Consider the following 144,179-nt stretch of genomic DNA (forward strand, 5'->3'; position numbering starts at 1 on the left):
CAACTCCCATGACCAACAGAAAACACTGGAAGGGTTGATCTTTTGTTTGGGAGTTGTAGTTCACCTATATCCAGAGGAGTGCTGTGGATTCATGTAATGATGGATCTGGACCAAACTTGGCACAAATACCCAATATGCCCAAATGTGAACACCGATGGAGTCTGGGGAAAACAGACCTTGACATTTGGGAGTTTAGTTATTGGGATTTATAGTTCACCTACAATCAAAGAGCATTCTGTACTCAACCAACAATAGAATAGAGTCAAACCTCCTATACAGAATCCCAATGACCAACAGAAAATACTATGTTTTCTGATGGTCCTGGCGACCCCTTTGACACCCCCTCACAACCCCCTCAGGGGTCCCGACCCCCAGGTTGAGAAACACTGGTTTAGGGCTTTATAGGTCATGACCTGCACTTTGAATTTGGCTCGGCAACTTATCGGCAGCCAATGAAGCTGTTTTAAGAAGGGTGTTGTATGCTCCCTATAGTTTGCTTCAGTAAGGAGCCTGGCTGCTGCCCGTTGTACCAGTTGAAACTTCCGGGCCGTCTTCAAGGGCAGCCCCATGTAGCGTGCATTGCAGTAGTCCAGTCTGGATGTATGGTCGCAGCAGGTGCACAAATTTGAGTTGTGAAAAGGCTCTCCTGGCTACCACTGACACCTGAGCATCAAGCGTCAGCATTGAATCCAGGAGGACCCACAAGCTACTGACCTGCGCCCTCAAGGGGAGTGTAACTCCGTCGAGCACAGGTTGCCACCCAATACCCCGGTTGGCCCTGCGACTGACCAGGAGGACCTCTGTCTTGTCTGGATTAAGTTTCAACCTGTTAGTCCTCATCTAGTCCATCACAGCTGTCAGACACTGGTCTGGGAGGCTTCCTTCGAATTTGGTGGAAATGAGTAGTAGAGTTGGGTATCACCTGCGTACAGATGGCACCCAACTCCAAAACTCTGGATAACCTCACCCAGGGGTTTCATGTAGATACTGAAAAGCATGGGGGATAGAATGGAACCTTGTGGGACCCCACAGGTCAAAGGCCATGGGTCCGAGCAGGTATCCCCCAGCTTCCCCAATATGTGTTCCAGGAGCTCTCCGAGGTCCTTAACTCTCCATTTGGAGATCTCTTGGAGCGGATGAGTGGAAGAGGACGAGAGATTCGCCCTGAAGGGAAAAGGGCCTCGTCCGCAGGGATCTCGACATCTATCTTGCTGTAAAACTCTGGCTCAGGAGGGAAGAGAAAGAGCAAAGACAACTAGGCATAATGTTGGAACAAGAAGCTGGAAAAAAAAATAGCAACAAGGCCAAATAAGCTATTAAGCAAATTCTTGGGATGGATAGTTTATCTGCTCCACAGCAGACAGTTAATTAAGGAGATTGATTGCAGCCAAGTTGGAGAGATCACCCTCCCCGCTGCCTTGCTTTCTCACTTCTGTGGGGAAAAAAATAATTTAAAAAGGGCGGCACACCTCACAACTCGGAGGAAGTGACCCCGGTTTTATCTTGAATTGGGAAAAGGGAAGAAAAAGGAAAGATTGGCAGAAGCAAGGCTTGGGGCAAGGTGAACCCTTCCCTCTCAAGCCAAGCTTCCCTCCAGCGGCCTGCTTCGTGTCGGTCCTTTTTAAGGCCCGAGCAATGCTAAATGGCCTTGATAGGGTGCCACAAACAAGAAGCAGAGAGGGCAGAAATGACTGGAGAGTCAAGGTTCCCGTCTCCGGGTTGCTGTCAGTTTTTCGGGCTGAATGGCCATGTTTCTGAAACAGGAATTCCAGACAGAAAACCACGCAGAAACAGGAGAACCCCAGGCAGTAAACAATCAAGTGTCAGTCAACACCTCCCAAAAAAAAGGTGCCCCCAAGCAACAAAGGATAGACTACCTCTATGCAAAATACCCTCACTGATTGACTTTGCAACTTCATGGCTACTCTATGCAATTCAAGCTTGTTCATTGCAACATTCACACTTGCTTCCAACAGACAAGGGTTTATTCTCCCACCCTGGAAATCATTCCATGTGGATATTTACACCCCACTTGCTTTACTACCTCTATGCAGATACCATCACTGATTGACTTTGCAAACTTCATGGCTACTCTGTGATATTCAAGCTTGTTCATTGCAACATTCACACTTGCTTCCAACAGACAAAGGTTCTTTCTCCCACCTTGGACATCATGCCATAGAGGGTGCCTCCAGGCAACAGAGACCAGGCTAACTCTGTGCAGATACCCTCACTGGTTGACTTTGAAAACTTAATGGCTATCTCAGTGTTAATTCAAGCTTGCTAATTGCGACATCCACACTTGCTTCAAACAGACAAGGGTTCTTTCTCATACCCTGAACATTAATCCACAGGGATAGATACATTCCACTCGTTTCACTATCTCTATCCAAAGACCCTCACTGATTGACTTTGCAGCTTCATGGCTACTCCATGCTATTCAAGCTTGTTCATTGCAACATTCACACTTGCTTCCAACAGACAAGGGTTTATTCTCCCACCCTGGACATCATGCCATAGAGGGTGCCTCCAGGCAACAGAGACCAGGCTACCTCTGTGCAGATACCCTCACTGATTGACTTTGCAAACTTCATGGCTACCCCAATGTTAATTCAAGCTTGCTAATTGCAACATCCATACTTGCTTCAAACAGACAAGGGTTCTTTCTCCCACTCTAGACATTATTCCACAGGGATATATACACTCCACTTGCTTCATTACCTCTATGCTGAGACTCTCACTGATTGACTTTGCAGCTTTGTGGCTGCTCAATGCTATTCAAGCTTACTCATTGCAGCATTCGCACTTGCTTCCAACAGACAAAGGTTCTTTCTCCCACACTAGAAGTTATTCCACACATATACATGCAGTACACTTGCTTCACTACCTCTATGCAGAGACCCTCACCGATTGACTTTGCAGCTTCAAGACTGCTCAATGCTATTCCAGTTTGCTCATGGCATGTTAATTCAAGCTTGCTAATTGCAACATCCACATTTGCTTCAAACATACAAGTGTTCTTTCTCCCACCTTGGACATCATTCCACAGGGATATATAGACTCCACTTGCTTTATTACCTCTATGCCAAGACTCTCACTGATTGACTTTGCAGCTTCACGGTTACTCAATGCTTATCATGCTTGTTCATTGCAACATCCACACTTGCTTCAAACAGACAAGGGTTCTTTCTCCCGCACTAGAAATTATTCCACACATATATATAGACTTCACTTGCTTCAGTACCTCTATGCAGAGACCCTCATGGATTGACTTTGCAGCTGCAAGGCTGCTCAATGATATTCCAGTTTGCTAATGGCAACATTCACACTTGCTTCAAACGGACAAGGGTTCTTTCGCTCACCCTGGACATTCCACAGATATATACACTCTACTTTCCTCACTACCAACAGAACTTCTGAAGATGCCAGCCATAGATGTAGGTGAAACATCAGGAGGGAATGCTGCTGGAACATGGCCATACCGCCCCAAAAACTCATAGCAACCCAAACCCTATGAGATTCATAAGAGTAGCCATGAGTTGATGGATGGTGGACTGAAATGCCTTTCAGTCTGATCTTGGAACTAAGCAAGGCCAGATTTGGTTAGGATTTGAATGGGAGGCCACCAGTGATTACTAGTTGAAGGGGGAAACCTCTTCAGAGCATTCCTTGAAATCTATGGGGTCACTGTAAGGACAGAGGACCTGAAAACATTTGTTTGGGGGTCTTAGGAGGAGCAGAAAGTAAGCATACATACACCGAAATCAAGACAGTAAATAAGGGACACAATTCAAAAACAGGAGAATTCCAGACAGCAAACAATCAGGTGCCAGTGAACAGCTCCCAAACAGAGGGTGCCTTCAGGCAACAACATCCAGGTTAACTCTATGCAGATACCCTCACTGGTTGACTACAAAGCTACTCAGTATTGTCTTCCTTTGGAAGGGTTCAGTTTAATCTCCTTTTATTAATTTCAGACTCAACCAAATCAGGGAATCCCAAAGGAGAGCCTGATTCGGCGTTGAACCGCAGACTCTATTTAGCACCTTAGATGACTCGAAAAGAGAGATTATATGAGTTTGTGTTCCATTGAGGAGAAAGTTACAGATCTCCGTCGCTCCGAGATGGGACGCCAAGCAAAGACGGAATGGCATTTATTAAACTAAAAGCATGATCTAAGCCTACTGGCACGCCGGTTGGGAAGCTCGGCCCAAACACTCAGGGTGATTAAAACCAAACTTTTCAATCAAATGTGTGCCTCTTTGAAGTTGAAACAGGATATAGGGATCCTTCTCTTTGTGGTGATGAAGGGCCACCATCTTTTGAGACACAAGCTGCAAGTTGCCAACCCGTTCTCTCACCTTCATCCTTCCGACACTCCTAATCCAAATCGATTTCCTTTTCTTCCTTTGGACATCTTACACCATTCTGAGAAAGGCAAACCATTTTGGGTTTAATGTGTTGTCGAAGGCTTTAATGGCTGGAATCACTGGGTTGCTGTGAGTTTTCCAGACTGTATGGCCAATGTGTTCCACAGCAGCATTCTCTCCTGATGTTTTGCCTGCATCTGTGGCTAATGGCAGCTTCAGAGGTTCTGTTGGCACTAAGGCAAGTGGAGTGTATATATACTTGTGGAATAATGTCCAGGGTGAGAGAAAGAACCCTTGTCTGTTGCAAACAGCAAGCTTGAATAGCATTGAGTTGCTATCAAGCTGCAAAGTCAATAAGTGAGGGTATCTGCATATTCAATGTTGGGCATTGAATATTTGCCTTTGCATGTGTAAACCGCCCTGAATTCACCAGAGGAGATAGGGTAGTCTAAAAATAAAGATTTATCCTTGTTATTACTGCAGCTGCAAAGTCAATCAGTGAGGGTATCTCCATAGATGTAGTGAAGCAAGTGGGGTGTCTATATCCCTGTGGCATAATGTCCAGAGTGGGAGAAAGAACCCTTGTCTGCTTGAAGCAAGTGTGAATGTTGCAACGAGCAATCTTGAATATCATTGAAGCTGCAAAGTCAATCAGTGAGGGTATCTCCATAGAAGTAGTGAAGCAAGTGGGGTGTCTATATCCCTGTGGAATAATGTCCAGGTGGGAGAAAGAACCCTTGTCTGCTTGAAGCAAGTGTGAATGTTGCAACGAGCAAGCTTGAATAGCATTGAAGCTGCAAAGCCAATCAGCGATGGTATCTCCATAGAAGTAGTGAAGCAAGTGGGGTGTCTATATCCCTGTGGAATAATGTCCAGGGTGGGAGAAAGAACTCTTGTCTGCTTGAAGCAAGTGTGAATGTTGCAACGGCAAACTTGAATAGCATTGAGCAGCCATGAAGCTACAAAGTCAATCAGTGAGGTTATCTGTATATTCATTGCCAGGCACTGAATATTTGCCTTTGCATGTGTAAACCACCCCAAGTCCCCTGGAGGAGAGAGGGCAGTCTAAAAAGATTTGTTGTTGTTGTAGCAGCAAAGTCAATAAGTGAGAGTCTCTGTATGGTGGTAATGGAGCAAGTGGAGTGCATATTTCTGTAGAATAATGTCCAGGGTGGGAGGAAGGACCCTTGTCTGCTTGAAGCAAGTGTGAATGTTGCAATGAGCAAGCTTGAATAGCATTGAAGCTGCAAAGTCAATCAGTGAGGGCATCTCCATAGAAGTAGTAAAGCAAGTGGGGTGTCTTTAACCCTGTGGAATAATGTCCAGGGTGGGAGAAAGAACCCTTGTCTGCTTGAAGCAAGTGTGAATGTTGCAATAAGCAAGCTTACATAGCATTGAAGCTGCAAAGTCAATCAGCGATGGTATCTCCATAGAAGTAGTGAAGCAAGTGGCGTGTCTGTATCCCTGTGGAATAATGTCCAGGGTGGGAGAAAGAACTCTTGTCTGCTTGAAGCAAGTGTGAATGTTGCAACGAGCAAACTTGAATAGCATTGAGCAGCCATGAAGCTACAAAGTCAATCAGTGAGGGTATCTGTATATTCATTGCCAGGCACTGAATATTTGCCTTTGCATGTGTAAACCACCCCAAGTCCCCTGGAGGAGATAGTCTAAAAAAGATTTGTTGCTGTTGTAGCAGCAAAGTCAATAAATGAGGGTCTCTGTATGGTGGTAATGGAGCAAGTGGAGTGCATATTTCTGTAGAATAATGTCCAGGGTGGGAGGAAGGACCCTTGTCTGCTTGAAGCAAGTGTGAATGTTGCAATGAGCAAGCTTGAATAGCATTGAAGCTGCAAAGTCGATCAGTGAGGGTAAGTCGATCAGTGAGGGTATTTCCATAGAAGTAGTGAAGTAAGTGGCATGTCTATATCCCTGTGGAATAATGTCCAGGGTGGGAGAAAGAACCCTTGTCTGCTTGAAGCAAGTGTGAATGTTGCAATGAGCAAGCTTACATAGCATTGAAGCTGCAAAGTCAATCAGCGACGGTATCTCCATAGAAGTAGTGAAGCAAGTGGGGTGTCTATATCCCTGTGGAATAATGTCCAGGGTGGGAGAAAGGACCCTGGTCTGCTTGAAGCAAGTGTGAATGTTGCAATGAGCAAGCTTACATAGCATTGAAGCTGCAAAGTCAATCAGCGACGGTATCTCCATAGAAGTAGTGAAGCAAGTAGGGTGTCTATATCCCTGTGGAATAATGTCCAGGGTGGGAGAAAGGACCCTGGTCTGCTTGAAGCAAGTGTGAATGTTGCAATGAGCAAGCTTACATAGCATTGAAGCTGCAAAGTCAATCAGCGACGGTATCTCCATAGAAGTAGTGAAGCAAGTGGGGTGTCTATATCCCTGTGGAATAATGTCCAGGGTGGGAGAAAGGACCCTGGTCTGCTTGAAGCAAGTGTGAATGTTGCACCGAGCAAGCTTGAGTAGCATTGAAGCTACATTATAGGGTGAGCAAATCAGCAATTTGAAAACATTGGCCTAAATTCTGTCGCTAAGCCGATACACCTATTGAATTGACGAGATCCATTTATGCGTTGGCTTATCGGGCTATAATTGAACATTAGGGAAAGCTAATCAGGAGAAAATAATCCTGTGATTGTTGTACTAAGTGCAGTAGCACTGGATTAATGTCATGGGAAGCGATCCTTATTTGCATGTATACGTATATTCCAAAAAGAATGGAGTTCAGTCATCCGATGAGATGGAAAAATATGTAGAATTGGATTATGTGTAAAAACAATACCGTGTGTAAAGCCAGATTTAGAATTATTATTTAATAAAAAAAAAAGAGAAGACAGGGTTAGGAAACTAACGAGAAGCAACATCTCACTTCTGTTTAATTGACTTAGTGTTATAGGTATAGCATTTAGTGCAGTGTTTCTCAACCTTAATACAGTTCCTCATGCTGTGGTGACTCCCAACTATAAAATTACTTTCTCTGCTACATCATAACTGTGATTTTGCTATTGTTATGAATAGTCATGTAAATATCTGATATGCAGTATGTATTTTCAGTCACTGGAACAAATTTGGCACAAATACCCAATAACACCAAATTTGGAATACTGGTGGGGTTGGGGAGGGATTGATTTTGTCATTTGGGAGTTGTAGTTGCTGGGATTTATAGTTCACTTACAATCAAAGAGCATTCTGAACTCCACCAACGATGGAATTGAACCAAACTTGGCACACAGAATTCCCATGACCAACAGAAAATACTGGACGGGTTTGGTAGGCATTGACCTTGAGTTTGGGAGTTGTAGTTCACCTACATCCAGAGAGTACTGTGGACTCAAACAATGATGGATCATATTTTCATTCACTGGACCAAACTTGGCACAAATACTCAATATGCCCAAATGTGAACACTGGTGGAGTTTGGGGAAAATAGACCTTAACATTTGGGAGTTGTAGTTGCTGGGATTTATAGTTCACCTACAATCAAAGAGCACTCTGAACTCCACCAATGATAGAATTGAACCAAACATGGCCCACTGGACTCCCATGACCAACAGAAAACACTGGAAGTGTTTGGTGGGCATTGACCTTGAGCTTGGGAGTTGTAGTTCGCCTACATCCAGAGAGCACTGTGGACTCAAAAAATGATGGATCTGGACCAAACTTGTCATGAATATTCCATATGCCCAAATATGAACACAGATGGAGTTTGGGGGAAATAGACATTCACATTTGGAAGTTGTAGTTACTGGGATTTATAGTTCACCTACAATCAAAGAGCACTCTGAACTCCGCCAACAATGGAATTGAACCAAACTTGGCACACAGAACTCCCATGAACTCTAGCTGAGTCATGCCCTGCTAATAGGCTTCTATTGGAAATGCTGAGTCATGCATTAACTGTATATAGGGAATCATTTGGGGAATGTGTTCTGGCCTAGTCCAGGTGATTGTGAATGATGTAATCCTAAATCTGAGTTAAGTTAATGAGTTGGGAACCAATCAGAGATTGCTATGTGTAATTGTAATTGTATAGAATTGTATATAAGGAAGTCATGTAGAGTGTATACTCTCTCCTTGTGCTGCGATGCTGTTCGTCAAAGGCTCTATGTAATTGATTAAAGGAACCTGTCTGCTAAGACAAGATATAACCGTGCACTGTGGTAAGTTTGTAGTGCCATCTAGGTTGGAGGGGATAACAATAGTAAATCTGACAATGGCCGGGCATGTGCTCAAGTGTCTGTAAAAGAGTTCCAGCGTGACTGCAGTTTGTGGGAGCAGTTGACTGAGAATACTGTGCAGGAAGAAGCTACTGGAAAGCGCTGAAGTTGTGCAACTGATCTGCTGCTGAATTGTGAAATTAATCTCAACATATTATTATTATTATTATTATTATTATTATTATTATTATTATTAATTACACCAGCTCCACTGTCTGCCAATTAGCTTCTGAGCACAATTCAAAGTGCTGGTTTTAACCTACAAAACCCTAAATGGTTCCAGCCTGGTTTACCTGTCCGAACGTAACTCCTCCGATAAACCATCAAGGACTTTAAGATCAGTGGGTTGTTGTAGGTTTTTTCAGGCTATATGGCCATGTTCTAGAGGCATTCTCTCCTGACATTTCGCCTGCAAAATGGGTTTATATATCTGTGGGATGACCAGTGTGGGACAAAGAACTCTTGTCTGTTGGAGCTAGGTGTGAATGTTTCAACTGACCAGCTTGATTAGCACTTGATGGCCTGGCAGTTGTTTGGTGTGGCTTTTGTTGAGAGGTGATTAGATGTCCCTGATTGTTCCCTCTCTGTTGTTTTGCTGTTGTAATTTTAGAATTTTTTTAATACTGGTAGCCAGATTTTGTTCATTTTCATGGTCTCCTCCTTTCTGTTGAAATTGTCCACATGCTTGTGTATTTCAATGGCTTCTCTGTGTAGTCTGACATGGTGGTTGTTGGTGTGGTCCAGCATTTCCGTGTTCTCAAATAATATGCTGTGTCCAGGCTGGTTCATCAGGTGCTCTGCTATGGCTGACTTCTCTGGTTGAAGTAGTCTACAGTGCCTTTCATGTTCCTTGATTCGTGTTTGGGCGACGCTGCATTTGGTGGTCCCTTTGTAGACATGACCACAGCTGCATGGTATACGGTAGGCAGTCTTCCTTCATTTTCTTTTTCCATGGTGAATTGGATGTTTGGGTGGATGCTGTTAAGATGGTCCAGGAACCTGTTTAGTTCTTCTTCTCCATGGCTGTGTCAACTGATCAAGGTGGTCAGTTGAAACATTCACACCTAGCTCCAACAGACAAGAGTCCTGTGTCCCACCCTGGTCATTCCACAGATATATAAACCCATTTTCCTAGTTCCAACAGACCTCACTACTTCTGAGGATGCTTGCCATAGATGCAGGCGAAACGCCAGGAGAGAATGCCTCTAGACCATGGCCATATAGCCCGAAAAAACCTACAACAACCCAGTGATTCCAGCCATGAAAGCCTTCGGCAAGACTTTAAGATCTTTCAGAGAGGCCCTGCTCTCGGCAGATGTGTTTGGTAGGGACGAGAGACAGGGCCTTCTCTGTGCTGGCACCCCGGCTATGGAACTCTCTGGCCAGCATGATTAGGTCTGCCCCCTCCCTCCTATCCTTCAGGAAGCAGCTAAAATCCTGGCTTTGGAATCAGGCATTCGTAGATTGATGGCTGATCCGGTATAGACTAAGAGTTAATGGACAACATTTGGATTGAGTTGGATGATGTTTTTAACACGATGAATTGTTTTTATATTTATTTTAGAACTTATTTATAGTGTATGTTGTTTTTATGATGTTATTCATGGTTATTAATTAATTCTCTACCTTTCTCCACAGAGATAGAGAAGAACGGGATTCAAAAGTTCTAAATAATAATTATAATAACAACAACAAAATATACTGGAAGAGTTTGGTGGGTTTTGGAGTTGTATGTTGTTTGAGGGAAGTAGACCCTGACATTTGGGAGTTGTAGTTGCTGGGATTTATAGTTCACCTATGATCAAAGAGCATTCTGAACCCCGCCAACGATAGAATTGGGTCAAGCTTCCCACACAGAGCCCCCATGCCTTGAAGGGAGTCACTGATGCAAACCTCCCTCCAGCCTCGCATAATCTCCTTCGTTCGCACATGCGCATCACACTGCCATACGTTGAGCACGCCTGCTCTCCCCTCCCTGCTTGGAATCTCAGAAACAGCCTTCCCCTTGGCTCAGAGGCAGGCTGAGAAGTCACAGCAGCAAGAAGAGGGCTTTCCGTGGGAGGATTCGCCCTCTGTTTCCAAAAAGGAAGAGAAAGACAGGTGGATAGAGATCCTCAGCCTTCTCTGCCAAAGAGGTCCTAAGACCATCAGAAATATGATGGCCTTTGGCAACCTCTCTGAAACCCCCTCGCAACCCCTCCATGAGTCCCGATTCTGTCATTGGTGTGGTTCAGAATGCTCTTTGATTGTAGGTGAACTATAAATCCCAGTAACTGCTACTCCCAATTTTCAAGGTCTATTTTCCCCAAACTCCCTCTGTGTTCATATTTGGGCATGTGGAATATTCGTGCCAAGTTTGGTCCTTATCCATCATTATTTGAGTCCACAGTGCCCTCTGGATGTAGGTGAACTACAACTCCCAAACTCCAGGTCAATGCCCCCCAAACCCTTCTAGTGTTTTCTGTTGGTCATGGGAATCCTGTATGCCACGTTTGGTTCAGTTCCATCATTGGTGGAGTTCAGAATGCTCTTTGATTGTAGGTGAACTATAAATCCCAGCAACTACAACTCCCAAATGACAAAATCATTTTTTAAGTGATGGTCATTCCTTGGGTTAGTAGGTGTCCTGTGTCCTAATTTGGCCACAATTTGCCCAGTGTTTTTTGAGTTATGTTAATCCCACAAACGAACATTACATTTTTATTTATATAGATAATAATAACAATAATAATATAATCTATACACATAATAAAAGTGAAAATATGTATTCTGTATGTTGCTGGGATGCCCACTTACACAGACAAGCTCCTGCCTCCGCAAACAGCTATAGTTCCCACTGCTCAGGAGACACCAATGGCCATCCCTCCAATGACATTGCAGGTTATAGTGAGCACCATGAACATGTCCAAGAGACCTGCCAATGTCCTCCACAAACACCACACTGCCCATCACCCAAGTGAAGACTTCATACAGGGACAATTCCGTCCTAGATTTCATGTGTTTCCTCCAACACAGACATCACAGAGTTTCTTACTCTGGTGTGGAATTTGCATGACCCTGCCCACTGCCTCTCCCATAACCCTTTCCTACAGCAAACAGAGGAATTGATCAGCAACTGAACATACTAAAGAGGTTTGTGGAAAATTCACCATGATTTATAGTTGTAGGAACTGGGATGTATAGTTCACCTGCAATCAATGAGTACTCTGAACCCCACCAATGATGGACCTGGAACTCACTTGGCACACAGACGCCCCATGACCAACAAAATTTACTGGATGTCTTTGGGAGGATTTATAGGAATTGCAGTTTACCTACATCGAGAGAGCACTATGAACCCAAACAATGATGGATCTGGACCAAACTTGGCATGCATACCTGATATGCCCACATTTGAATACTGGTGGGTTTTGAGGGGAACTGGCTTGGACATTTTGGAGTTGTACGTACCGGGATTTATAGTTCACCTGCAATCAGTGAGCATTCTGAACTACACCAAAGATGCAATTGGACCAAACTTGGCACACAGAGTCCCCATGACCAGCAAAATACACTGGAGGTCTTTGGGGGAAATTCACTTTGATTTGTGGGAGTTGTAGTTCACTACATCCAAAGAGCACTATGAACCCAAACACCGATGGACAGGGACCAAACTTGGCATACAAACCTGATATTCCATAATTTGATTACTGAGGGGTTTGGTGGGAGCTGACCTTTCTTTCTGGGAGTCGTAGTTCACAACCAGAGAAACTGTGACCTCCACCGATGATGGATCTGGTCCAAACTTGGCACACAGAATCCCCATCACTAACTCAACTTACAGGAGAGGTTTGAGGGGATTGACTCACGATAGTGGGAGTTGTAGTTCACCCTACAGCTAGAGAGCACAGTGAAGCTCACCGGTGATGCATCCAGAGCAAACTTGCCTCACATAACAAACGTTAAGTACTGATGGAGTTTCTCGGGGTTAACCTGGCATGATGTGAGTTGTAGTTCCCCCACAACCTTATGCATTGTGTACAATTAAAAATTGACTTTTTCTAATAACTCGGGAAACGCCAGGTACCCAAAATCTGGAGAGCATTATGAGAAATCACACATGGCAATGTTGAGCTCAGAGAAAACCGAAGAGCGAAAGACTTGGTGATGATGGAGACGACGAACCCATGGATTCGTTTCATCTCAATGTTAGCAAGAACTTTTTGACCATAATAAGAGTTTTGCAAGCCTTGAAACAGATGCCTTCATTGCATATTACAACATGATGCGATTGGACTAAATGGTGATTCAAAGTTCCTTCCATCTTTCCGACTTGTTTTCCATTTCGCTCGTGAACTCGTTTTCTACAAATGTTACTCCTACACGATTAACTCCAAACATGACGCATGTTTGAATGGGACTTGCAAGCTTCGGGGAGGCGGGTGACGGAGCCCGATGCGAGGATTTTTTCCAAGATCTGAACTAAGACGATGCGTCAGCTCTTCCGGGCACGGCTCATCAACTTTAGGGCTGGATTTCCTCGAAGGCTTGTTCTCAAGAGTCCAGCGGAGAAGATCCATATGCGCGAAGACAACTCATGCTCCGGGGAGGAAGCTGGTGGGGGTGACTCGAGGTCAGAGGTGGGTCCTGCCCAAGTTTGGGGCCAAAAGGCACACGGCAAGTGAGGACACCGTGCCCAGGAGCCACAGAAAAGCAACCATGAATTGGAAGGGACCCCCAAAGGCAATTCAGTCCAACCCCATTCTGCCAGGCAGCATGACACCATCTAATCTCTCCCAACAGATGGCCGCCCAGCTTCAAAATCTTCAGAGAAGGGGACTCCATGATGCCACTTACCCGACTGTCAGTTTTCACCATCAGGACGTTCTTCTTAATGTTTAGGTGGAATCCATTGTGTCTTCGTCTCTCAACAAGCTTAACCCTTCCTCCTCGGTGGGACTTCATTTCCAATATTGAAACATGGCTCTCTTGTTAACCTTCTCATCTCAAAGATAAACAATCCTCAGAGGGAGTCATGGCTTCCAGACTTTGGATCATTTCGGCGTCCCTCCAGCCTTTCTTTCTTGAATTGCTTTGAACAGAACTGTACATATTATTCCGGTATAGGGCAGGACTATGACTTTCCTCCACCTAGACTCCTATCGATGCAGCCTGGAATCGTATTGGCCTTTTTAACTGCTGCATCACATTCTCCCAACAAATAAAACCCTGTGTTGTTGTGAGTTTTCCAGGCTATCTGGCCATGTTCCAGCAGCATTCTCTCCTATCGTTTCGACTGCATCTGTGGCTAATGGCATCTTCAGAGGTTCTGTTGGCAGTGAGGCAAGTGGAGTGTATATATACCTGCGAAATAACATTCAGGGTGGGAAAAATAACCCCTGTCTGTTGCAATGAGCAAGCTTGGATAGCACTGAACAGCCAAGAAGGTGCAAAGTCAATCGGTGACGGTATCTACATAGAGGTAGTGAGGCAAGTGGAGTGTATATATCCATGTGGAATAATGTCCAGGGTGGGAGAAAGAACCCTTATCTGTTTGAAGCAAATATGAATGTAGCAATTTGTCACCTTGACTAGCCTTGAAGCTGCAAAGTTAATCAGTGAGGGTATCTACATAGAGGTAGTGAAGCAAGTGGCGTGTGTGTGTGGAATGATGTCCAGGGTGGGAGAAAGAACCCTTGTCTGTTTAAACCAACTGTGAATGTAGCAATTAGTAAGCTTAGATAGCATTGAGTAGCCATGAAGCTGCAAAGTCAATCAGTGAGGGTCTTTGCATAGAGGTAGTGAGGCAAGTGGAATGTATATATCCATGTGGAATAATGTCCAGGGTGGGAAAAAGAACCCTTATCTGAAGCAAATATGAATGTAGCAGTTTGCCACCTTGAATAGCCTTGAAGCTGCAAAGTCAACCAGTGATGGTATCTGCATAGAGGTAGTGAAGCAAGTGGAGTGTGTGTGGAATGATGTCCAGGGTGGGAGTAAGAACCCTACTCTGTTTAAAGCAAGTGTGAATGTTGCAATTAGCAAGCTTGACTAGCATAGAGTAGCCATGAAGTTTGCAAATTCAATCAGTGAGGGTCAATCAGCGAGGGTTTCTGCATAAAGGTAGTGAGGCAAGTGCAGTGTATATATCCTGTTTCCAAACCGGAAGAAAAAACACAAGGGTACCAAATTTCACACCATTTCTGATGCCATGTCTTCTACAGATGATTGGTTTGAGGCACGACCAAAATCCTTCTTTTTGCAAGACTTACAGAACTTGGAATACCGATGTAAGAAGTGTGTTGCTCTCAGTGGAGAGTATGTGGAATAAATGTAAAGTTTCATCTTCCTGTCTCATTTCTTTCTGGGTAAAGCCAAAGACTTATCAGCAGACCCTCGTATCTATCCACGTGTGTAAGTTTTCTATAAACTGTATGGCTCAATTGCTGATTGGGTTTGCGGGCGACCAGAACATCTGGAAATGGCAGTTTTCCTTCATTTTCTTTTTCCATGGTAAATTAAATGTTTGGGTGGCTGCTGTTGAGGTGGTCCAGGAACTTGTTGAGGGGAACTTTTGAACAGCTAAAACTCGTGCACCAGCTGCGCCCGTACCTTGGGAAGTCTAATCTGGCCACGGTGGTCCACGCTCTGGTTACATCCCGAATAGATTACTGCAACACACTCTATGTGGGGCTGCCTTTGAAGATGGTTCGGAAACTTCAGCTAGTTCAACGGGAGGCAGCCAGATTTCTAACTGGGGCAGCATACAGGGAGCATACCATCCCCCTGCTATGCTGGTTGCTGGTCCATCTCCGAGCCCAATTCAAAGTGGTTTTGACCTATAAAGCTCTATACGGTTCTGGCCCAGCTTACTTCTCCGAACGCATTCACTCCTACATCCCATCTCGTAATCTAAGATCATCCGGGGAGGCCCTGCTCTCGCTCCCATCAACAGCACAGATGCGCCTGGCGGGGACGAGAAACAGGGCCTTCTCGGCTGTGGCTCCCCGCCTATGGAACACACTCCCAAATGAGGTAAGATCTGCTCCCTCCCTCCTGGCTTTTAGGGAAAAAAAATTAAATCATGGTTTTGGGACCAGGCCTTCGGGCAGTAGAAGTAAATGTATGCAGCATTTCAGAAAGACAATGACTGGAACGGTGATTCGTCGGACGAGACTGCTTTATTGTTTTAATGATGGTTTTATTGCTTGTGGATGCACCGTTTTTAACTTGATTTATGTCTAATTGTAGTGTATAATTGTAATTGTTTGTACTGGCATTGATTTTTGCCATTACTTATGTGTAAACTGCTTTGAGTCCCCCTCGGGGTGAGAAAAGCGGTATACAAATACTATAAATACATAAATAAATGTGGGCTTTTTTGTTGCTGTTTCCAAGGTTTGTTTTTCAAAGTGTACCATGTAGAAATTTGCTATCTGAGGATGCCTGCCATAGATGTGGGCGAAATGTCAGGAGAGAATCGTTCTGGAACATGGTCAGACAGCCCGGAAAACTCAGTGCAACCCAGTGATTCTGGCCACGAAAGCCTTCGACAACACAACGAACACCACTCCAAAACAGCAGAGCTTCAGTCAGCAAACAATCAAGAGCCACCTCATATGATGACTGAACTCCATTCTTTTTGGAATATACGTATACATGCAAACAAGGATCGCTTCCCATGACATAAATCCAGCGCTACTGCACTTAGTACAACAATCGCAGGATTATTTTCTTGTGATTAGCTTTCCCTAATGTTCAATTATAGCATGATAAGCCAATGCATAAATGGATCTCGTCAATTCAATAGGTGTATCGGCTTAGCGACAGAATTTAGGCCAATGTTTTCAAATTGCTGATTTGCTTCATTGCTGTTTGATCGTCCTTATGCATTCAGTATCACACAACATAATATTCTGTTGGTTTATTACTTGCTCTGCTATCACTGACTTCTCTAGTCGAGGAACCAACCTGGACACAGAATATTATTTTGAGAACACAGAAATGCTGGACCACTTTGACAACCACTATGTCAGGCTACATAGAGAAGCCACTGAAAATCCACAAGCGCGTAAACAACTTCAACACAAAGGAGGAAACCATTAAAATAATCAAAATCTGGCAAACAGTATTTATTACAAAACACCAGAATCAAGGCAATAAACAGTGAACACCACTCAGAAACAGGAGAACTCCAGACAGCAAACAATCAAGGGCCAATGAACACCTCCCAAACAGAGGGTGCCTCCAGGCAACAAAGGCTAGGCTACCTCTATGGAGATACCCTCACTGATTGACTTTGCAGCTTCATGGCGGCTCAATGCTATTCAATCTTGCTCGTTGTAACATTTACACTTGCTTCAAGCAGATAAGGGTTCTTCCTCCCACCCTGGACATTATTCTACAGATATATGCACTCCACTTGCTTCATTACCACCATACAGAGACCCTCACTTATTGACTTTGCTACAACAACAACAAATCGTTCTTTTTAGACTGCCCTATCCCCACCAGGGGACTTGGGGTGGTTTACACATGCAAAGGCAAATATTCAGTGCCTGGCAATGAATATGCAGATACCCTCACTGATTGCCTTTGCAGCTTCATGGCTGCTCAATGCTATTCAAGCTTGCTCGTTGCAACATTCACACTTGCTTCAAGCAGACAAGAGTTCTTTCTCCCACCCTGGACATTATTCCACAGAGATATAGACACCCCACTTGCTTCACTACTTCTATGGAGATACCTTCACTGATTGACTTTGCAGCTTCAATGCTATTCAAGCTTGCTCGTTGCAACATTCTTGCTTCAAGCAGACAAGTGTTCTTTCTCCCACTCTGGACATTATTCCACAGGGATATAGACACCCCACTTGTTTCACTACTTCTATGGAGATACCCTCACTGATTGACTTTGCAGCTTCAATGATATTCAAGCTTGCTCGTTGCAACATTCACGCTTGTTTCAAGTAGACAAGGGTTCTTTCTCCCACTCTGGACATTATGCCACAGGGATATAGACACTCCACTTGCTTCACTACTTCTATGGAGATACCCTCACTGATTGATTTTGCAGCATCAATGCTATTCAAGCTTGCTCATTACAACATTCACACTTGCTTCAAGCAGACAATAGTTCTTCCTCCACCCTGGACATTATTCCACAGACATATGCACTCCACTTGCTTCATTACCGCCATACAGAGACTCTCACTGATTGACTTTGCAGCTGCTACAACAACAACAACAATTCTTTCTTCCACACTGGACATTATTCCACAGGGATATATATACACTTCCAGCAGAACTTTTGAGGACGCCAGCCACAAATGCAGGCGAAACATCAAGAGAGAATGCTGCTGGAACATAGCCATACAGTCTATACAGTCTGAAAAACAGCAACCTAGTTATTCCAGCCATGAAAGCTTTTGACAATACAATATAAGCCTGATTTCATCATGATTATAACCTTACCCATCCTGTATATTTCAGTCTAATATAATTATAATACCATCACATAAAAACCCAACAGATATTGAGTGAGACATTTGTAGAATTGTCTCTGTGGTTGTACGTTCCGTATGTGTTAGGTTAGTGTGTCTGCTTTTGATTTAGTTTTGTAGCATGTCCTAGTGCCTAGACAGATGTCTCCTTTAGCGCGCTCTCTCTCTCTATATATATATATTCTCATGAAAATCTGCCCTTTTGTTTTATGTTTTCTTTATTTCTGGATAAAAAACGTCTTCAAAAAAAATACACGTAACAGTCCACAAGGACACATGGAAACCATGCCCAAGAATAAGGAATGAAATGTCATGCCAAATTGGAGTGATATGCGTCTGCCCTATTTGCCCGGCTTGGTGAGGATGTGGCTGGAGAAATCGAAGAGGTTCTTGTTGATCTTCCGGAGGGTGCTGACCTCCTCTTCCAGCTCTGTCACTTGGATCTTTAGTTGCTCTTGGTCTCCCATCAGGTTCTGGGAAGAAAAAGGCATTTGTTTGGTAGAAGATAGTTGCAGAATATAATTGTAGATCTCATTAATAAGTGGGAACTCACCTTTTCCCTTGTGGCACACATTTGAGAATACAAGCGCTCGGCCTTCTCCAAATAATTCTCGTCAGATCCCTGCAGACAGAGATAAAACAAAGGCCGAGAGAGCATTGGTTTGACTGTGGTATATAAACTGACTAGCTTGGGTACCTAACGTTGCCTGGGCTATTTGAAAAAGTTAATTTTTTAATTGTACAAAATGCATAACATTGTGGGTGAACTCCCATCGTACCAGGTTAACCCCGAGAAAGTCCATCAGTACTTAAAGTTTGTTATGTTGGGCACGTTTGCTCTAGATGCATCATCGGTGGGGTTCAGTGTGCTTTCTAGCTGTAAGGTAAACTACAACTCCCACTATGGTGAGTCAGTCCCCTCAAATCTCTCCAGTAGGTTGAATTAGTCATGGGGGTTCTGTGTGCCACATTTGGTCCAGGTCATTCATCAGTGGAGGTCACCATTTATTTTGTTGTGGGTGAACTACAACTCCCAGAAAGGAGGGTCAGTTCCCTCCCCCCAAACCCCTCCAGTAATCACATTTCGGCATATCAGGTCTGTGTGCCAAGTTTGGTCCAGATCCATCAGTGTTTGGGTACACTGTGGTCTCTGGATTTACAACTTTGCCAAATCTAAGGCGAATTTCCCTCAAAGACCTCCAGTATTTTTTGCTGGTCGTGGGGGCTCTGTGTGTCAAGTTTGGTCCAATTCCATTTATGTGGAGTTCTGAGTGCGCATTGATTGCAGGTGAACTATACATCCCAGTACCTACAACTCCAAAATGTCCAGGCCAATTCCCCTCAAAACCCACCAGTATTCAAATGTGGACATATCGCGTATGCATGCCGAGTTTGGTCCAGATCCATCATTGTTTGGGTTCATAGTGCATTCTGGATATAGGTGAACTACAACTCCTAAAAATCCCTCCAAAGACCTCCAGTATTTTTTGTTTGTCATTTTATTTTATTTATTTATTTCATCTACTTATACCCCGCCCTTCTCACCCCGGGGGGGACTCAGGGCAGCTTACAAAGGAGGCACAATTAGATGCCCAAATCACACAACAAACAATACAAAATATAACAGTTCAACAATTAAAATGAAACATCAATACCTATTAAAATCATGGAGGTTCTGTGTACCAAGTTAGTTCCAGTTCCAGCGTTGGTGGAGTTCGAAGTGCTCTTTGATTGCAGGTGAACTATACATCCCAGGACCTACAACTCCAAAATGTCCAGGCCAATTCCCCTCAAAACCCACCAGTATTCAAATGTGGACATAACCAGTATGCATGCCGAGTTTGGTCCAGATCCATCATTGTTTGGGTTCATAGTGCATTCTGGATATAGGTGAACTACAACTCCTAAAAATCCCTCCAAAGACCTCCAGTATTTTTTGTTTGTCATTTTATTTTATTTATTTATTTCATCTACTTATACCCCGCCCTTCTCACTCCAGTATTTTCTGTTTGTCATGGAGGTTCTGTGTACCAAGTTAGTTCCAGATCCAGCATTGGTGGAGTTCGGACTGCTCTTCGACTGCAGGTGAACTATACATCCCAGGATCTACAACTCCTATACATCATGGTGAATTTTCCCCAAAGCTCTCTAGTATGTTCAATTGCTGATCAATTCCTCTATTTGCTGTGTGCCATTGAAAAGAATAGGAAAGGGTGAAGGGAGAGGCAGTGGGCGGGGTCATGCAAATTCCCCACCAATGGAGAGAGAAAGAATAAGTAAGTAAGTAAGTAAACTTTATTACAGTTGATGACCAGATCATAACAGGGGGACCACATCCACATCAAACCCAAGGGGTTATATATTTCAAACTTCAACAATTTTTAAAATCTAAGCTAAAAACCACATATAAGTAGTTATTAAAACCCAACTCAGCCCACAAGATTATCCGAAGACAGTGTAAAGAGAGGTAGTGGGGATGGCACCGGGGAGGGGGGAATATCCAACACTATAAATATCAGTCTACAGTGTTCCCTCACTTATTGTGGGCGTTCCGTTCCAGGACCACCCGCGATAAGTGAAAATCCGCAAAGTAGGGACGCCATATTAATTTTAATATTTATACATTATTTTATGTATTTTATATATTACTAGCTGTACCTGCCACACGTTGCTGTGGCCAACCTTCCCTCCCTCTTTCTCTCCTTCCTTTGCTCCCTTTCCTTCTTTCCTTCCCTTCTTTCATTCCTTCCTTCTCTACCTCTTTAATTCCTTCCCCTATTTTTCTTTTCCTTCTTCTTTCTCTCCTTTGTTCCTTCTCTACCTCTTTCCTTCCTTCCTTCGCTTTTTGCTTCCATCCTTCCTTCTCTTTCCTTCCCTCCCTCTTTCTCTCCTTCCTTCACTCCTTCTTTCCTTCCTTCCCTTATTTTCTTTCCTTCTCTCCTTCCTTCCTTCTCTACATCTTTCCTTCCTTCCCCTTTTCTTTTCCTTCTTCTCTCTTTCCTTCCTTTGCTCTTTGCTTCTTTCTTTCTTTCTCCTTCCCTCCCCATTTCCCCCCCTGTATCATCATTTAGAGGCTCCAGAGCCACGCAGGCAGCAGCAGGCCAGGGAGGCAGTTCTTCCCTGCCACGCTTGAGGCTGCCGCCGCTCTTCCAGGGTCCCTGGCTTCCCTTGGACGTAAATATTTAATTTTTTACTAGCTGTACCCTGCCACACGTTGCTGTGGCCCTCAGGTAAGAGAGGAATTCCAGTTGAAGCAATAGACAGAAGGGACAGATGGAAGGGACATGGATAGATGGAACAGAAGGTAGATGGAGAGAACATAAATAGGTTGGTAGGTAGTAGGTAGATAGATATGTAGATGGAGTGATTGATGGATTAAAGCAGTGGTTCTCAACCTTCCTAATGCCGCGACCCCTTAATACAGTTCCTCATGTCATGGTGACCCCCAACCATACAATTACTTTCGTTGCTACTTCATAATTGTAATTTTGCTACTGTTATGAATTGTAATCTAAATATCTGATATGCAGGATGTATTTTCATTCACTGGGCCAAATTTGGCACAAATACCCCATATGCCCAAATTTGAATACTGGTGGGGGGTTGATTTTGTCATTTGGGAGTTGTAGTTGCTGGGATTTATAGTTTCCTACAATCAAATTTTTATTTATTTATTTATTTGGGATGCTTCTACCCCGCCCTTCTCAACCCCCCTAGGGGGGACTCAGGGCGGCTTCTGAAGAGCATTCTGAACTCCACCAATGATGGAGTTGAACCAGACTTGGCACACAGAACCCCCACGACCAACAGAAAATGCTAGAACGGTTTGGTGGGCACTGACCTTGAGTTTGGGAATTGTGATTCACCTACATCCAGAGAGCACTGTGGACTCAAACAATGATGGATCTGGACCAAACTTGACACGAACACTCAATACGTCCAAATGTGACGTGTCTTGACATTTGGGAGTTGTAGTTGCTGGGATTTATAGTTCATCTACAATCAAAGAGCATTCTGAACCCCACCAACGATTGAATTGGGCCAAACTTTCCACACAGAACCTCCATGACCAACAGAAAATACTGTGTTTTCTGATGATCTTTGGTGACCCCTCTGACCCCCAGGTTGAGAAACACTGGATTAAAGGATGGATGGAAATACAGACAGACAAAGGGGGTTGGACTGGATGGCCTCTGGGACCCCCTTCCAACTGGTTCACCATCTGTCGGGAGGGCTTTGATGGTGTCTTCCTTTACTGTAAAATGAGGTTGGACTGGATGGCCTTTGGGACCCCTTCCGATCCCTCAAAGGGTTTCCCGCACCCACCCTTCCGTGTGTGCGTGGCATCCAAGGGCCCCTTCCCCGGCGATCCCCCTCCCTCCCCAGCCAAATACATCAATAAAACAACAGCAAATAAACTCATAAAAACAAAGCAATAACACAAAACAATAGCAATAAACATAAAACAATAACACATGACGCAATTAAAAATCTAAGACCGGGCCAAATGTAATGATTAATTTTTTTTTTAAATGCTGGACATGACCAGGTGAAATGGATGGGTTTTTGGAAATAGGGGCGGTGTGCAGACATTCTTAATCTCTAGTAAAGTGCATTTCGGACATGATTCTTGGGGTTTCCTATTCTGAGAAGGCACACTGGAACAACCACGTCTTCAAGCTCTTCCTAAAGACTGCCAACATTCGTCATAGTCCCTCAAACTGTTGGGGGGGCGAATTATAATTTGAAAAAAAAACATGAATGAATTTCTGTGCAGTAAGTCAGCCATAGCAGAGCACCTGATGAACCAGCCTGGACACAGCATATTATTTGAGAACACAGAAATGCTGGACCACACCAACAACCACCATGTCAGACTACACAGAGAAGCCATTGAAATACCCAAGCATGTGGACAATTTCAACAGAAAGGAAGAGACCATGAAAATGGACAAAATCTGGCTACCAGTATTTAAAAACTCTAAAATTGCAACAGCAAAACAACAGAGAGGAAACAACCAGGCACATATTAACACCTCCCAGCAAGAGATTTTCCCAGGCTCAGCCAGGCCTTCAAATGCTAATGAAGGTGATCAGTTGAAACATTCACACCTAGCTGCAGCAGGGAAGAGCTCCTTGCCCCACCCCAGCCATTCCACAGATATATAAACCCATTGTCCTAATTCCAACAGACCTCACTACCTCTGAGGATGCTTGCCATAGATGCAGGCGAAACGTCAGGAGAAATGCCTCTAGAACATGGCTCTATAGCCCGAAAAAACCCACAAGAACCTAGTGATTCCAGCCATGAAAGCCTTCGACAATACAATTCCTATGCACACTGCACATATCTTATTTGTAGTGCAAAAAAGACTTTAAAACAATACAATAATGAAAATGAAGAACAATTTCAATAAATATAAGCCTATTAGTATTTCAATGGGAAGTGTGGTCCTGCTTTTGGCTGATAAGATAGGATTGTTGTTGTTGTTGGGTGCTTTCAAGTCATTTCAGACTTAGGTTGACCTTGAGCAAGGGCCGAGTAAATTACCTTGAAGGGCCGTATTCGGCCCCTGGGTCTTACTTTGAGGACCCCTGGTGTAAGTGGACACCCCAGCCATACACACAAACATATTTTCACTTTTATTATGTGCATAGACCAGAGGTCCACAAACTTTTTAAACAGAGGGCCAGGTCACAGTCCCTCAAACTGTTGCAGGGCCAGATTATAATTTGAAAAAAAAAGCATGAATGAATTCCTATGCACACTGCACAGATCTTATTTGTAGTGCAAAAAAAAAACCCCCACTTTAAAACAATACAGTAATTAAAATGAAGAACAATTTTAATAAATATAAGCTTATTAGTATTTCAATGGGAAGTGTGGGCCTGCTTTTGGCTGATGAGATAGGATTGTTGTTGTTGTGTGCTTTCAAGTCGTTTCAGACTTAATTGTCCTTGAGCAAGGGCTAGGTAAATGGCCTTGGAGGGCCGTATCCGGCCCCTGGGCCTTAGTTTGAGGACCCCTGGTATAGACAGATAAGTGAATGCAGTTCAGCAACACTTCTAACTCAAGGCTATGTCATACTGGGAGTTGTAGCTTGGTGAGAGAAAGCTTAAAGTTTTACAAAAACAACTCTCGTGATTCTATAGCTTTTAGCCAGTCTTTTTTCCACTGAGAGCTCATCAGAAAATCCAGGCACGACGGCCAGAGCTGCTGTTCTAATTTCAGAGCAGACGCACCCGCGATAACAGCAGATAACAAGATCTGTATCCCGTTGCGGTCCCCGATTGGGATCCGCAATGCCTCCCGACACTCCCCGCTTCTTGTCCTCCCTGTGACTCTGAGTGTTACTCATTGTCAAGGCTATTGGATTTGGCTCTGCTTCCTTCCTCTTATGCTTTGAAGGCGTCTCCATCCCTGCCGTTGGGTTTGGAAAGGGTCAGGACCTCTCCAGGAAGGAAAGCAAACCAACAAAGACAAATATAAGAGAATTGTAGAAGACCTTGGAAAGCAAAATGGCCAAGCATAATAACAACCTAATTGGAGCCTAGAAGCCCATTGATCGTCTTGGGCAAGCCAAGCATCTGACTTCATCTTGCCAAGAAGACCCTAGGAGAGGGTCCTGATATGTTAGTAGTTTATTCGTTCAGTCGTTTCTGACTCTTCGTGACCTCATGCACCAGCCCAGGCCTGTTACATGTTAGAGTTGACTTGAAAGCATGGAACAGAACTGACTTGAAAGCACAGAACAAATACATCTCAATATAGAATATCGATCCACATCATCCATCTATATAAAGAAAAATGTAATGTTCGTTTGTGGGATTAACATAACTCAAAAACCACTGGACGAATTGCCGCCAAATTTGGACACAAGACACCTACTAACCCAAGGAGTGACCATCACTCAAAAAATTGATTTTGTCATTTGGGAGTTGTAGTTGCTTACTTACAATCAAAGAGCATTCATTTCTGAACACCACCAATGATGGAATTGAACCAAACTTGGCACACAGGACTTCCCTGACTAATGGAAAACACTAGAAGGATTTGGTGGGCATTGACCTTGAGTTTGGGAATTGTAGTTCACCTAAGGAGAGCACAAACAATGATGGATCTGGACCATACTTGGCACAAATATTCCATATGCCCAAATATGAACACAGATAGAGTTTGGGGGAAATCGACCTTGACATTTGGGAGCTGTAGTTACTGGGATTTATAGTTCACCTACAATCAGAGCCCCCGGTGGCACAGTGGGTTAAAGCGCTGAGCTGCTAAGCTTGTTGACCAAAAGGTCGCAGGTTCAATTCCGGGGAGCAGCGTGAGCTTCCGCTGTCAGCCCTAGCTTTTGCCAACCTAGCAGTTTGAAAACATGGAAATGTGAGTAGATCAATAGGTACCGCTCCGGCGGGAAGGTAACGGCGCTCCATGCAGTCATGCCGGGCACATGACCTTGGAGGTGTTTATGAACAATGCCGGCTCTTCGGCTTAGAAATGGCGATGAGCACCACACCCCAGAGTCAGACATGACTGGACTTAATGTCAGGGAACAACCTTTACCTTTACCCTTTACAATCAGAGATTGTAAAGGACAAGAAAACGTAATCAAAGCCCTCCTGACAAAGAGCCATCTAGACATAGATATAAATAGATATATATGATTCACACACACACAGAAATAGTATCAGAGATTTGAAAGGGACCCCTAAAGATGGACAATTATATGTTTCATGTTCCAGAGTAGGCCAACCAAACAATCTCCACATCAACACTGACAAAGAAACAGCAAGAAATACTGTTTACCCACAAGCATAAAGGAATTGCATATATTAGAAACCAACACTTTCTAATTATGTTATTTTCCAGATCACCAGACTGGGCCACAGCAATGCGTGGCAGGGGACAGCTAGTAGAATCATAGAGTTGGAAGAGACCTAATGGGCCATCCAGTCCAACCCCCTGCCAAGAAGCAGGAAAATTGCATTCAAAGCACCCCCGACGGATGGCCATCCAGCCTCTGTTTAAAAGCTTCCAAAGAAGAAGCCTCTACCACACTCCGGGGCAAAGAGTTCCACTGCTGAACAGCTCTCACAGTCAGAAAGTTCTTCCTAATGTTCAGATGGAATCTCCTTTCTTGTAGTTTGAAGCCATTGTTCCATTGCATCCTAGTCTCCAGGGCAGCAGAAAACAAGTTCGCTCCCCCCTCCCTATGACTTCCTCTCACATATTTATACATGGCCCTCAGCATGTCTCTTCTCAGCCTTCTCTTCTGAAGGATAAACATGCCCAGCTCTTTAAGCCGCTCCTCATAGGGCTTGTTCTCCAGACCCTTGATCATTTTAGTCACTCTCCTCTGGACTATAAATCCCAGCAACTACAACTCCTGAATGTCAAGGTCTATTTCCCCCAAAGGGAAGGTGCTTTACGCGAGTGTAGGCCGCACAGTGCTGCTCCCCCCTTGGCAGGCTCACGCTGCCCATCGGGCCCGATAGGCAGCGTGAGCTAGCCAAGGGAGGCTGCCCTGGCGCTCCATGCAGTCATGCCAGCCACTTGACCTTGGAGGTGTCTATGGACAACGCCGGCTCTTCGACTTAGAAATGCAGATGAGCACCACACCCCAGAGTCAGACATGACTGGACTTCATGTCAGAGGAAAACCTTTAACTAGGAAAATTATGGAAGATCCAGGGTGGGAGAAAGAACTCTTGTCTGTTGGAGGTAGATATGAATGTTTCAATTGGCCACCTTGATTACCATTTCATAGCCTGACAGTTTTTAGGGGGATCCTTTGTTGAGAGGTGATTAGCTGGCCCTGTTTGTTTCTTGTCTGGAGTTCCCCTGTGTTTGAGTGTTGTTCTTTATTTACAGTTGTAATTTTAGAGTTGTTTAAATACTGGTAGCCAGATTTTGTTCAGACTAGAAATAGGAAGATTTCCCATTCTCTGCTCCTGGAATTACTGCCTAAAGAGGGCTAGAAAGAACCCCCTCTAAGGGCCCTTCCACACAGCAAAATAAGATATGTGCAATGTGCATAGGAATTTTTATATTGATTTTTTTTAAAAAAAACTATATTCCGGCCCTCCAACGGTCTGAGGGACAGTGAACTGGCCCCCGGTTTAAAAAGTTTGAGGACCCCTGATCTAGAGCAACAGATGAATCATGACCATGTGACAGGCATGACAAGAATTGTATCATTTCCCTATAGTCCCTGTGGGTATGAAAGCAAGTGGCAGATATGTGCGTGCTCTCTTGGAATACGGTCTCATTGCCATGTGCATGTCTTGATACAATCATCGCTTCTTGTTGTGTTGTTGTGAGTATATTTCCATATATACTGATAGCAGACCTGATGTAAATAGTTACACATATAGCAACAAGTCAAGAATAATTCCTCCAAAAGGAGTGTGGATGAAAGCCAGAACTCAAGTGTCTTATTCAAGCGGTGAGCAGGCAGCAAACAAGGTCAAAGGCTGTGCTATAAATCTCTGCTAATGACAGATAAAGACTCTGCAGTGTTTTGTATCAACCTAACAGCTGCAGCTCCGGGAAGACGTGAAAAGAGGAGGAAATAATTCACGTACTTACCCAGTGGGTGTTTGTTTGTTTACACTGTTTCCTGGAGCAGCTGGTATTCATAGATGGATTTTATTTATTTATCATGTCAGAAATGAATTGAGAATATAGTTATAATGTGTAGAAAAACCACAAACAAAGTTAAAAACTTGGCATTATACTAAATTTCCTTTGACCAGAAGCTGACCACTTGGAGTACATTTGGTGTCGCTGTAAGAAGGTCCTCAGTTGTGCATTGTAGTAAGTGGTCTGTGGTTCGCTCTACACTCGCATGTTGTGGACTCCACTTTGTAGCCCCATTTCTTAAGATTGGCTCTGCATCTCGTGGTGCCAGAACACAGTCTGTTCAGCGCCTTCCAAGTCACCCAGCCTTCTGTGTGCCCAGGTGGGTTTCACAGTTTCAGCCACTGATCGAGGTTCTGGGTTTTAGCCTGCCACTTTTGGACTTTCACTTGCTGATGTGTTCCTGTGAGTATCTCTGTAGATCTTAGGAAGCTATTTCTTGATTTAAGGAAGGAAAGACAAAAGGGAAGGAAGGAAGGAGAAAGGGAGAAGGAAGGAAGGAAGGAAGGAAAGAGGGAAGGAGGGAAGGACGAAAGGGTGGAAGGGAAGAAAGGAGGAAAGGATAAAGAGGGAGATAAGAAAGGAAGGGAAGGATGGAATGAGGAAGGAAAGAGAGAAGGAAGAAAGGATGGGATGGTGAGAGAGAGGAGGGCCTGAGAAAAGAGCCCAAGGGGCCGCCTGGGTTTACCCATACATGATCTACAGCAAACTTGCCCAACATGACGAACTTTAACTACTGATGGCGTTTCAGGGGGTTAACCTGGTGTGATGGGAGTTGTAGTTCACCCACAACCTTGTGCATTTTGTAAAATAAAAAAATTACTTTTTCAAATATTTCGGGCAACATCAGGCACCCAAGCTAGTCTGAAATATATTGATCTCCTCCCCGTCATTCCCAGTAAATCAAAAGACGAAGGGACGGAATCTACTGGCAGCCTTTAAAGCGAGCATTCGTGGATTTCAATCAATTGAGAACTATTACTGTATTCCTCCGTTGCGCAGAAATAAACCAATTAGTCTAAAAGGTCCCACTAGATCTCTCCTGTGTGTTTTCCCTTTTTTATTATACTGAATCATAAAGCCACTCTCTTTCGGAAAAACGGTCTCCCCAAGGTGACATTTTGGGATAAGCAAACAGCATAAAGCAAATTTGAAAAAAAAGCAAAAAATACGGGATCAGCTCACGCAACGCCTTCATTTCCAAACGGCCGTTTAAAAAGCCAAGTCAATAACCTGTTCAAACATTTGTGGAGCGTGATCTCTGTATTTCACCGAGAAGGAGGAGAAGACGCAGAGCTCGGCCCCAAAGGGGCCCTGAAACAGATGCAAGGAAAAGCAAACAGATGAAGGGAAAAGGCAGCAAAGGAGAAATGGAGGGAGAATGCACAATTTGTCCCGTTCGTCACTCACTTTCAGGAGGGATTTGGTAGCAAAGAACAAGGCCAGAGGACCACCTAAGGGTTTTTTCAGCCTCAAGTTGCGATAAAAAGGCCTCCAGATGCTTCTTCTTGACACTTCGGAGGCGTTCTTTGACAGTCGCTGCCTATTTTGCGCCCAAAGCACATCTGTTGGTTGTATAAGCCTCCATCAATCCCGGCCCCAAACAGTCCCTCTTTTTTCTTTCTTTCCGAAAAAGCAATAACGGCAACGACAGCAAAAGACTCAAAACTGGGATGTGAGAAGTGTTAAAAGAAGGCGTTTAAAATGGGAAAAGATAAGCCCCTCGTTTTCTGAAAGCCGCAATCAGATTTAAAAGATCGAGATCTTGGAGGCTAAACAGGGTCAGCTTTGGTTAGCGCTTGGATGGGACGTGACGAAAGCTTTAGAGAATCATCGAAACCTATTTAAAAACGTCGAGCGTGAAAGCCGAAAATAGACAATCCCAAATGTTAGGAAACGTCCTTTTCCTCCCTAAGCCTTGAATGCATTGGACACATTCTGAACACGAAAATGGAATTATATAATAATAATAATAATAATAATAATAATAATAGTAACGATGACTTTGAAGTAATGCCTGTTGGGATGTATAACAACAACAATAACATAACAAAAGTAATGATGACTTTGAAGTAATGCCTATTGGCATTAATAATAATAATATATAATAATAAAATAATTGTAATATAACGAAAATGATGACTTTGAAGTAATGCCTGTTGGGATGTATGACAACAACAATAACATAACAAAAGTACTGATGACTTTGAAGTAATGCCTATTGGGATTAATAATAATAATGTATAATAATAAAATAATTATAATATAATATAACGAAAATGATGACTTTAAAGTAATGCCTGTTGAGATGTATAATAATAATAATAATAATAAGGTGTAATAATAATAATAATAATAATAACAAAATAATGAAAGTAATGACTTGAAGTAATGCCTGTAGATATGTATAATAATAATAATAATAATAATAATAATAAAAATAATAATATAATGAAAGTAATGACTTTCTAGTAGTGACTGTTGGGATGTATAATAATAATAATAGTAATATTAACAACAATAACATAACAAAAGTAATTATGGCTTTGAAGAAATGCCTGTTGGGATGTATAATAATGATGATGATGATGATGATAATATTCCTTTGTATGGAGGCATCATAATCCATTTAAAGCATAATAAAAAGTGTAAAATAGCAGAATTGAACACTATACCATTCCTCTCCCTTTTGTTTATAGGGACAAGAAGCTTGGATTTGGCAGCATTTGCAAAGAAAATAGGGCCATTTGGGATATTTTGGAAAGAAGACTCAACCTTAATTCAGTATGGAATCTATGGCCTAAGTCTAGTTGGTAGTTTCAATTAAGACCCATCTACTAGATCAATGAAAACATAATCAATTAAATAATGTATCATTCTAGCTGGTAGGCCCAATTAGGATCAATCTACTGGATCAATGGGAACACAATATCTATCTATCTATCGACCCTACCTACCTATCTATCTATCTATCTGTCTATCTATCCATCTATCTATGCTGGTTAACCAAAAGTCTACTGTATTGGGGTCTGGCATGTACTTTGAGTGGATTTTTTGGCCCGAGAAGGAAGGAATTTCAGAAGGAAGGAACAACGCAAGGCCTCCCTATAGCAATCCATCAGAGTGACAGAGAAGAGAGATAAGTTGTCAAGGCACCCTTGAAGGGGAAGACAAGCGGGACGAAGGCTGGCCAGGCACCGAGCCCAGGAGTTTGCGCTCTCCTCTCCGCTTCCCGGCCAAGTACGGAGGGCGTCTATTGAGCCGCCACTGAGAAATGGATGCATTTTTTTCGAGGGCGTCGGGACAGTGATGATGAAGAACTACAAGAGATATAACTCTGAAAGACTATGGATAGGTTACATGATCTTGGTAAAAAAAAATGTCAAGAAGAATGGGAATTCTACACGCAATGAATAAAGAATTAGAAGAAGAAAACTATAATAGGACTTGTTTGGGTTGCTGTGAGTTCTCCGGTCTGTATGGCCATGTTCCAGGAGCATTCCCTCATGACGTTTTGCCTGCATCTGTGGCTAATGGCATCCTCCGAGGTTTGTTGGCAGTGATGCAAGTGTATATGTGTGTGTGTGCGTGCGTATATATCCCCTGGGTGGGAGAAATAACCCCTGTCTGTGTAAAGTAGGTGTGGATGTTGCAGTTAGCAAGCTTGAATAGCATTGGAGTAGCCATGAAGTTTGCAAAGTCAATCAGTGAGCATATCTGCACAGAGGTAGCCTGGCCTCTGTTGCCTGGAGGCACCCTGTGTGGAATGATGTCCAGGGTGGGAGAAAAAAGCTCTTGTTTGTTAAAGCAAGTGTGGATGTTGTAGTTAGCAAGCTTGAATAGCATTGAGTAGCCCTGAAGCTGCAAAGTCAATCAGTGAGGGTCTCTGCATAGAGGTAGTGAAGCAAGTGAAGTGTATATATATCCCTGTGGAATAATCTTCAGGGTGGGAGAAAGAACCCTTGTCGGTTTAAAGCAAGTGTGGATGTTGCAATGAGCAAGCTTGAATAGCATTGAGTAGCCCTGAAGCTGTAAAGTCAATCAGTGAGGGTATCTGCATAGAGGTAGTGAAGCAAGTGGAGTCTATATATATCCCTGTGGAATAATCTTCAGGGTGGGAGAAAGAACCCTTGTCGGTTTAAAGCAAGTGTGGATGTTGCAATGAGCAAGCTTGAATAGCATTGAGTAGCCATGAAGCTGCAAAGTCAATCAGTGAGGGTCTCTGCATAGAGGTAGTGAAGGAAGTGGAGTCTATATATATCCCTGTGGAATGATGTCCAGGGTGGGAGAAAGAACCCTTGTCGGTTTAAAGCAAGTGTGGATGTTGCAATGAGCAAGCTTGAATAGCATTGACTAGTCATGAAGCTGCAAAGTCAATCAGTGAGGGTCTCTGCATAGATGTAGCCTGGCTGTGTTGGGATTATATAGGGAAGTTGATGAAGAAACATAACCTACAAACAATCTACATACCCATCCAGAAAATCCAAAATATGCTACGTGTGATCCTCTAATCACTGCAGGAGAATACAGAACTTCTGGATCACTCTGATAACTATCATTTCAGATGATACAGAGAAGCCATTGAAATTCACCAGCAGCATGTGGACAAGTATTTAAAAAAACAAAACAAAACACCAGAATCAAGACAGTAAACAAGGGACATCACTCAGAAACAGGGAAACTCCAGACAGCCAACAATCAAGGCCCAGTGAACACCTCTCAAACAGAGGGTGCCTCCAGGCAACAAAGGCTTGGCTACCTCTATGCAGATACCCTCACTGGTTGAGATTGCAACTTCATGGTTGCTCAATGCTAATCAAGCTTGCTCATTGCAACATTCACACTTGCTTTAAACCAGTTGTTTTCAACCTGTGGGTCCCCAGGTGTTTTGGCCTACAACTCCCAGAAATCCCAGCGAGTTTGCCAGCTGTTGGGATTTCTGGGAGTTGAAAGCCAAAACATCTGGGAATCCACAGGTTGAGAATCCCTGTTTTAAACAGACAACAGTTCTTTCTCCCATCCCGGACATTATTCCACAGGTGTGTGTGTATATATACACATACACATATATACACACACATACATATACATTATGAATGTTTACATCAAAATATATAAGCTTTGAGTCAGGCGATACGTAGCAAATTTTGTTTGCGAACTGATAATATTGAATTTTTAGATTCCTTAGGTAACAAGTGCAAAGCCGCCCCACCTCCTCCGAAAGGTATTATTTGTAAATGGAAGGTTCTGTATGCATACCTTCTGGTGCAGTCCTAAACGCAGTGTTAGCCCGTCGCCGGCAGGGTTTTCAGAGGCCTCGGAATCATGGAGGTGCCGGCTGAACTTGGGCAACGGGATGCTGGGCTTGGCATCTAAGATGAGCATGTTGGCGGGCGCCAGGGCCAAAAAGGCGTTTGTGATTGGACCTGCAAGAGGAGGGAACACAGTTCCAAAAGGTTCACGGAAAATGGGCAAACAGCTTGGAGAACAGAAGGCGGAGAGGTGACCTGATGGACGTATGTTTACACCACAGAGCAACAGAGCCAAATGGCAGGAAAAGAGACCCCCCACCTAAGAACTTCCTGATAGTGATATGCTTGATGGAGTGTCCTTCTCTGGAGGTGTTTAAACAGAACTGGAAGGAGGGATAGATTGTGTCTTCCTTGCATGGCCGAGATTGGACTGGATGACCTTAGGGGTTTCTACCAACTCTAGGATTCTTTCTGTCTGTCTGTCTTTATCCATCTGTACATCTATCTTTGGGGATTTGACTGGATGGGCCTTGGGGTCTATTCCAACTCTAGGATTCTGTCAACCTACCTATCTATCTACCTACCTACCCATCTTTGGCAGGTTGGACTGACCTTTTGGGTCTCTTAGAATCCTAGGATTGGAAGAGACTCCAAAGGTCATCCAATTCAACCTCCTAAAAATAGAAAGATAGATGGGGTAGATGGATGGATAGAAAAGACCCCAAAGGACATCTAGTCCAACCCATCAAAGATAGATAGACAGATAGATAGAATCTTAGAGTTGGAAGAGATCCCAAAGGTCATCCAGTTCAACCTGCCAAAGATAAAGAGATGGGATGGATGGATGGATAGATCTATCTATCTATCTATCTATCTATCTATCTATCTACCTATTTTCTATCCATCCATCTATCTTTGGGAGGTTGGACTGGACGACATTTGGGGCCTCTTCCAACTCTCGGATTTTATCTATCTATCTATCTATCTATCTATCTATCTATCTATCCATTTATCTTTGGTGGTTTGACCAGATGACCTTTGGCGTCTCTTCCAACTCTAGGATTCATTCTGTCTGTCTATCCATCTATCCAACCAGCTATCTATCTTTGGGGGGAGGGGGGTTGGACTGGATGACCTTTGTGGTTTCTTCGAACACTAGAGTTCTATCTATCTATCTATCCATCCATCCATCCATCCATCCATCCATCTATCTTTGGGAGGTTGGACTGAATTACCTTTGAGGTCTCTTCCAACTCTAGAGTACTATCTATCTATCTATCTATCTATCTTATCTATCCATCCATCCATCTTTGGGGGGGTTGGACTGGATGACCTTTGGGATTTCTTCCAACACTATCCATCCATCCATCTTTGGGGGGTTGGACTGGATGACCTTTGGGGTCTCTTCTAACTCTAGAGTATTATCTATCTATCTATCTATCTATCTATCTATCTATCTTATCTATCCATCCATCCATCTATCTTTGGGGGGTTGGACTGGATGACCTTTGGGATTTCTTCCAACCCCATCCATCTATCCATCTTTGGGGGGTTGGACTGATGAACTTTGGGGTCTCTTCCAACTCTAGAGTATTATCTATCTTCTATCTATCTATCTATCTATCTATCTATCAATCAATCATCTATCCATCCATCTATCTATCTTTAGGAGGTTGGATTGGATGACCTTTGGGGTTTCTTCCAACTCTAGGATCCTATGGATCTAAGATTTGTCCATAACGGAGCCCTCCGCTACCCAATTTACCAACCATTTTCAGTTTCAGGGTAACAGTATTCCTTTGGCAGCCACCCCAAACACTAAAGTGTGAAAATGAACAAAATATGTTTACCAATATTTATTTTAAAACACCAAAATCAAGACAGTCAACAGTGAACGCCACTCCGAAACAGGAGAACTCCAGACAGCAAGCCATCTTCTTCCTCAGATTGGTGGATACAAACAGAAGGAGAGCAGCAATGCCCGCAAGAGGTGAGTTAAGGCTGCATTTGCGAGGGATGGCACCCAGCAAGCGGGGTAATTAAAGCCCTCATTAGCTCCACCGGTGATGGATCGATCGTTCAGGGAGACGGCCGCAAGAGCCCGAATGATGGATGCGGAGGCCAGGAAGCTGTAAGCACCTCTGGGTGCCTGGGGAAGGTCTATAACAAATGGCTTGGTGCTTCATCTTTCCAAAAAATTAAGATAGTAATGGCTTTGGGGTTTTGGAGAGCCTCAGAAGGACCCAATATTATGGATCCGCAGAGCTTACACTGTGTGGGAGAACCACTATTGCTTCGGCTCTCTTAAAACCCAGTTGCGGGACCGTAAAGCGCTCCATTATCCCAGTCGTCTCGGCGTTTTAGGAGTTGTAAAGGGCGATGGAACAAAACGGCGGCGATTAGCCTCATGTTGCTGGGACATAAATCCCAAATGCGTCAAAAAATGCAATGGCATAAAAATGTTCAAAAATTGATGCTCGGCTTCATCGGAATCATACCGATCTGGGATTAACAAGATCACGAAGAATATCAACTAGAATGGAGATGAATTGTTCTTTGCTTCAGAGAAGTTACCAAGAAGTCCCTGCAATGCAATACTTGGAAAAAATAGATAGGTGGATGGATGGATAGGACAGACAGCAAGAGTCCTAGGGTTGGAAGAAATACCTAAGGTCATCTAGTCCAATCCCCCAAATAGAGAAAATTGGTTATTTTCTTTCTTTCTTTCTTTCTTTCTTTCTTTCTTTCTTTCATACCTTTCCTTTCCCTATCCTGAAGGGGACTCAAGGCAGCTTACATAGAGGCAATTATTCAATTAAAACACATACAATAGGTGTACCGATGGATGGATAGACAGAGAGAATGAATCCTAGAGATGGAAGAGACCCCAAAGGTCAGCCAACCCACCAAAGATAGATAGATGTATGGATAGATAGAATGAATCCTAGAGCTGGAAGAGACCCCAAAGATCATCCAATCCAACCTGCCAAAGATAGATGGATAGATAAAATCCTAGAGTTGGAAGAAACCCATAAGGTCATCCAGTCCAATCCCCCAAAGAGAGATGGATGGATGGACAGAATCCTAGAGTTGGAAGAGACCCCAAAGGTCATCCAGTCCAACCTCCCAAAGATAGATAGAGATAGATGGATGGATGAATGGATGGAAGGAAAGAAAGAAAGAAAGAAAGATGGATAGATAGAAAGAAAGAATACTAGAGCTGGAAGAGACTCCAAAGGTCATCCATTTCAATCCTCTAAAGCAGGGGTCCTCAAACTTTTTAAACAGAGGGCCAGGTCACAGTCCCTCAAACTATTGGAGGGCCGGATTATAATTTGAAAAAAACAACAACACCATAATTTGAATTCCTATGCACACTGTACATTATCTTATTTGTAGTGCAAACACTTAAAAACAACACAATAATTAAAATTAAGAACAATTTTAACAAATATAAACTTATTAGTATTTCAGTGGGAAGTGTGGGCCTGCTTTTGGCTGATGAGATAGGATTGTTGTTGTGTGCTTTCAAGTCATTTCAGGCTTAGGTTGACCCTAGTGAGGGCCGGGTAAATGACCTTGGAGGGCCGTATCTAGCCCCTGGGCTTTAGTTGGAGGACCCCTGCTCTAAAGATAGGTAGGTAGGTAGGTAGATAGATGGATAGATAGATAGATGAACAGATAGATAGATAAATAGATAGATAGATAGATAGATAGATAGATAGATAGATAAGACAGACAGACAGATTCCTAGTGTTGGAAGAGACTCCAAAGGTCACCCATTCTAACCCTCGATAGATAGATAGATAGATAGATAGATAGATAGATAGATAGATAGATAGGAAGGAAAAATCCTAGTTGGAAAAGACCCCAAATGTCATCCAGTCCAACCCCTCAAAGATAGGTAGGTAGGTAGATAGAATCCTAGAGCTGGAAGAGATGATAACAACAAAAACAACAACAACAATAACAACAACAACAACAACAACAACAATAATAATAATAATAATAACTTTATTTTTATACCCCGCCAACCATCTCCCCTAGGGGACTCAGGGTGGCTTACAAGGGATAAGCTCAAAAATTACAAATAGAACATAACCAATTAAAAACATCAGATAAAATATAAAAACAATCACAATTGTAAACATCCCAAAAGCCATGTAGACCAACCCTATTCAGCCATGCAGGGGAGGCACAATCTGATTTCTCCTAACAGATGGCCTTCCAGCCCCTGCTTCAAAACCTCCCCAGAAAGAGACTCCATTAAACGTATTTCTGTGTCGAACAGTCAGGAAATTCTTCCTAATTTTTTCGTTGGGATCTCTTTTCCTGCTGTTTGAACCCGTGGCTCCGTGGCCTTCTAGTCTCTGAAACTTGGCCCCTTCCTCGACAGGCCTCTATCCGAAATTTGGTTAAGATTTTTGTTTTTTGTGTTGAAGTCCTGGCTCCTTTTTGGATAAGAGCGAAAGGCACCACACTCATAGCGGCCCAGGGATGAGTCTTTGGACTTTTTTATATGAGTATATACAATAACCGAAGGTGCAGGAGGCTCTTATATATGGTTCAACTTATACACGAATTTGTACAGCATCTGTTTGGATAAAAGGATCTTTTAGAGGATTCGATTTGAAGCTGCAAAGCAAACCGAGGGATTTTGGAGCAGCGCCGCTCTTTGTTTGGCTTGCATTTGGCTTTCAATCATCCGTCGGAAAGGAAAAACACCGGTCGACGCCAAATGCTGAGTAACGTTTTGCTCAGTAAGCTGGCAATCCTAGCCAAGGCTGCAAATCCCAACCATGTTGGGGTTGGCTTGCTTTTTATACCATTTACACCTTTAAAATACATCTATCTTATCTATCTATGTTCCCATTTATTCATTGATTCATCTCTCTACTTTGACTGGTTGGACTTGGTGACCTTTGGTATTTCTTCCAGCTCGAGGATTCTCTCTCTCTCTCTCTCTCTCTCTCTCTCTCTCTCTCTCTATCCATCGATTTATCCATCCATCTATCTCTGTATCTTTGGGGGGTTGGACTGGATGACCTTGGGGTCTCTTCCAACTCGAGGATTCTATCTGTCAGTCTGTCTTTGGGGGGTTGGACTGGATGAACTTTGGGGTCTCTTCCAACTCTAGGTATCTATCTATCTATCCATCCATCCATCCATCCATCCATCCATCCATCCATCCATCCTCCCTCCCTCCCTCCCTCCCTCCCTCCCTCCCTCCCTCCCTCCCTCCCACCCATCCATCTTTGGGGATTTGGACTGGATGATCTTTGAGGTCTCTTCCAACTCTAGGATTCTATCTATCTATCTATCTATCTATCTATCTATCTATCTATCTTGGGGAGTTAAGACTGGATGACCTTTGGGGTCTCTTCCAACTCTAGGATTCCATCCATCCATCCATATATCTATCTATCTTTGGGGGGCTGGACTGCATGACCTTTGGGGTTTCTAGAATTCTATCTATATATCCATCCATCCATCCATCCATCCATCTATCTTTGGGGATTTGGACTGGATGTTCTTTAGGGTTTCTTCCAAATCTAGGATTCATTCTGTCTTTCTTTCTATCTTTGGGGGGCTAGACTGGATGACCTTTGGGATCTCTTCCAACTCGAGGATTCTACCTACCTACCTACCTTCCTACCATATTTATATACTGCCTTTTTCAACCTGCGGAAAACTCAGGGCGGTTTACAAACAGCACAATTCGATGCCCCCCAACAACATAAAACAATTAAAAATATTAGCATAAATCTATCTATCTATCTGTCCACCCACCCACGTAGGGTAGGACTGGATGACCTACGGGGCCTCCTCCAACTCTTGAGTATTCTCTCTTTCTCTCCCTCCCTCTATTTTTGGGGGGTTGGACTGGATGATCTTTGGGATTTCTTTCAACTCTATGATCCCATGGATCTAAGATCTGTCCATAAGCAAGCCTTCTGCTGCCCAATTTACCAACCATTTGCAGTTTTGGAATGATGGTATGACTATTGTTGCTACCGAACACTGAAATCCAGCCACTGCCTGGCCTAACCGCATAGGACGGGCCGTTTTTCAGAGCCTTATTAAATTATACAACGTGGAGTCTCATTATTGGGGCTGTCTGGTGGCTCTGGCCAGTGGAGGATTTACGGGCTCCTGCCCTGCAGAGATCAAGTGCAAAGGGAAATACCGAGGAGCCAAAAAACAAGGGTGGAAAAAAACACATGTCAAGAGGAAAAAGAGACATCGGGTGCCCAAGAGACACGACGGCCGGCTCCTTATCGGCTGTTCTGCTCTGTCGAGATAAAGGATGCTAATGCTTCCCCCGGGGAGGGTGACAATAGCGATTGGATGCCGAGGCTCAAAAGCAGGGCTTTTCTATTAAAAAGAAAACAGGCTGGAAAGTAATTAGATATTGGAAGGAGGGCACAAAGGGCTGGGTTTTATAACAAGATGGTTATAAAACTGGGAGAGAAAAGTGGAACTGCATTAATCCCATCTCAAATTGAAGTTCACAATGGGATGGGCAAGATGGAAACGAGCCCAAAAATGTCGTCGTTTTCTTTATGTTCTTTCTTCTTCTCCTTCTTCCCCCTTTCTCCTTACTTTCCTTTTCCTTCTCTCATTCTTCCTCCCTCTTCTTTTCTTTCTCCTTCTTCTCATTTCTCCCTCTTCTGTTTCTTTCGCTTTCTTGTTTCCTTTCTCTTCTTTACCTTTTCTTTCTCCTTTTCTTATTCCTCTCACTTCCTCTTCTTCTCTCCTTCCTCCTCCTCCTCTTCTTTCTCTTTCTTCTCTGACTCCTCCTCCCCTTATCTTCTTTCTCCTTCTTCTCATTCCTCCTCCCTCTTCTCTCCTTTTCTTTCTTTGCTCCTTCCTTTTCTTCTCCTTTTCTGTCTCTTTATCCCATTCCTCTCCCTCTTCTCTCATTCCTCATCTTCTCTCATTCCTCTTCTTCTGCTTTTCTTTCTCCTTCTTCTTCCTTTCTCATTTCTCTTCTTCCCCTTCTCTTATTCCTCTTCCTTTTCTTCTCTCCTTCCTCCTCCTTTTCTTTCTCCTTCTTCTCTCCTCCCTCCTCTTCTGCTTTTCTTTCTCCTTCTCTCATCCCTCCTCCCTCTCCTTTTCTTTCTTTCTTCTCTACTTCTTCTTTTCTCCTTCTTCTCTCATTCCTCCTTCCTTTTCCTCTCGTTTTCTCTTTCTGCTCTAATTTCTCCTTCCTCTTTTTCTTTTTCTTTCTATTTCTCATTCCTCTTCCCTCTTCTCCTTCTCTCATTCCTTTTCTCCTCTTTTTGTTTCTCCTTCTCCTCCTCTTTCCTTTCCTCCTTCTCCCTATTCCTTTTTCTTCTTCTCTTCTCCTTCACCTTCTTCTCTTTTCTCTCTTCTCCCTCTTCTCCTCCTCCTGATTTATATCCCACTTTCCTCTCTGAGAAGGGACTACATAGCATAACACACGTGCACCCTATGCTAAACAGTATTATTTTCAGGCCATTTCCAAACAAATGGAGCTTAGGAAGGATTGCTTTTTAAACTTGTCTAGTGAGGATTGTTGGTCAAAGGGAGAAAAGCGGGTATAAATAAATATACTACTACTACTAATAGGTTATATGGGTCCAAAAGGCTTCCTCCTTCTCAATGAAGGAGGTGCAGATACCAGGAGCATGTTGGCGCCATGAAAAATTCACAGCCTCAGCCCATCACGTCCTGGCATTTGAGATCCGACCGCATGCGTTTCACGCTTCCTTGGCGAAGGGGTTGTTTCCGGGCCTCGGTTCCTCCCTGCTGGAGCTAAGAAGACGCTTAAATCATGTTGCCGCCGGTAATGAAGTGGAAACATTGCTGCGCCTGGACACAAAGCTCATTAAGAGGAAGAACGACGTACGGAACGACTGCGCGGCCAAATGGCGCCTCCGATGATGACGGGCCTATTTATTGCTCCCTGGGATGTCCCTCTGAAGTGCCGAGAGGCAGAAAAATTGGGCAGGTTTACCAACCATTCACCTGAATGAATTGTATCTACGGACGAGTCTGCCACTAGCTCCTTTTACCCTTGGTTAGTCTCTGATCCAGACGAACAGAGCTTTGTCTTTGGGATTTTACAGTGCTTTCGACGAAGCATGAAAGCTAAGAATGTGGATGTCCAGAAAGACTACAAATAATGCAGGCTTGGAAACGGTTCATGCAAAACGGATCTAAGAGACTTAGTAGAATGTATTATCAAAGGCTTTCATGGCCGGAATCACTTGGTTGTTGTGAGTTTTCTGGGCTGTATGGCCATGTTCCAGAAGCATTCTCTCCTGATGTTTCGCCCGCATCTCACAACCTCTGAGGATGACTGCCATAGAAGCAGGCGAAATGTCAGGAGAGAATGCTTCTGGAACATGGCCATACAGCCCAGAAAACTCACAACAATCCAGTCCTGGTAGAGCTAAACGTGAGCCAAGTGTATAATGCCCCAGCAAAATAAGGCTGCATCAATAACACTATGTCACAACATTTTTTTTTGGTTCCTGGTTTGAAAGTGCCATTTCCTGTTTAATTGCGTGGTCCTTACTTTGAAAGTCATGGTTTTACTCCAGAAATTTCGTTTTTCTGTCTGCCGCAAACTACGCTGAATTGGTTGAGAATCGATGGGATATTCATTAAAAATCTAGAGCAAAATGTGCTGCAGGATGTCCCATGAAGACAAGGTTTTGGCAGTTTAATCAACTTTTTCCCATGTTTTTATGATAGGACCAATTAGGAAATGACATTGGTAACCCAGGGACAAAAATTGTGTTACATAGTGTAATTGTATCCAGATCAAGCATGGGCAAACTTTCTAACTTGGGGGCCACATGGCGGGCCGGAATGGGGTAGGTGGGCCAGGAAGGCGACTAAAATGATAAAGGGTCTGGAGAACAAGCCCTATGAGGAACGGCTTAAGGAGCTGGGCATGTTTAGCCTGAAGAAGAGAAGGCTGAGAGGAGATATGATAGCCATGTATAAATATGTGAGAGGAAGCCACAGGGAGGAGGGAGCAAGCTTGTTTTCTGCTTCCCTGGAGACTAGGACACGAAACAGGCAGCCTAGGCCACTCTCCGGGAAGTTCTTCCTAATCTTTACAGCTGATTCTCTTTCCCTGCCATTTGAACCCATTGCTCCCTTGTGCCCTGGTCTCTAGAGCAGCAAAAAGTCAGTTTCCCCCCTCTTCCTCAATGGGACACCCTTTGAAATCTTGAAAAATGGCTCTAATGTTCCCTATCTACTACTATAATCATCATTATTATTATCATCAACATCAAAGTATGGATCATCGATGTTGCGATCCCAGGCGACAGCAAAATTGATGAGAAGCAACAGGAAAAGCTGACACAATATGAGGATATAAAGATCGAATTGCAAAGACTCTGGCACAAGCCATTGAACCTGTACCTCAGCTATGTTTCTTTCAGCCAAATTGTTTTTATATTGCTTTCAAATGTGTTATTATTTGTTTTATCTGATGGTTAATTGGTTAAAGTGTTTTACATGTGTGTTTTAATTGTAATCTTGGGCATGTCCCTTGTAAGCCGCCCCGAGTCCCCTAGGGGAGATGGTTGGCGGGGTATAAAAATAAAGTTATTATTATTATAAGTCACAGTCTGACTCTTTTACTTTGTTCAGACCTGAGCCATGGAAACCAACTAGTGATTTGGAGTGCTCTCTCAGCCCCGAAGAGCATTGGGACCCCAAGGAGATGGTTGACTCCAAGACAACAATAGCAATATTTCCCTTCCCCATATACCTTTGTAATTCACTGTCCGCAGGCACTGTTTGCTGTGGATGTCCCACACCCGGACGGTTTCGTCGTGAGAGCCGGAGAGCAAAAGGCTTCCGTCGGTGGAGACAGAGAGGCAGGTCACCTGGTTCCTGTTTGGGACGGAAGAAAAAGCATTGGAAGATCACTCACATTGACACTCCCACAAAGCGGTTACCTTGTAAAGAAAGGCCAGCTGCCAATCCAAAGAAAGTCCACCCTAAACGGTACTTACTTATGGCCTTTGAAGATCTTCCCGCTCTCTTGCTCTGAGTTGAAGCCCCTCTCTCTGTTCACAGGCTGCAAGGAGGAAGAGAAGAGAGATGGCAACAAAACCCATGTGAAGGCAGTAAGGAAAGGCCCTCTTCTCCATCCCAACTGCTGCTGCCCTGGTCTCAGATAGAGAGAAGAAGAGATAGGCAAAGCTCCATTATGTCTAAGCCAAGGAGCAGGTGGAAGGTCTTCCATCCATCCCAACTGCCACAGCACTGGTCTCGGATAACAAGAAGAAGAGATTGACACAGCTAGAAGTGAATGAAAGACCTTCTATCCATCCCAACTGCCACTGTCCTTGCTTTGGAGAGACGGAGAGAGAGGGAAGATGTGGATGAAGCTCCATTATGTCTAAGCTAAGGAGCAGGTAGGTCTTCCATCCCTCCCAACTGCCACTGCCTGATCTTAGATGGAGAGAAGAGATGGGCACAGCTCCATCATGCCTAGAAGTGGGTGAAAGGACTTCTCTTTATTCCAACTGTCACTGCCCTGGTCTTGGGTAGGGAGAAAAAGAGATAGCCAAAGCTCCATTATGCCTAAGCTAAAGAGCAGGTGGAAGGTCTTCCATCTATCCCAACTGCCACTGCCTGATCTCAACAGGAGAGAAGATGAGGCAGGGGCAACTCCAGTATACCTTAGCTTTGGAGGAAGAGCAGAAGAGATGGGCAAAGCTCCATAATGTCTGAGACAATAAGGTGGAAGATCTTCAAGCCATCCCAACTGCCACTGCCTGATCTCTAATGGAGAGAAGAGATGGGCACAGCTCCATCATGCCTAGAAGTGAGTGAAAGGACTTCTCTTCCTTCCAACTGTCACTGCCCTGGTCTTGGGTAGGGAGAAAAAGAGATAGCCAAAGCTCCATTATGCCTAAGCTAAATAGCAGGTGGAAGGTCTTCTATCTATCCCAACTGCCACTGCCTGATCTCAACAGGAGAGAAGATGAGGCAGGGGCAGCTCCGGTATGCCTTAGCTTTGGAGGAAGAGCAGAACAGATGGGGAAAGCTCCATAATGTCTAAGACAAGAAGGTGGAAGATCTTCCATCTATCCCAATTGCCACTGCCTGATCTCAAATGGAGAGAAGAGATGGGCACAGTTCCATCATGCCCAAGCCCAGAAGTGGCTTTGGAGGAGGAGAAGAAGACAGGCAAAGCCAAAAAGCAGATGAAAGGTCTTCCATCCATCCCAACTGCCACTGCCCTCGCCTCAGAATGAGAGCAGAAATGGGCACGACCCCATTATGCTTATCACCCGGATGAAAGGCCTCCTCTCCATCCCATTTGCCACTACCCTGATCTGAGAGGAAGAGAAGAAGAGATAGGCAAAGCTCCATTATGTCTAGGACAAGGAGAAGATGGAAGGTCTTCCATCCATCCCAACTGCCACTGCCTGGTCTCAGAGGAAGATGAGGCAGAGAAAGCTCCAGTATGCCTTAGCTTGGAGGAAGAGATGAAGAGATGGGCAAAGCTACATTATGTCTAGGGCAAGGAGCAGATGGGAGGTCTTCCATCCATCCCAATGGCCACTGCCTGATCTCAGAGGGTGAGAAGAAGCTATGGGAACAGCTCCATTGCGTCTATGCCCAGAAGTGGCTTTGGAGGAAGAGAAGAAAAGGACAGGTAAAGCCAAGAAGCAGATGAAAGGTCCTCCATCCATCCCAATTGCCATTGCCCTAGCCTCGGAACAAGAGAAATAATGGGCACAACTTCATCATGCCTATCGCCTGGATGAAAGGATCTGAGAGGAAGAAAAGAGACAGGTAAAACTCCATTATGTTTAAGACAAGATTATGATGAAAGGTCTTCCATCCATCCCAACTGCCAATGCCTGATCTGAGGGAGAGAAGAGATGGCCGTGACTCCATCAAACCTAGAAGTGTATGAAAAGTCTTCTATCCCTCCCAAGTGCCACTGCCCTAGTCTCAGAAGGGGAGAAGAAATGGACATGACTTCATCATGCCTCCTTTCCATCCCAACTGCCACTGCCCAGCCCCAGAGTGTGAGAAGACAAGGCCTAGAAGCAGATGGAAGGTTCTCCATCCATCCCAACTGCCATTGCCCCAGATTCAGAGGCAGAAAGGCAGGCAAGCTCCATTATGTCTAGGTCTAGAAACAAATGAAAGTCTCACTCTCCATGCCGACTGCCACTGCCCTGGTCACAGAAAGAAAGGAGAGGCAGTGTGTACTGGATTGAATGCCCTACTGTCACCCCCTTTTTCTTGTCTCAGGTTCATACAAGGAAAACATAAGCTAAGACTATCTTTCGTAGCGTTAAAGTGTGTGTGTGGGGGGGGGGGGGGGGGGTGAGACACATACCCAGGAGCAAAGGTCAACCTGGAAGATGGAACCGTCTATTCCCCCACAGAACATGTGATACTCGGCGAGGTCAAGGGTCACCGACATGAGGCTGGCGTCGAAGAGAACGGACAGGAGGAGGTCGCCGGAAGAGATCTCCCACAACTGAGGAAAGAGGAAAGTGAGCCTTAGTTGCGTCATACAAATTGGAGAGCAGGTGCGGCCACTTCGGAACATCGCACAGACCGATCGAAACGCAACGTGGCAGAAGGCCGGCTTTGATAAGAATAATTAGCACTCTTTTCTTTTTTTAAATATAGCAGCATTTCAAGATCCCTTGGATGCTATAAAAAGGGATGAGGCTGTGCAGACAGAAGGAGATGAGTTACTAGAACGCCGCCGTGCCTTTCCCTCCAAAGGCAATGGCCTAGAAAAGCAATTTAATCACTTTTAAATTGCCTTCTTGATGTCGCATGGGGAGTTTAATCGTATTTTAACTTTTTTTAATATGCTTTTGAGGATGGGAGCATTTAATCGCATCTAGTTTTTGGTAGGCCAATTCGGATCCCAATGGGATCAACCTTCTACCACAGATTGACCATATAGAGGATTTGGTTCCAAAGAAAGTGCTCTTTCTAGGAATCTCTAGGTTCTCCAAGGCAATTCTAGGTTCTCCAAGGAGACTTTCTACTGGAAGTTGACCATATAATCCTGGAGCAACTAGAACTTCTGAGAAAAGTGCTCTTTCTGGGAATCTCTAGGTTCTCCAAGGAAATTCTAGGTTCTTCAAGGAGACTTTCAATTGGATGTTGACCATATAATCATGGAAGACCTAGAAGTCCCGAGAGAAGTGCTCTTCTAGGAATCTCTAAAACCACCAATGCAATTCTAGGTCCTCCAATGCAATTCTAGGTCCTCCAAGGCAATTTTATGTTCCCCAAGGAGACTTTCCATTGGAAGTTGACTGTATAATTGTGGAGGACCCAGAGATACCAAGAGAAGTACTTTTTATAGAAATCTCTAGGATCTCCAATGCAATTCTAGGTATTTCAAGGCTCTTTCTAGAATCTCTAGGTCCTCCAATGCAATTCTAGGTTCTCCAAGGAGACTTTCCATTGGAAATTGGCTGTTTAATTGTGGAGGACCTAGAGATTCAGAGAGATGTGCTCTTTATAGGAATCTTTAGAGCCTTTAATGCAATTCTGGGTTCTCCAAGGAGATTTTCGATTGGATGTTGACCGAATAATTATGAAGGTCTTACTGTTACTCTTAATAATAATTCCAAGGACCTCCAATGCAATTTTAGGTCCTCCAGGGCAAATCTAGGTCCTCCAATGCTCTTTCCATAATCTCTAGAACCTTCAATGCAATTCTAGGTCCTCGAAGGCAATTCTATGTTTTCCAAGGAGACTTTCCATTGGAAGGTGACTGTATAATCATGGAGGACCTAAAGGTTCTGAGAAAAATGCTCTTTATAGGAATCTATAGGCTCTCCAAGGCAATTCTAGGTTCTCCAATGCTCTTTTTAGAACCTCTAGGACCTCCAATGCAATTTTAGGTCTTCTAAGGCAATTCTATGTTCTCCAATGAGACTTTCTATAGGAAGTTGACCGTATAATCATGAAGGCCTTAGAGGTTCTGAAAGAAGTGCCTTTTATAGGAATCCCTTGGACCTCTAATGCCATTCTAGGTTCTCAAAGGCAATTCTAATTCCTCCAATGCAATTCTAGGTTCTCCAAGACAATTATATGTTCTCCAAGGAAAAAGGGGGCTCTTCGATTTAACCTTCCAGCTTCACGTATCCATCCTGTAGGAACAACTACACGATGAGACTGGACAATGTTTTTAACAAGAATTTATTGATTTATATTTTATTGTTATTGTTATGATTTTATGGATGTTAACAATTTTTTATATTGTACTTGTGTTTCTATGGCATTGAATTTTGCCTTGTAAACCGCCTCAAGTTGCCGGAAGACTGAGAGGGGCGATATACAAATACAGTAAATAATAAATAAATGAATAAATAAATAACATGGGACTTTGCCCTTACCTTCGCCGTTTGGTCTAACGAGGCAGTAGCAACCCGTGCCATGGGGCCACCAATGCCGCAACAGAGATCTGTGACAGGAAGCGTGTGTTGCGACCAGATGTGGCGAGGCTCTGGGCTTTGGTCAGGATCGGCCTGTAGCACACTGGGAAAGAAGTGGAGGAGACGAGGAGGTTAACATAAGAGCCATGTTTAGATATCAGAAAGGCTATCCCATTGAGGAGGAAAGGGGCAAACTTGTTTTCTGCTGCTTTTGGACACAATTGAGCAATGGATTCAACGGCAAGAGAAGATGCAAAGAGCCAGCATTCTCATTCCTGCATGTCATCAAATGTGATTTATTTAAATTAAGGGCTTGGGAGGGAGGGAGGGAGAGCTGTGCCACTGCTCTCGCCTTCTCCTCCCCTTCCAATCAGAAACCAAATAATTTTAACTTAATGTCTTTGTGATTGATGTTCTGCACCACTGGGGCTGCTTCGGAATTGCTTCGAAGCAAACAGGTTTCACTGCAAACTGAGCTTTCAGTGCCTTTTTTCTAAGGAGTATTAGCTCTTTATTATTATTATTACAATTATTAATATCCCACCTTTTCCCTTCACTAGGAGAATTGGGACCCATTAGGGTTTTGGTCCCTGCAAAATCATAGAATCATAGAGTTGGAAGAGACCTCATGGGCCATCCAGTCCAATCCCCTGCCAAGAAGCAGGAATATTGCATTCAAAGCATCCCTGACAGATGGCCATCCAGCCTCTGTTTAAAAGCTTCCAAAGAAGGAGCCTCCACCACACTCTGGGGCAGAGAGTTCCACTGCTGAACGGCTCTCACAGTCAGGATGCTCAAGCCTCATTATATATGATGGTGTAATAACACAATTTATATTATTATTATTATTATTATTATTTCATTTATTTTCAGTTTTCTGCATTATTATTAATACATTTTATTTATTTATTTATTATTTACTAGCTTGGGTACCTGGTGTTGCCTGGATTATTTGAAAAAGTCAAATTTTTAATTGTACAAAATCCATTAGGTTGTGGGTGAACTACAACTCACATCATGCCAGGTCAAACCCCTGATACTCCATCAGTACTTAAAGTTTGTTATGTTGGGCAAGTTTGCTCTGGCTGCATCATTGGTGGAGTTCAGTGTGTTATTATTATTATTTCCATGCATTCTTTATTTTATTTTATTTTATTTACTACTATTTTTATGTCTCATTCTCTTTAGGTATACAGATATCTATGTATACAACCATGAATATATAGATATGGGTGCCCTTTAACAGTGAACAGCTTTCTTATTGTCATTCTTCAATACAAATTTCCACTGCCTTCAATACATGGAGCAATAAAAAAATGGCCCGGATCACCAGGAAGTTAGATATCTTGGGGAAGTTACTTTTTTCTGACATCGGTTCATTGGATTCCCATCCTTCGCCAAGCTAAGATGTAGTCTGAACATGTAATGCTCCCAAGATTTAATTTAGAGGAGCAGAGATAATTATTAATAAATAATTAATACATTAATAATTATTATAAATAAATAAATAATATGTATTAATAATTATTAATACTTAATGATTATTAATAATTAGTAACATTTTAAATATTTAGTAAATAATAAATTGTTATAAATAATAATTAAAATAATAAATAAATAATAAATTATTATTATTAATATTATTAATATAATACTCTTTCAGCTCCTCAAAGAGTGTCCTGGCTTGTCAAGACTGCAAGATGCCAAGAAAACGCTTGCCCAAAGGGGACGGCTGCCCAGCAATGTGTTCCTCTGAGCATCTATCAAAATGCCGCTAGAATGGACAGAACATCCCTGGCAGGATCTTTAGGAACAGAAGAGCCTCCTGGAAAAAGAAGGCAGGAATAAATGGAAAACCATACCTGCAGAGGCTCCAGACGATGACAAGGCAGTCCTTGGCCCCCGAGATGAAATGGCTGCTGTCATCCGTGAAAGCGAGGCAAGACACGTCCTGATAATGCCGGTTCAGGATGGCCAGCAGGTTCCCACTACAGACCTGTCGCCGAAAGAAAGAGAAAAGGTTCATTGGCCTCTGGAGGTTTCAAAGCAGAGGCTAGATGGCTATCTGTCAGGAGGGCTTGGACTGTGTCTTTCCTTCCTAGTAGAAAGGGGTTGGACTGGAAGGTCCTTGGGGTCCCTCCCAACTCTATGAGTCCTTGATTCTTTAGCTCTATTTCTCCTTGAAGTTGATGTTGATGAAGCTGGAGGACCATCTGGTGGGAGGGATAGGATTGTGTTTCCCTTCCTGAAGGGGATTGGGACTCGGTGACCCTTGGGAACTTATCCAACTGTAATACTCTATGATATACCTATCATTCATACACACACCCTATATATCATATTTACGGTATGGCTGGATGGCCATCTGTTGGGAGGGATCAGACTGTGTCTTCCTACTTGGCAGAAAGTGACTGGGATGGTGACCCTTGGGATCTCATCCAACATTAAGATGCCATGATATCCCTATCATTCATTCATTCATGCATGCACATGCACGCACACACACACACACACACACACACACACACACACCGTATATCACATCTATGGCTGAATGGCCATCTGTCGGGAGAGATCAGATTGGATTGGGACTTGGTGACCTTTGGGATCACATCCAACTTTAAGATGCTATGATACATATATCATGTATGTATGTATGTATGTATGTATGTATGTATACACACACACACACACACACACACTGTATATCATATATATGGCTGAATGGCCATCTGTTGGGAGGGATTGGATTGTGCCACCCTGACTGGCAGAAGGGGTTGGAACTAGGTGATCCTTGGAATCACATCCAATTTTAAGATTCTATGATATCCCTATCATATCTATCTATGTACATATCTATCATGTCTATGGCTTGAAGGCCATCTGTCAGGACTAGATGACCCTTTAATATTCTCTGATATATCTATCTATCATTCATGTGTGTGTGTGTGTGTATGTATAAACACATCTCTGGCTGGATGGCCATCTGTCGGGAGGGATCAGATTGTGCCTTCCTTCTTTGTGGAACGTTGGATTGGATGGCCTTTGGAGTATCTTCCCAACTCTAGGAGCCTTTGATTCTATACCCGTTTCTCCATTAACCTGCCAATGTCTATCAAGGCATCAAGAGAGGTGGGTAATAAATAAAATGTATTGTTGTTATTATTACTATTATTATTATGTGATTGGGTAGCCATCTGTCAGGAAGGATTGGATTGTGTTTCCCCTCCTGAAAGAACAAGGTTGGATGACTCTAGTTGTAAGAGTAGTCTCTTACAAGTACGATTCTATGAAGCCAGAACATATTCATGAGCCTCAGCCGTTCTGGGAGGCTCTGCTTGTGGTTTATTCATCCTTCTCCATTCCTTCCATCATCCTCTGCTTTTTCAAGGAAGGAAAAAAACAAAAAGGAGGGGGGAAACCAAGCTGGGAAGGAAAAGGACCTGGAGCTAAGTGGAGCGTGACTCTGAAGGGTATAATTTGGGACAAGGGAGAAAGAGGAAGAAAAAGGACAACGCAATGGGAGGGGGGCCAGAAGGAAGGGTGGAAAGAAGGAAGGGAAGGGAGAAAAGGGGGAAAGGGAAGGGAGGAAAGATGAAAGGTAAAATGCATGGATGGATGGATGGATGGAAAAGGAAGGAAGGAAGGAAGGAAGGAAGGAAGGAAGGAAGGAAGGAAGGGAGGGAGGAGGAAAGAAGGAGGGAGGGAAGGAGGGAAGGAAGGAAGGAAAAGAAGGAAGGAAGGGCAAGAAAGAAAGAAAGAAAGAAAGAAAGAAAGAAAGAAAGAGGGAAGGAAGTAAATGAGGAAAGAAGGAAGGAAAGAAGAAAGGAAGGGGAGGAAAGAAAGAAGAAAGGAAAGAAAGAAAGAAAGAAAGAAAGAAAGATGGATGGATGGAGGGAGGGGTGGAGGGAAGGAGGGAAGGAAGGAAAAGAAGAAAGGAAGGGCAAGAAGGAAAGAAAGAAGGAAGAAAGGAAGGAAATGAGGAAAGAAAGAAGGAAGAGACGGGAGAGAAGGAAGGAAAGAGGGAAAGGAGGAAGAAAAGAAGGAAGGAAGGAAGGAAGGGAAAGAAGGAAGGAAGGAAGGAAAGAAAGAAGGAAGGAAGAAAGGAAAGGAGGAAAGAGGGAAGGAGGGAGGGAAGGAGGGAGGGAAGGAAATGAGGAAAAAGGAAGGAAGGAAAGACAAAAGGAAGGAAGGGAAAGAAGGAAAGAAAGAAGAAAGGGGGGGAGGGAGGGAGGGAAGGAAGGAAGGAGGGAAGGAGGAGGGAGGGGAGGAGGGAAGGAAGGAAAAGAAGGAAGGAAGGAAGGAAGGAAGGAAGGAAGGAAGGAAGGAAGGAAGGAAGGAAGGAGGAAAGACAGAAGGAAGGATGGAATGAAGGAAGGATGGGAAGGAAGGATAATAATAATAATAATAATAATAATAATAATAATAACTACTACTACTACTACTACTACCCCGCCTCCATCTCCCCGAAGGGACTCAGGGTGGCTTACAAAGTGCCTAAAACAGAGCATTAAATGAACCACAAAATGCAAGAACACAATAACATAAAAACATATGACATATGAAACAACAATTTAAAACTCAAACACAGTACACAATAACCTATGGCAACAAGCTACCATAGAACATGGCCAGCCTGTCAACAAAAAGACAAGGGAAAGGGACAGTGCAAAATTGTAGGCATGGAACAAGGACATGAGAAAAAGTGGAGGGAGGGAGGAAAGGAGGAAGGAGTCTTAAACCCGGTCCAATGTTCTCTCCACTGTACTAGATCTTGACAGTTCTTCCCTTGTAATATTAACATCTTTGTCTAATAGAGAAGCCAGCGATGCTTCGAATCCTCGAGTCTCTTTTAAGAGTGGCATATAAATCATAATAATGGTAATAATAGCCATGATGTATTTTATGTTTTGGAGTTGGCCCCAGAAAGCAGTAGCTGCTGGTGGCTGCTGTTGTCTTTTGCTCCCTTGAATACATATTTATTCCCTTAAAATAAAATGTGAATTGCCCTGCCCTCTTGTGGGGAAAACTAGAGAATGGGGGCACAATGGAGTCATGGATTCAAATGGCAGGAAAACAGATTTTACCTAAACACATGGCTGTGGAATATAGAGACCCCTTCCTTGGAGGCTTTAATGGTCATCTGTTGGGAAGGATCAGATGGCGTCTTCCTTTATGGCAGAAATAGGAGTCCTTGATTCTATAGCTCTATCTTTCCACAAAGCTGCTACTTTCTATGAGGTTGGCTAGCCATCTGTCGGGAGGGATCGGATTGTGTCCTGCCTGGCAGGGGATTGGAACGAGGTGACCCTTGAGATTTCATTCAACTTCTATGATATCTTGATCATATCTATCTATCTATCTATCTATCTATCATATCAATGCCTGGGTGGCCATCTGTCAGGAGAGATTGGATTGTGCCTTCCTATTTGGCAGAAGGGATTGGGACTAGGCTGCGCTGGAGGATCTATGATATAACTCCTATCATTCATATATATTCATATTCTCTCATATATATATATATATATATATATATATATATATATATATAAAATGTGTATGACTGGATGGCCATCTGTTGGGAGGAATCGGATTGTGTCTTTGTGCCTGGTACGAATCTTGGGATCTTCTCCAAATCTGGGATTCTGATGTCTTCCACAAACACGGGCTGAGTAGCCATCGGGAGGAGGCATCCTCCTTTATGGCCGAAATGGGGTCAGTCTGGATGGCCTTTGGGGGTCCCTTCCAACTCTAGGATTTTATGATTTTCTCCCCTACCTCCCATAAATAGAGGCTTTCTGAGATCCCAGCCAAGATGTAGAGCCCGTTAGGAGCAGCCGTCAAGCAGGAAACCAGGCCTGGGCAGATGATTTTCTGCTGGAGTTGATCCTGGATCAAAGAGAGAAATAATAATAATAATAATAATAATAATAATAATAATAATAATAATAGTAAAAAATACTAACAATAGCTACATTAAAGCCCAATGATAACAATAGCATCTATATAAATAAAAATGTAAAGTTAATTTGTGGAATTAACATAACTCAAAAACCACTGGACAAATTGACACCAAATTTGGACACAAGACACCTTATCAGGCCAACAAATGACCATCACTCATAAAACACTGAAAAACACAGAAGGGACTTTAAAAACCAAAAAAGCAAAAAGACGCTACAGCAAGTGCAAAAACGACTCCCCCTGGCCAACAAAACATACAATAACATATCCACACTCTCTTCTGGACTACAGCTCCCAGCATTCCCCAGACCAACCCTTTAGGAGAGGGGGATGATCCAAATGCAATGCTTCCAAGCTCCAAGCTTTCTTCTCCTGGCATTTCTTTGACAGCATCCCAGTCCCTGCGTATTTCCAATTTCCAATACTGGACTGCAACTCCCATCAATCCTCCAGATAGACAGATTAGCTAGAGATAGATAGATAGATAGATAGATAGATAGATAGATAGATAGATAGATCAGGAGGACTGCTGGGAGTTGAAGTCCAAGAAAAGGTAGAGAAGGAAGAAAGGGGAGAAAGAGGAAAAGAAAGGGAGGGAGAAGAAGGAAGGGAAGAAGAAGGGAAGGGAAGAAGAAGAGAAGGAAGGAAAGAAGGAAGGAAGGAAGGAAGGATGGATGGATAGATAGACAGAAAGAAAGAAAGAAAGAAAGAAAGAAGAGAAAGAGGGAGGGAAGGTTGGCCACAGCAACGCAGGGCGGGTACAGCTTGTGTGTGTGTGTGTATCTATCTATCTATCTATCTATCTATCTATCTATCTATCTATCTATCTCTACACACACATGCCTACTAGGTATCACTCAGTATCTGGAAACTTTGGATCGGAAAAGTTAGTTAAATAATAATAATAGCGCTACCCATTCTATACTATATGTACATATATATGTGTGTGTTGTGTAACTACATTACAACTCAATAGTAACAGCAATAATTATATATACGCGCTAGCCATCCCCTCCCAGGCATTATTGTGGCCCAGTCTGGTGATCTGGAAAATAAAGAAATGAGAAAGTGTTGGTTTTTAATACATGTAATTTCTTTTTGCTTGTGGGTAAACAGCATTTTTTGTTGTTTCTGGGTCGGTGTTGATGTAACGATTGTCCGGTGTGCCTACTCTGGAACATGCAACATATAATTGTCCTTCTTTACGGGTCCCTTTCAAATCTATGATACCATATCTGTCACATACATATATTCGTGTGTGTGAATCATCTGTCTGTCTGTCTGTCTGTCTGTCTGTCTATCTATCTATCCATCTATGGCTGGATGGCTCTTTGTCAGGAGGGCTTTGATTATGTTTTCTTGCCCTGGTGAAGGGAGTTGGGCTGGATGGCCTTAAACAGCATTTCATAACCTGGGGTTGGGACTCCTGGGGGGGGGGGGGTTGCGAGGGGGTATCGGAAGGATCGCCAAAGACCATCAGAAAACACTGTATTTTCTGTTGGTCATGGGGGTTCTGTGTGGGAAGTTCGGCCCAATTCTATCATTGTTGGGGTTCAGAATTTTATTTATTTATTTTGAGCATTTCTACCCCGCCCTTCTCAACCCCCTAGGGGGGACTCAGGGCGGCTTCCAGCCAGCACAAATTCGATGCCTACAATTCAACACAACAAAATAACAAAATACACAACCACAGTAATTATAAATAGTTAAAACATTAAATTAATACAATAAAATATCATAGAAAAGGGCGGGGCCGAGAGCAGGGCCCCTCCAGAACATCTTAAATTCCTAGGCGGGATGTAGAAGGAGATGCGTTCCGACAGGTACGCTGGGCCAGAGTCATATAGGATTTTATAGGTCAAGACCAGCACTTTGAATTGTGCTCGGAACTGGATTGGCAGCCAGTGGAGCTGACATAGCAGAGGGGTGGTATGCTCCCTGTATGACGCTCCAGTGAGTAGTTTGACTGCCGCCTGTTGGACTAGTTGGTTTCAGAACAGTCTTCAAAGGCAACCCCACGTAGAGCGTGTTGCGGTAATCTATTCGGGATGTAACAAGAGCGTGGACCGCTGTGGCCAGATCCGACTTTCCAAGGTACGGGCGCAGCTGGCGCATAAGTTTTAATTGTGCAAAAGCTCTCCCGGCCACCGCCAAGACCTGGGGTTCCAGGCTCAGTGAGGAGTCCAGGATCACTCCCAAGCTGCGAACCTGCGTCTTCAGGGGGAGTGTAACCCCGTCTAACACAGGCTGTAACCCTATGCCCTGTTCGGCCTTGCGACTGACCAGTAGGACCTCTGTCTTGTCTGGATTCAGTTTCAATTTGTTAGCTCTCATCCAGTCCAACACAGCAGCCAAGCATCGGTTCAGAGTCTGGACAGCCTCCTTGGTGACAGGTGAGAAGGAGTGACAGATTTGGACATCATCTGCATAGAGATAACACCTCAGTCCGAAACTCCAGATGATCTCCCCCAGCGGCTTCATGTAGATGTTAAACAACAACGGGGACAGAACTGAACCCTGTGGGACTCCACACAGCAATGGTTGTGGGGTTGAACAGGTGTTACCCAATAACACCTTCTGGGACCGTCCCATGTCTACGAGGCGTCCCAGAAAGATACCGTGGTCAACGGTATCGAAGGCCGCTGAGAGGTCCAGCAGAACCAACAGGGACACACTCCCCCTGTCCAGTTCCCGGCAAATATCATCTACCAAGGCGACCAAGGCTGTCTCAGTCCCATGTCCCGGCCTAAAACCAGACTGTGCCGGATCTAGATCAGTGTCTACCAGAAACCCCTGGAGTTGCGATGCCAGCACACGTTCCACGACTTTGCCCAAATAGGGGAGATTGGAAACTGGCCGTTAGTTGTCTAATTGAGTGGGGTCCAGTTATGGTTTTTTCAACAGCAGTTTTATAATAGCTTGTTTTAAGCTTGCTGGAAATTTTCCCTCCTGTAGGGAGGCGTTAACCACCACCTTTGCCCACTCTGCCAAACGCACTCTGGCTTTTTTATCAGCCAGGATGGGCAGGGATCTAGGATGCATGTGGTAGGTCTCACTTCTCCAAGGATCCTGTCCATGTCCTCAAGCTGAACTAATTGAAATGAATCCAATAAAACCGGACAAGCAGGTGCTCGTGTTACATCCTCAGAGACTGCTGTTAACATGGCATCGAAATCAGACCGAATCAGCGCAACTTTATCCGCAAAGAATCGAGCAAATGCTTCACAGCAAGCTACTGAGTCATCAGGGATCTCGCTCTTCGGCGGGTTTAACAGTCCTCTGACAACTCGGAATAGTTCAGCCGGACAGTTCTTTGCAGATGCAATATTAGCAGCAAGAAATAATTTCTGTGCCGCCTTTATTGCCACGTCATAGGACCTTAGAAAGGTCAAGTGAGTAGTCTGGCTGCCGACCAGACATGTTTGGGCTGATTTGGAAGGCCTTCGGCGCCACACGCACTCTAGCCTCCTCTTCTTTTGCTTCATCGCTGCCAGCTCCTTGGTGAACCAAGGAGCAGGTTTAGCTCGGTTACTCGAGAGGGGGTGCTCTGGGGCAATTGTATCAATTGCCCTGGTCATCCCACTCTCCCAGTGAGAGACCGGAGCATCGACAGAGTCACTTGCCAAGGAGGTGGAAAAATCCCCAAGAGCCATAAGTCTCCTGGGGCGGACCATTCTAATGGGTCCACCACCCCTGCAGAGGCTATGGGGCACGGTAAGTCTAAACCTGATCAGGTGGTGGTCGGTCCATGGCAATGGAGTGATGGTCAGCTCCTCCACCCCGCCACCTTCATCCCATCCCTGACAGAAAACCAAATCCAATGTGTGCTGGGCACTGTGGGTGGGACCAGATACTAATTGGGATGCTCTTTGATTGTAGATTAACTATAAATCCCAGTAACTACAACTCCCAAATGTCAAGGTCTATTTCCCCCAAACTCCATCTGCGTTCATATTTGGACATATGGAGTATTTGTGCCAAGTTTGGTCTAGATCCTTCATTGTTTGAGTCCACAGTGCTTTCTGGATGTAGGTGAACTACAAGTCCAAAACTCAAGGTCAATGCCCACCAAACACTTCTAGTGTTTTCTGTTGGTCATGGGCACCCTGTGTGCCAAGTTTGGTTCAATTCTATCATTGGTGGAGTTCAGAATGCTCTTTGATTGTAGGTTAACTATAAGTCCCAGCAAATACAACTCCCAAATAACAAAATCACTTTTTTGAGTGATGGTCACTCCTTGGGTAGGTGTCTTGTGGCCAAATTTGGTGGCAATTACCGTTTTTTGAGTTACAATGTCACTCAAAACAAACAGAGCATATATATATATATACATGTGTGTGTATGTGTATATATATATCTATATAAATAAAAATGTAATGTTCATTTGTGGGATTAACATAACTCAAAAACCACTGAGCGAATTGACACCAAATTTGGACACAAGACACCTATCAGGTCAAGGAGTGACCATCACACATAAAAACACTGAAAAACGCAGTGGAAGAGACTTTAAAAGCCAAAAAATAAAAATACATTACAACGCATGCACAAAACCACATATGCACAAATATATGCACACACATACATACATACACACACAAAACACATATATACAGACTGGGCCACAGCAACGCGTGGCAGGGGATGGCTAGTATATATATATGCACACACACTATATTATAACCCAATGATATGATTGTGCATGTGTGTCTCACAACTATATTAAAAATCCAGTGATAATTTATACATGTTTATACATACATACATATAATGATTATCATATATATATATATATATATATATATATATATATAATCATAGCTATATTAAAACTCAATTATTATATATATATCACAATATATATTATAGCGATATATATCGATATATAACATATTAATTAATTTATAATTGATACATGTAGCACAACTAATATATTAATAATATATTGATTAATATATTAATTATAGTGAAATATATGGACACAAACAGATATACATATTAATATATATATAATATATTCATATATTAGTTGTGATTATCATATATTAATTAATTTGTATATGTATATATATGTATGTGTTTGTATATATGTTAATATAAATTGTTTAATATATTAACTTGTATATTAATCGTAGTGATATACATACATACATACATACACACACACACACATATACATATTAATATAAAATAATATGCGTGTATAACACACATATATAGGTAAAGGTTGTCCCCTGACATTAAGTCCAGTCGTGTTCAGCTCTTGGTGCTCATCTCCATTTCTAAGCCGAAGAGCCAACATTGTCCATAGACACCTCCAAGGTCATGTGGCCAGCATGACTGCATGGAGCGCCGTTACCTTCTCGCTGGAGCGGTACCTATTGATCTACTCACATTTGCATGTTTTCGAATTGCTAGGTTGGCCGAAGCTGGGGCTGACAGCGAGAGCTCACACCGCTCCCCGAATTCGAACCTGCAACCTTTCCGTCAACAAGCTTAGCAGCTCAGCGGTTTAACCCACTGCGCCACCGGAGTCTCTCTTTCTCTCTCTATATATATATTAACTAATCTATATAAATAAAAATGTCAAGTTCATTTGTGGGATTAACATAATTCAAAAACCACTGGACGAATTGCAGCCAAATTTGGCCACAAGACACCTAACACCCCAATTAGTGACCATCACTTTAAAAAAAAGATTTTGTCATCTGGGAGTTGTAGTTGCTTGGATTTCTAGTCTCTATAAATAAAAACGTAAAGTTTGTTTGTGGATTTAACATAACTCAAAAACCACTGGATGAATTGACACCAAATTTGGACACAAGACACCTAACAACCCAATTAGTGACCATCACTAAAAAAATGATTTTGTCATTTGGGAGCTGTAGTTGCTAGGATTTCTAGTCTATATAGAAATCCATGCCTTAGTCACCTCCAGATTGGACTACTGCAATGCGCTCTACGTGGGGCTGCCCTTGAAGATGGCTCGGAAGTTCCAACTGGTCCAACGAACGGCAGCCAGGATGCTAACTGGGGCCCCTTACAGAGAGAGGTCAACCCTCCTGTTCAAGGAGCTCCACTGGCTGCCGTTTATTCTCCGAGCCCAATTTAAGGTGCAGGTGCTTACCTACAAAGCCCTGAACGGTTTGGGACCAGCCTACCTGCGTGACCGCATCTCCATCTACGAACCCACACGTTCACTTCGGTCATCTGGAGAGGCCCTGCTCGTGATCCCGCCCGCGTCGCAAGCGCGCTTGGTGGGGACGCGGGACAGGGCCTTTTCCGTGGTGGCCCCCCGACTCTGGAACACCCTCCCCAGAGATCTTAGACAGGCCCCTACATTGGCAGTCTTCAGAAAGAACCTGAAGACCTGGCTTTTCCGATGCGCCTACCCAGATTAGGAAACCTCTATTACCAAGTCCCATAAGCACTTTACTAGAACCAATGATTGCTGCACATCGCACATCGCACTTGCCCTAGAAGCCTCAGATATACCTCCTGTCACATCAGCACTTTTAATTCTTGTACCCATTACTCCGGCCCGGCCCAGTTTTATTGTGTTTTAGTGTATTGTTTATCGCCTGTTGTTCTTTTTGCTTTATTCTGTTTTTAATTGTTTGATTTGCTTAGATTGTATTGTTATGTTGTGTGTTGAGGCCTCGGCCTGTGTAAGCCACATCGAGTCCTCCGGGAGATGCTAGCGGGGTACAAATAAAGTTTAATAATAATAATAAAATAATAATATAAATAAAAATGTAACGTTTGTTTGTGGGATTAACATAACTCAAAAACCACTGGATGAATTGACACCAAATTTGGACACAAGACACCTAACAACCCAATTATTGACCATCACTTTAAAGAATGATTTTGTCATTTGGGAGCTGTAGTTGCTGGGATTTCTAGTATATTAATACATTATTATAATGAATCTATATTTGTGGTGTCCATCTGAATGCATCTGGAAACTTTGGGTAGGAAAAGTGAGTTGACAAGGGAAAAGAAAAAAAAACTTGTCCTGAGAGGAACGGCGTTACTTTCTCGTCGGAACGGAATTACTCAGTTTTAAGTCCAGGTAACTTCTCTGAGCACCCTCCTGCCTTGGAGACCGCGCGCATGCGCGTTTGGCCCTCTCCCCTCAGCAAAGTTCAGCGCAGGCGCGTTGGCTCTCCGGTTGGCGCATGCGCGCGGCCCTTAGCGAAGTCCCAACCTTCCCTTACCTTCCTCTGGAGGTCCCAGGCGGCGACGCAGGGTTTCCCAAGCTGGGCGCCGAGGAGCCGCTCTCCGCCTAAGAGGGCCAGGCCCCGTGGGCCGCAGCAGCCTCCCCGATAGGTCGCCACCGAGGCTCCGGAGCCGGCTTCCCACACCCAGCAGCACCCACCCGAGGACGAAGCCTCGCCGGCAGACACCAGCGCCACTTCCACAGGCCCGCCCAGCACCGCCATCTTGGCCTCGGCACGCCCCTTTGGCCGGGGCGCCAGTGCGCATGCGCATCCTGCCAGAGGCTTGCCTTCTCCCGCCAAAAGGGGTTTGCCTTCATCAAATCGTGGAATAAGAACAAGAATAATGAATTATATTTGATATATTAGTATTACTGTATTACAATATTACTATTTTACATTATTATACTGTATTATTAATCTTACATTGTATTCGTGTATAATATAATATTTGCATAGCACATTATTATGTATTATTATAATATATATATATAATACACTGCCAGTATAGTATACTATTAGTATTATATAATACTAGCTTGGGTCCCTGGCGTTGCCCGGGTTATTTGAAAAAGTCTGTTTTTAATTGTACAAAATGCACAAGATTGTGGGTGAACTACAACTCACATCATGTCAGGTTAACCCCGAGAAACTCCCATCGGTACTTAAAAGTTTGTTATGTTGGGCAAGTTTGCTCTAGCGCCCAAACACGAATCAAGGAACATGAAAGGCACTGCAGACTCCTTCAACCAGAGAAGTCAGCCATAGCAGAGCACCTGATGAACCAGCCTGGACACAGCATATTATTTGAGAACACAGAAATGCTGGACCACTCTCAGAACCACCATATCAGACTACACAGAGAAGCCATTGAAATCCACAAGCATGTGGACAATTTCAACAGAAAGGAAGAGACCATGAAAATGAACAAAATCTGGCTACCAGTATTAAAACAAAACTCTAAAATTACAACAGCAAAACAGCAGAGAGGAAACAACCAGGCACATCTTAACACCTCTCAACAAAAGATTTTCCCAGGCTCAGCCAGGCCTTCAAATGCTAATGAAGGTGGTCAGTTGAAACATTCACACCTAGCTTCAGCAGAGAAGAGCTCTTTGCCCCAGCCCAGCCATTCCACAGATATATAAACCCATTGTCCTAATTCCAACAGACCTCACTACCTCTGAGGATGCTTGCCATAGATGCAGGCGAAACGTCAGGAGAAATGCCTCTAGAACATGGCCCTATAGCCCAAAAAAACCCACAAGAACCTACTTGCTCTAGATGCCTCATCAATGGGTTCAGTGTGCTCTCTGGCTGCAGGATAAACTACAGCTCCCACTATGGTGAGTCAGTCCCCTCAACCCCCTCCAGTAGGTTTATTTATTTAAAACATATTCCGCCCTTCTCATCCCGAAGGGGACTCAGGGCGGAGCACAGCATATATATGGCAAACATTCAATGCCGGGACACAAATTCTTATATACATACATACACATTAAAAATATTTATCAAAATATTAAAATACACCATTTAGGTTGAGTTAGTCATGGGGGTTCTGTGTGCCAAGTTTGGTCCAGGTCCATCATTGGTGGAGGTCACAGTTTCCCTGGATGTGGGTGAACTACAACTCCCAGAAAGGAAGGTCAGTTCCCCTCAAACCCTTCGAGTCATCAAATTTGAGCATATCTGGTATGCGTGTCAAATTTGGTCCACATCCATCGGGATTTGGGTTCACAGTGTTCTCTGTAGGTGAACTACAACTCCCCCAAAGCAAGATGAATTTTCCCTAAAGACCTCCAGTATTTTTTTCTGGTCGTGGGGGCTCTGTGTGCTAAGTTTGGTCCAGTTCCATCTTTGGTGGAGTTCAGAGGGTTCATTGATTGCAGGTGAACTATAAATCCCAGTGCTTACAACTCCAAATGTCCAGGCCAGTTCCCCTCAAAACCCACCAGTAGTCAAATTTCAGTTTGGTCCAGATCCATCATTGTTTGGGTGCATAGTGCACTCTGGATTTAGGCGAACTACAATTCCTATAAATCCTTCCAAAGACCTCCAGTATTTTTGTTGGTCTTGGGGGTTTTGCGTGCCAAGTTAGTTCCAGGTCCATTGTTGGTGGAGTTCACAGTGCTCTTAGATTGCAGGTGAACTATACACCTCAGTACTTACAACTATAAATCATGGCAAATTTTCCCCAAACCTTTCTAGTATGTTCAGTTGCTGATCTGTTCCTCTTGTTTGCTGTGTACCATAGAAAAGAGTAGGAAAGGGTTAAGAAAGAGAGAGACTGGGGTAATGCCAATTGAGTCAGAAACACTGGGATATCTGTGGTGGAGGAAACACATGAAATCTAGGATATGAAAGCCTTCATTTGGGTGGTGGGCAGTATGGTGTTTATGGAGGACTTTGTACATGTTCATGGAGCTCGCTATAACCTGCAATGTCATTGGAGGGAGGGCCATTGGTGTCTCCAGAATAATAATAATAATATATACCCCACGACCATCTACCCAAGGGGACTCGGGGCGGCTTACATGAGGCCAAGCCCAACAACACATCAGTAAAACAACAAAGCAGCAAGCAAATAAAACAGTACAATTAATATAACTCACATATAAGCAGTAACACACGAAAATTTAAAACCTTATGGCCGGGCCAGATGTAATAGATTTAACATTTTAAAATAAACACTGGGCATGAACAGAGATAGGATGTATCTAAGCAGGAGGGTTTTAAAGGATAATGTAGGGAGATGAACCCAACAGGTAGTTAAAGTGCTTTTGAGGACATTTTGCAGGGAATTGGTCAGAGCAGGGCATTGTTTCCTTTATTCAGGGAAGGCACACTGGAAAAGCCATGTTTTCAGGCTCCTCCTAAAGACTGCCAATGTGGGGGCTTGTCTGATATCCTTGGGGAGTGAGTTCCAGAGTTGGGGGGCCACCATAGAGAAGGCCCTCACCCTTGTCCCTACCAATCGAGCCTGCGAAGGGAGCGGGAGTGAGAGCAGGGCCTCTCCAAATGATCGAAGCGATTGCGTGGGTTCGTACACAGAAATGCGGTCATGTAGGTAGACAGGTCCCAAACCGTTCAGGGCTTTGTAGGCAAGAACCTGCACCTTGAATTGGGACTGGAAAATGAACGGCAGCCAATTGAGCTCCTTAAACAGGGGTTGACCGCTCCCTGTAAGTCGCTCCAGTTAATAACCTGGCTGCCACCCTTTGAACCATTTGAAATTTCCAAGCTGTTTTCAAGGGCAGCCCCACGTAGAGTGCATTACAGTAATTGCAGTGTTATGTAATAGTACGAGGGTTGGAACTGTGCAACACTGCTGTAAAGACGCCACGCAACAAAAACCAAAGAATGTCGCGTATACATGTTAGTTACATACCTACTTTACATCATCACGATTGTGATGGTGTCATCCTAATGCATACCGTTCCCCCACATCAGACTGTCAATACGCAGTATTACTGCTCATTTTTGAAACACCATCTCAGACCAGCTTTGAGGAAAAAAGGCCACACTTTCTGCAGAACGCCCCTATCATTTTGCATGATTAATGCTCGGCCACATGCAGTGCAGGCTGTGGCTGATTTTCTCGATCGTTGGGACTGGGAAGTAATCCAATCTGGAGGTGACTAGTAGGAGCTATAGCTGCTTGTGGAGGCAGGAGCTTGCCTGTGGAAGTGGACACCCAGCCACACATACACATATTTTCAATTTTATTATGTGTATATATAAAGCCATATAGCGGAGTAATTTGAGCGTGAATCTAAGGTTAGAATCCTCGTGAGAGGGTTTCAGAAGGGTCATTAAAGACCATCAGAGATCTATTGGTCATGGGGATTCTGTATGGGAAGTTTGGCCCAATTTTATCGTCGGTGGGGTTCAGAATGCTCTTTGATTGTAGGTGAACTATAAATCCCAGCGACTACAACTCCCAAATGTCAAGGTCTATTTTCCCCAAACTCCACCAGTGTTCACATTTGGGCATATTTGTACCAAATTTGGTCCAGATCCATCATTGTTTGAGTCCACAGTGCTCTCTGTATGTAGGTGAACTACAACTCCAAAACCCATGGTCTGTGCTCACCAAATTCTTCCAGTATTTTTTGTTGTTCATGGGAGTTCTTCTGTGTTCCAAGTTTGGTTCAATTCAATCATAGGTGGAGTTCAGAATGCTCTCTGATTGTAGATGAACTATAAATCCCAGCAACTACAACTCCCAAATGACAAAATCATTCCCCCCCAAATCCAGTACTCAGATTTGGGCCAAATTTGATCCAGTGAATGAAAATGTATCCTGCGTAACAGATATTTACATTGCAATTTATAACAGTAGCAAAATGGCAGTGTGAAGTCGCAATGAAAATAATGTTATAGTTTGGGGTCACCACAATATGTGGTACTGTATTAAGGGGTCGCAGCATTAGGAAGGTTGAGAACCACTGCCTTATATATTGGAAAGAGCTTGATGGCAAGCATCAACAGAATCACATTCCTACCAGAAAGAGCTGCATTCAGTCTCTTAACCAAGAAAAGGACTGTCCCGTTTAAGAGAATCCCAAAAGACAGGATGAGCCACATCAGAGCTATCAATTAACTTAAATCTTTTATTGGTTATTTACCTCCGTTCGTCACCTCTGTAAACTCGTAGCAGTACAAAAATATTTTTATTTATTATTTGAATTAGAATGCATTTTGAGAGATGACAGCAGACGAGGGAAGCAATTCGCCCGCAACATGTAGTTGTACCAAGGTCCGGCGAAGGGTGCCGACAATGTTAAGACAGAGAGGGGTTTAAAACAGAGAACACAGGTGCACACAGTAACTGAAGGCATTGTAGAAGGTCAGAACAGAAGGGAGGAACCATTGAGTTTGAAACAGGACACGCGACAGCGCAGGCAAATGCAATAGGTACACAGTCCTTCACATAGTTGTTATAAGGTGCATTTGTTAGGAGAGAGATGCTGGAACTAGATTAAAACGCAGAGTAAACCAAGGAACGAAAAGGTCCTAGGACACAGACAAATGCCTCTACAAACTGCTCGTTGGGATGGAGCCGGTGAGACAGCTTGGCCAGGGATATTCAGAGGAACAAAGGAGGGTGAAGTTGCGATATTTCCTCCTCATCCAAGTGAGCAGAATGCCCTTCAGAGTAGCTAAACCGGTGGGTTGCATTTCATGTGCTAATTCTTGGGACTAGTGCAAATTGCTGGGGCATTCAGTGGCATTGCTTGCTCTTTACATACAAAAGGACAGTTTGGGCTCTAGCCACACAAACACGAAGGTAACAAGTGAGCATCTACAATATGACTGCTGCTGAGCTGAAGCTTGTAAACAGTCCTTAGTTGAGAAATGGGGGGATGTTATTTTGGGACTACAATTCCCAGAATCTCAACTCAGGGAGCTGTAGACTAAAAAGGGACATTCCGCCTCTCTGCTCAGCTATTCAGTTGTATTCTCTCATCTCCACAATTTGGATTTTACCAGAAAATATGATCTACCCATCCCAGGTTTGGCTGAATTGGGCATATCTAAATCACAGCTCAGGACCGTTAGGAAGACAGTGGGTGGATTCATGCAAAAAGCGGCATCTTTTCTCCCAGAAACAGTTGACCCAGACTACGCAGAAATATAGATGTAAAATAACCAAATGAGGGAAGGTCTCAGTTTCAAGCATCGTCCAGCCGCGAGTGCGGAGGAACCGCCTCCTTCCTAGTCTGTCTCATTGTCGTCGTCCGTGATGCTCTGGCCATTGACAGCCAGAGAGTCGTAAGGGCCCTGGGACAGGTCTTCGAAGTCATGACTGGTGGCAGGAGAGATGATGTCCGGACTTGTGTCGCAGGACTCCGTGCTCTGCTCCGAGGTAGCAATGGTTGTGGCGGTGCTTTTGGGGACCGGGGTGAAGTCGTCGTCGTCCAGGATGGGAGATTCATGAATATCTAGGACGGAGAGGAGGAAGGAAACAACAAGAGGAAGAAGAGGCATAGCAGAGTTAACACTGGAGGACGTAGATGAGGTTCTCATTCATTAAATTAGCTTACTATTTGTCCTGGCAGAACACAGCATTGTGCTGGAGGATCAGGAATTAACAACCATGGTATCCTGGACCCCCTTGTGGAACTGGGACTTGGAGGCATTGTGTTACAGTGGCACTGGTGGACTCCTGCTTGACCCCATAGCCTTAGTCCTGTGGGGTCCCTCGGGGTTCAGTTCTGTCCCTCAGGTTATTTAACATCTACATGAAATCGCTGGGAGAGATTATCAGGAGATGAAAACCTGAGCTCAAGTGTGCTTATTTAAGCGGTGAGCTACTAAGCAAGGTCAGAGACTGTGCTATAAAATCTCTGCTAACTGTGACCATGACTCTGCAGTGTTTTGGGGATCGGCACTAACTGCTTGTCTTTGAGACAGTCCATCCCATTGTGCGGTTGGAGGAGGAATTAACGTGCCTACCTAGAAGGGGTGTTTTGTGTGTTTACCCCTGTGAGAGAATCATCAGTATGATCGAGCACATTCTGGAGTCTATAGTAGTGGGAGTCTTATAATATCATGTATGAGAGAAGGCAAGATCAAATGGAGGTTTACTCACTGCTAAATGCATCCGGATACTGCTTGGCTAGCTTCCCTTTCAGCATCCTGCAGAGAAAAAGAAGCTTACCATGAAACCAGACTTAGCAGTCAGTGCTATGTAACAGTACGAAGGTTGGAACTTTGCAACACTGCTGTAAAGACGCCACGCAACAAAAACCAAAGAATGTTGTGTATACTACATGTTAGTTACATACCTACTTTACATCATCACGATTGTGATGGTGTCATCCTAATGCATACTGTTCCCCCACATCAGACTGTCAGTGTGCAGTATTACTGCTCATTTTTGAAACACCATCTCAGACCAGCTTTGAGGAAAAAATGGCAACACTTTCTGCAGAACGCCCCTATCATTTTGCATGATTATGCTCAGCCACATGCAGCGCAGACTGTGGCTGATTTTCTCGATCGATGGGGCCGGGAAGTGTTGTACCATCCACCATACTCCCCAGACCTAAACCCTTGTGACTGACTTAATTCCTAAGATGAAGGAACCACTTCATGGCATTTGCTTCAGAACTGTTCTAGAGATTCTTGTGGCAGTAGACCGCTCCATTCGAACTATCAACAGAACAGGTGCTGCAACAGGTATCCTACGACTTCCACATCGTTGGAAACGGGTTGTACACAATGCTGGCGACTATATTGAAGGACTGTAAAACTTGATGGCATGTATCACTTTTGTATCATATGTAAACAGTTGCCACTATTAAAGTACCAACCCTCGTATATTCAAAAACAGTCTCCATAGCCTGTTGTTATTTCTACCCCACTTTCCAAAAAGAGATCCAAAGCCAAGCAAGAACTATAGCAAGACTATCTGATGTAGGGTTAATGGGACTTAATTGCCTTTTTCAAGACCAGCCCAACACTTTTCTGACTGTTTCAACCTCTCAAAATGTAGTGCATGCAAGAAAGAAATGGACACAAGGAGGGAAACACTAATTGACAAGCAAGCTTTCAGTCCAGACAACACTTTCTCATGATTCTCCAGAAGGCAACAGTTAGGTCTGGCTTACTAAACATCCCAGAGTTGACAGAAAGGTGAATGGAGCTGCTGGAGAAAGGCTGGTTGGGTCAGAAAGATGTGCGTTGTGTACCTGATTCTCCGGAAGATGCTATCCAGGTCCTTCTTCATTTCCACCAGTGTCCGGGTGTGGTGCAGGAAGCGTTCGTTCATCTGCTGCATGCGAATGCCAGAGAGGTTGTTGAAGTTGAGCAGCATCTCATTGGTTTTCTCAAAGCGGTCGAGCCTGGAAAAGCGGGCCGAAAAATGTTATACGCACCTCCCAGAAGATCTCCGGTCAAGCAGAGCAGATCCTAAGTTAAGTGCCCTCCCTGCCGTACTTAACTATTCTGGGAAACGTGGGTTCAAGACCTCACAGTTTCCAAGCTCTCCTTCAAAGGCTAGACATGAACTGCAATGGCTGCTTACTAGGCATGTGCAAACAATGGGAAATTTTGAAAGTCAGGAGCAATTTCCGAGATATTTCTTGGCGAACAACAAAATATTTCAGAAATTGAAACTCATCCCATACATTTTTGTTTTAATTTTGTAAGTCTCGGAAGGCTCCCTCCCAAAGTCAGTTTCATATTCAATGTAAGGCAAGGAAGCAAACCTGAAAGCAAAGCCAAATGGCTGCCTTAGTGCCTTCCTTGTGTTTCCTCTGTGAAAATAATGGCTTCTCGCTATTGGGAGCAAAACAGGGAGCATTGCATTTTGTGAACAGCACAGAACTTCGGGATATGTAGTTTGGGAAGGGAGGATCCTTATCCCAGAGAATTCATAAGGCCCTGCCTTAATCTACATTTCCCAGACTGCATCAGCATCCGAAAGCACTAATCACCAAATCAGAAATTTGAAAATTCGCCAAAATCAATGGATAAGTGAAATGTTCTGACATTTGGTGGGCTAACAGTGGTCAATATGTTCTAGTATTGTAGCAAGTTCCACCCCAATAGCTTTAAAAATGAGGGATATAGGAGCCCCTGAGGTTTCTCCAATTATGGTCATTTAATTATGTGCATGCGCAAATTGTCCCTCTCTTAAAAACAGCCACAATCTGCAAAGAGGAGGACTGACTGATACATCTCTCTGGAAAAAAAATGACCCAACTGGATGGCCTTTGGGGGTCCCCTCCAACTCAATAGGGGAAGCATATTAATTGGATGCCAGGAGAGTTTGAATGGTGCCTTTCTGCCCGGAAGAAGGGGGTCAGTCTAGATGACCCTAGATGGGGGTCTGTACTATATTTTTCTTCCTGGGTTGTTTCTGCCAGAAAAACAAAGTTTATTGAGTAGAACAACTACTGTCAAAGTAATGTCCACACAATGAAACAGGAAATAACACTTTCAAAGTAGGAACAGAATTTCTTTAATATTAAAAATATTTTTAACAAAAATTTTGAAAATTCCCCAAAATTCTGTGGATAAGTGAAATGTTCTGAAATTTGATGGGCTAAGAGTGGTCAATATGTTCTACAACTGTATCAAGTTTTACCTCAGTAGCTTTAAAAATGAGGGAGATAGGAGCCCCTGAAGTTTCCCCAATTATGGCCATTTAATTATGTGCAATTACTATAACGAAATAGCAATGAGTTTTGTAATGACTTTTGAACCATTTTTTTAAATGGATCGCACATTTCTACCAGTTATGGTCCAGTTGTTGTTTTTTTTCATGTCAGGAGCAACTTGAGAAACTGCAAGTTGCTTCTGGTGTGAGAGAACTGGCTGTCTGCAAGGACATTGCCCAGGGGATGCCCAAATGTTCTGATGTGTTATCATCCTTGTTGGAGGCTTGTCTCATGTCTCCGCATGGGGAGCTGGAGCTGAAAGAGGGAGCTCACCCACGCTCTCCCTGGATTCAAATCTCCGACCTGTCTGTCTTCAGTCCTGCTGGCACAAGGGTTTAACCCAATGCACCACTGGGGGCTCCAGTGAAATAACACAAGGGGTCAAGAAGGAGATGGTGGGACACGTTGACGAGACTTCAAGATACCCTAAAATGGGCAAATGTTAAGGGACGCGGCATGAAGAAGCCTTACATGTTTTTCTGTGCCAGGATGATGGCGTTGACGTCCTCCGAGTTGACCATGCTGAGCACCCGGCTGCAGAAGACACCCGAGGCAGAGGGCTCCATGGTCTGAGGGGCGCAGGGCCTGCCAGAAAAGAGAGCCTTGTGTCAAAATACCAGCCAAATCCCACAAAACATCTGTGGGGTTCCAACTCAGTAGCCCCAAATATCCCCAATCCCTTTGCCCTCACATGAAATTCAAAGATTTACAATGGATGATGCCTGGCTCGACAACTGTCCATGTGAAAAATATCTGGGAGTCTTCGTGGGCAACAAGATGAACCTGAGCCAATAGTGTAATGCAGCAGCTCAAAAAGTCAATGGGATTCTGGGCTGCATCAGAAGAAGTCTAGTGTCCAGACAAAGGGAAGTCATTGTGCCTTTCTATTCTGCTTTGTTTAGACCTCTTTACCTGGAATACTGCATCCAATTCTGGGCACCACTGTTCAAGAGAGAATAATAATAATAATAATAATCAAAGTATGGATTGTTGATGTCGCAACCCCAGGTGACAGCAGAATTGCAGAGAAACAACTGGAAAAGCTGACACGATATGAGGATTTAAAAATCGAACTGCAAAGACGCTGGCACAAGCCAGTCAAGGTGGTCCCAGTGGTGATCAGCACACTGGGTGCAGTGCCTAAAGGCCTTGGCCTGCACTTAAACACAATCGGTGCTGACAAAATTACCAGCTGCAGAAGGCCACCTTACTGGGATCTGCACGCATTATTCGCTGATACATCACACAGTCCTAGACACTTGGGAAGTGTCTGACGTGTGATCCAATTCAACAGCCAGCAGAGTGTCTGCTGTGGACTCATCTTGTTGTGTTTCTAATAATAATAATAATTATTATTATTATTTAACTTTATATATGTTTTGATGTTTGTGTTTAATTCTGTTTTAATTTTGTATGTTTTAATTTTTTTGCTAATGTTTTTATGTCAAGCCACATTGAGTCCCCTTTGGAGAGATAAAGCGGGGTATAAATAAATAAAATGACTATAAAGATAATAATATAGTAATAGATATAATTAATATAAATATAAATAAATAATATTAATAATAGACATAATATATTAATAATACATATTATAAGATTATAATATAATAACTATATTATAATAATAATGACTCTAAACTGGGAGATGTCCAGAGGTTGGAAATCGCAACCTTCTACAAGCCTCCTATGCTAGTTATTTTTTATGTATGTAGTTGAAATTGCTTACTAAATTGTATGTATGTATTGGTGTGTATTTTCCCTTAACTCTATGTTGTTAGAGGTTGCTGGAGGGACTACAGACCATGTGACCCAGATCTTAGAATGTTCAAAGTGAGACTCCTTTTTAGAATGCATCTGAATCAGAAGTCATTTGGAGTCAGTTATGTCAGTTAGAAGTCAGTTGAGGTTTGAGTCAGTTGGAAGTTAGAAGTCATGTTTCTAGCACTGACCCTGACTAATTGACTCTGTTGATGTCAGAGCAGGAGTATACTTGTAGAGGCTGTAGTCTGAAAATGGATCATAGGAGTTGTAGTCCTAAAAGAAAAGAGCAGATGCTGCAGTTTTTAGAAAAACAATTCCCTCCCAAATTCTTTGTATGCAAAACTAGAAGATAAGACCAGTGTTTGGCTGCTGTTCAAGCAAGTCAGGGTCAGTGCTAGAGACATGAAGTTCCAGTGAGTTTCTATCTTAGCTGTTTGCGTGCATAGAATAGAGAGCCAATTACAATACAATGAACAAGGAATAAGCCAGTGAAAAAGACAAAATGTAAACACCAATCAAAATTGTGTTGTTTGATCTGCTGTAAATTATAAACAATTGCAGCCCCACTTTTGGAGTGCAGCAGTTCTTTATGCTTCAAGCCAACTGTCCACCATTTGTTGGCTGGGAAATAAAGCCTTCTTCACTTGACTCAACTTGTCCTTGTGGTCCATCCCTATGCCACCCCCTTGAGAGCAGAAGAGAAGGGAACCTCTGAGAGCGTGCAGAGTTCCCCTTCATTGTCAGTATGCTGCAGTGAGATGTTTAGTCCATATATAAGTCTGTTTGCAGCAGATGTATAGTACACTATAGTACAGTCAGTTGAAGTGCCAGTCTGCTACTGAGCACAATTCAAAGTGCTGGCTTTAGCCTATAAAGCCCTAAATGGTTCTGGCCCAGCTTACCTGTCTGAGCATATCTCTCCCTATGAACCATCTCGGAGATTAAGATTGTCCAGGGAGGCCCTACTCTCAGTCCTACCTCTTTCGCAGGCCTGACTGGTGGGAACGAGAGTCAGGGCCTTCTCAGTAGTGGCCCCTCGGCTATGGAACTGTCTCCCCAGTGACATTAGATCAGGCCCCTGCCTCCTAGCCTTCAGAAGAAAGGTAAAAACTTGGCTGTGGGGCCGGGCCTTCGGAGAATAGTGCAGTGCAATTAACAGATCTGGAATATATGGAATGACTATGGATGGTGTGATTTTAAGCACTTTATTAGAGTTTAAGACTCTCTGCACATTGCACTTGCCCGGAAATCCAACATACCTCCTGCCACACCCAGCACTTTTAACCTGTACCCATCACTGGCCCGGCCCTGGTTTTTATTGCGTAATGATGTAATGTTTTGTTATTGCATATGTTTTAATTTGCTTTAAATTGTATTGTTATTGTTTTGCTGTTGTTGTGTTGAGGCCTTGGCCTTTGTAAGCAGCATCGAGTCCTGCGGGAGATGCTAGCGGGGTACAAATAAAGTTTAATAATAATAATAATATGGAATAGAATGCTTTTAAATGTTTAATATGTTTTTAATTTTAATCTAATTTAATTTTTTTTAATTGAATGTGTTTTAAGGCATTGAATAATTGCCTCCATGTAAGTTGCCATGTAAGGAGCCCCCGGTGGCGCAGTGGGTTAAAGCGCTGAGCTGCTGAGCTTGTTGACCTAAAGGTCGCAGGTTTGATTCCGGGGAGCAGCGTGAGCTTCTGCTGTCACCCCTAGCTCCTGCCAACCTAGCAGTTCGAAAATATGCAAATGTGAGTAGATCAATAGTTACCGCTCCGGCGGGAAGGTAATGGCGCTCCATGCAGTCATGCTGGCTACATGACCTTGGAGGTGTCTACGGACAACCCCGGCTCTTCGGCTTAGAAATGGAGATGAGCACCAACCCCCAGAGTCAGACATGACTGGACTTAATGTCAGGGGACAACCTTTACCTTACCTTTTAAGCTGCCTTGAGCCTCCTTTGGGGTAGAGAAAGGCGGGGTGTAGATAGCACCCCCGAAAGATGGCTATCCAACCTCTGTTTAAAAGCCTGGTAGCTTAATATACATGGACTTAGTTTCATGTGCAACAGTCTTCAGACTTATGTGTATAAGGTGTATATGAAACATCAATGTAAATACTGCATCTTAACTCTTGTAAAAAAAAATGGAACTATCCCTTTCTCTGAGTGGTGAAAGGTGACTCATTTTGGCTCTCCTACCTGCCTTTGACTTATACATTGAGTTTGACTTAGACTTATACCAAAGTACATATAGGCATATAAACAAATATAAAAGAAAAAGGAGAAAATATAATCATAGAATCATAGAGTTAGAAGAGACCTCATGGGCCATCCAGTCCAATTCCCTGCTAAGAAGCAGGAAAATTGAATTCAAAGCATCTCTGACAGATGGCCATCCAGCCTCTGTTTCAAAGCCCCCAAAGAAGGAGCCCCAGCCACACTCCGGGGCAGAGAGATCTTTTTCACATGCACTTCTGAAGATCTGGTATATATGTTGTGCATTGGCATAACGTTGTCCTTAACAGTTCAAAGAGATAACCAGGGATTTCAGTTTAACAGCTGAGAAGCCTAAATTGCCTTCTGTCAAGGGTATTTTGATTGTGCTTTTCCTGCATGGCAGAATGGGGTCAGACGAGATGGCCCATCGGATCTTAGAATCATAATCATAGAATCATAGAGTTGGAAGAGACCTCAAAACCATCCAGTGCCAAGCAGCAGGAAAATTGCATTCAAAGAGCATTCTCCCCATATTGCACTTTCCCCCAACTTATTGAAAGTTTAACTCCACTGTTCAGTCCTCTACGAGCTCCTTCCCTACAAATTGCACTTTTCATTGCTATCTCATCTAGTGTTTTATAATTTTATGTCAAACATCTGGCCTACCTATTGTGTTTGATTTTATATTATGTTATTTTATATTATTTATTTTATTTTATCGGTTTATTTTTACTGTGATGTTATTTTTTTGTTTATATTTTATGTTGCTGTATTGTATTGTACTGCTGTTGAAACATTCACACCTAGCTCCAACAGACAAGAGTCCTTTGTCCCACCTTGGTCATTCCACAGATGTATAAACCCTTTTTCCTAGTTCCAGCAGACCTCACTACCACTGAGGATGCTTGCCATAGATGCAGGCGAAACGTCAGGAGAAAATGCCTCTAGAACAGGGGTGCACAAACTTTTTAAACAGAGGGCCAGGTCACAGTCCCTCAAACTGGTGGAGGGCCGGATTATAATTTGGAAAAAAATGAATGAATTCCTATGCACACTGCATGTATCTTATTTGTAGTGCCGCATAGGGAAGCTGATGAGGAAACACAACATACAAACTATCTACAGACCCACCAAGAAAATCCAACAAATGCTACGTTCAGCAAAGGACAAAAGGGATCCTCTCACCTCTGCAGGAGTCTACCGTGTACCATGCAGCTGTGGACAAGTCTACATAGGGACCACCAAATGCAGCAGTATTGCCCAGACACGCATCAAGGAACATGAAAGGCACTGCAGACTACTTCAACCAGAGAAATCAGCCATAGCAGAGCACCTGATGAACCAACCTGGACACAGCATTTTATTTGAAAACACAGAAATGCTGGACCACTCTCATAACCACCATGTCAGACTACACAGAGAAGCTATTGAAATACACAAACATGTGGACAATTTCAACAGAAAGGAGGAAAGAATGAAAATGAACAAAATCTGGCTACCAGTATTAAAAAACTCTAAAATTGCAACAGCACAACAGAGGAAACAGGCAAGGACATCTACCTCTCAACAAAAGCTTGCCCCAGGCGCGGTCAGGCCATTGTATGCTAATCATGGTGGTCAGTTGGAACATTCACACCTAGCTCTAACAGAGAAGAGTCCTTTGTCTCACCCTGGTCATTCCACAGATATATAAACCCTTTTGCCTAGCTCCAACAGGCCTCACTACCTCTGAGGATGCTTGCCAAGTGCAGGCGAAACGTCAGGAGAGAATGCCTCTAGACCATGGCCATACAGCCCGAAAAAACCTACAACAACCCAGTGATTCCGGCCATGAAAGCCTTTGACAATACATTGGTGTGCACCCTCTGGGTTCGTCCGCTTAACCAATTACAGATCCACCTAACCGTAGTTTTGGCTAGCCCACATTGGACTAGTTTGCCAGAAGGTCATGGGGGACCTTGTTGAAGGCCTTACTGAAATCCACAGCATTCTCTGCACCTACCCAGCTTGTAACTCTAAATTGTAAGCCTAAATTGCCTTCTGTCAGGGGTGTTTTGACTGTGCTTTTCCTGCATGGCAGAATGGGGTCTCTTCCAACTCTATGATTCTATGACTTCTGTGCTCAGTAGCCCACAAACCTCACAAGGATTGCCCCTTGTGAAAGCCAACAAGCCCTTCCCAATAGGAAACCCCCTCCTTTCCAGCTGACAAGTCTTTGATTCTATGATTCTATAAGTCTGTATCTGTGTTGGCAGAAGAGGACCCTTCCCAAACTCCGCCCCTTCCCCAAGCTCCGCCCACAACCCCGCCCCCTGAGACACTCCATCGGGTCAGGCCCCGCCCACTCACTGTTCCCCAATGGCCATTTTGGCCCCGCCCCCGACGCACCTGAAAGAAGCTCCAAAGCCAAAAGCTCACATCCCTGACGCGACCGAGGCCTGCGCTGAGAGAGAGCGCTTCTTCCACTCAGCCCCACCGGAAGGCTCCTTTCCAACAGCCTCTAACGGCTCACTTCCGGGTGGGGCGTGGCTACGCGCTGACATAGGCTTTGCGTCCCTGGACGTGCCCTGCGTGGTTACCCTAGCAATGGTGGACCCGCCTGCGCTTTGCTTCCTACTCCGTTGGCTCCGCCCCCGCCGCATTTTCATTGGGGGATAAAAAGAGGGCTAAACCACGCCCTCTCTATGTTATGGGAATGCAATAACACAGATATTAGATTTATTCATTCATCGATTTTTTTGGATTGATATCCCGCTTCATCTTTTCAGAAAACAATAAAATAGTATTGCCATTTTTATATTATTATATATTATCAGCAGTAATATATTTCATATATTAGTGTTATATTGGTATTATATAGTATTATATTACATTATTAATATTATATGAATATATAATATATAATAATATTAGCATAGCACAATGTTAGTATTATATATTGTTATATTGTATTATTAATATTATATGAATATATAATATATGATGATATTAGCATAGCACAATATTAGTATTATATATTATTATAGTGTATTATTAATATTATATGAATATATAATATATGATGATATTAGCATAGCACAATATTAGTATTATATATTATTATAGTGTATTATTAATATTATATGAATATATAATATATGATAATATTAGCATAGCACAATATTAGTATTATATATTGTTATAGTGTATTATTAATATTATATGAATATGTAATATATGATATTATTAGCATAGCACAATATTAGTATTATGTATTATATCATATTATTATTAGTATTATAATGTATAATATTATTATTAATATTATATGTCAATATAAAATATTATATTATTCTTCCAGTTAAAGTATTACTTCATTCTCTCCACTGAGTCATCCTGAATACGCAGATTCATTTTAAAACCTCGGATCGGGGCAAAGGTCAGTTTGATGGGAACTGTAGTCTGTAAAGACCTTAAGGAAAAGCTGATGGGAACTGTTGCCTGTAAAGACACAAAGGAAAGCTTGATGTGAACTGTAGTCTGTAAAGACTTTAAGGAAAAGCTGATGTGAGCTGTAGTCTGTAAAGACCTTAAGGAAAAGCTGATGGGAACTGTAGCCTGTAAAGACACAAAGGGAAGGATGATGGGAACTGTAGTCTGTAAAGACACAAAGGAAAGCTTGATGTGAACTGTAGTCTGTAAAGACCTTAAGGAAAAGCTGATGGGAACTGTAGCCTGTAAGGACCCAAAAGGAAGGATGATGGGAACTGTAGTCTGTAAAGACATTCAGGAAAGGCTAATGGGAACTGTAATCCGAAAGGGTACAAAGGGAAGGATGATGGGAACCGTAGTCTGTAAAGTCAAAGGGAAGCTTGATGGGAACTGTAGTTTAAAGACACAAAGGGAAGGCTGGTGTGAACTGTAGTCCAAAAGGACATAAAGGCAGATTGGGACTGTAGTCTATAAAGACCCAAAGGGAAGACTAATGGGAACTGTAATCTGAAAAGACACAAAGGCTGATGGGAACTGTAATCTGAAATGACACAAAGTCTGATGGGAACTGTAGTCTGTAAAGAAATTAAGGAAAGGCTGATGGGAACTGTAATCCGAAAGGTCACAAAGTCAAGGCTGATGGGAACTGTAATCTGAAAAGACAGAGAGGCTGATGGGAAATGTAGTCTGTAAAGACATTAAGGAAAAGCTGGTGAGAACTGTAATCACAAAGAGAAGCCTGATGAGAACTGTAGTCTGAAAAGGCATAAGTAGAAAGCTGGTGGTAAATATACAGTCTGGGGATGGTCACTGTCCCTTTAAGAGGTTGCGCAATGGGGGTGTGCGGAGGTCAGGCTGGAGTGGCAGCTCTCGCAGCCTATCAGCCGCCTCCTCGGCCATCAGCTGATGGAAAGAGAGGCGGGACCAAGGAAGTGAGCAATTCCTGGGTCCAGGTGAGTGTTTTGCAAGCAGAGGAAAGTGAAGGGGGATTGGAGATTGGGGTAAAAGCCATGCCATTTCCTGCCCACCCTACTGCCTTTGCATTGCAATGGGTCGCTTCTCTCTTCTGCTTGCAATGGCTTGCAAGATGAGTGCAAGACATTCAGAATCTGGCTTCTCTCCTGCTTTTAATTTCTTCCTCCTTCCACCCAGCATAATGTCTACAGTCTTTAGGTTTCTCAATGTGTTTCAATCTCTGCCCTGTGTACTCCATATGCATTTGATAGAATTGGTATATTCTAGAACTAACATTTTAATACATGCGTTTATGGATTTTTTTTCTTGCAATGTTTGTGTGTTTTGACTGTGCCGTGAACCGCCATGAGGAAATCATAAAATTATTATTATTATTATTATTATTAAATAATATATTAGTAATATATACACTTTATATTATATGTATTTTATTCTATTATTCCTATTTTAATATTATATTTATATCCTCCTTTCTTCTCTTATAATAATAATGCTAATAATAATTGTATATTAGTAATATATACGCACACATAATATTATATGATATTAATTATATTTTATTTATTTAATTTTATTCTTATTAGTAATATTTGTATCCCACTACTCTTATTATTATTAAATTGTGTATTAGTAATATATGCACACTCATAATATTATATGATATTAATTCTATTTTATTTATTTTATTTTATTCTTATTAGTAATATTTGTATCCCACTTCTCCTATTATTATTAAATTGTATATTAGTAATATATGCACACCCATAATATTATATTAATTATATTTAATTTAATTTATTTTTATTAGTAATATTTTAGCACTATATTTATATCCCACATTCTTCTCTTATTATTATTATTATTATTAAATTGTATATTTATAATATATAAAATATCCTCAGAAGCACTTTAATTACCCGTTGGGTTGCTCTCTACTTTTGGTTTAATTACATCTGGCCCAGCCATAGGTTTTGAAATCATTGTGTGTTATTGTCTATGTGTGAGTTATATTAATTGTATTATTTATTTTGCTTATTGCTTGTTGTTTTTATCGATGTGTTGTTGGGATTGGCCTCATGTAAGCCACTCCAAGTCCCTTGGGGAGATGGTAGCGGGGTATAAATAAAGTTTTATTATTATTATTATTATTATTATTATACATATATTATATTGTTTTATATTAATTTTATGTCTATTAGTAATACTAGCTTGGGGACTCGGCGGTCCACGAGTTATTTGAAAAAAGCATTGTTTAATGTATTATCGAAGGCTTTCATGGCCGGAATCACTGAGTTGTAGGTTTTTTCGGGCTATATGGCCATGGTCTAGAGGCATTCTCCTGACGTTTCACCTGCATCTATAGCAAGCATCCTCAGAGGTAGTGAGGTCTGTTGGAACTAGGAAAAAGGGTTTATATATCTGTGGAATGACCAGGGTGAGACAAAGGACTCTTGTCTGTTGGAGCTAGGTGTGAATGTTTCAGCTGACCACCTTGATATAATGGCCTGACAGTGCCTGGAGCAAACTTTTGTTGAGAGGTGATTAGAAGTCCTTTTTTGTTTCCTCTCTGTTGTTGTTTGTTGGAGGCAAAACAGAACATCTAGGATGAATTCGTCTCTGAATGAAAGCTTTCCTTGGGTGTCGTGCAGTATGGTGTTTGGGGACGACATTGCCAGGGGTAGGGAAACATGTTCATAGTGCCCACTCTAACCTGGAATGTCAGTGGAGGGAGGGCAATCGGTGCTTCCTGCATAGTGGGAACTATAGCCTTTGTGGAGGCAGGAGGCTGTCTGTGTAACTGGACACCTCCACCACATACAGTCATACACATTTTCACTTTTATTATGTGTATAGATTAGTAATACACACACACACACACACACACACATAATATTATATTATACTAATTTTATTATTTTATTTTATGTAATGTTATTACTGGTTTCATGTTGTTGTATTTTCTTTTACTTATTACTAGCTTGGGTGCCTGGCATTGCCCATGTTATTTGAAAAAGTCAGTTTTGTAAATGTCCTAAATGCATAAAGTTGTGGGTGAACTACAACTCACATCATGCCAGGTTAACCCCGAGAAAGTCCATCAGTACTTCAAGTTTGCTATGTTTGCTCCGAGTTTCTCAACCTGGGGGTCGGGACCCCTGGGGGGGGGGTCGCGATGGGGTGTCAGAGGGAACGCCAAAGACCATCAGAAAACACAGTATTTTCTGTTGGTTGTGGGGGTTCTGTGTGGGAAATTTGGCCCGATTTTATTATTGGTGGAGTTCAGAATGCTCTTTGACTGTAGGTGAACTATACATCCCAGTAACTACAACTCGCATATGTCAAGGTCTATTTTCCCCCAAGAGCACCTCCATTTATTATTATTACATTTATTATTTTACTCTAATGATTATTATTACATTTATTATTTTGCTCTATTATTGTTATTATTACACTTATTATTTCACTCTATTATTATTACATTTATTATTTTACTGTATTATTGTTATTTTTTATTATATTTATTATTTTACTCTCTTTATTATTATTGGAAGTATACGAAAGCACATTTACACCGAAGAAGGTTAGAGTAATGGTTTAATCAGAGTTGGACAGCCTTATCCCCAAGCTCCACCAGTTTTATGCAAATATTTTACAAAAACAAATATGTAAAAATTACAGTTTTATGTAAATACTAGCTGTCCCCTGCCACGCGTTGCTGTGGCCCACATGGGGGTTCTGTGTGGGGGGTTTGGCCCAATTCTATCATTGGTGGGCTTCAGAATGCTCTCTGATTGTAGGTGAACTATAAATCCAAGCAACTACAACTCCCAAATGTCAAGGTCTGTTTTCCCCATGCTCCACCAGTATTCATATCAGGGCATATTGAGTATCCGTGCCATGCTTGGTCCAGACTCATCATTGTTTGAGTCCATAGTGCTGTCTGGATGTAGGTGATTTGCAACTGCAGAACTCAAGGTCAATGCCCACCAAAACCTTCCAGTATTTTCTGTTGGTCATGGGAGTTCTGTGAGCCTTTTTGATTCAATTCCATCCTTGGTGGAGTTCAGAATGCTCTTTGATTGTAGGTGAACTATAAATCCCAGCAACTACAGCTCCCAAATGACAAAATCAATCCCCCCCAAGTCCCACTAGTATTCAAATTTAGACATATAGGGTATTTGTGCCAAATTTGGTCCAGTGAATGAAAATACATCTTGCTTAACAGATATTTACATTACAATTCATAATAGTAGCAAAATGACAGTTGTGAAGTAGCAACGAAAATAACTTTATGGTTGGGGGGCACCACAACATGAGGAACTGTATTAAGGGGTCGTGGCATTAGGAAGGTTGAGAACCACTGCTCTAGATTCATCATGGCTGGGGTTCAGTGTACTAACTGGCTGCAGGGTAAACTACAACTCCCACTATGGTGATTCTCTCCCCTCAAACCCCTCCAGGAGGATGAGTAAGTCACAGGGGTCTGTGTGCCAAATTTGGTCCAGGTCCACCATTGATGGACGTCACAGTTTCCCTGGTTGTGGGTGAACTACAACTCCCAGAAATGAAGGTTGGTTCCCCCCAAATTCCTCCAGTAATCACATTTCGGCACATGAGGTCGGTGTGCCAAGTTTGATCCAGATCCATTGGTGTTGGTTCACAGAGCTCTCTGGATGTAGTTGAACTACAACTCCCCCAAATCAAGGTGAATTTCCCCCCAAAGACCTCCAGTATTTCTTCCTGGTCATGGGGGCTCTGTGTGTCAAGTTTGGTCCAATTCCCTCTTCGGTAGAGTTTAGAGTGCTCATTGATTGCAGGTGAATTATAGATCCCGGTACCTACAACTAACAAATGTCAAGGCCAATCCCTCCCCCCCCCCCCAAACCCCACTAGTATTTTGGTATATCAAGTATGCATGTCAAATTTTGTCCAGATCGATTATTGTTTGGGTTCACAGTGTTCTCTGGATGTTGGTGAACTATAATTCCTATAAATCAAGATGATTTTTCACTTTTATTAGGTATATAGATTGTATAGTAGTAATATAAATTAACAATATTATATTTATTTATTTATATTTTTCTTCTTAGTATTTTTAGTATTCTACTAGCCATTCCCTGCCACACGTTGCTGTGGCCCAGTCTGTGTATATGTATTTTGTGTGTGTATATGTGTATATGTATGGTTGCATATCTATCAATCAATCTATCTATCTGTGGATTTGCGCATGCATTGTAATTTAATTTTTGTTTTTCTGGCTTTTTAAGTCACTTCTGCAGTGTTTCTCAGTGTTTTTATGAGTGATGGTCACTCGTTGGCCTGAGAGGTGTATTGTGTCCAAATTTGGGGTCAATTCGTCCAGTGGTTTTTGAGTTATTCTTCTCTTAAGCAAGGCTCAAAGTGGCTTGCAATGCTAAAAACAGTGCAAATTACACTTAGAAACCTACAGCAGTTCCTATCTTTTTATGTTCACTCCCTTTCTCATATTTAATACTATTACTATAGGAAGAATACGATTTACTCCTGTCTGTCTAAGAGGAATAGGTTGTTACGGCTTGAGTGTTGGACGGTGACTCCAGAGACTTCGGCCATCTGGAAACCCACTATGTTGCTTTATTAAAGTCTCACTCTCTCAGCCTCTTTTCCAAGCTAACCAATCCCACAGGAACATCATTGCAAGCAGGAACTGGATCCACCTGCTGGATCCACCATTGTAAAATTATCAGCGCTTTGCATCTTGCCTGGCCGGGAAGCTGCTAGGAATGGTTATGGGATCATAACCATCCCGACCAAACCTGTTTTGCCGGTGAGTTAGTTGCCTTCCTTGCGGCCAGAGCTGTTTTGTTCTTTGGCGGAGGCTCATCAGCATACGCCTGCACCCGCATCCTCTGTCTCCGTGAGATTGCCGGTATGCCTTTAACGCTTCCTTTTTCAAAAAGCCAAGCAAGTAGTTCACTATCATAGGGTTTTCAAGGCAAGATTGGTTCAATTGAGGTTTCAATTTGCTTTCCTTAGAAGCTGAGAGAGTGTCACTTTCCCAAGCTCAGTTTCTATTACTAAGCATGGATTTGAACCTTGGCCTCCCAGTGTCCTTTGCTGGCTGTTCTGGGATTGGCTTTGGCAATTCTGAGTCATTATTATTATTATTATTATTATTATTATTATTATTATTCTCTGAACTCTGCTTTGCCACCCACATTGGAAGAAATATATCCTTCTTAATAATAATAATAATAATAATAATGATAATAATAATAATAAAACGGCAACCTAGGTCTCCCGGTTTCCTTGCTGGCTCATCCGTAATAAGTCCTGGCAAATTCTGAAGTCTATTATAAACCAGTAGCTATGCTTTATCACATGCATTTCAAGTACTATGTTCTCATTAATAATAGTAATAATAATAATAATAAATCAACATCACCTTGGTTCCCCCGGTTTTCTTGCTGGCTCTTGTGTAATACGTCCTGGCAAATTCTAAAGCCCATTATAAACCAGTAGCTATGCTTTATCACACGCATTTCAAGAACTATGTCCCCATTAATAATAATAATAATAATAATAATAATAATAATAATACATCAATATCAACCTTGGTTTTCTTGCTGGCTCTTGAGTATTACGTCTTGGCAAATTCTAAAGTCCATTATAAACCAGTAGCTATGCTTTATCACACGCATTTCAAGAATTATGTCCTCACTAATAATAATAGTAGTAATCACACATTTCAAGAACTACGTCCTCATTAATAATAGTAATAATAATAATAATACATCACCATCAACTTTGGTTCCCCCAGTTTTCTTGCTGGGTCTTGTGTAGTGTGTCCTGGCAAATTCTAAAGTCCAGTATGAACCAGTAGCTGTGCTCTACTACCCAATAATAATAATAATAATAATAATAATAACCTTGCTGTCTCAGTTTCTTTGCTGGCTCTTGTGCAATAAGTCCTGGCAAATTCAGAAGTCCAGTATGAACCAGTAGCTGTTTATTACTATTTTGTTATAGTAATTGCTCATAATTACTATATTTGGGGTAACTTCAGGGGCTCCCTTTTTCCTCATTTTTAAAGTTTCAGAAAGAGTCACTCACCTACAGATTTTGGGAGATTTTTTAAAAAAAATTAGACAAAAACCATTCTCCTCCCCCCAAAAAAGTGACAACAGCAATCCCTTTGAATGCACACAACCACATAACTTCAACTTATCACAGATTTATGCTATTATTTACTTTAGTTCTCGTTGCAGTTTCAATAATTTTATTTATTATTATGGGAGTATCTCCAAACGGATGGCTACTGCAGCCCTCATTAGGTCTTTCTGTCACCAAGTAGGAACCACCGCTTTATGCCTCTCTCCTTTCCCTTGCAGCTCGTCCGGTGCCATGGCTTCCGAAGGGGACGGTGCGGAGGACATCTCTCCCGACTGGGCTGGGACCAGCATCGTGGACCTGACTTCCCCGGAGCTGGAAAAGGCCAACCCTTCCCTGATGGACAGCGGGGAGGACTTTGAGGTCCTGGACAACGACGAGGATGAGGACATGAGCGGCCTCCCTCCTCTGGAGGATGTCCCCACCAAGATGAGCAAGGAAGGAACTGCACCCGATGCCCCTGCGGAGGAGGATGGTGGCCCTGAGGAGGCCCCAGAATGGCTTGACGTATTAGGTTATTTATTTATTTATTTGCTATACTTGTATACCGCCGTTTCTCAGCCTAGCCGGCGACTCAACGCGGTTTACAACAACTTATAACAAACAACAGTATACAGTTTAAAAACATAAAAACACAATCCACAATACATATATCAATAAACAATCAAATTCATGTCTTGACTAAAATCGCGATCCAGTTTCGTCGTCCAAATTGCCAGTCCTTCAATCATTACACTTATTGCACTGAGTTAACCGAACGCCTGCTCGAACATCCAGGTTTTTAGTCTTTTCCGGAATATCATCAATGAGGGGGCTGATCTTACCTCCATGGGGAGGGCGTTCCATAACCGCGGGGCCACCACAGAAAAGGTTAGGGCTTGATTTGGTTGGATTTGCAGCCGTAAGTGTGAATGTTGCATTGAGAAAGCTTGAATAGCATCGAATAGCCTTGAAGTTGCAAAGTCAATCAGTAAGGATATCCTCATAGAGGTAGCAAGTGGACTGTGTGTGTGTGTATACATACATATATACACTAGATGTACCTGCCACGCGTTGCTGTGGCCAACCTTCCCTCTTTCTTTCTTTCCTTCTTTCTTTCTCACTTTCCCTCCCTCCTTCTTTCCTTCCTTCCCTCTTTTTCTTCTTCTTTCTTCCTTCTCCACTTGTTTCTTTCCTCCCTTCCTTTGCTCTTTGGTTCTAGCCTTCCTTCTCTCTTTCCTTCCCTCCCTCCCTCTTTCTCTTTCGTCCCTTCTCTCCTTCCTTCCATCGCTCTTTTCTTCTTTCACTTTTTATTTCCTTCTCTCTTTCCTTCCTTCTCTACCTTTCTTTCTTTCTTTCTCTCCTTCCTTTTTGTGTGTGTATATGTATGCATATATGTGTGTGTGTATATATTTGTGTATGTATGTATATATGTGTCTTTGTGTATATGTATAGTTTTGCGCTACGTTGCAATGTATTTTTTTGTTTTTTGCTTTTTAAGTCTCTTTTGCTGTGTTTTTCAATGTTTTTATGAGTGATGGTCACTCGTTGGCCTGATAGATGTATTATGTCCAAATTTGGTGTCAATTCGTCCAGTGGTTTTTGAGTTATGTTAATCTCACAAACGAACATTACATTTTTATTTATATAGATATATATATATCTGTGGAATGATGTCCAGGGTAGAAGAAAAAAACCTTGTCTGTTTAAAGCAATTATTTGTGAATGTTGCAATTAGCAAACTTGAATAGCATTGAGTAGCCATGAAGCTGCAAAGTCAATCAGTGAGAGTGTCTCCATAGAGGTAGCTTAGCCTTTGTTGCTTGGAGGCACCCTCTGCTTGGGGGGTGTTCACTGGCAATTTGATTGCTTGTTGTCTGGAGTTCTCCTGTTTGGTGTTTTTTATTTACTGTTTTGATTCTGGTATTTTTTAAATACTGATAACTAGATTTTGTTCATTTTCATGTTGAAATTGTCCATATGCTTGTGGATTTCAACAGCTTCTCTGTGTAGTCTGACATGATGGTTGTAAGAGCGGTCTGGCATTTCTGTGTCCTCCAATAGTATGCTGTGTCCAGGTTGGCTCATCAGGTGCTCTTCTATGGCTGACTTCTCTGGTTGAATTAGTCTGCAGTGCCTTTCATGTTCCTTGATTTGTGTTTGTGCTGCTGCGTTTGGTGGTCCCTGTGTAGACTTGTCCACAGCTGCATGGTATACGGTAGACTCCTGCAGTAGTTAGAGCATCCCTCTTATCCTTTTTGAATTTTCGTGGTGGGTCTGTAGATTGTTTGTATGTTGTGTGTCTTCGTCAGCTTCCCTACGTGGTCATTGGTTTCCTTGATGCATGGTAAGAACACTTTTCCTCTAGGTGGATCTTTGCTGATGGCTCTTACTGATTGACTTTGCAGCTTCATGGCTACTCAATGTTATTCAAGTTTGCTAATTGCATCATTCACACTTGCTTCAAACAGATAAAGGTTCTTTCTCCCACCCTGGACATTATTCCACAGGGATATATACACTTCACTTGCCTCACTGCCAACAGAACTTCTGAAGATGCCAGCCACAGATGCAGGAGAAATGTCAAGAGAGAATGCTGCTGGAACATGACTGAAAAAATTCACAGCAACCCAGTAGTTCTGGCCATGAAAGCCTTCAACAATACGTGTCCCACAATCTCTGTCTCTTCCCTCCTCAACTTGAAATAGAATCAAACGTCCAAATCAATTAAAATACAACGCTGAAAAATAGTCCAATACCAGTTTTCTCTTTGCATAATATTTGCCTTCTGTTTTTTCACCTGTTCCAGGAAGCGGCTTGTTAAAGAAGAAGGTTCTTGTTGCGGGCCGTGGCCGGGAAAGCAAGCCGGTCAAAGGCCAGGAGGTGACTGTGCGGCTCAAGGCCTCCTTGGAGGATGGGACGGAGGTGGAAGAAGAACCCCAGCTCACCTTCACGCTGGGAGACTGTGATGTCATGCAGGTGAGAATGGGCATGCCAGGAAATAGGAGTCAAAAGTGGCCAGTTCTGAATCAGACTTTGGTTAGTCGGTTGACTGGGATTCTTTCCTTCCTGGACAAGAGGTATCCCCTTGGATTTCTGCACAATGAGACAACATAAGCAGGGCATCAATCCTGCAAAGTTTCAGAAAGATTTGTTCATCTACTGATTTTTAGGAATTTAAAAACTGTTTAAACACACATCTTTGTCTCCTACTAATGCCACAAAGAAACAAACACTGAGGGGAGGGGACCAGCTTTGCAGAAACTTTCCTTGTCAGCCAATCACACAGCTGCGTAATTGGCTGACAAGGAAAAAATGAAACAGCATGTAGCTGCTGTTGTCAGTCACATTGGCCTCCTTTCCTCATCCCACTCCAGACAATTATGGAGTATGTTACATTGAACAAAAATAAAACGCAGCTCTCTCAGAAACAACAAATCTTTACTAGTCTCCCTGAAACATTTTGGAGGCTTCCACTTTGTTCTGTAATGTTCGAATTAGTAATTTGGAGCTTTGTGTCCTGCTCTTTCCCTCTCTTCCTCACAGGCCCTCGATCTGTGCGTGCAACTGATGGAGATGGGAGAGACGGCTCTTATTCTTTCAGACGCCAAATACTGCTATGGCCCTCAGGGGAGGTATGATCCATAGAAAGCGACCTGGCATCTAAAAGGCCAATAGCGGAATTTCCTGTTTGGGAGGAAAAGTTCAGAAGGGGCCCTGTAGTTGGGAGGAAAGCTTAACCAGGCTTTAGCACAGCAGGTTAACTGCCAGCTCCAGTAAATCTTACCAATCAGAAGGTTGACAGTTCTAAACCTGGGCCCAGGTGAGCTCCTGGCTTTTAGCCCAGCTTCTGCTTAGCTAGTAGTTCAAAAACAAACATGAGTAGATAAATAGGTACCGCTTTAAAGCAGGGAGGTATTTAAGGCACCCATAAGGAAATGCCAGAAAAATGCCGGTGATTCAGTCAAGGAGGAAATTTACAAACAAAGCTGTTTTGCAGAGAAAATGGAGCGACAGAAACCTTCGTGGCCGGAACCAAGCACAACCTCCAAGATGCCGAAGATGGGAAAACCTATATATACCTCTATCTATCAACAGTTGTCTGTCTTGTCAGTGTATAACAGCATTGAATATTTGCCATATCAATGTTCTGTGATCCCTGAGAAGGGCAGAATATAGATACTATAAATAATAATAATAATAACCAGGAGTAATCCAACAAGAACATTGTGCCCTAGCATTTCTCCATCTCCCTGAACAGGAGCCCCATTGTGCCCCCTGATGCAAACCTGGCCCTCGAAGTGGAGCTTCTGGAAGCCCGGGACGCCCCTGATTTGGAGCTCCTGAGCGGGATGGAGAAGGCAGAGAGGGCCAACCAGAAGCGGGAACGGGGCAACGTCCACTACCAGCGGGCTGACTACGTCTTGGCCATCAACTCCTATGACATCGCCCTTAAAATCGTGGGCTCCAGTTCAAAAGGTGATCGCATGCAGGCCTTCATTCCGATTTCGTTTGCATCAAGAGGACTAGCAGCTTAGTTCTCGTACCAAAGCTTTTCTAGGGTGTGACATTCCAAGATGGCACAGTCCAAATAAATAGTAGGGTTTGAGCATTGGAACAGGATAATGGAAAAGCAGGCTTCGAATCCCCGCTTGGCCTTTGAAAATAAGGAGACCTAATTATATACACACTAAATATACACACACTAAATATACACACACTAAATATTCACACACTAAATATTCACACACTAAATATACATATATACATATAAAATATATATACATATGTGTGTGTGTGCACGCACACACACACTAAATATACATTCATGGACTCTACTTTGTGTCCCCATTTCTTAAGGTTGACTCTGCATCTTGTGGTGCCAGAGTGCAGCCTGTTCAGTGCCTTCCAAGTCACACAGTCTTCCTCTGTGCTCAGGAGGGAGTTTCTCATCTGGTCTCAGCTACTGATTGAAGTTCCGGGTTTTAGCCTGCCGCTTTTGGACTCTTACTTGCTGAAGTGTTCCTTCGAGTATCTCTGTAGATTTCAGGAAGCTGTTTTTTGATTTAAGAAGTTGGCATATTGGCTTATATCTGAACAGGGGGTGGGCTGGAGATGTCATTGCCTTGGTTCTTTCATTACTGACTGCTACTTTCTGACGGATGTCAAGTGGTGCGATACCAGCTAAACAGTATAATTTCTCCAGTGGTATTGGGTGTAGGCATCCTGTGATAATGTGGAATGTCTCATTAAGAGCCACTGTTTTAATTTGGTGAGATGTATTCCACACTGGGCGTGCATATTCAGCAGCAGAGTAGCAAAGCACATGGGCAGATGTCTTCTCTGTGTCTGGTTGTGATCCCTAGGTTGTGCCAGTCCGCTTTCATATGACATTATTTCTAGCACCTACTTTTTGCTTGATATTCAAGCAGTTCTTCCTGTAAGTCAGAGCACAGTCCAGAGTGACTCCAAGGTATGTTGGTGTGGTGCAATGCTCCAGTGGGATTCCTTCCCAGGTAATCCTCAGAGCTCAAGATGCTTGTCTGTTCTTAAGATGAAAAGCACACATCTGCATTTTAGATAGATTAGGGATCAACTGGTTTTTCCCTGTAATAGGCAGTAAGAGCACCTAAATCTTTGGAGAGCTTCTGTTTAACCATTTCAAAGCTCCCTGCTTGAGCAGTGATGGCACGATCGTCAGCATAGATGAAGCTCTCTGTCCCTTCTGGCAGTGACTGGTCATTTGTGTCAATGTTGAACATTGATGGAGCAAGCATGCTCCTCTGAGGCAGGCCGTTCTTCTGTCTTCACCATCTGCTTCTCTGGGCCTGGAACTCAACCAAAAAGCTCATGTTTTGTAGCAGATTTCCTAAGAAGTGGGTGAGGTGGTAGTCCTTTGTGATATTAAACATTTTTTTCTGGAGGAGGTGATGATTTTCTGTGTCATAAGCTGCTGGCAGGTCTATGAAGACAGCTCCTGTAATCTGCTGTCTTCAAACCATCATCTATGTGCTGAGGATAATGATGATGATAGCAAGGCAATACAGTATAATAATATATATTGTATTGACTTTGCAAGCTGGAAGGGAAAGTCTACCAGAGATCGTATATCCTTTTTGGACTATCATCATCAGCCTGATGGGAGTTGTAGCCCTTTTGAGGCTAAACTTTACTCCTCTTCCTTTCCTGCAGTGGATTTCAGCCCAGAGGAAGAGTCGGCGCTGATGGAGGTGAAGGTGAAATGCCTGAACAATTTAGCCGCATCTCAGCTGAAACTGGATCACTACGAGGCAGCCTTGCGGTCCTGCAACCAGGTCCTGGAGCAGCAGCCAGACAACATCAAGGCCCTTTTCCGGAAGGGAAAGGTACGGGATAATAATAATAATAATAATAATAATAATAATAATAATAATAATAATAATATCTTTTATAACCCACTTTTCTCCCTCACAGGACCCAAAGAGGCTTACAACATGTTAAAATTGTGTATTTCGATTGTTGTTTGTATGATTTTGACATGTTGTAAGCCTCTTTGGGTCCCGTGAGGGAGAAAAGTGGGTTATAAAAAAAGATATTGTTTTATAGTCCTAGATGCTTCGGAAGTGTTCGACTTGTGATTTTGTGATACAAAATCCAGCATATATATCTCGTTTGCTGTGACATGCTGTGTTTTTGTGTAAGTAAAATAATAATAGCTTTTTTTATAACTCACTTTTCTCCCTCACACGGCATATAAATGTCATAAATAAATAAATAAATGAATGTGCTGTAACAGAGGAGTTGTACGCTCACTGGGTCCAGCAGCTGTCAGTAGCCTGGCTGCAGATCTTTGGACCAATTGAAGTTTCTGGGCACTCTTCAGGGGCAGCCCCACATACACCATGTTACGGTAGTCTAAATGGGGTGTAACCAAGGCGTGGACCAACATGCCGGAGTCTGGCTTCACAAGGTATGGGCACATCTGGTGCACAAGTTTTAATTGTGCAATGCCCTCCTGGCCACCGCCAACATCTGGGGTTCCAGGATCAGCGACCTGTGATTTCAGGGGTTACGAATCAGTTTTTGGTCAACTTTAGATTCGGTTTGGTTATTTGGAGTTTTGATTCAGAAAAGTACATTGGATAGACCACATCGGCTCTAGTTTCTGATATAGAACACTATCTGTACCTGCCACGCGTTGCTGTGGCCAATCTTCCCTCCCTCTTTCTCTCCTCCTTTCTTTCTCTTCCCCCTTCCCTCTTTCTTTCCTTTCTTCTCTTTCTTTCTTTCTTTCTTTCTTTCTTTCTTTCTCTCCTTCCTTCCTTCCTTCCTTCCTTCCTTCCTTCCTTCCTTCCTTCTCTTCCTCTTCCCTTCCTTTCCGCCCCCCTTTTTTTTCCCTTCCCTCTTTCTCCCCATTCTTCCTTCTCTACCTATTCTTGGGCTGCAACTCCCAGCAGTCCTCCTGATCAATCTACCTACCTATTTCTATCTCTATCTATCTTATCTATCTTATCTATCTTATCTATCTTATCTATCTTATCTATCTTATCTATCTTATCTATCTTATCTATCTTATCTATCTTATCTATCTTATCTATCTTATCTATCTTATCTATCTTATCTATCTTATCTATCTTATCTTATCTATCTTATCTATCTTATCTATCTTATCTATCTTATCTATCTTATCTATCTATTTATCTTATCTATTTGGAGGATTGCTGAGGGTTGCAGTCAGGGAATAGGAAATTGGAAATATGCAGGGACTGGGATGCTGTCAAAGAAATCCAAGGAGAAGAAAGCTTGCAGCTTGGAAGCAGTGCATTTGGATGAACCTCCTCTCCTGAAGGGCCTGGTCTAGGGGATGCTGGGAGCTGTAGTCCGGAAGAGAGTGTGGATATGCTATTGTGTGTTTTGTTTGCCAAGGGGAGTCGTTTTGTGCATGCGCTGTAGCATCTTTTTGTTTTTTGGCTTTTTAAGTCCCTTCCGCTTTGTTTTTCAGTGTTTTTATGAGTGATGGTCACTCGTTGGCCTGATAGGTGTATTGTTTCCAAATTTCATCTCAATTCGTCCAGTGGTTTTTGAGTTATGTTAATCCCACAAACAAATATTACATTTTTATTTATATAGACTAGCCGTTCTCTGCCACGCGTTGCTGTGGCCCAGTCTGGTGATCTGGAAAATAATGAGAAAGTGGTGGTTTTGAATATATGTAATTTATTTATGCTTGTGGGTAAACAGTATTACTTGCTGTGTCTTTGTCAGTGTTGATGTGGAAATTGTCTGGTTTGTCTACTCTGGGACATGCAACATGTTATTGTCCTTCTTTAGGGGTCCCTTTCAAATCTATGATACTATATCTGTGTGTGTGTGAATCATATATATCTATCTATGTCTATGGTTGGGTGGCTTTTGTCAGGAGGACTTTGATTATGTTTTCTTGCCCTGGTGAAGAGAGTTGGACTGGATGGCCTTAAGTATTCTCTGTTGGTCATGGGGGTTTATTGTGGGAAGTGTGAACTATAAATCTCAGTAACTACAACTCCCAAATGTCAAGGTCTGTTTCCCCCAAACTCCCATCTGTGTGCATATTTGGGCATATGGAATATTCATGCCAAGTTTGGTCCAGATCTATCTTTTTTTTAGTCCGCAGTGCTCTCTGGATGTAGGTGAACTACAGCTCCCTAACTCAATACCCACCATTGGTGGAGTTCAGGGTGCTCTTTGATTGTAAGTTAACTATAAATCCCAGCAACTATAACTCCTAAATGATAAAATCAATTTTTTGAGTGATGGTCACTCCTTGGGTTAGTAGGTGTCTTGTGGCCAAATTTGGCGGCAATTCGTCCAGTGGTTTTTGAGTTACATTAATCCCACAAACGTACATTACATTTTTATTTATATAGATATGCCATCCAGTAGTCACAATTTGCTCGCCCACAGAAAAACATGTTTAATAATCTAAAGCTGATGTGGTAGTAGGAATCTTTTGTGGGTATTCAGCCTCTCCACTCTCAACATCCCCATTGCCTCAGCACTAGAAGAGGGTTTTGCAAGACCAGTCACTCTTGTTGCAACAGTGTAGTAATGGTGAGGCTGCGGACCATGTTTAAGTTCTTGTGGACCACTGGTGGTCCATGGGCCACAGGATGGGAACCACCGATTCTCTAGGAATCTCTGGAGTTGCGAAGCCACCACACGCTCCAGGACCTTGCCCAAGAAGGAGAAGTTGAAGACTGATCAGTAATTACAATATTTTCAGCCAGATCTAAAGACGGTTTCTTTAGCAGTGGTCTAACTACTGTTGTTTGTAGGCTGGTTAGAAATTTGCCTTGAGTGAGGGAAGCATTGGCTACTCTCACCACTCAGTCTACCAGACCTCCTCTGGCTTGTTTGATTAACCAGGAGGAGCAAGAATACATGTGTTGGGTCTCGCTTCTCCAAGGAATCCCGTTACATCCACAGAGACTGTATCAATAGAGGCATCTAGGTCGGAACAAATCTGAGCAACTTTATCTGCAAAGAACCTTTCAAATAGGGTCGAAGCATCCATAGAAGTAATGTTTATGACCAGGCATTTGCATATAAGTCATGACATGTCTTAGAGGTGGCTTTTTTATTTATTTGTCCAGGTGCTGGCTCAGCAAGGCGAATACAGCGAAGCCATCCCCATCTTGAAAGCGGCGCTGAAGCTAGAGCCTTCTAACAAGGTGAGTCTGGCAGCGGTGCACAATCTGAGCCCTACAAACAGACGACCATCCAGCCAGAGACTCAGTCAGCATAGTCCACCATCAAATGGGTCGTTACGATTAGGAAGCTGTTCCCCAGATTGAGGCGGATCAGAGCTCAAGCAGAAATAGAGTTAGAGGAAATAGTAATAGTAATTACTATTATTATTATTATTATTATTATTATTATTATTCCAAACCTCTCCTTATGGCTTGAGGTGGGGTACAACTGGGTTAAAACAGAGAAATAAACACTATTAAAATGCATGTAACAACTGACACACCGGTAAAATGCATGTTAAAATAATGCAGAATTATTATTATTATTATTATTATTATTATTATTATTAATGTTACCACCCTCCTTGTGACACAAGGTGGGATACAACATGGTTAAAACAATGAGATAAAATACTATTAAAATACATATAACAAGAAGCACAGAGTTAAAATGCAGGCTAAAATTCACTGATAAAATTCAGATAATAATAATAATAATAATAATAATAATAATAATAATAATTTATTCTAAACCTATTCTAAACCTCCCAGCTCAAGGTGAATAATGCAGATTTATTGTTATTACCAGCTTGGGTACCCGATGTTGCCCGAGTTATTTGAAAAAGTCAGTTGTTTAATTGTACAAAATGCATAAGGTTGTGGGTGAACTATAACTCACATCATTCCTGGTTAACCCCCTGATACTCCATCAGTTTGTTATGTTGGGCAAGTTTACTCTAGATCAGTGGTTCTCAACCTGGGGTCCCCAGGTGTTTTTGGCCTTCAACTCCCAGAAATCCTAACAGCTGGTGAACTGGCTGGGATTTCTGGGAGTTGTAGGCCAACAACATCTGGGGACCCCAGGTTGAAAACCACTGCTCTAGATGCATCATCGGTGGGGTTCAGTGTGCTCTCTGGCTGTAGGGTAAACTACAACTCCCATTATGGTGAGTCAGTCCCCTCAGTAGGTTGAGTTAGTCGTGGGGGTTCTGTCTGCCAAGTTTGGTCCAGGTTCATGATTGGTGGAGATCACTGTTTCTCTGGTTGTGGGTGAACTACAACTCCCAGAAAGGAAGGTCAGTTCCCCCTAATCTCCACACCCCAGTAATCACATTTAGGCATATCAGGTCTGTGTGCCAAGTTTGGTCGAGATCCATCTATGTTTGGGCTCATTGTGCTCTCTGGATGTAGGTGAACTACAACTCCCTCAAATCAAGGTGAATTTCCCTCCAAAGACCTCCAATATTTTTTGCTAGTCATGGGGGCTCTGTGTGCCAAGTGTGGTCCAGTTCCACCTTTGGTGGAGTTCAGAGTACTCTTAGATTGCAGGTGAACTATACATCGCAGTAACTACAACTCCTATAAATCAGGGTGAATTCTCCCCAAAGCTCTCTAGTATGTTCAGTTGGTGATGAATTCCTCTGTTTGCTGTGTGTCATAGAAAAGAAAGGCAAGGGTTAAGGGAGAGGGAGTGGGTGGGGTCATGCAAATTCTACACCAATGGAGAGAGTCAGAAACACTGGGATGTGGTGGAGGAAACACATAAAATCTAGGATGAAATGGTCCCTGTATGAAGGCCTTCACGTGTGGTGGGCAGCGTGTTGTTTGTTTAATATATGAAAAATAATGGAGGTTATCAATCGATTTCCGTCCCTTCTCTTGTCTCCTTTTAGACCATCCACACGGAGCTCTCAAAGCTGGCCAAGAAGCACGCCGACCAAAAGAGCGTGGAGACGGAGATGTACCGCAAGATGCTGGGCAACACGGGGCCCGGCAATCTCCCTGCAAAATGCAAAGACAAGTCACCCTGGGTAGGTCATGGGTCCAGACAAATTTGGGGAAAACAATTCCTGTTTCTGGTTTGAAAGTGTTCATTCCTGTTTAATTGTACGGTCCTTACTTTGAAAGTTGTTGTTCTACTCCAGAAACTTCGTTTGTGTGAATTGGATGAGATATTCAGTGCAAACCTATAGCAAATTGTGCTATAGCAGGAGTCCTTCCCGCAAAAACAAAGTTTTTGCTGCTTAATAAACTTTTCTCCTGACCTTTGGCCTGCATCTGTGGCAGGCATATTCAGAGAACTGTTTGGAAGAGAGGCAAGTGGAGTGTATATATATCCCTGTGGAATAATGTCCAGAGTGGGAGAAAGAACTCTTGTATGTTGAAGCTATTCTGAATGTTGCAATTAGCAAACTTGAATAACATTGAATTTGCAAAGTCAATCAGTGAGGGTATCTGTATAGAGGTAGTGAAGCAAGCGGAGCATGTGTGGATATGTCTATATCTATATCTATATATGGAATGATGTCCTGGGTGGGAGAAAGAACCCTTGTCTGTTGGAAGCAAGTGTGATTGTTGCAGTAGTGAAGCAGGTGGAGTGTGTGTGTGTGTGTGTGTATGTATCTGTGGAATAATGCCCAGAATGGGAGAAAGAACCCTTTCTGTTTAAAGCAAGTGTGGTTGTTGCAATTAGCAAGCTTGAATAGCATTGAAGTTGCAAAGTCAATCAGTGAGGGTCTTTGCATAGAGGTAGCTTAGCCTCTGTTGCCTGGGAGTTGTCTGTCATCTATTTGGGAGTTGTTAACTGGCACTTGATCATTTCCTGTCTGGGGTTCCCCTCTTTTTGAGTGGTGGTCCTTATTTACTGTCTTGATTCTGGTGTTTGTTTGGTTTTTTTAATACTGGTAACCAGAATTAAGACAGTAAATAAAGAATACCATTCAGAAACAGGGGAATTCCAGACAGCAAACAATCAAGTGCCAGTTAACCCCTCCCAAAGAGAGGATGCCTCCAGGCAACAACAGCCAGATACCCTCACTTATTGACTTTGCAGCTGCAAGGCTACTCAACGCTAATCAAGCCTGCTAATTACAACATCCACACTTGCTTTAGACAGACGAGGGTTCTTTCTCCCACCCTGGACATTATTACACTCTACTTGTTTCACTACCTCGATGCAGAGACCCTCACTGATTGACTTCGCAAACTTCATGGCTGCTCAGTGCTATTCAACTAGTTAATTGCAACATTCACACTTGCTTCAAACTGACAAGGGTTCTTTCTCCCACCTTGGACATTATTCCACAGATATAGATATAGATGTAGATATAGATATGTACACACACACTCCACTTGCCTCACTACCTCTATGCAGAGACCTCACTGATTGACTTTGCAGCGTCAAGGCTACTCAGTGCTAATCAAGCTCGCTCATTGCAATATTCACACTTGCATCAAACAGACAAAGATTCTTATTTCACAGGAATATATACACACATATATATATGCACTCCACTTGCTTCACTGCCAACAGAACCTCTGAAGATACCATTAGCCACAGATGCAGGTGAAACCAGGAGAGAATGCGACTGGAACGTGGCCTTCCAGCCTGGAAAACTCATAGCAACCGAGGATATCGTATGATTGCAATGGGATGTGATGAGATGTGACGGACCTGCATGCGGTCGTATAAGTCAGTGGATTGATGCTTTTATCCCCTTGTCTTTCCAGTCGATCCCGTGGAAGTGGCTCTTCGGAGCCACCGCTGTGGCCCTGGGTGGAGTAGCCCTATCTGTCGTCATCGCCGCCAGGAACTAGGAGACAGGGTGTCCCTCCTTCCTCTTGCTCCCCCGCCGCCTCACTTCCCACCCCTTCCGCTTGGTTTGGGACAACCGGTACACAACTTTGGACTGCAGGGCGGGATTTGGGGGTGGGAGCATAAGGGGCGGGTCTTAGCTTTTACCGACCTTTGGCTCCACCCACCCTGCCCATCCTATGTTGAAGTGGGACCCATGTGCCGGAAAGGAGGACTTCTCGCTGCCCGCAGTCCCAGAAATGTGGCATCCTCTGGACGTTTCACACCTATTTCTCTTACTTTTCCGCTTTCCCTCCTTACAACTGTATGGGATTTTTCTATCTAATGGAAAGGCCAGGAAGAAACAATGATATGGGAGCCAAAGCATGGAATCTAATACCGAAATATAGTCCCGCTTTGGCACCAAGTCTCGACCGTAGAGACTCTAAACCCCATAGAAGTTAACCTGGGAATTGGGGGATCTTCCGCCAAGGAAGTGACGTTTCCTTTTCTGTCTTTACTTTCAAGACTTTTCTTAAAAAACCCCGAAATAAGGGGTCGAAGACTTGAAGCACTGCTTTGAACCCTTTCCTTTCCCCTTCGTTGCCCAACCCCAGCCCATATGGAGCCTTTCCCCAGCTCCGTAGGTCTTGGTTCTTTTATTTGCTCCCATTCAAAAGATTATATTTTGCGACAAACATTGGCAACTCCTTTCCCCATGTTCAAACAAACTATTGGAATAAAGCAACGTCCTCCTAGCAGCGTGGCCTCGTTTGTGGCGGCCGCGGAACGGACAGAGAAGGCAGGTAAGATTCGGAAGCGATGCTGCCTCGATTCCGAAATCTCACACAATAGCAATTGTGAATTTGGGGTATTTCTTTCCACTACAGTTCAGCCTCTCTTCTCAATACATGCGACTCACCCTATAAGTCTAGCTGTTCATAATAAAATGCTTATGTTAGGGAAGACGTACACCAGTGTTTCTCAACCTTCCCAAGGCCGCGACCCCTTACTATAGTTCCTCATGTTGTGATGACCCCCAACCATAAAATTACCGTATATACTCGAGTATAAGCCCACCCGAATATAAACCGAGACACCTAATTTTACCATAAGGAACTGGGAAAACGTATTGACTCAAGTATAAACCGAGGGTGGGAAATGCAGCAGATACTGGTAAATTTCAAAATAGAAATAGATATCAATACAGTTATATGAATTGAGGCATCAGGAGGTTAAATGTTTTTAATATTTACATAAAACTGTAATTTTTACATAATTTTTTTGTAAAATATTTACATAAAACTGGTGGAGCTTGGGGATAAGGCTGTCCAACTCTGATTAAACCATTACTCTAACCTTCTTCAGTGTAAATGTGCTTATGTATATTTCCAATAATAATAAAGAGAGTAAAATAATAAATGTAATAAAAATAACAATAACACAGTAAAATAATAAATGTAATAATAATAGAGTGAAATAAGTGTAATAATAATAATAGAGCAAAATAATAAATGTAATAATAATAAATGGAGTAAATAATAAATGTAATTAAAACAATAATAATAAACAAAGTAAAAATAATAAATGTAACAATAACAATAAATAGAGAAAGATAATAAATGTGATAATAATATTAATAGAGTCAAATAATGAATGTAATAAAAATAATAATACAGTAAAATAATAAATGTAATAATAATAGAGTGAAATAATAAGTGTAATAATAACAATAATAGAGCAAAATAATATAATAATCAGAGTAAAATAATAAATGTAATAATAATAAATGGAGTAAATAATAAATGTAATTAAAACAATAATAATAAACAAAGTAATAATAAATGTAACAATAACAATAAATAGAGAAAAATAATAAATGTGATAATAATCATTAGAGTAAAATAATAAATGTAATAATAATAAATGGAGTAAATAATAAATGTAATTAAAACAGCAACAATAAACAAAGTAAAAATAATAAATGTAACAATAACAATAAATAGAGAAAAATAATAAATGTGATAATAATATTAATAGAGTAAAATAATGAATGTAATAAAAATAATACTAATGACTGAGTCGAATAATAAGCCTTGACTCCAGTATAAGCGGAGGACACCTTTTTCAGCCTAAAAAAGGGGCTGAAAAACTAGGCTTATACTTGAGTATATACAGTATTTTTGTTGCTACTTCATAACTCTAATTTTGCTACTGTTAAAGCAGAGGCTGGATGGCCATCTGTTGGGAGGGATCGGATGGTGTCTTTTCATAGGGTTGGACTGGATAGTCTTTGGGTGCTCCTTCTAACCTGGGTAGAGTTTCCTTCTCTTGTGGTTTTGAAGCATCATGTAAATATGCAGGGTGTATTTTCCTTCACTGGACCAAACTTGGCGTAAATACCCGATACACCCAAATTTGAATACTTATAGAGTTGGGGGGGGGGGGGTTGGGGGGGTTGTCATTGTAGTTGCTGGGATTTGTAGTTCACCTGCAATCAATGAGCACTCTGAACTCCAACAAAGAGGGAATCAGACCAAACTTGGCACACAGAGCCCCCATGACCAGAAAAAAATACTGCGGGTCTTTGAGGGAAATTCACCTTGATTTGGGGGTGTTGTAGTTCACTACATCCAGAAAGCACTGTGAACCCAAACACCAATGGATCTGGACCAAACTTGGCATAAATACTTAATATGCCCAAATGTGAACACTAGCGGAGCTTGGGGAAAATAGACGTTGACATCTGAGAGGTGTAGTTGCTGGGATTTATAGTTCACCCACAATCAAAGAGCATCCCGAACTTCTTCCCGATAGAATTGGGCCAAACTTCCCATACAGAACCCCCATGCCTTGAAGGGATTCGCTAGTGCAAATCTTCCTCCAGCCTCGCAGGCTCTCCTTCGCCCGCACATGCGCATTATGCTGCCATGCGCCGAGCACGCCTGCTCTCCCCTCCTTGCTTGAAGTCTCAGAACCAGTCCATCCCTTGGCTGAGAGGCTGGCCAATCATAGCAGAGGAGGGCTTTGGATGGGAGGATTACCTGTCTGTTTCCAAAAGGGAATAGAAGGACAGTTGGCGAGATCTTCAGATCTTAAGAAATATGTGTTTTCTGATGGTCTTTGGTGATGCCTCTGAAACTCCCATGCACCCCCCCCACTCTCAGTATATACACTATAATAATATATTGAAATAATAACATGCTAATAATGTATTACATATACATATAATAATGAAATGTAATACAATATAATACTGATAATACAGTATGAAATATTGTAATATAATAATAATAAATTAAATATAATACTACTAATATATATAATATTGTTATAATATATATTGTATGTACTACAACTTATGATATAATACAATATATAATACTAATAGTATAATATACTGGTAGTGTATTATATATATTGTGGTAAGAAAATATAGTACCATAACATAATATAAAATAATAAAATAATTGTATATTATATATTACATGTAATATTACGAATAATATTGCAGTATAGTGGAGTTGGACCAAATTTGGCACACAGAGCCTCTATGACTATCAAAAAATACTGGAGGTCTTTGGGGAAATTCACCTTGATTTGGGGGAATTGTAGTTCACTTGTATCCAGAGAGCCCTGTGAACCCAAACACCGATGGATCTGGACCACACTCGGCACACATACCTGATATGCCGTAATTTAATTACTGGAGGGGTTTGGGGAAACTGACTTTCCTTTCTGAGAGTTGTAGTTCACCCACAACCAGGGAAACTGTGACCTTCACCGATGATGGACCTGGACCAAACACAGAACCCCTATGACTAATCAACCTACTGGAGTGGTTTGAGGGGACTGACTCACCATGGTGGGAGTTGTAGTTTACCCTACAGCCAGAGAGCACACTGAACCCCAACGATGAGGCAACTAGAGCAAACTTGCCCATCATAACAAACTTTAAGTACTGATGGAGGCTCTTGGTGTTAACCTGGCATGATGTGGGCTGTAGTTCATGCAAAGCCTTGTGCATTTTGTGCAATTAATAAATTGACTTTTCCAAATACCCAAGCAATGCCGGATACCCAATCTAGTAATAATATATAATACTAATATTGTGCTATGCTAATAATATAATATATTGCATATATTATTAATAATAATATAATGTAATACAATTTAATACTAATAATAATACAATATAATATGTAATAATATTGTAATATAGTACTACTAATATATTAAATATTACTACTGAGCATATATAATAATATGATATACTGTTTTATTATTGAATCTTTGTATATTTGAAGTTGTAATGTTTTTGATTGTGAGTCGCTTTCAGTCTCCATATGGAGAGATAAAGTGGAATATTAATTAATTAAAAATTACAGTAATATCACACAAGGCAAATTTAAAATAGGCCAACCATATAATACTTATAATCTTAGAGTGAGAAGAGACTCCACTACCATTCTGCTTTACAGGCAAACACAACCCAACCCTTCCCAAAAGATGGCCATCCCTAGCTTAGGATGCAATGTTTCTGATAGAATAACATACAACACATCTGCTTTCCATTATACCCTTTGAATGTGATTAGGCTTCCCCTCCCATCTTCCTCAGACATCGAATGATGGGAGTTGCCATCAAAAGAGCAGAAGACATAGCAAAACAACAACCATGTGAAATCAATATATAGAAAGTTTTATTGCATGCAAGGAACAAAATAAAAAAGGGATTCAGGAAAGTGAGTGAGATACTCTTTCAATGCATGATAGGTTCCATGTTTACATATTGCAAAGGAGGAGGGTCCACTTTGCAGACCAGGAATACAATGGTTCAAATGGCAGAAAAAGAGATTCCACCTAAACAGTAGGAAGAAAGTTCCTGAAGGTCAAAGTGGTGGAATATATGTGATGGGAGTCTCCTCAGGAGGTTTTGAAGCACAGGCTGCATGGTCATCTGTTGGGAGGGATCAGATGGTGTCTTCCCACAGAGTTGGACTGGATAGTCTTTGGGTGCTCCTTCCAACTTCTCTGGTGGTTTTGAAGCAGAAGCTGCATGGCCATCTGTTGGGAGGGATTGGATGGTGTCTTCCCACATTGTTGGACTAGATAGCCTTTGGGTGTCCCTCCGAACTCTGGGATCTGCCATCTGGCAGAGTCGTCTTCTCGGGAGGTTTTAAAGCAGAAGCTGGATGGCCATCTGTCGGGAGGGATCAGATGGTGTATTTTCACAGGGTTGGACTGGGTAGAGTTTCCTTCCAACCTGGGTAGAGTTTCCTTCTCTTGTGGTTTTGAAGCTGAGACTAGATGGCCATCTGTTGGGAGGAATCGGATGGTGTCTTCCACAGGGTGGGACTGGATAGCCTTTGGGTGCCCCTTCCAACCCTGGTAGAGCCTCCTTCTCTGCTGGTTGTGAAGCAGAGACTAGATGGACATCTATCGGGAAGGATCAGATGGTGTCTTCCACAGGGTGGGACTGGATAGCCTTTGGGTGCCCCTTCTAACCTTGGTAGAGCCTCCTTCTCTTGTGGTTTTGAAGTAGAAGCTGGATGGCCATGTCAGGAGGGCTCGGAAGGTGTCTTCCCACTGATTTGGACTGGATAGCCTTTGGGTGCCCCTTCCAACTCTGGTAGAGTCTCCTTTTCTGAAGGTTTTGAAGCAGGGGCTAGATGACCACCTGTTGGGAGGGCTTGGGTTGGGTTTTCATGGATGAATGATGCCCAAATTTCCCCAGAAGGTTTTGAGAGCAGCACCTATGGCATCAAGGCTCTTTAGGCTTCTCCCCTGGTTCTTTCTCCCCATCGCTGCTGTGTTGATTCTTGTCCGGCTTGATGTCAATGGGGATGGTCTTCTCTGTTGGAGTCAAGCGGGGCGCCTCTACAGAGAGCCTCCCGTCCGAAGCCAGAGAACACGCCACAGCCTGGAGGTCCACGTCCGGCGGAAGGAGGGTCTCCCGTCGCAGCTCTTGCCTCTCCCGCCAATAGGTTCCCTCCTCACCTCCGCTCTCCTTTTCTCGCATAGCCGTCACCGTCAACTTCCTTCCATCCAGCTTGACCGTCACTTCCTCCGGCGAGAAGCCGGACGCATCCACAGCGAAGCGGTATGTCCCTGTGTCGTTGGCCGGAGCGACGCCATCTTCCTTGGCCTTTCCGTGTTCCCAGGCCTGGAAGAAGGCATTGCTCATCTTCTCCATCTCTTGGACTTGCCTCTCCATGTTTTGGGCCACTCGGTCGAAGAGGTTGTTGCTTGCCGGGCACTAGGCATGTGCAAATAAATTGGAAAGCATCATAAAATTAGTTAAATTTGTCAAATTTGTGCATACAAATCGATACGACAAACATATAAAGCATTCAATTAGTAATACTATAATAATAATAAATTTATTATTATAAATAATAACAAAATAATTAATACTAATAATATAAAATATTAAACAAATAATTCGCAATAATGTAAAATGTTCAATTGATAGTATAATAATCTTATGAATTGAGTAATATACTAATAACAATAATATACAATATTCAAATACGATAATTAATAATATAAATAAAATAATTCTGAATCTAATAATATAAAATATTACACTAATAAAATAATAATAATAATAATAATAATAATAATATAAAATATTCCAAGAGAACATAAAGTGTTTTGAAAACCAATCCTTTTTCTTGGGCCTGATCACCAAGGAAGACACTGGGGGTGAAGATAGCAAAGTTAATGAGCAGGAGACTGAGAACACAGAATTCTGGGAAATGTAGTTTGACAAGATGAGGCCCCCTGTGGCAGAGAATGCAATAGGCCCTGCCCTAAACTACATTTCCCAGAATGCAGTGCTCAGCATCAGAAAGTCCCAAGCCATTTAGAGTCACTCTAATAATAAATAAAATTACTGAATCTGCAAAGAGAATTAAAGTAAGTAAGCAATAGTATAAATCTGTGCTAAGTTGAAGTTATGTGGTTGTGTGTCATGAAGACAGGCAGGCATTCAAGGGGATTGCTGTTGTCGCTTTTTGGGGGGATAAATTGTTTTTGTCTATAAACTTTTTAAAATCCCCCAAAATCTGGGTTGTTGTAGGTTTTTTCGGGCTATATGGCCATGTTCTAGAGGCATTCTCTCCTGACGTTTCGCCTGCATCTATGGCAAGCATCCTCAGAGGTAGTGAGGATCCCTCCCAATAGATGTCCATCTAGTCTCTGCTTCACAACCAGCAGAGGAGGAGGCTCTACCAGGGTTGGAAGGGGCACCCACCTCACTACCTCTGAGGATGTTTGCCACAGATGCAGGCGAAACATCAGGAGAGAATGCCTCTAGAACATGGCCATATAGCCCGAAAAAACCTACAACAACCCAATGATTCCAGCCATGAAAGCCTTCGACCCCCAAAATCTGTAGATGTGTGAATCTTTTTGAAACGCCTGGGGATTGATGCCCTGCTTATCTTGTGCATTGTATATAAAATTCAAGTAGATAGCTCTTGTAGTTTTAAAAATATATATATGCGTGACCTCATCTCCGTCTATGAACCCACACGTTCACTTCGTTCATCCGGAGAGGCCCTGCTCGTGATTCCGCCTGCGTCGCAGGCGCGCTTGGTGGGGATTCGAGACAGGGCCTTTTCTGTGGTGGCCCCCCCACTCTGGAACACCCTCCCAAATGATCTTAGACAGGCCCTACATTGGCAGTCTTTAGAAAGAACTTGAAGACCTGGCTGTTCTGATGTGCCTTCCCAGATTAGGAATCTCCAATACCAAGTCCCAGAAGCACTTTAGTAGAACTAAGATTGCTGCACACTGCACACTGCACTTACCTTATAATCCTACATACCTCCTGCCACATCAGCACTTTTAATCTTGTACCCACTACTTTGGCCTGGCCCAGTTTTATAGTGTCTTGATGTATTGTTTATTGCTTATTGTTAATATTGCTTAACTGTTTTTAATTTGCTTTAGGTGTTGTATTGTGTTGTGTTTTGAGGCCTTGACCTATGTAAGCCGCATTGAGTCCTTCGGGAGATGCTAGCGGGGTACAAATAAAGTTTAATAATAATAATAATAATAATAATAATATTGAAGGCCTGCCTGAGCCTGGGAAAATCTCTTGCTGGGAGGTGTTAATCTGTGCCTGGTTGTTTCCTCTCTGTTGTTTTGCTGTTGTAATTTTAGAGTTTTTTAATAATGGTAGCCAGATTTTGTTCATTTTCATGGTTTCCTCCTTTCTGTTGAAATTGTCCACATGCTTGTGGATTTCAGTGGCTTCTCTGTGTAGTCTGACATGGTGGTTGTTGGTGTGGTCCAGCATTTCTGTGTTCTCAAATAATATGCTGTGTCCAGGCTGGTTCATCAGGAAGAGAAGAGACCATGAAAATGAACAAAATCTGGCTACCAGTATTAAAAAACTCTAAAATTACAACAGCAAAACAACAGAGAGGAAACAACCAGGCACAGGTTAACACCTCCCAGCAAGAGATTTTCCCAGGCTCAGGCAGGCCTTCAAATGTTAATGAAGGTGATCAGTTGAAACATTCACACCTAACTGCAGCAGGGAAGAGCTCCTTGCCCCACCCCAGCCATTTCACAGATATATAAACCCATTTTCCTATTTCCAACAGACCTCACGACTTCTGAGGATGCTTGCCATAGATGCAGGCGAAACGTCAGGAGAAATGCCTCTAGAACATGGCTCTATAGCCTGAAAAAACCCACAAGAACCTAGTAAATCTGTTCTATCACCGTAGCAAGTTTCACCCCAATAGCTTTAAAAATGAGGGAGATAGACGCCCCTGAAGTTTCCCCGATTATAGTAATGTAATTTCTTGAACATGGCCATACAACCCGAAAAACCTACAACAACCTATAGTAATGTAATCATGTGCAATTACGATATGGAAACACTAACGAAATTTCATTACTCTCATTAAAGTAACAATTTTTTAATAAGTATACTTTAGAAACACTTTAGAAACACTTTAGAAACACTTTAGAAACACTTTAGAAACGAAGCGCCAGTGCGACCCAGTTTCGTAATGACTTTTATGGATCGCACATCCTTACCGGGTACAGAACCCTGGATGCCGGCTGGATGTCCTCGAGCCATATTGGTCCGAGACTGGGAAGTGGCCAGCGGTGTCGCAAAGGAAGCATCCGGAGCCAGAAACGCGAATAGCCTGCCATAGCGGTGCCGTTCAGCTTGCAAATCCTCTCTCTTGCTCTGTGTGTGTTTTCTTTCCAAGGCTGTGCTTTTATAGGCCACGGCGGGTGACGCAATACAAAAGGGGGAAGGCCTTGGCTTGCTTTCAAGAGCTGACGCAACTGCTTGCAAGAGCCTTCTCAGTTTATCTGGAAGGAAGGAGGCCTTTCTCCTCTCGTCTATACTCTGTATTCATTAGCAGCCGTTCCTTTTAATATTCTAACAAGTAAAATAACTGTAATTGATTCACTTGTTTGTTTCCAAACCAAGCCAAATCTTTGGAAGGCAACAGTGGCTTCCCAACAACAGTATTTAAGTTTCCCTTATATTTTCATTCTCATATCATCTGCTTAAAGGAGACATTACACTTTGTAACCAAATTTGAACTACTTATTATAATATTATTAATTGAACATATTGTGTTGTTATTATTTTTATTGTTACTATTAGTGTAATATTTATATATCATAATTAATTATTATTTTATTTGTATTTATTAATATAGTATTAATTGAATATTTGAACTAATTATTATTCTAGTATTAATTGAATATTCATGTTTCGCCTGCACCTATGGCAGGCATTCTCAGTGGGCATGAGATCTATTTTATTGTTATTATTAGTGTACTGGGTTCTTGTGAGTTTTTTCGGGCTATAGGGCCATGTTCTAGAGGCATTTCTCTTGACGTTTCGCCTGCATCTATGGCAAGCATCCTCAGAGATAGTGAGGTCTGTTGGAATTAGGACAATGGGTTTATATATCTGTGGAATTCACACCTAGCTCCAGCAGGGAAGAGCTCTTTGCCCCACCCCAGCCATTCCACAGATATATAAACCCATTGTCCTAATTCCAACAGACCTCACTACCTCTGAGGATGCTTGCCAAAGATGCAGGCGAAACGTCAGGAGAAATGCCTCTAGAACATGGCCCTATAGCCTGAAAAAATCCACAAGAACCTAGTGATTCCAGCCATGAAAGCCTTCGACAATATTAGTGTACTGTTATATTATTACTAGCTGTCCCCTGTCACGGGTTGCTGTGGCCCACATGGGGGTTCTGTGTGGGAGGTTTGTCCCAGTTCTATCGTTGGTGGGGTTCAGAATGCTCTGTGATCACAGACGCCCTAGGTAATTTTCAACAGTAAGCAAACAGTATTTTGGTACCCCCACCCCCAAACCAATCACTGTTTTCTGTTCGTCGTGGGAGTTCTGTGTGCCATATTTGGTTCAATTCCATCATTGGTGGAGTTCAGAATTCCCTTTGATTGTAGGTGAACTATACATCCCAGTAACTACAACTCCCAAATGTCAAGGTCTATTTTTCCCAAACTCCATCTATGTTCATATTTTAGCATATGGAATATTTGTGTTAAGTTTGGTCCAGATCCATCATTGTTTGAGTCCGCAGTGCTCTCTGGATGTAAGTGAACTACAACTCCCAAACTCGAAGTCAGTGCCACTAAACCCTTCTAGTGTTTCTGTTGGTCATGGGAGTCCTGTGTGCCACGTTTGGTTCAATTCCATCATTGGTGGAGTTCAGAATGCTCTTTGATTGTAGGTGAACTATACATCCCAGTAACTACAACTCCCAAATGTCAAGGTCTATTTCCCCCCAAAAGCGCCTCAAGAGCGCCCCTGGGCAAAATCAACAATACTGCAAATGCTTACTTTGCGTAATGGGTTGAGCCACCCCTGTCTGTGATTGTAGGTGAACTACAAATCCCAGCAACTACAACTCCCAAATGTCAAGATTCTATTTTCCCCAAATTCCATCAGTGTTCACAATTGGGCATATTGAGTATTCATGTAGAGTTTGGTCCAGATCCATCATTGTTTGAGTCCACAGTCATCTTGGATGTAGGAGAACTACAACTCCAAAACCAAAGGACACTGCCCACGGAGGCGCCCCTAGGTAATTTTCAATGGTAAGCAAACTATTTTGCCCCCCCCCCCAAACTAATCACTGATATATATTTTCTGTTCGTTGTGGGAGTTCTGTGTGCCATATTTGGTTCAATTCCATCATTGGTGGAGTTCAGAATGCTCTTTGATTGTAGGTGAACTATACATCCACAGAGGCGGCCCTAGGTATTTTCTGTTGGTCATGGGAGATCTGGTTCGATTCCATCATTGGTGGGGTTCAGAATGCTCTTTGATTGCAGGTGAACTATAAATCCCAACAACTATAACTCCCAAATGACAAAATCAATTTTTTGAGTGAAGGACATACATTGGGTTGTTAGTTGCCTTGTGTCCAAATTTGGTGTCAATTCATCCAGTGGTTTTTGAGTTCTGTTAATCCCACAAACGAACATTACATTTTTATTTATATAGATAGGATTAATAATTACCATTTTATTTTTATTTATTATTCTATTATTAATTGAATAATAATAGAATGATCATTATAATTCTATCAGCCTTTGGTTCTGCTTACCTAGCAGTTCAAAAATAGTAATGTGAGTAGATAAATAAGTACTGCTTTAGCGGGGAGGTAAAAAGGCGCCCATGAAGACATGCCAGCAATTTGATCAGGAAGGCGTCCATGGACAACAAGCTCTTTGGCATGGAAAACAGAACAAGAGCACCTCCCCATGACCAGAGTCGAGCACAACTTCCAGATGCCGGAGATGAAAAAGAGGGAAGCCTTGTCTCTGTTTATGTATTGTCTGTCTTTGTTAATTGTATAACGGCATTGAATATTTGCCATATATGCTCTATAATCAGCTTTGCGTTCCCTCGGGGAGATAGAGCAGAATATAAATAAAGTATATTATTGACGGCGCTCCATGCAGTCATGCCAGCCACATGACCTTGGAGGTGTCTACGGACAATGCTGGCTCTTCGGCTTAGAAATGGAGATGAGCACCACACCCCAGAGTCAGACATGACTGGACTTAATGTCAGGGGACTACCTTTACCTATATTATTATTTTTATTTTTATTATTATTATTATTAAGTAAAGGTAAATGTTTCCCTTTGACATTAAAAGTCTAGTCATATCCGACTTTGGGAGTTGGTGCTCATCTCCATTTCTAAGCCGAAGAACCAGCGTTGTCCTCCAAGGTCATGACTGCATGGAGCGCTGTTACCTTCCCACCGAAGTGGTACCTATTCATCTACTCACATTTGCATGCATTCAAACTACTAGGTTGGCAGAAGCTGAGGCTAACAATGGGAGCTCACCCCATCCTGTGGATTTGAACCACTAAGTTTTGCAGCTTAGCAGTTTAACCCTCTGTGCCATCATGGCCCATTATTATTATTATTATTATTATTATTATTATTATTATTATCTAAATTTAAATAAACATAATCTAACACATCACACACATTTCCCATGATAAAATCCCAACGATTACAAAGCAAACTAAGAGGCATTAAAAGCATAAGCATAAGGTAGTTTACAACTTCCAACAAGCTGAGTTGGGTGTCCAATATCTGGGCGAGGGCAAATATAAAGATGTACTAGCCCTCCTCTTAGTCGCCAAGCTGAAGACCCAAAACAAGCAAAAAGAGACCTGCAGTTTGAAGTATTTATTCATTAATAACCCATTCATCAATAGTTGGCATTACACGTGCTTCTCTTGTACTACAATTCGTATCAATACCAGCATGTAAAATGAGGACAGTTACATCCAAAGTTTGCTCAAGATCAAAATCCAGTTCAGGTGTATCCAATGTTGCCAGTTCTCTTAGTATGCTACCTTTGTTTAAATTCTTTGAGTCACTGCTTTGAGTCTCTTAAGAGAGAAAAATGGCATGTTTTCAAGTTGAAGTTCTATCTTATCTATTGAGTTCAGCCACTTGATGCAGCACATTTGGTGTTCTTGGTTCCATGACGGCTTTCCAAGAGTCTCTCCAAGTCCATTCCTCTCCTAACCTTGGGCCCGGCTGTTTTCGTGGGCTTCGGGTTCCGGTTCAGCAGGGTTTCCCGCCCGGTTGACTTCGATGGGGACGGTCCGTGGCTCCGGTTCTGTCGAAGGGGCTTCGATGCGCAGCTTTCCTTCGCTGGAGATAGAGCAGCTCAAGCGCTCACGGTCGACACTCTCCGGCACGTTCCATTCCCTCCGGAAGATTTCGTAGCGGAAAGGCCCTTCCGGTGTCTGGGTGGCCTTCTTCCCAGTGAGGACCACCTTCTCTCCGCACAGCTTGACCACCAACTCCTGCGGGTCGAACCCGGTCATGTCTTGGGTTACAGCGAACGGGGCAGCGGTGTGGTTCGCCGTCTCTGAACCATGGGTTGTTTCCCGTCTAATCGTAGTGCTCGTCGATGTCCTACTGGTGGTAGCTGGTCTCCAATTACTGGTCAAGAGGTCCCACATTGCATCCATTTCTCGTTCCAAGTCATCGAAGAGCGAGCCGGCTCTTGGCCACAGGATCTGGCTCCGGCTCCGGAGAGGACTCCGAGGAGGAGCGGTGAGGTGGAGTCGGCACAGCATCTTTGTTGCGAAGGATTCGGCTTCTCCGTAGTGTTGTGCCTCTCTCTGAGCTCTCGCCTTTTTATAAGGGAAGCCCCGAGGAAATGCCGTATTTCGGGCTGTTCATTCAGCGCCACGGCATCTTGTGTTTACTCACTCGCCCAAAGCAGCACCGTGCATGTGGCAGATGCCCAGCAGGTTCCATCAGATTTATATATAGTCAAACTTCGGAAATAGAAGCTGAGTTTATCCGAGCTGAAGATGTCCGCAGCAAGTCATCCCTTTCGACTCTGCGATCGACTCATCTTTGTCTTGTTTGTTCTGGGAAGTCGGAACTGTCAGGGGTATAAATATATGGGGTACAAATACACACAAGCATGTAGCCAAGGGGTCGGTTTAGGGATTCAAACCACCCCCAAAATCTTTCAGGTAAAAAAAACCTGGTTTACTCATGGATTTCAACTGCTTCACCAAATCCCTATGCCAATAATAATAATAATCTGTGTGTATCATTCGAAAATACATCACACAGTCCTAGACGCTTGGGAAGTGTTCGACGTGTGATTTTTTGATATGAAATCCAGCATATAGATCTCGTTTGCTGCGACATACTGTGTTTTGTGAATAATAATAATAATAATAATAATAATACATTATAATACTTTATTTGTATTCCGCCCTATCTCCCCGAGGGGACTCAGGGTGGATTCCAGCATATACAGACACAAAGGCAAACATTCAGTGCCTAGAAACAACGAAACACAGAAACACAGATAAAGGTAAAGGTTCCTCTTTCATCTCCAGCTCTGCAAGTGGTGCTCATCTCCATTTCATTGTCTGTAGACACCCCCAAGGTCATGTGGCCAGCATGACTGCATGGAGCACTGTTTACTTTCCCGCCGAGGTAGTACCGATTGATTCTATTGATCTAAGGAGCTGGGCTTTAGCACAGCTAGTAAATCACCAGCAATGATAAGATCTACCAGCTGAAAGGTTGTCAGTTAGAAGCCCCGGGTCGGCGTGAGCACCTGACTGTCAGCCCAGTTCACTGTTTACCTAAGCAGTTCGAAAACAGCATGAGCTGTAAGTAGAAAAATTAGGTATCACTAAAACAAGCGGGGGAGGTATTTTATGACACCATAAAGAAAAAGATCAGAAAATGACTCAACATGATGGAAGTTGTAGTTCACCCTGCATCAAGACAGAACACTGTGACCCCCACCGATAAGGGTCCTTTATTTATAGAAGTTGTAGTTCACATCCAGAGATCACTGTGAACCCAAAGAAAGATGGATCTGGACCAAATTTGGCATGCATACTCAATATGCCCAAATATGAATACTGGTGGCCAGGGCTTTAGGAGGGACCAGAGCTTTAGCACAGCTGGTAAATCACCAGCAATTATATGATCTACCAGCTGAAAGGTTGGCAGTTAGAAGCCCCGGGTCGGCATGAGCACCTGGCTGTCAGCCTAGCTCATTGTTTACCTAAACAGTTCGAAAACAGCATGAACTGTAAGTAGAAAAATTAGGTATCACTAAAACAAGCAGGGGAGGTATTTTACGACACCATAAAGAAAAAGACCAGAAAATGACTGGCGACCAAAGGGAAGTCCTACTGGCTTTTCGTCATAGAGAATGGAGTGATGGCACCCCCTGGGGCTGGATTCGAGCACAATCTCCAAGGCGTCAAAAAGCTGGACGTTGACACAACATACCTCCTTTCTCTTCTGTCTGTCTCTGTCCTGTCTGTCCAAAACCGGCATTGAATGTTTGCCGTGTATGTGTACTATGATCCATCCTGAATCTCCTTGGGGAGATAGGGCAGAATATAAATAAAGTGTTTATTGTTGTTGTTATTATTATTATTATTATTATTATTATTATTCTCACTTTTGCATGTTTTCGAACTGCTAGGTTGGCAGAAGCTGGGGCTAACAGCAGGAGCTCACCCCATCCTGCAGATTCAAATCACCAACCTTTCGGTCGGCAAGTTCAGCAGCTCAGCGTTGTGCCATCGCGGCCAAGTCTATGAGAAGCAAAAATTAGAGACTCTCCAGAATGGCAAGCACGATCTCAACCAAATTTTCTACTAATTTACATTGCAATAGCAGCAATCGCTGACATAGTGGAAGCGACCAAGTTGGCCTACCCGCCCTGCCAAAGAAACCATGGAACAGGAGCAAAGAGAAGAAACTGTAGTTGTCAGACCTTGGACTTTGTATGAACAAGACTGTGTCTGATGACCGAGGGAAAGTCCTGAACCGGTGCCTGGCCGCTGTAATGGTCTGGATGAGGGCGAACAAACTGAAACTAAATCCAGACAAGACAGAGGTACTCCTGGTCAGTCGCAAGGCCGAGCAGGGTATAGGGTTACAGCCTGTGCTGGACGGGGTCGCACTCCCCTTGAAGGCGCAGGTTCGCAGCTTGGGTGTGACCCTGGACTCATCGTTGAGCCTGGATCCCCAGGTTTCAGCGGTGACCAGGGGAGCATTTGCACAGCTTAGGCTCGTGCGCCAGCTGCGCCCGTATCTTGGGAAGTCTGACTTGGCCACGGTGGTACACGCTTTGGTCACATCCCGCCTCGACTACTGCAACGCTCTCTACGTGGGGCTGCCCTTGAAGACGGCCCGGAAGCTTCAGCTAGTCCAACGCGCGGCAGCCATGTTGTTAACAGGAGCAGGGCGCAGAGAGCATACAACGCCCCTGCTGTCCCAGCTCCACTGGCTGCCGATTTGCTACCGGGCCCAATTTAAGGTGCTGGTGTTATCCTACAAAGCCCTAAACGGTTCCGGCCCAAAATACCTTGCAGACCGCATCTCGGCCTACGAGCCCACGAGGACCTTGAGATCATCCGGGGAGGCCCTTCTCTCGGTCCCGCCTGCCTCACAGGCACGTCTGGCGGGGACGAGAGAGCGGGCCTTCTCGGTGGTGGCCCCCCGGTTGTGGAACACCCTCCCTGCTGAAGTTAGACAGGCGCCCTCCTTGATGGCCTTTCGTAGGAGCCTGAAAACATGGCTCTTCGAGCAGGCCTTCAACTGAGTGTATCATTGGAACGACTCTGGAATGGACTATGACTACGAAATTGACTATGACCCCAGGATTAGACGAAGCGGATTTTTAGCATAAGTATATGTTTGTAGTAGTAGTTTGGTATGTATTGTCGTGATTTTCTGTACACTGTCTTTCTATGTTGTTGTTCACCGCCACGAGTCGCCCCTAGGGCTGAGAGTGGCGGTCAATAAGTGCAAGAAATAAATAAATAAATAAATAAATAATAAATAAATAAAGCTCAATTAGTGCAAAATCCACAGACTCCATTTTCAGGATATGTATTTCCTGTGGATAAGAAGAGGCAACAGAGGCCAGGCTACCTCTATGCAGATTCTCTCACTGATTGACTTTGCAAACTTCACGGCCACTCCAATGCTAAGTCAAGCTTTCTGATTGCAACATTCACACTTGCTCTAAACACACAAGGGATGGCCTGTATTCTGATACAGGATTCTGGCCAGTCTATATAATTTAATGAATATTTTTGTGAATATTTTTATGAATATGTTTTGTGAATATTTTCCATGAATATTTTCCTGCAAATTTTTTAAAGAATACTCTTTGCGAATATTTTTGTGATTTTTTAAAATGAACACTTTTTGTGAATATTTTATACCTACTTTGCAGGAAAAATGTTTGCAAAAATATTTGTAAAAATGTTAAGAAAAAATATAGGCATAAATATTCACAAAAATATTTGCAGGAAAATATGCATAAACATATTCACAAATATATTTTTAAATATTTTTGCAGATGTTTAAAAATACTAGTAACAATGAAAATAGACAAGGGTTCTTTCTCCCACCCTGGACATCATTCCACAAGGATATATACACCCCATTTGCTTCACTACTTCTATGCAGATACCCTCACTGACTGGCTTTGCAGGAAATAACACTTCCAAAACAACAGATTTTTTTTTAAAGTTACATAGTGTAATAAATAAATAATAATATAAATAAAAGAACAATTATTAATCTAATTAAAATAATACAAAACATTTGACTGATAATAATAAAAATAATTAAGAATACTATAATCATAATAAATACAAATAAAATAATATTAATCTAATATAAAATATTACACTAATAATAACAATAAAATATTCAATTAATGCTAGAATAGTAAATACAAATAAAATAATGATTAATCAAATGATAATAATATTAAATATTATTAATAACAATAAAGTAATATAAAATATTCAATTAATACTATAATATAAATAAAATAATAATTATTAATCTAATAAACATAGTATAAATATTTCACTGAAAATAATAAAATATTAATATTAAATATTCAATTAATAATACTATAAAAATAATCTTAAATACAAATACAATAATAATCTAATAAAATTAATATAAAATACTACAATAATAATAATAATAATAATACAACAATAATATAAAATATTGCACTAATCACAATAGCTTCTGGAGTGTAACAATGACTTTCAAAGTACAGACCGCACAATTAAACAGGAAAGAACACTTTCAAACCAGGAACACAAAACAAAAAATTCAATTTTTTTACATAGCGTAATATGGGGCTAACATGGCAGTGAATGGTGGGACGGCTTTGACGGTGTCCTGTCTGGCAGAATGGGGTTGAACTAGATGGCCCTTGGGATCCCTTCCCAGTTCTGGACTCTTTGTATTCTATAAACAAGGGCTGGATGACCCTCTGCCAGGAGGGATCAAGTCCTCGTTCCTGGCAGAAATGGGGTTGGATTGGATGAGGTGTCTTCCAGTTCTACGATTCTTTTTCTGGAGGGTTCAAAGCAGAGGCTGGATGGCCATCTGTCAGGAGGACTTTGATGGTGTTTTCCAGCTTGGCCCAAAAAGGGTGGGACTGGATGACCTTCAGGGGTACCTTCCAACTCTATAAGATTCTATGATATCATCTTTGGCAGTATCCTCTGTCACTGGATGGCCTGCGTGTTTATTTTTACAAGCAGAGTGGGTATGCGATTGAAATGACTCACGCTCCGTCATGTCAACAACCTATTTCGGGACTTCTGCAATGTCTTGGCATGTTCACCTACACGCTTATAAATACTCTCTAGCAACAACTCCCTTGGTATGTGGGCCTGGCATTGACCGCTGATCTAGCGCAATGCTTCCCAGGTCACCTTTCCTATTATTACATTTCTAGCTAGCTTGGGTCACTGGTGTTGCCTGGGTTTTTGTTTTTTTTCTGAAAAAGTCATTTTTTAATTGTACAAAATGCACAAGGTTGTGGGTGAACTACAGCTCCCATCATGCCAGGTTAACCTCCTGAAACTTCATCAGTAATTAAAGTTTTTTATGCTGGGCAAGTTTGCTCTGGATGCATCATTGGTGGGTTCAGTGTGCTCTCTGGCTGCAGGGTAAACTACAACTCCCACTATGGTGAGTCAGTCCCCTCAAACCTCTCCAGTAGGTTGAATCAGTCATGGGCGTTCTGTGTGCCGTCTGATCCAGGTCCATCATTGGTGGCGGTCACAGTTTCTCTGGTTGTGGGTGAACTACAACTCCCAGAAAGGAAGGCCAGTACCGCCTGCCCCCCCCCCCCCCAAAAAAAAAACTCCTCCAGTAATCACATTTCAACATACCAGGTCTGTCTGCCAAGTTTGGTCCAGATCCATCGATGTTTGGGTTTACAGTACTCTCTGGATGTAAGTGAACTACAATTCCTCCAAATCCAGGCGCATTTTCTCCAAAGACCTCCAGTATTTTTGCTGGTCATGAGGGTTCTGCGTGCCAAGCTTGGTCCAATTCCATCTTTGGTGAAGTTCAGAGTGCTCATTGATTGCAGGTGAACTATACATCCCAGTACCTACAACTCTAAGATGTCCAGGCCAATTCCCCTCAAACACCACCAGTATTCAATTTGGTCCAGATCCATCATTGTTTGGGTTCATAGTGCGCTCTGGATGTAGGTGAACTACAACTCCTATGAATCCCTACAAAAACTTCCACCATGTTTTGTTGGTCATGGAGGTTCTGTGTAGCAAGTGAGTTGCAGGTTCATCGTTGGTGGAGTTCAGAGTGCTCTAAGAGTGTAGGAGAACTCTACACCCCAGGATCTACAATTCCTAATAATCATGTGAATTCTCCCCGAAGCTCTCTAGTATGTTCAGTTGCTGATCAATTCCTCTGTTTGCTGTGTGCCATAGAAAAGAGTAGGAAAGGGTGAAGGGAGAGACAGTGGGCCGGGGGTGTGTGTGGTGGTCATGCAAATTCCACACCAATGGAGAGAGTAAGGAACACTGGGATGTCTGTGGAGGAGGAAACACATAAAATCTAGGATGAAATTGTTCCCGCATGAAAGCCATCACTTGGGTGATGGGCAGTGTGGTGTTTGTGGAGGACATTGGCAGGGCTCTTGGACATGTTCATGGCACTCATTATAACCTGCAATGTCATTGGAGGGAGGGCCATTGGTGTCTCCTGAGTAGTGGGAGCTATAGCTCTTTGTGGAGGCAGGTGCTTGTCTGTGTAAGTGGACTCCCAGCCTCACACATACATATTTTCACTTTTATTATGTGTATAGATAGATGGGAAGGGACCCCAAGTTCAAGCCCATTCTGCCTGGTGGGAAGACACCACTACAGCCCTCCCGACAGATGGCCACTCAGCCATACTTTAGATTGAGAGAGATAGTTTGATTGTGTGTGTGTGCATCTGCAATGTCATTGGAGGGATGGCCATTGGTGTCTCCTGAGTAGCGGGAACGATGGCTGTTTGTGGAGGCAGGAGCTTGTCTGTGTAAGTAGACACCGCAGCCACACACACACACACACATTTTTTCACATTTATTTTGTGTATAGATTATTATTATTAAATACAATTGTATTGGTATTATAATACATCATAATATTATTATCAATATTATATGTATATACAATATATTATATTCTTAACATAGCATAATGTTAATATATTTTACTATATTGCACTATACTACTATACTGCAATTTTATTAGTAATATTATATGTAATATTACATGTAATATTACGAATGAAGCAGAGAGTGTCTGAGGACTGAGACATCCGTAGGGACACCAAGGTGCTTGTTTATAGAGCTATTGTCCTCCCAACCCTGCTATACGCCTGTGAGACGTGGACAGTCTACAGGCATCACATGCAACTCCTGGAACGATTCCATCAGCGCTGCCTCTGGAAAATCCTGCAAATCTCTTGGGAAGACAGGCAGACAAACGTCAGCATGCTGGAAGAAGCAAAGACCACCAGCATCGAAGTGATGGTCCTCTGCCATCAACTCCGCTGGACCGGCCACGTTGTCCGGATGCCCGACCACCATCTCCCAAAGCAGTTGCTCTACTCCAAACTCAAGAACGGAAAACGTAATGTTGGATGGCAGGAAAAGAGATTTAAAGATGGGCTGAAAGCCAACCTTAAAAACTCTGGCATAGACACTGAGAACTGGGAAGCCCTGGCCCTTGAGTGCTCCAGCTGGAGGTCAGCTGTGACCAGCAGTGCTGCAGAATTTGAAGAGGCATGAATGGAGGGCGAAAGAGAGAAACGCGCCAAGAGGAAGGCGTGTCAAGCTAACCCCAACTGAGACCGCCTTCCACCTGGAAACCAATGCCTTCATTGCGGAAGAAGATGCAGATCAAGAACAGGGCTCCACAGTCACCTACGGACCCACCAGAACACTGATCCTGGAAGACTATCCTACTCGTCCAACGAGGGATCGCCTAAGTAAGTACAATTATTTTATTATATATTATTACATTGTACTATATTATTAAAGTAAAGGTAAAGTTTTCCCCTTGACATTGAGTCTAGTCGTGTCTGACTCTGGGGGTGGGTGCTCATCTCCATTTCTAAGCTGTTGTCCGTAGACACCTCCAAGGTCATGTGGCCAGCATGACTGCATGGAGCACTGTTACCTTCCCATAGAAGCGGTACCTATTGATCTACTCACATTTGCATGTTTTCGAACTGTGAGGTTGGCAGAAGCTGGTGCTAACAGCAGGAGCTCACCCCCTCACTGGATTCGAACTGCCAACGTTTCTGTCAGCAATTTCAGTAGCTAAGTGGTTTAACTCACTGCGACATCAGGGGGTTCTATATTATTATTTGTTGTTCATTCGTTCAGTCGTTTCCGACTGTTTGTGATCTGATGGACCATCCCACACCAGGGCTCCCTGTCGGCCGTCACCACCCCCAGCTCCTTCAAGGTCAAGCTAGTTACTTCAAGGATGCCATCCATCCATTTTGCCATTGGTTGGCCCCTCTTCCTTTTTCCTTCCATTTTCCCCAGCATCATTGCCTTCTCTAAGCTTTCCTTTCTTCTCATGATGTGGCCAAAGGACTTCATCTTGGCCTCTACTATCCTTCCCTCCAATGAGCAGTCAGGTTGGATCTTCTCGCAGTCCAAGGCACTCTCAGCACTTTCCTCCAGCACCACAGTTCAAAAGCATCTATCTTCCTTCGCTCAGCCTTCCTTATGGTCCAGCTCTCACATCCGTAGGTGACTATGGGGAACACCATTGCTTTAACTATGCGGATCTTCCTTGCCAGTGTGATGTCTCTACTCTTCACTATTTTATCGAGATTGGCCCTTGCTGTCCTCCCAAGAAGTAAGCTTCTCCTGATTTCCGGGCTGCACTCTGCATCCGCAGTAATCTTTGCACCTAGAAATACAAAGTCTGTCACTGCCACCACGTTTTCTCCCTCTATTTCCCAGTTGTCAATCATTCTTGTTGCCATAATCTTGGGTTTTTTTATGTTTAGCTGCAGCCCAGCTTTTGCCCTTTCTTCTTTCACCTTGATTAGAAGGCTCCTCAGCTCCTCCTCGCTTTTGGCCATCAAAGTGGTGTCATCTGCATATTTATTTATTTATTTATTTATTTACTTCATTTGTATACTGCTATTCTCAGCCCTAAGGCGACTCATAGCGGTTAACAACAATCAAGCAAAGCAACACAAGGCAAAACAATCAAAGCAAAAATTCAATGCGGCATCAACAAGGTATTTAAAAACAATTAACACAGAAGCAGACTAAACAATTAAACAGTAGTAAACATTCAAGTGGCCTCTCATAACTAGAATCATGATCCAAACTCGTCAATCGTAGTTCCATTTCCTGAATTCATTGCACTGCCTATTCAAATGCCTGTTCATATCTAAGGTTGTTAATGTTTCTTCCAGCAATTTTCACCCCAGCCTTGCATTCGTCAAGCCCTGCACATCGCATGATGTGTTCTGCATACAAGTTGAAAAGGTTGGGTGAGAGTAGACAACCCTGCCACACGCCTTTCCTAATCTTGAACCAGTCTGTCGTTCCATGGTCAGTTCTGCTACTTGGTCCTTGTACAGATTCCTCAGGAGACAGAGAAGGTGATTTGGTATGCCCATCCCACCAAGACCTTGCCACAATTTAGTATGATCCGCACAGTCAAAGGCTTTAGAATAGTCAATAAAACAGAAATAGATGTTTTTCTGAAACTCCCTGCCTTCCTCCATTATCCAGCGGATATTGGCAATTTGGTCTCTCGTTCCTCTGTCTTTTCTACACCCAGCTTGTCCATCTGGCAACTCTCACTCCATGTATTGCTGGAGTCAAACGAAAGTTTGAGCATTCTTTAGCATTTCCCTTTTTTTGGTAGGGGGATATAAGTGATGACCATTCTTCTGTTTTCCATATTTGCTGGCATATGGCATGCATCACCTTGACAGCATCCTCTTTCAGGATTTTGAACAGTTCAGCTGGAATCCTGTCGTCTCGTGCTGCCTTGTTGTTAGCAATGCTTCTTAAGGCCCATTCAACCTCACTCCTCAGGATGTCTGGTTCTAATTCACTCACCACACCGTCAAAACTATCCTCGATATTATTATCCTTTCTATACAGATCTTCTGTATAGTCTCACCACCTTCTCTTGATCTCTCCAGCTTCTGTTATATTCAGCTTCTGTGGTATTATTATACCACAATATATAATACACTACCAGTGATCATGGAGCCCCCGGTGGCGCAGAGGGTTAAAGCACTGAGCTGCTGAGCTTGTTGATTGAAAGGTCACAGGTTCGATTCCGGGGAGCGGCATGAGCTTCCACTGTCAGCCCTAGCTTCTGCCAACCTAGCAGTTCGAAAACATGCAAATGTGAGTAGATCAATAGGTACTGCTCCGGCGGGAAGGTAACGGAGCTCCATGCAGTCATGCCAGCCACATGACCTTGGAGGTGTCTACGGACAACGCTGGCTCTTCGGCTTAGAAATGGAGATGAGCACCACACCCCAGAGTCAGACATGACTGGACTTAATGTCAGGGGCCTACCTTTACCTATCTTTACCTACCAGTGATCATACGATTCATTGTCTCACCACTAGAGGGCGCTCTTTGAACACTGAATGGCCATTCTGCCGCTTTGGAGGCCTTTGGAAGGAATCCCAGATTATCTGGCAGTGTAGTCTCATGTAATCCAGTTCAAAGCAAATAATCTGGGACCAAATCCTGGTATATAAGGCATTGTAGATCTAGCCGAAGGAAAGTCCCTCAAACCAAAGACATGCATATGCTAGTAAACACATGCGGGACACACAACGGTTGGAACTATGCTCCGAACCTCACCCTTGTCCTACTTATAGATCTATTTAAAAAGCAAAACCTAGGGGAGTTGTTTCTCTTTGGGATTAGGCCGTCTTTGCAAAAACAATCCATTTTTAGGTGTTATTAGGTGGAGAAACGTGGCTGTGACGTGGCCGAAAGTTTCTCCCTTGCATATGATTCCTTGTTAGAAAAGTCCTTGTTCAAAAAAGGCATGGGTGTTCCCCGAAGTCAGGGCGAAAGCATTGTTTTGGCACAGAACGGCGCAAAGCAGAACGCTGGATAATGTGTAGTTGTCAATCAGAAAAAAAGGGACAAAAGAGTGTTGATTTTTTTGCTTGTGGTGATTCATGGAATCGTAGGGTTGGAAGGGCCTCCACCTGACAGATGGCCACTCAGCCATATATATGATTGAGATAGAATATATATATAGGAGGGACCCCTATGGATAGAATATATATATATATATATATATATATATATATATATATATATCGGGGTGTACACACACACACACACAAGTTTGGGGACCCGGCATATCAGGTCTGTGTGCCAAGTTTGGTCCAGATCCATCGGGGTATGGGTTCACAGTGCTCTCTGGATGTAGATGAACTACAACTCCCCCAAATCAACGTGAAATTCCCACAATGATCTCCAGTATTTTTTACTGGTCATGGGGGCTCTGTGTGCCAAGTTAAATCCAATTCCATCTTTGGTGGAGATCAGAGTGCTTATTGATCGCAGGTGAACTATAAATCCCAGTACCTACAACTCCAAAATGTCCAGGCTGATTCCAATCAAAACCCACCAGTACTCAAATTTGGGCATACCGGGTGTCAAGTTTGGTCTAGATCCATCATTGTTTGGGTTCACCTACATTGCTCTGCATGTAGGTGAACCACAATTCCTATAATTCCCTCCAAAGACCTCCAATATTTTTTTGTGGTTATGGGGGTTCTGTGTGCCAAGTTAGTTCCAGGTCCATTGTTGATGGAGTTCAGAGTGCTCTTAGACTGCAGGTGAACTATACATTCCAGGAACTACAAGTCCTAGAAATCACGATGAATTCTCCTCAAAGCTCTCTAGTATGTTTAGTAGCTGATCAATTCCTCTGTTTGCTGTGTGCCATAGAAAAGAATAGGAAAGGGTGAAGGGAGAGGCAGTGGGCGGGGTCATGCAAATTCCACAACAGTGGAGAGAGTAAGGAATACTGGGATGTCTGTGGTGGAGGAAACACATAAAATCTAGGATGAAATTGTCCCCGTATGAAAGCTTTTGCTTGGGTGATGGGCAGTATGATGTTTGTGGAGGACACTGGCAGGGCTCTTGGACATGTTTATGGCGCTCACTCTAACCTGCAGTGTCATTGGAGGGAGGGCCTTTAGTGTCTCCTGAGTGGTGGGAGCTATAGCTTGTGGAGGCGGGAGCTTGTCTGTGTAAATGGACACCCCAACCACACACATACATATTTTCATTTTTATTATGTGTATAGATAGATGGGGAGGAAAGTTCAAGCCCATTCTGCCCGGTGGAAAGACACCACTAAAGCCCTCCCGAAAGATGGCCACTCAGCCATATTTATGATTTAGATAGATAGTTTGATTGTGTGTGTGTGTGTATCTATCTATCTATCTGCTATTTATCTATCTATATGTGGAAGGGAAGGGATCCCAAGGGCCAACCAGTTCAAGCTCATTCTACCTGGTAGGAAGACACCACTAAAGCCCTCCCGGCAGCCTCTCAGCCATATACATATATGTTTGAGATAGATAGATATTATACATATACATATAAATATACATATACATATACGTATAGGAAGGGATCCCAAGTTCAAGCCCATTCTGTTGGGTGGGAAGACACCACTAGAGTCCTCCTGACAGATAGCCACTCAGCCATATATATGATTGAGATATATATATATGTGTGTGTGTGTGTGTGTGTGTGTGTGTGTGTAGAAAGGGACCCTGAGTACAAGCCCATTCTGTCGGATGGGAAGACACCACTAAAGCCCCCCTGATAGATGGCCGCTCAGCCACATATATGATTGAGATAGATAGAGAGAGAGAAGAGAAAGGGCCCCAAGGGCCATCCAATTCAACCCAATTTTTCCAGGCAGGAACACAATCTGATCCCTCTTGACAGATGGCCATCCAGCTTCTGCTTCAAAGCTGCCACTGGTCTCCAAGGAAGCATATTCTGCCATCATCTTGCTGGGAAGCTCTTCCTAATGTTTCAGTGGCATTCCTTTTCCTTCCATTTGAATCCATGGCTCTGTCTCATATCTCATAGACCAGGGATTGTTTCTGGAATGATCTGAACCCTTCAGGCCCTTCTTTTTGAGGGCATCCGGTTCAAACCATCTCCGATTCAGTGCTATTTTAACCGTGTTTGCGTATCTCGTCCAAATGGCCTTAATTACCTCTTGGCAGCCATTCACTATTGGTAACCAGAGCATTTTGATAACTGGAATGTGTTGCCCATGATTTGTATTCTTGGCAGAGCTCTCTTTTCTTCCTCCCTTTTTGGCTTCCTTCCCTCTCCTGTTCTCAGTCTTTCTTTCCCTTTGCCTTCCTCTATCTTTCTTCCTTCCATCCATCTTTCCTCCTGCTGCCTGTTTTCCTCCTTCTTTTCTTTTTCTTCTCCTTCTCTCCTTCCTCTTTTCTTTTCTGACCCATTTCCTTTCTCCTTCCTTCCTTCCTTCCTTCCTTCCTTCCTTCTTTTTCCTGCTCAGTTTCCTCTCTCTTTTATTTTCTCTCTCTCCTTCCTTTCTTCCATCCTTTTCCTACTTAGTTTCCTTCCTCTTCTCTCCTTCCTTCCTTCCTTCCTTCCTTCTCCTTCCTTTCTTCCTTTTCCTACTCTTTTTCTTCCTTTTCTCTCTTTCCCCCTCTCTCCCTTCCTTCCTTCTTTCTTCTCCTGTCCATTTTTCTCCCTACGTTATTTCTCCTTCCTTCCATCTTTCCTTTTCATGCTGTTTCCTTCCTCTTTTCTTTATCTCTCCTTCCTTCCTTCCTTCCTTCCTTCCTTTCTTCCTTCCTTCCTTCCTTCTGTCCATTTTTCTCCCTACTTTATTTTCCCTTCCTTCCACTCTTCCTTTTCCTGTTCAATTTCCTTCCTCTTTTCTTTATCTTATTCCTTATTTCCTTCTTCCTTCTCCTGTCCATTTTTCTCCCTACTTTATTTACCCTTCCTTCCTTCCTTCCTTTTCCTGCTCAGTTTCCTTCCTCTTTTCTTTATCTCTTATTCCTTCCTTCTTCCTTCTCCTGTCCATTTTCTCCCTACTTTATTTTCCCTTCCTTCCTTCTATCCTTTCTTTTCCTGCTCAGTTTCCTTCCTCTTTTCTTTATCTCATATTCCTTCCTTCCTTCTTCCTTCTCTTGTCCATTTTTCTCCCTACTTTATTTTCCCTTCCTTCCATCCTTTCTTTTCCTGCTCAGTTTCCTTTCTCTTTACTTTATCTCTTATTCCTTCCTTCCTTCCTTCCTTCATTCCTTCCTTCCTTCTATCCTTCCTTTTCCTGCTCGGTTTCCTCCCTCTTTTCTCTCTCTCTCTCTCTCTCTCTCTCCCTCCCTCCCTCCCTCCCCCTCCCTCCCTCTCTCCTTCCTTCCTTCCTTCCTTCCTTCCTTCCTTCCTTCCTTCCTTCCTTCCTTCCTTCCTTCTCCTACTCATTTTCCTCTCCCCCTCCTTTTTTCTCTTTCCCCCTTACTTCTGTTCCTGTCTGTTTTCCTTCTTTTCCTCTTCTTCCCCCCTCTTTGCCTTTCTCCATCTCTCATCCACATTTTCTCCTTCTCTTTTTACCATTTCCCTTTGCCTTCTCTCCTCCCTTGTTCCTTGTTTCTTCTTTCTTCCCCTGCCTTTTGTGCCATCTTTTTCTACCGCCTTTTCTCTCTTCCACACTTCCTCTTGTTTCTGTCTTCTCTTTTTGCTTCCCTCTGTGACTTCTTCCTTCCTTCCTTTCTTTCATGCATTCTTTTATGCATTCTTTCTTTCTCCCTCCTTTCCTTCTCTCTCTGTTCTTTCCTTTCTCTCTCTCTCTGCCTCCTCAATGGCTATCCCAATGGCTGGTGCAGAATTAAACCAATACTGCCTTTGATTGAGGAAACCAAGAGAGCGGTGGAACTGGTCCCTGCCAAGGAGTGGAAAGAGGTGGAAGAACAACTGGGGATTAATGCCCGCAACCTTTGCCTGTTTCTTGAATAGATTTGCTTTGGTGCCAACATGACAAACGTCCGGGCGTGGAATGAGGGACTGAGGCATCTATCATCGGCGAATGATTCAGAGATGGAGGAATGGAGGAAGAAAAGGTTATCTGTCGGGAGGGCTTTGCTTGTGCATTGAGTGACCTTGCAGCTGCAAAGTCAGTCAGTGAGGGTCTCTGCATAGAGGTAATGAAGCAAGTGGAGTGTATATCTCTGTGGAATGATGTCCAGAGTGGGAGGAAGAACCCTTGTCTGTTTGAAGCAAGTGTGGAAGTTGGAATTAGCAAACTGGAATTAGCATTGGAGTAGCCATGAAGCTGCAAAGACAATCAGTGAGGGTGTCTGCATAGAGTTAGCCTTGCCTCTGTTGCCTGGAGGCACCCTCTATGTATTTCCACCAGGCATTTTCCTGTGTATTTCCACCAGGCAGAATGAGGTTGGACTGGATGGATATTTGGGGTCCCTTCCAACTTCTAGAATCAGTTGGGTCCTTGATTCCAACAAAAGCTGGATGGCCATCTGTCAGGAGAGTTTGGATTGTGTCTTAGATTAGAGTTTGACCTAATCAAAAAGCATGTTACATAGTGTTATTGAACATAAACACATTAAATTGTTGTTGTTGTAAACCAAAGTAAACCGTATACAAGATCTTACAGATAGGATCACTTATAGAATCATAGAACGGGAAGAGGGCCATCCCAACCCTGCTTCTGCTACAAAGGAAGTCACAAACCGATCCCTTCCGACAGATGGCCATCCAACCTCGGCTTCGAAGCCTCCAGGAAAGGAGTCTCCACCTTCTCCAGCTGAGTTGGCTGTTATCAACACGAGAACGTCACACATCGAAAGCCTGATGTCGTGCCAGATATACCTCCATTTTTCAAGCACATGGGCACAGGAGGTCAAGATGCTTGGAGAGCCAGTAGAGCCGCATTGCTAAGGCTTGGAGAAAGCCTCGCCTCACTCCTAAAAGCTCATGAAGTCGGACCCATAGAATCCTAGAGTTGGAAGGGACCCCCAAAGGCCACTCAGTCCAACCCTCTATAATCCAGAAAGACACCATCCAGCCCCTCCTGACAGATGGGGATCTGGATTCAGCTGCAAAGTAGAGAAAGAGGACACTATTGGGATCATAGAATCCTCAAGTTGGAAGGGACCCCAAAGGCCATTATTATTATTATTATTATTAACTTTATTTGTACCCCGCTAACATCTCCCGAAGGACTCGGTGCGGCTTACAAAGGCCAAGGCCCTCAATAAAACAACAGCATAACAAAAACAACAATAAAACTCAAAAGGCAAACCAATAAACATTAAAGCAATAACAGTAAACATTAAACAATAAACATCATGACACATTTAAAAACTAAGGGCCGGGCCAAATGCAATGAATAAGATTAAAAGTGCTGGACATGACAGGTGAAATGTAAGGATTTTAGAGTAGGTGCGATGTGCAGACAATCTTAAATCTCTAATAAAGTGCGTTTGGGACATGATGCTGGGAGTTTCCTATTCTGGAAAGGCACACTGGAACAGCCAGGTCTTCAAGCTCTTTCTAAAGACTGCCAACATTGGGGCTTGTCTGATGTCCTTGGGGAGAGAGTTCCAGAGTCAGGGGGCTACCACAGAGAAGGTGCTGTCCTTCGTCCCCACCAAACTCGCTTGCGACGCAGGTGGAATCGTGAGCAGGGCCTCTCCAGATGAACGGAGGGATTGTGTGGGTTCATATACGGAGATGCGATCACGCAGGTAGGCGGGTCCCAAACTGTTTAGGGCTTTGTAGGTGAGCACCTGCACCTTGAATTGGGACTGGAAAATGAACGGCAGCCAATGGAGCTCCTTAAACAGGAGGGTTGACCTCTCTCTGTAAGGAGCACCAGTTAACAACCTGGCGGCCGCCCGTTGGACCAGTTGGAATTTCCGAGCCGTTTTCAAGGGCAGCCCCACGTAGAGCGCATTACAGTAGTCCAATCTAGAGGTGACCAAGGCATGGACCACCCCGACCAGATCAGCCTTTAAGAGGTACGGTCGCAGTTGGCACACGAGTCTCAATTGTGCAAAAGCCCTCCCGGCCACCGCCAACGCCTGAGCCTCAAGCGCAAATGATGAGTCCAGAAGGACTCCCAAACTGCAGACCTGTGACTTCAGGGGGAGTGTAACCCCGTCCAGCACAGGTTGGCACCCTATACCCCGATCCGGTTTTTGTTCGACCAGGAGGACCTCTGTCTTGTCGGGAATGATCTTCAGCTTGTTCCTCCTCATCCAGACAGCCACAGTGGCCAGGCACTCGTCCAGCACCCAAGGGGCTTCCTTGGAGTTAGGTGGAAAGGAGTAGTAGAGTTGGGTGTCATCTGCATAGAGATGGCACCCAACTCCAAAGCTCCGGATGACCTCTCCCAGCGGTTTCATGTAGATGTTAAAAAGCAAGGGAGACAGAAAGAACCTTGCGGGACCCCACAGGTCAAAGGCCAGGGGTCCGAGCAGGCGTCTCCCAGCTTCACCATCTGGGATCGGCCCTCCAGGAAGGACCAAAGCCACGACAGAACCGTGCCCCCGAGACACATCCCAGAGAGTCGTCCCAGAAGGATACCATGATCGATGGTATCGAAAGCCGCTGAGATGTCCAAGAGAACCAACAGAGTCACACTCCCCCTGTCCAGCTCTCTGCGGAGAGCATCCACCAAGGCGACCCAAGGCGTCTTGGTGCTGTGGCCAGGCCTGAAGCCAGACTGTGAGTGGTCCAGGTAATTGATTTCATCTAGAAAACCCTGGAGCTGGGAGGCAACCACCCGCTCCAGCACCTTGCCCAGAAAAGGGAGGTTGGAGGGATCCATCCCTCTATAAACCAGGAAGACACCATTCAACCCCTCCTGACAGATGGCCATCCAGTATGGGGTTTCTGCTGCTATTATTATTATTATTATTATTATTATTATTATTATTATTATCCTATTATTATTGGTATTATTATTATTTGAAACACAACAAGATGAGTCCACAGCAAACAAGATCACTCTGCTGGCTGTTGTATTGGATCACACATCGGACGCTTCCCAAGTGTCTAGGACTGTGTGATGTATTGGTGAATAATGCATGCAGATCCCAGTATGGTGGTCTTTTGCAGCTGGCAGATGGTAATCTTGTCAGTGCCGATTGTGTTTAAGTGCAGGCCAAGGTCTTTAGGCAATGCAGCCAGTGTGCTGATCATCACTGGGACCACCTTTACTGGTTTGTGCCAGAGATGATGATGATGATGATGATGATGATTATTATTATTATTATTATTATTATCATCAGAAAGGCTGGATGGTCATCTGTTGGGGGTGCTTTGATTGTACTTTTCCTGCATGGTGAAGGGGGATTGGGCTGGATGGCCTCTGGGGTCGCTCCTATTACTGAGATACACTCACACACACACACACACACACACACACACACACACACTACTAGCTTGGGTATCCAGCAATGCCCAGGTTAGGTAATTTGTAATGCTAATTATTTTTAAAAGTCCGTCTTTGCTTTTTTAAAATGAATGCACCCATTCCCAAAATGGTGGGTCAATGGCCCCCAAAACCTGTCCATGTTGTGTCTGTGTGCCAAGTTCGACCCAGATCCATCATTGCTGGGGTTCGGTGGTCTCTGGAAGAGGGAGCCAGTAGGAAATCTGCTGCAAACGTACATACATCACCGCCCACATACATACCTACGTACATACATATATTTACTTTTATTATATGTACTCGCTTGGCTACCCAGTGATCCCAAGTTATTTGTGTTTGGATGTTACGAATGAGCCCATTAGAAATGGATCCAGATCCATGGCGGATTGGGTTAGCCGTAGTCTCTGGATGTGGGGGAGTGTACTACAAATCCCATCATATGAGGCCCGTCCTCTGTCAAACCTCACCAGGATGTAAAGTGTGTCATGGGTGGGTCTGTGTCCCAAGTTTAGTCCATATCCATGGCTGATAGGGTTTGCAGTAGTATCTGGAAGTGGGTGAATGTACTGCGAATCCCATCATCCATGGTCCATTTTCCCTTAAACTGCACCAGGATGTAATTTATGTGATGGAGTGTGTGTGTTCCACGTTTGGTTCCTATCCATAGCTGATGGTGTAAGGCAGTAGTATCTGGATTTGGCTGAAGTTACTGCAAATCCCATTGTTTACCCTGTAGCCAGAGAGCACAATGAACCCCACCGATGATGCATCTAGAGCAAACTTGCCAACATAACAAACTTTAAGTACTGATAGAGTTTAAGGGGGGTTCACCTGGCATGATGGGAGTTGTAGTTCACCCACAACCTTATGCATTTTGTACCATTAAAAATGACTTTTTCAAATAACCCAGGCAACTCTGGGTAAACAAGCTAGTTATTAGTAAAAGAGAAACAAAAAGGCTGGGATTCAGCTTTTCTTTAAAGGTTTTTTCAGGGCAAACCTTTGTGAAAACAAGTCTTTGTTTTCCTTTTGTGACGCTCGCAGAGATATTTAGATTACGCATTCTCTCACGTTTTTTGCTATCTTCTACGGCAGTTCAAACCCAACCCTTCCAACAGCTCAAGCAGGAAATGTTGCTAATCGAATAACTTTCGAAATAAAATAAACGGAGATCCCCAGGTTTTTTTTTTTAAAAAAAAAACAACAGAAAAATACATATCGAGCCTTCCTTCTCCAAAATGCCTGGAGCCAAAAGCATTTTGGGTTTGGGATTTGGCGTAACCAGGAGAGCTTTTGAGACCGGGAACCGCAAAATTTATTTCCAATTCTTAGACACCTTTCTATATATTACAGCCTAAAGGCCATATTGTACCATATAATTGAATTTGTTTTGTGTGTGGAATTTTGTAAAAATTGAAATGACTTTAATGACTTCTTGGCACACGTTAGAAAAAAAAAGCAATTTTGTCATTTCGTTTTGTGTCCAGGAGGGAAAACGCAAGGATTTGGCTCCATCGCTTGCCAAGCATGACACCAGTCATTGCGGCTGCCAATTTCCCGGTCCCTTTTACCTTCCTCTCCCCAAATTGGGAGCGAACAATGGATATTTATCTCCTCCTGGGGGATTAATAGTAGCAGCGACTACCACAGTGGTTTGGCAGCCAGCGATGAAAATGTCAACGGGGCCAAAAAAGGCGTTGAAGAATAGGATGAGACGTGGCAGAGGGTGATGCTTCCTGGTGAAAGTCGTAAGAGTGTGAAGGCGAATCCAAGGATCCCCAACGCTGGTCTTCTGGATGGATTAGACCTCAGCTCACTTGTTCCACAATTGAGGATTCTGGGAGCTGGAGTCCATTGCATCTGGAAGACCAGAGTTTGCGGGACACGGATCCAGTTCCTTTTGGCATCTAACCCATTTCAGTACTTTCAAAGTAAGAGATGCTGCCAGCTTCTGAAGGAGTCCGTTTCACTGTCGACCACTGTCAGCTATTACAAATTGAGTGAATGGTCTCCAGTAAGCAGAGACTGGATGGCCCTCTGTCGGGAGGGCTTTGATTGTGTCTTCCTGGCAGAGTGGAGTTGGACTGGGTGACCCTTGGGATCCCTTCCAACCCTAGGATTCTCTTTGGGATGGACGCATGGTCTACCAAGCCGGGAAGCAACCTCGTAGGTTCGAAATGTCCCAATAGCCAATCACTTGCAGCCCAGCCAATGCGAACCGGACCCTGATCTCGGACATAAGGACAATCTAGCCAATCACAATCTAGGCTTTATCTTCGACTTAAGGGCAATGCAGCCAATCAATTGCAGCCCAACTAATCAGAACCAGACCCCGATCTCAGACATAAGGGCAATCTAGCCAATCACAGTCTAGGCTATATCTTCGACTTAAGGGCAATGCAGCCAATCAATTGCAGCACAGCTAATCAGAACTGGAAACCAATCTCGGACATAAGAGCAGTCTAGCCAATCACAACCCAGGTTCCGTCCTTGATTTAAGGGCAATGCAGCCAATCAGCTGCAGTCCAGCCAATCAGAACCGGACCCCACTCTCAAACATAAGGGCAGTGTAGCCAATCACAGTCCAGGTTCTGTCTTTGACTAAAGTGATAATGCAGACAATCAATTGCAGCCCAGCCAATCAGAACCGGACCCCACTCTCTGACATAAGGGCAGTCTAACCAATCACATTGCAAGTCCATTCTTTAATGTTCAGCCAATCACAGACCAGGTTCCCATTTTGACATTTCAATCAATCACAGTCAATCAATCACAATGCAGCCAATCAGAATCAAACAATCTCTCTATGACATAAGGGCAGTTTGGGCAATCAGTCCACAGCCAACCAATCAGAATCAAACCACTCTCTATGACATAAAGTTAGTTCAGCCAATCACCATCCATGTCCCCTCTCTGACATAATGGTGGTGCAGTCAATCCATCGTACCCAGGCTGATCAGAACCAACCCCCCCCTCCAGCGTAAAAAGTAGTTCGGACAATCACATCCCAGCTCTGCTTGCAGCCAATCACAGCAGGTTCTTGCACTATTTACCGGCTGCTGTCCATGATATATAGTGGGCGGGCGGCGATTTCCCAGCCTTGTTACATTCTCGACGGTCTTGTATTTCCAGTTTGCGTCCACGACCCCAGAGGAATCCACTCAGCTTCTGCTATACTTGAAATCTCTGTGTACATGACAGCTTCCAAAAGTTACATTAAAACATTTTTTTACCCCTTTGAAGGTCATTTTCCTATTCTAAACTCTTGCATGGTTTTATTGCTCATCCCTCACTTTTCCATGAGATATCAAGCCCAATACAATCCATTCAAAAATGAAAGGATTATATATTTATTTATTTATTTATTTATTTATTTATTTATTTTATTTATTTGATACACTTGTATACCGCTAATATCTCAGCCTGTGCGGCGACTCATTGCGGTTTACAACTTGTTAAAATACAATAGTCACTTAAAAATATAAAATAAGATATCAAAATACAAGACATAAAACATACATAGTATGAACATACTTAGTATCGGGCCACCAATACAAGTCGAAAACATCTCATAGTTAAAATCGTAATTCAGTTCGTTATCCTTGGTTGCAAGTCCATGGTCAAAATAACCTTACATCGGAAATTAGTTAAAAACTTGCTCGAACATCCAAGTTTTTAGATTTTTCCGAAATGCCATTAGCGAGGTGGCTGATCTTAGTTCAATAGGGAGGGCATTCCAAAGCCGGGGGGCCACCACAGAAAAGGCCCTATCTCTCGTTCCCGCGAGCCGCACCTGTGAAGCAGGCGGGATGGAGAGAAGGGCTCCTCCTGAAGATCTTAGGGTCCTGGTGGGCTGATAGGCCGAGATACGTTCGGATAGGTATGTAGGGCCAGAACCGTTTAGGGCTTTAAAGGTCAAAACCAGCACTTTGAATTGGGCTCGGTAGCTGATCGGTAGCCAATGGAGCTGGTACAGCAGAGGAGTTGTGTGCTCCCTGCGCCCTGCTCCTGTTAATACCATGGCTGCCGCCCGTTGGACTAGTTGAAGCTTCCGGGCCGTCTTCAAAGGCAACCCCACGTAGAGAGCGTTGCAGTAATCAAGGCGGGATGTAACCAGAGCGTGGATTACCGTGGCCAAGTCAGACTTCCCAAGGTACGGTCGCAGTTGGCGCACGAGTCTTAACTGTGCAAATGCTCCCCTGGTCACCGCCGAAACCTGGGGATCCAGGCTCAGCGATGAGTCCAGGATCACACCCAAACTGCGAACCTGTGTCTTCAGGGGGAGTGCGACCCCGTCTAACACAGGCTGTAACCCTATACCCTGTTCGGCCCTGCGACTGACCAGGAGCACCTCTGTCTTGTCTGGATTTAATTTCAATTTGTTCGCCCCCATCCAGACCGTCACAGCGGCCAAGCACCGGTTCAGGACCTCGACAGCCTCCTTAGTAGCGGGTGGAAAGGAGTGACAGAGCTGGACATCATCTGCGTACAGATGACACCGCACCCCGAAACTCCGGATGATCTCGCCCAGCGGCTTCATGTAGATGTTAAACAACATGGGGGACAATATTGAACCCTGAGGAACCCCACAAAACAACGGTTGTGGGGTAGAACAGGAGTCCCCCAGTAACACCTTCTGAGACCGACCCTCGAGGAATGACCGGAGCCACCGCAAAGCAGTACCTCCGAGGCCCATTCCTGCGAGGCGTCCCAGAAGAATACCGTGGTCGACGGTATCGAAGGCCGCTGAGAGGTCGAGAAGCACCAACAGGGACACACTCCCCCTGTCGAGCTCCCGACGGAGATCATCCACTAAGGCGACCAAGGCTGTCTCGGTACCATGTCCCGGCCTAAAGCCAGACTGCGCCGGATCTAGATAATCCGTGTCTACCAAGAATGCCTGGAGTTGTGAGGCCACCACACGTTCCATGACTTTGCCCAAAAAGGGAAGATTGGAAACAGGCCGATAGTTTACCAATTGAGTGGGGTCCAGTGATGGTTTCTTCAACAGCGGTTTTATCACAGCTTGCTTTAAGCTGGCTGGAAAAATGCCTTCCCGAAGGGAGGCATTAACCACCACCTTAACCCACTCGGCCAATCCCCCTCTGGCCTCCTTTAGAAGCCAGGATGGGCAGGGGTCTAGGATGCATGTAGTAGCTCTCATTCCTCCAAGCACCTTGTCCACATCCTCGGTTTGAACCAATTGAAATGAATCCATCAAAATCGGACAAGCAGATGCTCGTGTTACATCCTCAGAGACTGCCGTTAATGTGGCATCCAGTCCAGAGCGGATCAAAGCGACTTTGTCTGTAAAGAACCGAGCAAAAGCTTCACAGCGAGCTGCCGAGTCATCAGGGCACCCATCCTGGATGGTGGGTTTTAAAAGGCCTCTGACAACCCGGAACAGTTCAGCCGGACGGTTCTTTGCAGACGCAATAGAGGCCGCGAAGAAGGTCTTCTTAGCGGCTCTTATTGCCGCGGCATATGACCTTAAAAAGGACACAAACCGTGTTCGGTTTGGCTCGCTCGGATCCGAACGCCACACGCTCTCTAGTTCCCTCTTCTTTCGCTTCAACACCGCCAGCTCCTCAGTAAACCAAGGGGCTGGTTTAGCTCGGCTACTTGAGAGGGGACGTTCTGGAGCGATCGTGTCTATTGCTCTAGTCATCTCCCCATTCCAGAGAGCGACCAGGGCATCAACAGGATCACCAACCGAGGTGGCGGGGAATTCCCCAAGAGCCATCAGGAATCCCTCCGGATCCATAAGCCTCCTGGGGCGGACCAATTTAATAGGTCCTCCACCTCTGCGGAGGTTAGGGGGTGCAGTAAGTCTAAAGCTGACCAGGTGGTGGTCGGTCCATGGCAACAGAGAGATGGATAACTCCTCAACACCGCCACCTTCCTCCCATCCCTGACAGAAAACCAAGTCCAATGTATGTCCAGCACTGTGGGTGGGGCCAGATACTTGTTGGGACAGACCCATGGTCGCCATGGTAGACATGAAGTCTTGAGCCGCTCCCGTTAGGGCAGCCTCGGCGTGGACATTGAAGTCCCCCAGCACAAGCAGCCGTTGGGACTCCAATGCCAGGTCCGAGACTACCCCCGCTAGCTCAGGTAGGGAGACTGTAGTGCAGCGAGGTGGACGGTACACTAGCAGAATCCCTAAACTGTCCCGGTCACCCACCCTCAGGTGGACGCATTCAAAATTTGTTGACTGCGGGATGGGGGTCCTGGTCAGAGAAATGGAATCTCTATAGACTACTGCAACCCCGCCTCCCCGCCCTCCGGATCTCGGTTGATGCTGCACAGAGAACCCGGGTGGACAAAGCTGGGTCAAGTTTACACCTCCAGCTTCGTCCAGCCAGGTCTCTGTGATGCACGCCAGATCTGCCCGTTCATCCAGGATTAAGTCCTGGATGAAAGTTGTTTTGCCATTGACAGATCTGGCGTTCAACAGCACCACTTTCAATCCCGAGGGACCGCCATCCTGGTTACACCTACTTACCGTATCAGGAGACCGGTTTGGAATTACTAAAGTTGTTCCCCGTTCCCTAGGCCGAATTAAAGGTCTCCTTTTCCCGTATCTCCCCTTCCCCACCACGACTTCTATGGGGGCTCCTCGGTTAACGGAAGCCTCTCCCTCCTCCATGACGCATTTGGTACTTATACTAATAAACCAGGGATCATCGTGGTGTACATGCCATGTTACAGTTTCAGTTTGCCATAGCTTTGCCTTCCACGTGTTCTTCAGTCCCGTTAGGTCATATTCGAGATCCCTCGTGCTATTCCATTCCTTCTTACCTACATATACAATTAGCAACCAAATTAACAGATGCCAAGAAGTAGGTAATAGCATAGGTCGTAGTTATTAAGCACAGTTGGAACAAGGAATTATGCTGTTGAAATACAGATGATGTTTTAGCACAACACAGTAGAGCAGCAATGAAATGCGAAGGCTTAAATGACCCAAGATATTAATTAAAGTGCGTCATGGAGGCCTGATTCAGCACTAGCTGTAACAATCGAATTTAAAGTGCTATAGTGGCTAAGTGCACAAGAAATAGTTTAAAGTGCTAATGGCATAAAGTGCAAGATCACAACAGTTAATAAAGTGCACGAAGTAACCAATTGATCATGGAATCAGGATTAATTAATTAGCAACCATCAGGAACGGTCAGCACATTCAAGATGGTCACACATAGGTTGCAATAATAATCAATCAAAACGGGGGTGAATTAGCACCGTCAGAATAATTAGCACACTCAGAGCTAGATGATACAATTAAAAAGACTAAGGTGCTAAAACTCATGAAATAGTAGTCCAATGATATAGTAAGTTAAAGTGCTGATCGTATAAGTGCTAATATCATACAAGATTTTAAAACAATGAGGTGCTGAAAGATGATAATGGTTAACCAGCAAGGATGGTTATATATAACTATCAATCCAAAGGAGGCCAGCTCAAGAGGTCTGCACAATATTAAGGCCGGCACAAGAAGTCTACACAGTATTAAGCCAGCACAAGGTCTACTTAATATTGAGGCCGGCACAAGAGGTCTACACAATATAGAGATCTACACAATATTAAGGCCAGCACAAGGGTCTACACAATATTTGGCCGGCACAGGAGATCTGCACAATATTAGGCCAGCACAGGATGTTTGCACAGTATTAGGCCAGCTCAAGGGTCTACACACTAATTGAGGTCAGCACAAGAGGTCTATACTAAATCAATACAAAGTTCTACACAACATTAGTCGACACGGCAACACAGTCGCTGTTAGCTGGTAGCACAGGTGAACTCCAGCAGCTGTGACAGGGTGGCGAGCCAAATGGTGGTGGCCGCGATGGAAGGCGGCAGCAATGGCGAGGCGGCCCGGCCGCTGCAGCGGTGGTGATGGGACGGCAGTAGCGATGGTGAGGCGAGGCGCCAAGAAGGCGGCTGCAACCGCCGCGGAGCTCTCCGTGCCCTGGCTCGGCCCAAGGGCTCTGCGGTGGTCCGGTTGTGGGAGGCGGCGGCGATGGAAGGCGAGATGCCAAAAATGGCGGCCGCAACAGCTGCAACGCGCTCCGCGCTCCACCTCAACCCAGCGGCTCAGGAGAGGCCCGGCCTCCTTTCCTGGCTTGCTTTCTCACCAGTGTGGGGGAGATGCAGCCAGGACGCTGAACCTCTCCTGTTCTTGCAGGCAGGCTGATAGCAAGGTGTAGCTGGGAGACAGAAGTTCTTAAAGCCTCCTTTCCTGGCTTGCTTTCTCACCAGTGTGGGGGAGATGCAGCCAGGACGCTGAACCTCTCCTGTTCTTGCAGGCAGGCTGATAGCAAGGTGTAGCTGGGAGACAGAAGTTCTTAAAGCCTCCTTTCCTGGCTTGCTTTCTCACCAGTGTGGGGGAGATGCAGCCAGGACGCTGAACCTCTCCTGTTCTTGCAGGCAGGCTGATAGCAAGGTGTAGCTGGGAGACAGAAGTTCTTAAAGCCTCCTTTCCTGGCTTGCTTTCTCACCAGTGTGGGGGAGATGCAGCCAGGACGCTGAACCTCTCCTGTTCTTGCAGGCAGGCTGATAGCAAGGTGTAGCTGGGAGACAGAAGTTCTTAAAGCCTCCTTTCCTGGCTTGCTTTCTCACCAGTGTGGGGGAGATGCAGCCAGGACGCTGAACCTCTCCTGTTCTTGCAGGCAGGCTGATAGCAAGGTGTAGCTGGGAGACAGAAGTTCTTAAAGCCTCCTTTCCTGGCTTGCTTTCTCACCAGTGTGGGGGAGATGCAGCCAGGACGCTGAACCTCTCCTGTTCTTGCAGGCAGGCTGATAGCAAGGTGTAGCTGGGAGACAGAAGTTCTTAAAGCCTCCTTTCCTGGCTTGCTTTCTCACCAGTGTGGGGGAGATGCAGCCAGGACGCTGAACCTCTCCTGTTCTTGCAGGCAGGCTGATAGCAAGGTGTAGCTGGGAGACAGAAGTTCTTAAAGCCTCCTTTCCTGGCTTGCTTTCTCACCAGTGTGGGGGAGATGCAGCCAGCATATTATGCATATTGTATAATACTAATGCATATATATAACACATTGCCCGGTTATGTAGTCCCTTTGTAGCTCTTTCTCTCCTTCCTCTTCTATTTCTTTCCCTTCTTCCCTTGCTTTTCCTCATTCACCTTCTTTCCTCTTCTTTCCCTTCTCTTCCATCCTTTCTCTTCCCTTCTTTTCCTTTCTTCCCTTCCTTCATCCCTTTTTTCTTCTCTTTCTTCCCTTCGCTTCCTTCTTCCTTCTTTTCTTCCTGTCTTCTTCCTTGGTTGCTTGCTTGCTTCTTTTCTTCCTTTCTTCTTTCTTTCTTTTCTTCCTTCCTTCCTCCTTTCCTTCCATATTTCTTCTTCTTTCTTTTCTTCATGTCTTCTTCCTTGCTTGCTTACTTCCTTTCTTCCTATCTTCCTTCCTTCTTTGCTTCCTTCTCCCTCTTTCCTTCTTCTCCTTCCTTCCTCCCTCCCTTCCTTCCCATTTGGTCCAGATCGAAGTCAAAGAGACACCTTTGACTTTTATATAGATCAATATAGTTATACATATAGAAATTAAAGGTTGCCGATTTGATGGCAATTCTGAAAAATCCTTTCGAAGGAATAGAAATGGAAACATCAAAATACAATAATGCGCTGTCAGACTTTACGAGAGTCATCCTAATAAACTTTAGGTTCTCATAGGACTCTTTCGCATTCTTTGTTGTTTATGTCTCGCTTTAGTAGAGAACAAGGAACTCAAAGGACTTTCCTCTTTTTGGGAGTTTTTTTTTTCTTTTCTTTTTGTAAATGTCCCTTTCCGGCATGCCTTTCTCTGTTGGGCAACACGGATCCGATTGTTTCATTGTTGTTGTTTTATAAGCGAGGTGAGAGCAAGAGAAAAAATGCCTCCGGAGTCCTTATCGTGTCATAGAACGCGCAAATAAAAGGGAAATAATGTCCCCAAAGTCTGCAATGTTTGTAATGGTTTATGTTATGGCTAGAAAAGCCTCCGGTGACCTAGTAACTTTTTAATGGCATCTTTTCCACCTCGTTTTCTGTCAAATCGCATGGTCTTTAAGCAGCACTGGCAATGGAAAGGGACTGAAGAAAGAGTGGAAATTTTCAGCGTCTCCGAAAAAGTGTTGATTGTAAAAGCTGGAAATGGCAAACATTTGAATCCTAGAGTTGGAAGAGGCCCCAAAGGCCATCAAGTCCAACCCCATTCGGCTATATAGGAAGACGTCATCAAAGCTCTCCCGAGAGATGATCACCCAGCCTCTGCTTTTAAAAGTTGGAAATGCCTTCAAGTATTGTGTTGAAGTTCATGGTTGTTTACTCTAGTTGTTTCATTTTATACATCTGAGTGGAATTAAAGGTTATCCAAAACCCATTATTTGTTCCTCTCCATGTTGTTGTTGTTGTTGTTGTTGTTGTTGTTGATATCCCACTTTATCTCTCCCGAAGGAGACTCGGTGTAGCTTGATATTTTTTCCATTCTTTTAAGGTTGACTTTGCTGTGCATCTACACTGCGGAATGACTGTGTTGACTTTGGTTGACTTTGGGGTGCATCCACATTGCTCAATGAATACATTGACTTTGGTTGACTTTGGGGTGCATCTATGCTGTGGAATGAATGTGTTGACTTTGCGGTCTGTCTGTGCTGCGGAATGAATGCGTTGACTTTGGTTAACTTTGAGGTGCATCTACGCTGCGGAATGAATGTGTTGACTTTGAGGTGTGTCTATGCTGCAGAATGAATGCGTTGACTTTAGTTGACTTTGGGGTGCGTCTACATTGTGGAATGAACGTGTTGACTTTGATTGACTTTGGGGTGCATTTACACTGCCGAATGAATGCATTGACTGGTTGGCGTTGGGGTGCATCTACTCTGTGGAATGAATGCATTGACTTTGGTTGACTTTGGGGTGCATCTATGCCGTGGAATGAATGTGTTGACTTTGGTTGACTTTGAGGTGTGTCTATGCCGAGGAATGAATGCATTTACTTTGGTTGACTTTGGGGTGCATCTATGCTGAGGAATGAATGCATTTACTTTGGTTGACTTTGGGGTGTGTCTACATTGTGGAATGAACGCATTGACTTTGGGGTGCGTTTACACTGCAGAATTAATGCATTGACTGGTTGGCTTTGGGGTGCATCTATGCTGTGGAATGAATGTGTTGACTTTGGGGTGCGTCTATGCCGAGGAATTAATGCATTTACTTTGGTTGACTTTGGAGTGTATCTACACTGCGGAATGAACGCATTGGATTTGGTTGACTTTGGGGTGCGTCTACACTGCGAAATGAATGCATTGACTTTTGTTGACTTTGCGGTGCGTCTATGCTGCAGAATGAATGCATTGACTTTGGTTGACTTTGGGGTGCATCTATATGCGGAAGGAATGCATGAACTTTGGTTGACTTTGCTGTGCGTCTACACTGCCGAATGAATGCGTTGACTTTGGTGTGCATCTGTTGACTTTGGTTGACTTTGTGCATCTACACTGCAGAATGAACGCATTGACTTTGGGGTGCGTCTACACTGCGGAATGAATGCATTGACTATGAGGTACGTCTATGCTGCAAAATGAACATTTTGACTGGTTGACTTTGTGGTGCATCTACGCTGAAGAATGAACACGTTGACTTTGGCGTGAGTCTGCGCTGTGAAATGAATGCGTCAACTGGTTGACTTTGGGGTGCATTTACACTGCGGAATGAACATGTTGACATTGGTTGACTTTGGGGTGCATCTACATTGCGGAATGAATGCGTCGACTTTGGAGTGCGTCTACGTTGCAAAATGAACACGTTGACTTTGGTTGACTTTGGGGTGCATCTACGCTGCGGAATGAACTCATTGACTTTGGTTGCCTTTGGGGCGCACATATGCTGCAGAATGAACACGTTGATTTTGGGGTGCGTCTACACTGTAGAATTAATGCATTTTTGACACGCTCGGACTTCCAATGCTCAATGCTGTGGGATCCTATGTGCCAGAGAAGGCCAGAGACTTGGGGAACTATTAATCCTAGGGATTTTGTTTCATTGAGCCGTGGCTGTTCAAGTTGCAGCGTAGATGTGTCCCTCATGATTTTGACACAACGCTGGGTTTTTTGGTGCTTTCGTCCTCCTCTTCCTCCTCATTTCCTCTCCATTAACCAGGGCTGACCCTTGGCAAAAGCAGGTGCTGTCAGAGCCACGCTCGAGCTCCCTTTCCCTCTCTTCTTTTTCTTTGTGATGTTATGAAATCATGCCTTTTTTCTCTCTCCCCTTTCCAGGTGAGGGTTGGGTCGGGAGATTGATTGATGCTTCTTGCTCTGGGTGTGTCGACTTCTTAAGCTCATGGCTTCAAACTTCCCCGGCTTTTGCCACTTGGCACCAGAGCTGACAGAAAGACGACTTTCGAAGGGTGCGGAAAGAGCCGAGAGGGACCCCATGCGGGACCAAAGATGGACCGAAAGCACCACTACGGACTTTGGAACGTGTTCATCATCCTGATCCTATATTCCCACTTATGGACTTCAGGTAGGGATTTTTTCGACCTCCAAGTTAGTACTCAGCTAACTATATTGTTGGCTATAATGAGCAATCAAGTGCCCTATACGAAATTGCCAGAAATTCAGGATTTGTTTGGCCATATGATATTGTTGGTTATAATGACCGATCAAGAGCCCTAGACAAAATTCTGGAACTTCGGGATTTGTTCAGCCGTAATATATTGTTGGCTATGATGACCGATCAAGAGCCCTAGGTGAAATTGCCAGAACTTTGGGATTCGTTTGGCCGTAATATATTGTTGGCTATGAGTTCCTAGGAGTTGTCGTTTAGTGAGATGCCAATGCTCTCTATAACAACAACAGCAACAACAACAACAATGTACCATTTGAGAGAGAGGGATAAAAACTTTTGCAAATATTATTATTAATAAATATTAATTTATTATTATTATTATTATTATTATTATTATTGTAATTTTATTTCTTACCCGCTTCTCTTCACGGTTCGAGGGGGGTTACAACACTGCTCAAACACATAATCAAAACACACAATTGTTTAAAAACACTCTGTAAAATACACATATTGAAACATGAAGTGACCATGATCCTATAGCATGGAGTCATGTCAATTAAAGTAGGGTGAAACCGCATTAATTCTACAGTGTAAATAGATCTATAATAATCTCTGGAGCACCAGAGAACAAGCTCTCTCCATCTTCCATAACAGTGGTTCCCAACCTTTTTTGACCAAGAACCACTTGACTAGGGACCACTTTGACCAGGGACTACTCTCCAACATTAGTACCAAAAAGGGTTATGAATCAGTTTTTGGTCAACTTTAGATTAGTTTTGGTTATTTGTGGTGCTGATTCAGAAAATTGAATTGGATAGACCACAGAAAACCATATTTAATAATCTAGAGCTCATGTGGTAGTAGGAATCTTTTGTGGGTAGTGCGACACTTCCCTCTCGACATCCCTGTTCCTTGGCACTAGAAGAGAGTTTTGTGAGACCAGTCGCTCTTGTTGCCGTGTGGTTTCGATGGTGAGGCCACGGACTATATTTTCATTCTTGCGGACCACTGGTGGTCCACGGACCAAAGGTTAAGAACCACTGTTCTATAAGGATATTTACAAATGACTATGACACCAGTTCTCTGTTGTAAGGCTTTTTTTTTTTTTTTTGCAATGAATCTCCCTTAGATCTCTTCACTCCTTTCCGAATTGAAACCTCAAGCTATTAAAGGCTTGAAGAACTATCATCTTCTCCTCCACCACCACCTCCTTCTCTTCCTCCTCCTTCTATCCCGGCTTTCATTTTTCCTCCACTTTTCACTTATCACAGAAACATAGGAAGATATCTTTATTTCCTGAGCTTCTGGTTTTATTTCATTTAGCATTGCCAGCTCCGACTGACAGAAGCAACTTTTTTTGGTCAAATACTTTCCTATAATTTACACACTTAAATAAATGCAGTTTAAACTGCCATGGCTCAGTGTTAGGGAATCCTGGCAGTTATAGTTTGTTGATGCTTTGTCCTGGAAGGCTGAAGACCTTGGGAAAGAAGTACTACTACGACTAATAATAATAATAATAATAATAATAATAATAATAATAATAAATACAAATAAAATAATACTTATTAATCTAATAATAATAATTACACTAATAACAATAAAATAATAATAAAATATTCAATAATTAATACTAAATTAATAAAATGATATTAATAAATACAAATAAAACAATATTTATTAATCTAATAATAATATATAATAATACAATAATTTTATTATTAGATTAATAAATATTGTTTTTTTATTTGTATTTATTACTATTATTTTATTAATTTAGTATTAATTATTATGGAGCCCCCGGTGGCGCAGTGGGTTAAACCCCTGTGCCAGCAGGACTGAAGACTGACAGGTCGCAAGTTCGAATCCGGGGAGAGGTGGATGAGCTCCCTCTATCAGCTCCAGCTCCTCATGCGGGGACATGAGAGAAGCCTCCCACAAGGATGAAAAAAAACATCAAATCATCCAGGCATCCCCTGGGCAACGTCCTTGCAGGCGGCCAATTCTCTCACACCTGGAATCACTCCTGACACGACAAAAAAAAAAGTATTAATTATTGAATATTTTATTATTATTTTATTGTTATTAGTGTAATATATAATAATATGATAATAGGAGCCCTCGGTGGCGCAGTAGGTTAAAGCACTGAGCTGCTGAGCTTGTTG

The 144,179-nt window shown here is 43.2% G+C and overlaps 5 protein-coding genes across 6 annotated transcripts; 1 reads left to right on the top strand and 4 right to left on the bottom strand.

The window, feature by feature from the left end:
- Nucleotides 1–18,283: 18,283 nt before the first annotated feature.
- On the bottom strand, nucleotides 18,284–60,834 carry WDR18 (WD repeat domain 18). Its single transcript, XM_067473361.1, has 10 exons — nucleotides 60,587–60,834; nucleotides 53,181–53,291; nucleotides 49,265–49,398; nucleotides 47,364–47,505; nucleotides 45,332–45,475; nucleotides 42,981–43,045; nucleotides 42,734–42,858; nucleotides 32,984–33,150; nucleotides 18,637–18,705; nucleotides 18,284–18,556 (listed from the first exon to the last, which is right to left on the bottom strand). The coding sequence occupies exons 1-10, from the start codon at nucleotides 60,809–60,811 to the stop codon at nucleotides 18,425–18,427; spliced, it is 1,314 nt and encodes a 437-aa protein (XP_067329462.1). The 5' UTR covers nucleotides 60,812–60,834; the 3' UTR covers nucleotides 18,284–18,424.
- Nucleotides 60,835–65,179: 4,345 nt separating this feature from the next.
- Nucleotides 65,180–76,284, bottom strand: KXD1 (KxDL motif containing 1). The gene is made up of 5 exons (XM_060785156.2): nucleotides 76,123–76,284; nucleotides 70,228–70,341; nucleotides 68,284–68,436; nucleotides 67,182–67,228; nucleotides 65,180–66,531 (listed from the first exon to the last, which is right to left on the bottom strand). The coding sequence occupies exons 2-5, from the start codon at nucleotides 70,320–70,322 to the stop codon at nucleotides 66,305–66,307; spliced, it is 522 nt and encodes a 173-aa protein (XP_060641139.1). The 5' UTR covers nucleotides 70,323–70,341; nucleotides 76,123–76,284; the 3' UTR covers nucleotides 65,180–66,304.
- A 1,796-nt stretch (nucleotides 76,285–78,080) lies between these two features.
- On the top strand, nucleotides 78,081–98,348 carry FKBP8 (FKBP prolyl isomerase 8). Of its 2 annotated transcripts, none has more exons than XM_060785153.2 (9): nucleotides 78,081–78,158; nucleotides 84,552–84,844; nucleotides 87,119–87,288; nucleotides 87,856–87,944; nucleotides 88,571–88,788; nucleotides 90,502–90,674; nucleotides 93,921–93,998; nucleotides 95,690–95,827; nucleotides 97,527–98,348. In XM_060785153.2, exons 2-9 carry the CDS (start codon nucleotides 84,565–84,567, stop codon nucleotides 97,611–97,613), a joined length of 1,233 nt encoding a protein of 410 aa, XP_060641136.2. In that variant the 5' UTR covers nucleotides 78,081–78,158; nucleotides 84,552–84,564; the 3' UTR covers nucleotides 97,614–98,348. The 2 variants fall into 2 exon arrangements, with proteins under 2 accessions (XP_060641136.2, XP_060641137.2); XM_060785154.2 differs by lacking the exon at nucleotides 78,081–78,158 and adding an exon at nucleotides 78,164–78,206.
- Nucleotides 98,349–102,270: 3,922 nt separating this feature from the next.
- Nucleotides 102,271–106,834, bottom strand: LOC132781151 (heat shock protein Hsp-16.1/Hsp-16.11-like). Its single transcript, XM_067473363.1, has 3 exons — nucleotides 106,650–106,834; nucleotides 102,689–103,848; nucleotides 102,271–102,452 (listed from the first exon to the last, which is right to left on the bottom strand). The coding sequence occupies exons 1-2, from the start codon at nucleotides 106,767–106,769 to the stop codon at nucleotides 103,354–103,356; spliced, it is 615 nt and encodes a 204-aa protein (XP_067329464.1). The 5' UTR covers nucleotides 106,770–106,834; the 3' UTR covers nucleotides 102,271–102,452; nucleotides 102,689–103,353.
- Nucleotides 106,835–110,308: 3,474 nt separating this feature from the next.
- Nucleotides 110,309–111,331, bottom strand: LOC132780367 (heat shock protein 30C-like). Its single transcript, XM_060784025.2, has one exon. The coding sequence runs from the start codon at nucleotides 111,226–111,228 to the stop codon at nucleotides 110,665–110,667; it is 564 nt and encodes a 187-aa protein (XP_060640008.2). The 5' UTR covers nucleotides 111,229–111,331; the 3' UTR covers nucleotides 110,309–110,664.
- Between the last annotated feature and the right edge of the window lie 32,848 nt (nucleotides 111,332–144,179).

Source organism: Anolis sagrei, chromosome X (assembly GCF_037176765.1).
Source record: "Anolis sagrei isolate rAnoSag1 chromosome X, rAnoSag1.mat, whole genome shotgun sequence".
NCBI classification, from domain to species: domain Eukaryota; kingdom Metazoa; phylum Chordata; class Lepidosauria; order Squamata; family Dactyloidae; genus Anolis; species Anolis sagrei.

Coding starts and splice junctions, on each gene's coding strand:
- WDR18 (XM_067473361.1), bottom strand. CDS start 60,811: ATGGCGGTGCTGGGCGGGCCTGTGGAAGTGGCGCTGGTGTCTGCCGGC. Junction 49,399..53,180: donor AAAGCCTCTATTTATGGGAG/GTAGGGGAGAAA, acceptor TTTCGGCGACAG/GTCTGTAGTGGGAACCTGCT. Junction 47,506..49,264: donor ATCGTCTGGAGCCTCTGCAG/GTATGGTTTTCC, acceptor CTTCTTTCCCAG/TGTGCTACAGGCCGATCCTG.
- KXD1 (XM_060785156.2), bottom strand. CDS start 70,322: ATGGAGCCCTCTGCCTCGGGTGTCTTCTGCAGCCGGGTGCTCAGCATG. Junction 67,229..68,283: donor AGCATCTTCCGGAGAATCAG/GTACACAACGCA, acceptor TTTTCTCTGCAG/GATGCTGAAAGGGAAGCTAG. Junction 66,532..67,181: donor GTATCCGGATGCATTTAGCA/GTGAGTAAACCT, acceptor TCTCCGTCCTAG/ATATTCATGAATCTCCCATC.
- FKBP8 (XM_060785153.2), top strand. CDS start 84,565: ATGGCTTCCGAAGGGGACGGTGCGGAGGACATCTCTCCCGACTGGGCT. Junction 87,289..87,855: donor GAGACTGTGATGTCATGCAG/GTGAGAATGGGC, acceptor TCTTCCTCACAG/GCCCTCGATCTGTGCGTGCA. Junction 90,675..93,920: donor CCCTTTTCCGGAAGGGAAAG/GTACGGGATAAT, acceptor TTATTTGTCCAG/GTGCTGGCTCAGCAAGGCGA.
- LOC132781151 (XM_067473363.1), bottom strand. CDS start 106,769: ATGGCAGGCTATTCGCGTTTCTGGCTCCGGATGCTTCCTTTGCGACAC. Junction 103,849..106,649: donor CATCCAGGGTTCTGTACCCG/GTAAGGATGTGC, acceptor GCACATGCCTAG/TGCCCGGCAAGCAACAACCT.
- LOC132780367 (XM_060784025.2), bottom strand. CDS start 111,228: ATGCTGTGCCGACTCCACCTCACCGCTCCTCCTCGGAGTCCTCTCCGG.